Raw genomic sequence first — 107,010 nt, 5'->3', positions numbered from 1 at the left:
TTGTAAACAAGTTTGTTTTTTTCCAATAAGTCGATGACTATCTTTCTTGTAAATCAAAAGGCAGCTGCTTCATTTTCTAATAGATAAAAATGTGACTTAAAGTTGACTTGACCTTCAGATTCCTCAATCAATGTTTGTTTTTCTTATTTACATCGAAAAAAAAAAGACAAACAAACAAAACAATTTGATTTCAACAGATGTTTAATGAAAACTTGAAAAAAAAGACGTCCAAGGACTGGGACAATATATGTCTTAAATTGAAATAACATGTGGAAAGCATAAATGTTTTACACTATTTATATTAAGGTAGTTAAGTGTCCACATGAGCTGAAGGTCACAATTTAATTACTTTTTATATTTAAACAGTATTATTTTTCCTGAGCAAGTCTGTTCAAAAGACACAAACAAGTCATCTGTAATATACATGTAGTAGAAAACAAAGCAACCTCATTTTAAAACATCACATCTCATTGGTCTATATCTTATGGTATTATCTGAAATTGACCAATAAACAAACAGAAATTCAAGAAGAAGTCATTTCATTGGTCAAGAGCTTGATCCTATCCATCAAGTAGATAAACAAACTTTGTCTTGAAACTTGTTTTAAAATCACATCATTTCATTGGCTCCTTCTTTGATTACAATATGAAATTGACCAATGAATTGACACTGATCTCAAAACTTTATCATCTCATTGGTTAACTTTTTGTTAACAATCTAAAACTGGACAATCTAAAGTTTAAGACTGTACTGCCTCATAATGACATTTATTTGAGCACTGAAGGAGGCAAACACAAGTGGCATGTGCATAATAAAGAACTGATGATGTATTAAATTTAAATCTTGCATCGTTATGCCTTTCTCCTTATAGTCTATCTTTCTCAGGAGTAAAAAACAATAATTACCAATTGATGTCTACCTTTCTTGGGGATAAAATAATAATAATAACATACTGAAATCTTATAACCTTTCTCGGGGAAAAATCGATATATGATTACATATCATAGCCTATGTGTGATAAAAATTGTTTTCATATGAATAATGACTTTAACTCATTAATTCAAACATTCAGTAGAACAACAACAGTGATTAACTTTCAAAATACATGTACACATAATTAAATGTATGTCTTTAAATTTGTTATTTCAAACATTTAATATAAATAATGATAACCCTTCAAAACACATATATTAACACATAGCTTTTTTTAATTATTTAAAAATGTTAGAAAAATATCATCTTATGAGCAAAATTATATTATTATAACACATGTTAATACAGGGACCACTATATGGAGAAATATTATCCTGCCAACCACCTATATACAGCATTATCTGTCTTAGGTTCCTCAGACATCGCGCTTGCTTGCTTAGCAATTACATAATTATAGTTACGCCCTCCATCATTTTCATAGTCTGTAACCATGGAAACACAATTCAATGACCATTTATTTGATCTCGTCTCAATTCCCTCATGTTCTTCACTTTGTAATCTAATTCATACAGTAAAACACAAGAACCTGCCATTTATAATATAACTAACTCTTGCAGTAAATCACGGCAACCTGCCATTTATCATATCTAACCAAGTATCAATTTCAAAGTTATCAACTTAAACCCTTTATCAAGAACATTCCCAGCAGTGACAGACGCTTCAAACAAACTATTTCTGTCTTCAGCTCTTCAATTGAAAGTATTTCATCAAACTTTCTTCCTTCACAAAGAAGAGTACCTTATACCACTATCACAGTTGTCTCCCTTTTTTTATTTCAATCAGTCTGACCTTCACACTCATCTGCATGTGTCTGCCAATGAGTAAGCTGGAAATAACAAGCAAAGAAATTTTATGAATGAGAGTGACAATATTAACTTATAATTATGTGTACCAATAATATTCCATAACCCAATGGAACAGAAAGTATGAAGCCTTTACCACTAGTATACATCCAGGTCAGCTTGTACACCGACTCAAGCAATCTAACCAGAGGTTATAGTACAAAATAGTACAAATAGTACAAAAATGCAGCAAAAATTCTTGTATACTTGTAACAATATTATCTTGATTTAAAACATATTAAAGTGCAACCTCAGCTGAACAACATCCTCAAGAAGACAAACAAAATTTTGTTGTTTCTGCAAGTCATTGCTCTACAGAGGTAAAATTTACTAAGAATTGTTATTTTTAGGATGACAGGTTACTGTTGTTGTAAAGAGTTAGCTGTTCTACAAAGGACCGTTTTGTAGAAGTTGCCTTGAACTCTTAGTAAAATTCATCCTCAATCAATTTTATGCTATAAAATTTCAACTTTCGAGATACTAGCCTTCTTTGTTCACACACTTGAATTTTATATCCTACTTAAAAAATATTTTCCCAGCCTTTTGAATTATATAAACTTATGACGCAAAATCATAGTTTTGGTACGGTTATATGGTTTGATGCGCAGTTAAACACTACTATTCATAGCTTTCTACAAATCAATGTAGAGTTTATCTTATCATCCATGTATTTTTATGTTTAAACTAAAAAAGTATAATTATCGCAAACTTGCACAACATAAACAATTTTTTAGTTTTTAGTTCACCCAAAACTTTATTATTGACGTTTTATTTTATAGAAGCTCACCTGACATTCTGGACTGCAATACCAGATTTTCTTGCAATTACTGCACAAATAGAGGGAGTATTTCCCGCACATGAAACATTCACCATGAACCTGTTGTAAATGAGGTAAGTCTTCCTCTTCCACGACCTTTGTTTCACCTTGACCTTCCGTACGACCCTGTGATACTAAAGGTAATACCTGAGTATTGGTGGCTGCTGATTGGTTTATTTGATTGACTGCTAAATTCAAAGGAATTGCACTCTGGGTAATCACATGAGTTGATGTTGTCATGGCAACGGAGGGCTGTGAATGAGGCACTACAGTTTGATTACTAGTATTTAAACCAGGAATGGTATAAAACTGCTGTTGTGGCATTGTCATTTGTCCACTTTTACTAACATTATTTGCTTGCGAATGCACAGAATTCTGATCCCTCCAATTGGAATTCTGAAACTGACCTTGACCTGCCTTGTTCTGCTGAAAGGTAGTTTGAACTCTTCCAACAGAATGACCTTGCCCAAATTGACCTCCAGGCACATGTGACATATTTGCTTGTAACTGTGACCTATTTTCAAGGTGACCTTGACCTTGCTGACTTTCAGTCATATAAGCCACAGCAGACGGCATCTGATTCATAGCATGACCTTGATTTTGCATATTTTGGGTATGCTGAGACAACGGCATACTAGTGGGAGTTGTTTTTGACTGCATTTGCATACTTTGGTTATACACAGGAGTTCTTTGAACCGAGTTATTTTTTGGCATTGTATTACTTTGCATTCCATTTTGCTGAAAATGAGTTTGTTGAGATGCCGAAGTAGACATCATATATGGAGTCGGCACTTTGTTTCCAGGCTCAGCCCTTTGCTGACCTTGATGTAGATGAACACCCTGTTGCACCTGAGGCTCTAAAATGGGAATCTGTTGAGGGTATGTGCTCGGTTGTATATGGGGCCCCTGTGGTCTGGCAGCATGAGGTAGTACTCCCTACAAGAATAAGAGATATAAATTTGAAACAAAACACATACTTGTTGTACTCAAACACTATAAAAAAGTCCTGTAAAATGTATTTATTTTTTGGACCTTGCAACCCCCTGTTGTCAACAATAGATTGTCCCAAGTTCATAGCTGGACAGATCATTATTAAAATTTTAGTGCAAGAAGGGTTAGTATGATGAACTTTATACAAAACGGGACTTCAATAGACAATTGTTTTTGTCACTTTACAAGTTAAACAAGAGGGCTATGATGGCCTTTATATGGCTCACCTGATTATGCAGACTGAATAACATTTTATTTGGGCTGTGTGTCATATTTTTGACCACAGAGGACCCAGATTCGAACTTGACCTAGAAATCACCAAAACAACCTTTCTGACCAATTTTAAGGATATTTGGATTAAAATTTTAGCCTCTAGAGTGTTAAAAAGATTTTTCTATTTCTAGCTCCTATGACCTAGCTTTTCATCCGAGATGACCCATGTTGAAAATGATCCTAGCAGTTACTTTAAGAAGCACCCTGACCAAGTTTGGTGATGATTAAGGCAAAAATGTGACCACTAGAGTGTTAACACACAAAACTAAATGTGAACTGACTATGAACAATGGACATATAACGACCCTAAAAGCTAAAAAGATCATGTATTAACACTTTTGGTTACCTAGTTAAACATTAACTAAACTAATTTCAAACTCAAAATGCTGACAATATCTATATTGCAAATAAAGGAAATATGTATGAATAAAAATAATGAAAGTATTAATAAAGCTAGATCTATCAGAAATCAAAAAAGTCAATCTTAGGTATAAACTTATGAATAAAAATTTACAGAAGCTGGCTATCTAACACAAGATGTCCGGAAAAGCATTTTTACACATAATTGGCCTCAAGGTTAATATTAAACTTTTCCTGAATTCTGCCTCATATCTCAGGGCTTTCATTGGTCAGTGTGCATTCTGTGTCAATTTCTAACCAGTCAGATAGATACCTGAGATCTGAGTATGAGTTAAGAGTTAAGAGAATTCCAGCTTTGCTGGACCAAAAAATGATGATGTCATCTGAGTTACGAAATGCCATGCAGTCTGGCCAGGTTCAATACTGTCATGGAGAAATTTCCCTTCAAGCAACATGCACACATATATTGCGGGGTAATATATTAAGGAAACAAGCAGTGCAATAAAAACATGCATTTACATATAGCCAGTAAAATGAAATCTTAAAGAAATCTGCTTTCTAAGTCATTCTCGAAAAAAAGCTTGTCATAGTTAAAGTATGATTGTATTGCTTTCATAAATCAATTTTTTTTATTTATTTTTTTAGAAATTTTACATAGGACAAACTCATCATATCAATGCAAAATGCTCCACTGACATAGTTATAAAAATATGTGCCAACAACCTGCGCTAATTGTGCCATATATATATATATATATATGTATATTTTATATAAGGGATATAGAAATTTATCACAGACTTTCGAAACAAGACAGAATAATACACAGTGTATGACAATACTGTTCAGATAAACTAACAAAATACATGCAACAGCTCACCAAGATAAAACGTTATTTATTACACATGTTTCTATTATACACGCACAATATCTAAACAGGATAGAACAGAATAGAACAATGATGACAATGGTACGTTGATTGGACAGATTTTACACAATCGGCATGACCGATTAACAATTCCTGGTAATCGATTAACAATTCATGGAAATCGGTTACTGAATCAAAACAGGAATGTGGAAACGCTGATTTTTATCTTCTCTTTATTAAATACAGTCTTGAATAAAGTTCATTCTCAGGTCTGCAAACTGTGTGTGTATTATAAAACTATAATAGAAGCAGAAAAATTGTTTGTATCTAGATTAAGATCACACCTTTGTAAAGTTCTGATAAAGCAGATGTTGCTTTTATGTTAAAATCAATCATCATCATCATCATACCTACTTTCATTAGGGAACAGACTGTTTACACATATTTAAATAATTTTATACTACAGGACAAGATACTCTATAGCTTTTTTGTTTGTGTTTTTTTGTTGTTAATTTAAAACTCATGTTTAACAGGGTCAACATTATACCGTGGGCTCATTCATATATCATATCCCTTCTAAAATTTATATACCAATGATATCAAGCAGAAAGAATAACTCATCAATGATATCTGAAGCAGAAAAATTATTCATCAATGATATCAAGCAGAAAGATAATTTATCAATGATATCAAGCAGAAAGATTATTCATCAATGATATCAAGCAGAAAGATTATTTATCAATGATATCAAGCAGAAAGATTATTCATCAATGATATCAAGCAGAAAGATTATTCATCAATGATATCAAGCAGAAAGATTATTCATCAATGATATCAAGCAGAAAGATTATTCATCAATGATATCAAGCAGAAAGATATTCATCAATGATATCAAGCAGAAAGATTATTCATCAAAGATATCAAGCAGAAAGATTATTCACCAATGATATCAAGCAGAAATAGTATTCATCAATGATATCAAACAGAAAGATATTCATCAATGATATCAAACAGAAAGATTTTCATCAATGATATCAAGCAGAAAGATTTTCATCAATGATATCAAACAGAAAGATATTCATCAATGATATCAAACAGAAAGATTTTCATCAATGATATCAAGCAGAAAGATATTCATCAATGATATCAAGCAGAAAGATTACTCAGCAATGATATCAAGCAGAAAGATTATTCATCAATGATATCAAGCAGAAAGATTATTTATCAATGATATCAAGCAGAAAGATTATTCATCAAAGATATCAAGCAGGGCTAATTATTTCCCAAATAAAATAAGAAGTTGTGTAAGCTGATATAAGAGTGAGCTTCAAAAGAAAGAAAATACAAAACTGGAAATGCAGGCTTCCTTAAAGAAATGTAGCTTAAGCAAAACCTTGTTTTTCCAACTTTCATTATTCAGTTTCCCAAACAAAACAGCAAACTTAAACCTTATAATATGAGGTAATTCTTTAATTACCAGAACCTTCAGAATCTTTTAAAGCTTTAGAACTTGATATAAGAAAGCTTATAATATCTAAAATCCCAAAAGAATTTAGACATGCTAAAATAATGGTAATATAAAAATGTTCTTGCAGACTTAAGGACCACTCTACAACCAGAAAATTCATATTTACCGTCCAAATCCATGCGGCTTTACAGAATAAAAGACACAGTAATAACATATCTCAAGGGGAAAATAAATAAAAAAAATTATATAACAAAACTAATGCTAAGGAACTGGCATAAACTGTAATTATTTTTTCAATTAAAAAAAATAAAAATTGATTTCTTTTGTTTATAAAAGTTACCCATAAGCACTTTGAGAATAAAATATATTAAAAGTCTGCGGACAAATATATTATATGATAATCATATTTTCTTATTTTAATAGAATTAATTGATATCATAGATTATATCAAACATATTAAAACAATCATATTAAATGAATTTTCCTTATATCAAAAAAATGATGGGGAATTTCTTTTTCTTTTTGCCATAGCATGATTGGGAATTATTTTCCCATAGCATGATTGTGAATTTTCTTTTCTCATAACATGATTGTGAATTTCCTTTTCTCATAATAACATGTTTGGGAATTTCCCCCATAGCGTGATTGGTAATATTTGCAACATTTTCAGGTGATGACCTAGAAATATCCCTCATGTAATTCTGTTCATCTACATGTCAGTCATGTATAACTTAAAATTTCCCACCAAAAGATCAAAACATCAGCTTGTCATCTCTGTGCATTGTATTTAATGTGTGTTTTGTAAACAAAGAGGATCTTATGAAAAAAAATTTAACATTGTTTTGTGCTGTATCTGAATGCAATTTTGTTCTAAATCTTCATAAAATTCATCCATAATTTGTATGTAAAAGTTAAATCAGGTAAAAATTTGTCCAAAAAAAAAATGATGGCGACTGACCTTTAAATCATAAAAAAAAAAACAAGCAATGAATAAAACTGATTTTTCATTTAAAACAAAGCACACACTCACAGACACACATAAAAAACAACCCCAAAAAATTTATACTTCACTCATTAAATATTCAATTTCAATCAAAGATCTGCCTTTTAAACTCATGACTTATTAAAGTACTGCTTTGTTGGGGTACTGCAATCCAATGTAATTTATGTACAAATAATAAGTAAAAATCATATTTATAAAAAAATATCTTCATTTCAAGGTGGGATAAGCAAATGCATTAATATATAATATATATATATGAGCAAAAAGGAGGGGCTTACAGATTAATAAATGAGAAATTTCAATCAATAGAATGCCCCACATTTCTAACCAATTTTAGGTGGGCATACATGTAGCTTATTTTAATTCTACGGTTCTTATTTTACAGTACATACTAGCAATAAAATATTGTCACATGACAAAACATTTGGTTAAGCAATGCTCTGTTAGCTAACGCCTTTTGCGCAACTATGATCCCAATACTATTAAATTCAACATACAATGAGAGTTGGCTAAATGGGTGGAGTGAATACTCGATAAAATAATGATAATGATTGTCTTCTAAATTCTTCATGCATAAGTAAGCTTCAGTCAGGCAGGCTTCTTTGCTTCAAAATTAACTTATTTGTTTGATTAGGTTTTACGTCACACCGACACAGTATAGGTCATATGGCGATGCTCCAGCTTTACTGGCCGTGGACCTCAGGTGTCCTTCCGTGCATTATTTCAGACAAGAACAGGCATCTGAGTAGAACCACCAACGTTCCATAAGCTAGCTGGATAGCTTCCCCACATGAAAGAACGGGATTGTAACCCACAGCCGTGAGGAGAAAATTAACTTATTAAGGGCATGACTGGTGACATTTCAGGGATACATACATGTACCCTATAGCCAAAGCTATGTTTTGTGACCGAGACGTGAAGATTATTAAAACCGGTGTAAAAACCGGAAAGCCAAACATACAAACATTTAAGTTGTCCCGGCTTTACTAGGTAAATGCTGAATCACCCATGTTTTAATTATTAAACAATTTTGATAGGGATATAGCCTAATTGACATTGAACGGAATTGGCTGGTATTTTAGGTCGCAGTCCAAACTATTATCAGTCAATGGACTGGGGGCTAAAATTAGAACTGGTGCATTTTTTTTTTTGGGGGGGGGGGGGGGGGGGCTCTTGAAGAATAACATTTTGATATCCTTGTTTGTTTGTTTGTTTTGGGTTTTACGTCACATGGACATAGTATAGGTCATATTGCGACGTTCCAATCTTTATGGTTGAAGGAAGACCTCAGGTGCCCTTCTGTGCATTATTTCAGGCATGAATGGGCACCTGAGTATAACCACCGATGTTCCATAAGCTAGCTGGATTATATAAGCTACTTCAAATGAAAGAATCCAAAGTCCCTGTTGGGATTCGAACCCACAGCAGTGAGGGGCAAGTGGGTTTGAATCTCTACAGGGACTTTGGATTCTTTTGCTATCCTTGCAGGTATATACTATAAGGAGTTACAAATTTAAAGTGTGTTCAATAGAGCCTTGATCTATTTCTTTACATAGCTAGATTCCTACATTATCTTAAGTATCTATTGTACTGTGAATTCACTTTAATTCATGGGTATGAAATTTTGTTGTCTTATCAAGAAACATGTTATTTTCTATTCTTAAATTTGTGTATTGTGTTTGTGCAAAAAAGTAAATTGCAAATAAAAAAAAAATATAACTGAACAGCAAATGAAATAAGATCTTTTGTGGATTATGTCCAACAAATAACAATGATTATGCAGTATTTGATGGTCCAAAAATCTGTAACAACATTTTATTGCCTACATACAAAGAATGGGGTATGTCTGGTTCTAGATATTCTTATATGCAGGTCTAGTTCCCTTTGGCTGCAAGCAATTAATTTCATTATCAACTTACTATGCCTTTAGTGTAAAAAGAAAAAAAATAGGTAGAACTGAATACAACAGATTTGATAGAATACAATTTGAAATTTTAGAACTGAACAATAAAAAGCAACAATATGCATGTCATTTCCAAGAGACAAGTACAGAATGCTGTTTAAGATAAAGGACTCAAACATTTAGTAGTAAGATTGCACATTTAAAAAAGAACCTAAAGAAATATTTTACACAGAATCATTTTACTCATCTTACCATATTAAATGCAGCCATTTGCTGGGTACCCATCATTTTCTGCTGGGAACCAATCATTTGCTGTGAGCTTGTCATTTGCTGGGGACCAATAACTGGCTGGGGACCAATCATTTGCTGAGGACCAGTCATCTGCTGGGAACCAATCATTTGCTGAGGACCAGTCATTGGCTGGGGAGCGATCATTTGCGGGTGACCAAGGGTTGAATTGGCATGATGATTCTGCTCTATTGCCCCTTGTTGAGTCCTGGCATCTGGCATTCTAGATCCTTGCTCGAACCCAACACCTTGCTGTGCACGATTTTGTATCTGCTGAGAACGGATATGCTGGGCTCTTATCTGTTTCATCTTTTGAAATCTCTGTTCTTGTGTCAAAGAAGGTGGCACCTGGGATGGAACTAAAATCACAAAATCATTTTCTTGTATAATTACTGACATCAAATTTCAAATGTATCATATATATTCAAAATATTGTACCTAAATGAGGCAAATGAAACTAAATGTTAAATAAATTTTCTCAGAAAGACACTCAGATGCTAAAGTTAGGAGCAAAGTCAAATGTCAAAAATACATGTCCTTGAGAAACTGATGCATGCATCTACATCATTAAATTTTCTGAATAAAACAAAGATATAAAACTGACTTACAAAGACAAATATTATAAGAACAAAAACAGTATTTACCATGTACTTGATTGTCTGAAGGCATAGGAGACCTTTGGAAACTGTTTGCTGAAGAATGAGTTGGTGGAGGTATACCATTGGGACTAATTAACTGTGGACTGGTACCACCTATCATTTGAGAACCATTCCCTCCTGTATACATCACTTTCTGGTTAAATTCTCCCGTTTGCATCATTTGATTATTTGGAGTCTGCATCACTTGGAGGCTTGGACTTTGATTCATCTGTGTGCCCATGCCTCTTTGCATTGCATGTGGACTAACACTACTATTGAATTGAGGGCTTGTCATTCTTCTCTGCATGAGTTGAGGGTTAACCTCTCCCCTTTGCATGATTTGAGGACTAACCTCTCCCCTTTGCATGATTTGAGGACTAATCTGTCCCCTTGGCATCATTTGAGGGCTAATTTGTCCCCTCTGCATCATTTGAGGGCTGATTTCACCCCTCTGCATCATTTGTGGGCTGATTTCACCCCTCTGCATCATTTGAGGGCTGATTTCACCTCTCTGCATCATTTGAGGGCTCCTTTCTCGCCTCTGCATCATTTGAGGGCTCACTTCTCTTTGTAAAAGTTGAGGGTTTGTTTCAACTCTCTCCCTCTGCATCATTTGAGGACTGATATTTCCCCTCTGCATCATCTGGGAGCTTGCATGTGGTTGCTGTAGCAACTGATGTATTTGAGTTTGATTCTGTGTTGTTGTATAAGTTGGCATACTTTGCCCTCTGATAGGATAACCTGTCTGTGGTATACTGCTCATATGACCAGGATCTGGATGCTGCATCCTTGGATTACCTTAGTAAAGAAATAAATTAATATGCAATTTAATGGAACTGAAAACATGTATGTTTTTCCCAATCTAAAATTCAATTTTCTAAATACAGGACACAATCAAATTATCAGGAGTGTGTATACTTGTTTTTCCAATCAATACATTGATACAAAGCAGCTACAATTAACTTTCATCATTTGTAAACACATTAGGAAACTATAAAGACACTCGCACACAAACACTTTCAAAGCAGGAAAACAAAACAAACCACTGAATCAGCCATGTGTGACATGACCGGAAGATTCAATATCCAAGATTAATCGCTACATAGAAATTTCGCCTCACATAAGGTTCGAAACTAGCATTTAGATTACAAATCCGATGCTCTCCCTATTGAGCGTAGGAGCAAAAATCTACAGGTATCCAGGGACTCAAATGAAGAGAAAACACAATTTTATAGATACAAAGAAGTAGAATAAACATCTACAAACTCTGTTCTGGGAAACAAAGATAATCACCCATTATCTTTTGAAAAAAGATTTGGTGCACTGGTCATAATGACCATTTACTATATCAGCCTTGAAGTTAAGAACTAGATAGAACCCTCAAGTAACTTCGGAGTTTATTAATATAGAGCACAATACATGTAAACATTCTTTACCTGTGTAGCCTATGTTAGCGCCATCACTTGTTTGCACAGGCCCTCTTCCTGGATACAACTGTCTTGGAGCCATCCGCAAATGACTTGCTTCTTGGTTTGGAACCATATGCTCATTTCCTACACCAATTTCTTGGGAATGAGTAGGCCCATATTGTCTTGTTTCTTGAGTGGGAACCACATAATTAGCAGGCCAAACCTGTGGACGAACTTGCTGAACAACTTGAACCATTTCTGGAGGTTTTTGAAACATCTGTGCCTCTGATTGCACTACATTTTGAGCCATATGTTTACGCTTCTCGTCAAACTGGGGATCCATTCTTCTGGCATACATCATTCTGGGTTGTTGGTCCATCATTGGTTGTCTTGGAACCTGAACTAGAACTGGCATTCTCTGACGACCAGTGTAGGGAGGAGGTGGCATCAAACGCTGCCTGGCATTTATTTGACCTAGTAGCTGTTGCTGAAGCCTTCCAGCTGCATTTCGACCCGCAATGTTGATTTTTTCAGTAGCAGGTGCTTCAGCATTGTCCAATCTCTGTCTTTTGGACACAGCCTGGTGTAATTCCTTCTGTATGGCTCTTTCTTTACTTTTAGGACTCTCAACTGGTCTAGGTGCTGAATTTGATCTTTTACTAGGAATATCAGCAGTTAGATCAATAACTTCTATAACGTCAGGTCCCGAGTCATTTTCTACAGGTTTTGAATTTCTTAACAATGCTGGAGGTCGTAAGACACTAGTTTCATAAAACTGGTTACTTGTAACAAGTGATCTAGGCCTGCAATGAGCTCTGATGGGGGATGGTAAACCAACTTGAGCACCATGGTGATCGATTGTTTTTTGTGGAGATACTGAAGAAACACCTGATGTTGATGGCACACTTACCTGGGTATCAGAAGGTGAATGAAGTGGACTATTACTTCCATGAAAATCAACTGAAGTTGCCCTGGGTGGTGTAGTGCCTGTTGATGTTGGTGTACTTGGAAGGCTGTAAAACCTAGGTGATGGAGTCCAATCCCCTGATACTTCTCGTTTTCTATATTTACGTGCTGATTGAACAATCAAATGCCCAGCAATTCCAAAAGGTCTCTTGTTATGTGCTGGTTTCGGGGGTCTTTTTTCCCAAATTCTTGGAAAAGGTTTCAAAATCTCCTTCGGGCTAAGAAATACAGGGTTCTTTTTCCTAAGAAATGGAGTTGTTTTATATGATACCGGAGGGTGAATTGATGTACTTTTACACATTCTTTTCATTGTTTCTCTTGATGTAGGACTTTGGTTATGAGCTGGCTGTGGTTTTTCACCTTTATGGATTTTTCTTGGTGGTGACCTGTAATGAGCAGGCTTCAATTCGACAAACTTTTCTCTTCCTCTACGTTGAGCAAGTCCTCTAGACCTATATACATCAGAATTAATGCCATGGTTTTGCTTTTGTGCCATTTGTTTTGCAGTTTCCAAATTGAAATTATTTCCTTGAGCAAATGATTGTTGGTCTTGCTTATGCATTGATTTTTTACATGAGGAGAAACTTCCTCCAGGAGGTATATTAGGTGTAGATAACTGTAACTGAGGTATAGTATTTTTTGCAACAGGTAGGTTGGTAATTTGTCCCTCACTTCTCTGAGGTATGTTTTCCTTAGAATTCATTTTATTCATACATTGACTTGGTGGTCCGATATTGTTGGGCTGTAAAGCCTCACTTCTAGTAGGTTCTGGTATGTTTTTTCTTTGCACATTTGAATCACAGTCAGAAGATTTATTATTACTTATTTCACTATGAAACACTTTTTCCAGGAATGTCGGACTTTTCTGACTAGATGAACATTTATTTTTTTCCAAATTCAATGGGAATTCTCCAACATTGCAACTATTGTTTATTGAACTTTCTTTGGAACTAATAATACTACTAGATGATATTGAAGAGATCAATGATTTTGTGGCTGAAGACATACTTAATTGTAATGATCTTTCTACAATTGAACATGTTACTGTTGATACAACAGATGAATCACTTGATGTAATGACTGAGTTCAATGTCATGGGACAGGTTATTGAGTTAACAGATGACTGGTCAATGTTTCCTGTTACACTTGTTAAAGGTGTCACAGTACATGAAGAGACTGGTGTCTTTTTTGTTTTCAATTCTTCACTAGAAATATTCTCAACAGGATCATTATTATCTTTTTCTTCCGTTTTTTCCTCTTCGGATTGCATTTCTAAGTTACTATCTACACTTTTTTTCTCAGATATTTCTTCTGAATCCACATTTTCTTCATTTTTAGTATCATCATATATTTCCGATTCTTCATCTTTTGAGGTATCCTCAGCTTTATTTGTTGATAAATCTAGATACTCAACACCTTCTACATCCTCGTTTATTTCATATTCACCAGTGAATGGATTAACCAATCCAATGTCTTCTATGTAATTAATTCCATCACATTTATTTTCTGGGTAGTTATCTACAATAGCAGAATTTTCTTCATCAAAACACTCATATTCACTTTCATTTTCTTTGTCTAAATTACTTTTAGTTTCTTTAACATTATCAGATAAAAGAGAGTCCTCATTGTTGTTAGTTTCTGTGATGGAAATTATACCATCAGAAACAGTTAAAGATAAATTTTCTCTAGAGAAATTACTTATTTTGTTAGATTTTAAAGCAACAGAGAGATCTACAGGAGTATCAGAATCAAACACATCATCATCATCCACTTCTTCAACAACTTCTGATAGCACTACATCTTTGCAAGGCATTTCATTATCTTTTTCACTTTCTTCAATGTTTGGAACTGTTTTCTTTACATCCGTTATTTCTCCTTTTGCAGATTTAGTTGATTCATTAATTTCTTTTTTATCACCATTATCAGAAAGTTCATTACTATCTTTTTCTTTTTCACATTTATCATCACTCAAAACTTCAGTTCCTGTTTCCTTTAATTTACTATTACTTTTTGCTTGTTTCATTTTTTCCAGAAGCTCTATCTTTTTCCTCCTCATTTCTTCTTGTTCTTGTTCCTTTCTCTTGATTTCCTTGTCCAATTCCTCCATCTGCTTTTTAATTTCATCATCAACTTCTTCTTCAGTATTTTCGGAGTTCCCAGCAGGCAACCCTTTTTCCCCTGAAAAACTTGAATGATCTTGTTTAGAATCAATAACACTATCAAATTGTTCTTCACTTAGACCTGACTTTTCTTCTGTCTGTTTTAAATTCTTATCTTCAGTCTCTTCTTTTTTCTCTTTGGTGTTATTTCGATACTTAGAGGGAGACATCTTTTGTTTCTTATAAGATAATTGTACCTTTTTAGTTTGGTAAGACTGGTTAGACTGCTGACTTAAAGGTGATAAATTTGAAGGTTTGGGTAGAATAAGTAGAGGAGGAGGTGCTGAATTTACTGGTCGACAAATCGGAATTTGTACTGGAGAAGTATTCATCTGTGTTTGATTCATATTCAAATTCATTGGTTGTCCTTGAATAATACTAGCAGATTGATTAGACGCTATGTGCTCGGAACCAGCATTACTGTAAGTATAATTAGAGATCAAAGTCTGGTTTCCGGCCTGATATATTGTTATCGGTATTAACTGATTTTGGATATGCACTGGCGAGGATTGCTGGCATAGTGGATTAATACTGGATGATTGAATCTGAACAATACTTGACTGAAGCTGTGGCATACTTTGTATATATCTTCCTGGTTGTAATGTATTTCGAATATTTTGTACAAATGGTTGAATGGGTATAACCATTCCATTTCCAAAGTTGGACGCAGATGTGCTTGTCACAGTGATACTCCCTGTCGAAAGCTGTGCCAATGTAGATAATACTGTCACAGGTATCTGTGAAGTTGAAAGTTGACTATTTGTTGCAAAGGTCACTGAAGGGTCAACATTTGACCTAATTTGATCCGATTTGGAAACTTGCCCCGGCCTAACTCCGGAATCAGCCTGATGTATTTCAACATGTGATGAGAAAGCTTCGGACTCCTGAAAAAAAATGTTACAATATTTTTCCTACTCATACATTTGTAAGCAACTTGTCTATAAAATTAATTTAATTTTAAATACCTAAACAGTTAAATTGAACATGAAATTTTATACAAATATAGAAGGGAGCCTCCATATTTACTTTTTTAAAATGATGGCCAGCATGACGATAAGGACAAAGGAAAATTTCTATAATATCCCCTATATACCCACTCCCCATCCCAAAAAGATAGGTAAAATTGGCAATTTTTCAAGCTTTACGGTAGAGGAAAAAAGCACTTTTGGGCACAAATGGAACTGAATAGAACCCCCAAAAATTCTGAAAGCGGGATAGCTACTTACATGAAAAATCCAAAGAAAAAGGGCCAAACCTAAGCATGAAGGAAATTTTTTGAATCAATGCCCTTTTAGGGCTCGGCCAAGGGGACACCCCTACTTGTTTAATCAGTTCATTTTTTTTCTTTCCTTTATCAATTGTGGGGAAATTAAAACTTAGTCTGTCAACAGTATAGAGCCTGGTCAGACTGCTTGGATATGCAAGCAAATCTGAAAATCAAGCTGTGGCTAAGTGGTTAATGCGCCAAACAATTAATCTGAGGATTTGTAGCCACATTGGTTCAAACCCCATCAGGGCAAGTCTTTGTTTCTCTGAGCAAGAAACTTTTCACTCATTGCTTAGTACTGGTTGGTTCCAGGGACAAATTCTTTAGTGTTTCAATAAGCTAACAGCTTCCAACACAAAGTCAAATAAATTAGTAATAAAACTAAAGTCAAGCTGACTGGGCTTACACAAATGTTACAATTACCTCTTTATTTTCTACAGCATGAAGGGAGACGTGGGTTTGAATCTCCTGTGTTACTTCTAGCTTTACTTTTCCAGTCGGAGGTTTGTGGACTTGTGGGTGCACCAGCTGTACGGGCGGCTTGGCCCGTGGCCTAAAACTGATACAGCCAGATTCTGAAAATAAAGATTAAATGAATATTTACTTCAAATAAATGGCTTTTTCCCCCTCTTCCAATATTCCGACTTGTTTCCTTTTCTTTGCAGTGATTTTAATCAAATAAACTAAAAAGAAATTTGTCCTGAAAAAAATTTTTCCAGCCAACCTATTGATGACTCGTCAAGTTTTGGAAAATGACTAAGCTGGATCATAGTTGAAAGGTGGCCACAAAAGCCTGGTAATTATGTACTTTTATCAAGATAATGTTATTCAAAATATAAAGTTTCTTTAAAATGGTCAAGAAAAATCATTCAAACAGATGCAACTTTAAATATTACTGACAACCCTTTTACAATTTATTCATGTGTTAACAGAAAACGAATCACATTATGGTGGTGTCACTCCAGATCACAGCAGTTAGCAACATCAAATTTACCAGAGTACAGTTCAGTCACCACATCTTTCCTCAGGGCAGGTTGTCAAGCAGTTAACAAGTATTAGTTGCCTTCACTTTAACAAGGACTGATAACTTTTTTGTATATGCCAGAGCAGAGATACAGTGTGAATCGGGCCAATGAAGGGAATTTATGATTAATCACAATGAAAGTGACCTGCACTGTCCAAGAATCAAGGTCCAGCTCTCTACCTATTGGGCTAACCGGAAGGTGCCCATCACAGCAGATGGACTCATGACAGGTACCATACTGTTTGACAGTCATTGCTTTATCAATATTATCTCTTTTTTTTAAATTGGATAAAAGGAAAAATAAGCAGACAAGACAAGACATTTCCCAGAATGCAAATTCAAGGATTGTGCTGGGAGTGGTGGCAACTGTAACCTGAGAATGTGTCATTACAGCAAAAACAACCTATCCTGCAAATCACAGAATATTTAACTCCAGACTAATATTTCTTTAAATTTTAATTTCATATCTAGAAAGCTGACATAATAATTAAATTTTTGTGATTTTCTAGAAAATTTCACAAGGTTAAGAACTAGCTGCTTCAAATTAAATGAAACTTTCAAAATAAAACAACAACAAAAGAACAAGAAAATAACCCATAAAGATCAAACAGTATTATGATCAAGGAATATGATTAAATACCACATAATTACACAAAGTAGTTCCTCCACCTGGTAAATTTATGGTCAAGGTCATATCTAAATTAATAATTCCACATGTCTTTTTGATCACAAGTGCTGTTTTATCCATGTATGAATCAAATCTGTACATAAATAACAAAATTATGACAACTTAATAACCAAAATTCAATACTTTGACTTTGACAGTTCAGATCAAGGTCAGTTTAACCTGGTAATAACTTTATGTTAATAGATTTGCCTTGCTTTGAATTTGCAATGCAGAGTAGTTTTTTTTTTTTTTTCATCAACGTTAAAACAGTTTGAGCTACCAACAGTATAGAGACTGGCAAGACTGCAAAGATGATCTGGCTGGGTTGGTTTTATACTGATTTTATACAAGTGGCATTATTAAGGCTCATACATGTATTTTATTGTTTTACGGCCATACTATCATATATGGATGTTAAAAAGTGTCCTGCTTTAAACATTTAAAAGTGAAGTGTTACTTTAGCGAGTTTTGAAACTAAAATGGAGCTTATAAAATAAATAGGGTTATACTTTACGGTCATGAAGTAATGGCTGAATTTATCATAGTGGCAGCTGGCCTTACAAGGAAATTGTGGTAACTGGAAGCTTTGCCTGACATTATAGCAATGCTGGTTGGCCCAATGTGATTATTGTAACAACTGGTCTGACTTGAAAATTTGTGGCACCTTATAATAGTGGTAGCTGGCCTGATGAGATTAAAGTGGCAGCTGCTGACATCTGGCCTGACTTAATAGTAGTCACAGCTGACCTGGCATGATAATAATGGCAGCTGCCTTTGATGAAACCAAAATGGCAGCTCAGACCTGATGAGATAATAGTGGCTGCTGAAGCTGTTGAGACTATGATAGCTGCAGCTGACCTAATGTGATAATAGCGTTTGGTCACCTTTTTGAAGTTTTGATCACATCAACATAGTGATGGTATTAGAACGATTTCTCTAGATAGTCAATTACATAGTACTGGTATGTGGGGTTACAGTAACAAAATTTCGATCTCCCTAAATATTTCAAGGCAAATATCATACTCTTAAACAAGTTTTTATTTTTTATCATGCAAGAGAAAATGAAGAAACTTTTATCAATGGAAAATATGAAGTATAGGCCTTGAGATTATAATTAACTTTTTCTTTCTCAAATTTAATTTCTAGCTCTTATTCAACATCATGTTTCTTTAATGAATGTCTTTACTAATTCTTTATAGATTAAAAGAACGAAATAGAAAATATCACCATGGAAACGATGCAAGTATCTTTCATACTAATTGTATATTTCAGGTATTATTATGAAACAAAACATTGCCACCGTCCAAGTAATAATTATCACTTAATTTCTGTAATGACATGTTTTTGAAGCAAAATTTCTCTTGAAGAAAATTATCATGAAGATGAACTTTTTAGAACATTTGTTTTTACAGAGACATACAGAGTTAGAAAAGGTAATATTTATAGGAATAAATGAATTCATCAAAATAGCTTCGGATTACAAGAAAAATATGTTTCAAATCTCTTTATCTAAGTTTTCTTTCGGACAAAAAAATTATTTTTTTCTTTTTTTTTCTTTTTTTTGCATAGTTTTTTAAGTCACAACAACTCTTTGTAAAGGTCATACAAAAACTTTCCAGCTTTTGGAGGAAGATCTTAAGTACCCCTCTAACCATTATTTTTAGGCACAAGAAGGCACTTAAGTAGAACCACTGACTTTTCGTATTTAGCTAGCTGGATAGCCTCCTTACACAAAGAATCCAAAGTCCCTGTCAGGATTCGGACCAATAGCTTGTCAGAGGTAAGTGGTCAACAACTTTTACCACTTGGCCGAAGAGGCCCGATAAAATTAATATCATAGCATAAGTATAGCAGATGAGAGCCAATGACATTTCTCATTCACCTTTTTACCAATTAATTGGCTTATAATATCATTGGCTTTTTCAATTATAAGTATTACTATTATTATATAAAGCAATCATACAAACTGACCAGATTTAACCGAATCTAGAAGTCCGGTGTTCTTTGAAGGTACAACTACAGCAGGTGTGACGTCCGGTGTTGACGTAGTTAAATCAGTTGTCAAAGCTGTTTCAGGTTTAGTATCTAAACCAGTACACGAAGGTGACCATGCAGACGCAACAGTTGTTTCACAGTTTTTACTGACAGAGGTCAACGTTGTTTCCGTCACATTGAGGGCATCTTCATCCGTTACTACTGCTTTCTCCACATTCTCTACTCTCTCATCTAAATCAGTTGTTGAAATGTGTTCACCTAATTCTGCTTGATCAGTATTTAACCTGAAGATACAGAAATTCAATAAAACTATAAAAATTATATATCATGATATAAATTTCGTCATCAGGCATACATAGGAAAATTGAAATAAAAAGTAATTAAACACGAGTGGCATGAAATACATTATAAAACATAGATACATGTACATATATATCCTATTTAAGATATGATCTTTTGCCACCCACATGTCCTTATCCTTGGTGAGTAATTCAAAAAAAACTATATATATATAATCAGGCACAAAATGAATATTATAATTGTGTTATTACCATTTTTTGCTGCAAGCAAATGACAGTGAAACTTAAAAGACAATGTCATGCATTAATTATGTAAATAGAAAACCATATCTTTAAATAAATCAATAAAAATCTTGTATAACAAATGATGTCACACAAATATGTACATTTTATCTTTGTTACTATTTCAATTAATTCTGGCTTAAAAATCATAACCTTTGGTATGTTTACTGTTTTAATTCTGGCTTAAAATACCATTGGCCTTTTGACATTTCTAATTCTGGCTTATTATAAAAACCCTTGGCCTTTTACTATTTTAATCCTGGCATATAATACCATTGGCCATTTTAATATTTATATTCTTGCTAATAATATCATCGGCCCTTTTACTATTTTAATTTTGGCTTATTATTCCATTGGCCTTTTTACTATTTTAATTTTGGCTAATAATTCCATCGGCCTTTTTACTATTTTAATTTTGGCTTATAATTCCATTTGCCTTTGTACTATTTTAATTTTGGCTTATAATTCCATTGGCCTTTTTACTATTTTAATTTTGGCTTATAATTCCATTGGCCTTTGTACTATTTTAATTTTGGCTTATAATTCCATTGGCCTTTTTACCATTTTAATTTTGGCTAATAATTCCATCGGCCTTTTTACTATTTTAAGTTTGGCTTATAATTCCATTGGCCTTTGTACTATTTTAATTTTGGCTTATGATACCATTGGCCTTTTTACTATTTTAATTTTGGCTAATAATTCCATCGGCCTTTTTACTATTTTAATTTTGGCTAATAACTCCATCGGCCTTTTTACTATTTTAATTTTGGCTAATAATTCCATCGGCCTTTTTACTATTTTAATTTTGGCTTATAATTCCATTGGCCTTTGTACTATTTTAATTTTGGCTTATAATTCCATTGGCCTTTTTACTATTTTAATTTTGGCTTATAATACCATTGGCCTTTTTACTATTTTAATTTTGGCTTATAATTCCATTGGCCTTTTTACTATTTTAATTTTGGCTAATAATTCCATCGGCCTTTTTACTATTTTAATTTTGGCTTATAATTCCATTGGCCTTTGTACTATTTTAATTTTGGCTTATGATACCATTGGCCTTTTTACTATTTTAATTTTGGCTTATAATCCTATGTGCTTTTTTAAAAAAAAATTCTGGCATATAATACCATTATTTAATTTTTACTATTTCTCCAGTTTATAATACCATGGGCTTTTTCAACAGTATTATTAATATGCTTTGATATATGAACTGACTGAAATTAGGAGTCTTGTGCATTTTGTTACACTGTGACCATGAGTTTTTACCATAATGTTAATATATTGCAAAATGATACTATTTCAAATATGAATTTTCAAAATATTGGATGTAAATTATTGCTAAAGTGGTCTTCCATACCATGATTAAGATTGTACTTTACTTATTGCAAATTATTACATTTTCTTTCAAGATCATGAAGATGCTGCAGAAAAAACTAAATCTTCAATATTCTAAAATAGTCCATTGATTGAACAAAAGCAACATATTTTCTATACTTGTTAATAAAGAATTCATTAAACCAATTTTTTTTGTCTGAAACATGCTCAACTTTCTTGACATATAATTAAATATTTCTACTAATAAATACATCATTAGCCATGCCAAATTCGGACAGTTTTTGAGACCTGATTTTCCTTATTTGAAACTGTCAGGGGAATTGGTTAATTTCACCCACGCTTGTAAATGGTTTTCATTAGTCTATAAACATCATGCATTCAATTAAGGGTACTTTAGAAAGGTTCTTCTTATCTTACAAACAATCACGTGCAGATGATTATATTACCAATTACAGAAAACTAAATATATAAATAGTTGCTTTAAATGTTAAAGGCCCATTATCCCCCAACCGGGATATCAGCTTTTATTTCTCAAATGCCTTGAAGTTGCCTTCATTTATTAAATCGGTGTTAATTAATTTTTCTACGACAAAAGAATGATTATAATATATCAATAAAACAGTATTCTCACACATAGCATACAAAGAGTACTGTCAAAACACATGGCTGTGCAAGTAGTCAAAACACATGAGTGTTTAAGTAACAAGAGCTGTAACAGAAGACAGCTAAGCTCGACTAATGAAATACTGGACGCAGTAAGGAAGACAAAACTATGGAAAAAAATAATCAATTATGTATAACTTAAATAATGTATTAAGTTATGGTAAAACAAGGGTGCCATTATGAGTCACAAAATACGCCCGTTTACGAAAGCTTTAGATTGAGATGGGGGCATTATGGATAAGTGTTATCTAGCAAGCAAGTTTTTATCCTTGGCACTGTGTTGTTAAATGAACCTTAAAACAAATCAGTAGGGAAGATATGCACAGGATGTGTTACCTTGACCTTGGTCGCAGGGACCTGAATAATGCACGGCACTCAGCCTCACAATGATGAACATTTGTGCCAAATTATATTGAAATCTCTCTATGCATGTAGAAGTTTTGCTCCAGACAAGCGTTTTGCTATGAGCTCTAACTGTGACCTTCACCTTTGACCTAGAGACTTGGTTCATGTGCAGGGCACTCATCTCATGGTGGTGAACAATTCTATAAAGTAACATTAAAATTCCTCCATGCATGTAGAAAATATCGCCCCATTAAAGCAAAAAGGTACCAAGTGACATTTTCATGTTTTCGAGAAAATCGCGTTTAAAGATTTGAAGTTCAATATCAAATCAGGTTTTCTCAGCATGGAAAAGAAACTTCACATATATTTAGATAATATTTGAATGTACATGCTCAAAAAGTTGGAAAGCTTATATATTACTAATAAGTGATAATTAATCAATTAAAGGCAATGGTTCCTTTTTGCACTAATAAATATTTTGACCGACAAATGCAAGAAGGTACCATATGATCGCTTAGCCCCTTTTTGCATTAAATGATTTTTAAAATTTGCTGTCGAATATGTCAAAAAAAGGTACCATATGGCAGTTGGCACCTTTTTGTCCCAACAATATTAACAAAAAGCATCATTTAGTTACAGTTTTATTCTACAATGATGCAAATAAAAACATGAAATTCTTGCGTTTTCAGTAAATAACTGATACAACTATCACATTGCATGTTTTGAAAGTCTTCCTCTGTGATCAATCTCAATGCCTATGTCAAATCTCTTACATTGTTAGTCAAAATCAGAATCATTCACATCCGATTCCATCGTGACATAACCCTTTTCATTCAGTGGCATTATAATTATGGAACTCTTTTGGGATAATTTTCTTTGCACACAAAGTAACCAAGTCATTTTTCTTTTAAATAGAAACTAGCGGTTTAGTATCATAACTTCATATCTTGTTCACCATTTGTCCACTGATACTTTCTTTCTGTCTAGATTCTGTATTCTTAACTTCTATTTCCATAAAATCTTCAGCATTGAAGCTGTTATTTACAAAAACTGACTTTGGGCTTTCCTTTGGTATCTGTATCCATTCCACCTGTAGCCAGTTTACTCTTTGCCTGTCAATGGATGCTTTGAGTCTCGGACACTGTTTTTTAATGAAGTATTTGAAATCAAAAACATGGTTATATTTCATTGGCACAGCAATGTTTGGCTGTGATTTTCTGGCCAGTAATATAAGAGAACACAACTGGTACATAATTATACAGGAATTGTTTTCTTTGCCCCTTCAAGAGTCAAGTTGTCACTCCGTCTGTGTGTGAACCGATACAAGAAATTTGTGATGATCAATCTTAAACTTGGAACTAGTGATAATATAAAAGAAGAGACGCAGCTACGAATTAATTTCTGTTTTGTCCCCCATATGAATCTGAAAAAATGACTTATTTGACATTACCACTCTGGCAAGTAAAAAAGGGCTTTTATTAAGCAGGAAGCTATTTCACATGCCTCTCCGTGCAGTTGGTTTTATCCCATACATGAAATACAACATTTTTGTTTCATATAGAATTTGTGTAGCAAAAGTTTTCTTGAATAGTAAAGCTCACTCATTAATGAGCAAGGGGTTGTTACAACGGCCTTGAGATCAAAACATGCAACATAAACGCATGTGTCACCTTTTGCTCCAACTTTATTTTTAACCTTTACTTCTTGTGAATTTTCTTTCTGTTTTTGATGTTCAATATATTGTTCATTGATCGTGCCATCTAGTGTGCCTACTGTCTTCCTATACGTATGTTGCTTGACAGGATTTTTTCCTTCTTTTCACATTCAATAGTTTACAGTTTCCACATCTTTTTAATGTTTAAGTCATAGTCATGAGGTATTGTTACTTTCAGTGTTTTTTCTTTGTATAATGAGATTTCGTTTTAGGAAATTACTTTTTATGCCGTTTCACCAATTTAACTGTATCATAATCTAGTTTATTTGCAGATGTACGCTTCCCTGTCATGTTTCTCCTTCCATATAACCCATGTATCTTGTTGACAAAAGTATAGTCAATTACTTTTCTTTTAACGTCCACGTTTTTATGAAGAAGTCATTTATACAATATAATTACCTTCACACTGTAATCATTCCTCAATTTAAAACAGAAACAATAATCTGGGATATAGTGTTATATTTGATGTCCTTATCAACATCTAAATTGTGTATTCATTAAAAAGCTAAAAGGTACCAAGCAAACAATTTAATATATAAAATTATCTTAAGGGTCGTAAATTCTTTGTGTGCAGAAAGGGACCATGTGACACATGGTTCCTTTTTGCATAAAAATAAGTGCTCAAAACTTATATAGTCATTCAATGCAAAAAGGTACTATGTGACACTTGGTACCTTTTTGCCTAAACTGGTATACATATGGTACCTTTTTGCATTACTAAATGGGAAAATATTGACATTGTACCTTTTTACATAACCTTATATGTTTGTAAATAAACATGATACTACAGAGATATTTCTACAGATTAAAGATAACATTAAAACATAATGAAAAATGTTAAAAAGTCATTTTTGGCCAAAATGTCGCTTGGTACCTTTTTGCTTTAATGGGGCGATATGCTCCGGACAACATCTGGATATTTAATCATCTCCAGTGACCTTGACCTTGCAAATATTAACCTAAATTAAATGTGTCACACCTGTAGTCATGATAGTTACCATTTGTGCTCCAATCCATCAATAAATGATGACTAAATGGTCCCTATACACATCTTCAAATTTTTATCTGAACTTTGACCTCTATGTGTAACCTTGACTTTGGTTGCAGGGATCTGAATTTTGCGTGCAACACTCAGCCTCACAATGATGAACATTTGTGCCAAGTTATATTGAAATCCCCCTATGAATGTAGAAGTTTTGCTCCGGACAAGCGTTTTTCAATGAGCTCTAAGTGTGACCTTGACCTTTGACCTGGAGACCTGGATCATGCATGGAGCAACATTTCCATAAAGTATTATAAAAATTCTTCCATACATGTAGGAGATATGCTCCAGACAAAATCTGGATATTTCACCATCTTTAGTGACCTTGACCTTGCATATATTGACCTAAAGTACATGTGTCATAGCCGTAGTCATGATAATGACCATTTGTGTTACAATCCCTCAATAAATGATGTTTAAATCGTCCCTATACACATCTTCATATTTTTATCTAAACTTTGACCTCTATGTGTGGCCTTGACCTTGGCTGCAGGGACCTGAATTTTGTGCGCGACACTCCGCCTCACAATGGTGAACATTTGTGCCAAGTTATATTGAAATCCCTCTATGCATGTGGAAGTTTTGCTCCGGACAAGCATTTTTCAATGAGCTCTAAGTGTGACCTTGACCTTTGACCTAGAGACCTAGTTCATGTGCTTGACATGACTTCTCATAATGGTGAACATTTCTATGAAATTTCATTAAAATCCCTCCATGCGTGTAGGAGATATGCTCCGGACAAAATCTGGTTATTTCATCATCTTTAGTGACCTTGACCTTGTATATATTGACCTAAATTATATATATCACAGCCATAGTCTTGATAATGACCATTTGTGTTACAATCCCTCAATAAATGATGACTAAATGGTCCATATACACATCACCATATTTTTATCTGAACTTTGACCTCTATGTGTGACCTTGACCTTGGCCAAAAGGACCTGAATCTTGCGCGCGACACTCCGCCTCACAATGGTGAACATTTGTGTCAAGTAATATTGAAATCCCTCTATACATGTGGAAGTTTTACTCCGGACAAGCATTTTTCAATGAGCTCTAAGTGTGACCTTGACCTTTGACCTAGAGACCTGGTTCATGTGCGCGACACTGCTCCTCATAGTGGTGAACATTTCTATGAAGTTTCATTAAAATCCCTCCATACATGTAGGAGATATGCTCCGGACAAAATCTGGATATTTCATCATCTTTAGTGACCTTGACCTTGTATATATTGACCTAAATTATATGTATCACAGCCATAGTCTTGATAATGACCATTTGTGTTACAATCCCTCAATAAATGATGACTAAATGGTCCATATACACATCTTCATATTTTTATCTGAACTTTGACCTCTATGTGTGACCTTGACCTTGGCCAAAAGGACCTGAATCTTGCGCGCGACACTCCGCCTCACAATGGTGAACATTTGAGTCAAGTAATATTGAAATCCCTCTATACATGTGGAAGTTTTACTCCGGACAAGCATTTTTCAATGAGCTCTAAGTGTGACCTTGACCTTTGACCTAGAGACCTGGTTCATGTGCGCGACACTGCTCCTCATAGTGGTGAACATTTCTATGAAGTTTCATTAAAATCCCTCCATACATGTAGGAGATATGCTCCGGACAAAATTGGACGCCGCCCGCCCGCCCACCCGCCCGCCCGCCCACCCGCCGCCAGGGGCGTTCCCATAATACGTCCCGTTTTTCAAACAGGCGTATAAAAATAACATTGTTAACATAAATTTCCAAGATCAAGGGGAATAATTCTAGAAATAGTCATGCTAGAGTTATGAACCTTGTCACACAACATGTGTGTAATGATAAGAAATATATATTTGAAGTTTGAAGTACAAACATTAAATAGTAAAGAAGTTATAATATTTCTTAAAGAAAATTCTAAGTTCAAAGAGAGATAAATCTGTAAATATTGCTCCAAGAGTTATGAACATTGTAACATAAAATGTAATTGATGATAAGGAATAAGTATTTGAAGTTTGAGGTAGATACCTTTAAAACTAAAAAGAAGTTACAGTAAAAAAATAACATTTTTCTAGTAAAAAAATCTAAGTTTATGGGGAGATAATTCTTGCAATATTGGTGCGAGAGTTACGAACCTTGTCACATAAGATGTGGTTGATGATAAGGAATATATATTTGAAGTTTGAAGTTGATACCTTGAGAAATGACAAAGTTATAGTGAAAAATATTTTACTGCACCAAAACTTTAATCTGAAATTTGGAGGCGGACACGGACGCCTGAGCGAGTAGGACAGCTCTCCATATGCTTTGTATAGTCAAGCTAAAAAGTGGAACATACAAATTCAACTAATATAAAGGTTTTAATACAGAATATATAGGGAATTATATGTGACTTTCATTTTACTTCAACACATACTGAAAATCAACTAATCAAAATTGGACACATAGAAGTTCTTCTGTACTATATTTCACTGAAAACATAAGGAAGATATTGTACATTCTTTACATTTTCAAATATAATAAAAGATGCAATCTACCTCTTCAAATTTCATATTTAAAGATCAAAGCTTTTGTTATATATATGAGTGGCATTTATGACAGTGTTTTTACTGTATTTGTTTACAAGTGTACCTGACATAAAATTTTGAAGTAAACAAAGTCATAGCTTTACTTTTCCCCTGCACTTGCGGCTTATAAGCACTTGCAGCATGACAACGTTTAAATGAAATAATTGTTTCCAAATTTGTGTTAAATGTGTACAACTTTAGAGGAGATAATATATGAACGGAAACTGAAAATTTCTTCATTTTTTTTTTCAAAGATAAAGGGGCATAACTCTGTCAAAACTCAACAAACTTACTTGACCTGTGCATTCCTTTGACATATCCATGCGTCAAATTTCATTTGAATGTTGGGGAGATAATGAAGGTAAAAGGGGCTTTACTCTGCAAAAAGTCATCAAACCATGACCAAATTCGAACTAAATTACCTGCATATTCCTTTCAAGTATTCATATGTCAAATTTGATTTGAGTGTCCATCTGTTGGGGAGATAATGAACGGAAACTAAAAAAAATTCTTTAAGGGGCATAACTCAAAAATCAAAAATCATCGGACCATGACCAATTCGAACTTGACCTTCATTTTCTTATGATTTATCTTTAATCAAATTTCAGTTGAATGTATTAAAATGTTGCCAAGATAATGAATGGAAACTGATGATTACGGTATGACATACTGACTGAATGATGGAACAGGGTAACACTATATGCCCCAGCCATTTTATGGTGGAGGCATAAAAATATGAACAGTTATGAAATAGTAAGGACAGCCATGTCTATTTAAGATAATACCGGTAAGCATGGTGGAAATTTAAGAGGCCATTCTTCTATTATAGTTTTGATGTAATTGTGAAGTTGTAAAGGAAATTGTCCCAAAAAGTAGTCCAGGGGCCCCTGGGGAGGGGCCTAATTTCTCAACGATGACATTAGTCTTATGGTCATTTGTCTGTGATTCAGAAATCATCGTGAAATAGTAGACAGTGTACAAACAGAAGTGTTTCATTTAAAAGAATTCATTTTATTTTAAAAGAATTTATTATATTTCATAACTATTTTTCCCCAACTGTGACATTATTATCAAAAGTACTTTTAATTTAGTTTAAATCACCAATAAAGTACCAGTTCAGTGACTTACTAGTCAATTTATACTCTCATTAAAGTAATGCACTTCTCATAACTGCCAACTGCATTAATAAAAACATAAATTTTTTCTGCAACATTAAAGCACTCTGCATATCTTTATTATAATTTATAAGTCTTTTTTAAAAGTACATCATCATGTGTTGATAAAATAAATATGACACATTTCTATAATATGTTAATGAATAGCTTGAAGTTAGCTAAAAACTATGGTTATTTTGATAATCTAATTTGTCAAAGGTTATTTTGGAATCAATGTGATATACCAATATGCTTAAAATTGTCTCTGTCTATGAAGAACGACTTTATTATGTGCAAGTATGAAGGCTCTATTCTTATGAAGTATGATTAGGCTCTATTATGTCCAAGTATGAAGAATATTTTCTGTCCAAGAATAAAAGATATTTTATGTCCAAATATGACAGCTCTATTCTATTCTGTGCAAGTATGAAGGTTCTATTATGTCCAAGTATGAAGGCTCTCTTATGTGCAAGTGTGAAGACTCTATAATGTCAAAGTGTGAATGCTCTATTCTATTCTGTGCAAGTATGAAGGTTCTAGTATGTCCAAGTATGAAGGCTCTATTATATTCAAGTATGAAGCCTCTATTATATTTAAGTATGAAGGCTCTTTTATGTCCAAATATGAAGGATGCATAATATCCAAAAGTGAAGGCTTTATTTTATAATGTCAAAGTATGAAAGCTCTATTCTGTTCAAGTATAAAGGTTATATTTTGTTCATTATTAGCATAAAGGATCTATCCTATCTAAGTATAAAGGCTTTTAATTTTATTTTCTGTCCAAGTATGAAGGATTTTCTTTTGTTCTATCAAAGAATGAAGTCTTAGATATTCTTCGAAAGTGTCATTATTTTATTATGTGGCTCTTTCTATCTATTCTAAGTTTGAAGACTCCATTATTTTCTTTCCAAGTAAGAAGGCTCTATTTTGTCAATTGTTTTGATATGAAAGCTCAATTCTATTCTATCCAAGTATTAGAAGGCTCTATTCTGTTCTATCCAAGTAAGAAGGCTATATTCTATAAAATTATGAATGCTTTATTCTGTCAATTGTTTTTAATATGAAGGCTCTATTCTCATCTGTCCAAGTATAAAAGCTCTATTTTGTGCTATTTCTTTTGCTCCTATTCATAGAATGTAACGAATGTAAAACTAGTGCACAGACTGGCACACAGAAAGAAAGGACAAATCAAATACAATGAATTGAAATGAGTAAAAATGAGCAGAACTATCAGCTGGAATATCAGCAGAAAAACTGATGCAAGCTTGCCAACATTCTTAAATTCTTATTGACATAATGAAGTAAAATTTTGTTTGTTTTGTTTTGGGTTTTATGTCACATCAACACACTATAGGTCATATCGCGACGTTCAAGCTTTACTGGTGGAGGAAGACCTCAGGTGCCCCTCCATTCATTATTTCAGGCACCAACTTGCACCCTAGTAGAACCACCGACATTCCGTAAGCTAGCTGGATAGCTTCCTCACATGAAAGAATCCAAAGTCTCAGTTGGGATTCAAACCCACAGCGGTGAGAGGCAAGTGGTGTGAAGTCAACAACCTTAACCACTCAGCCACGGACGCCCCTATGAAGAAAGATAACTATCTAAGATAAAGATAGTAATTGAAGTCCTACTTAACACGAACCACGGAAAATATTTCAGGGATTTTGAGTATTTAAAACTTTAATACACTTAGTACAAATGTACTACAATTTTGTCAAGTTTGATTATGAGACACGTTAAAAATGAAAATTTGGGTACTTATGATTGTAGATAACAACTATGCAGCCAATCTTTTTAAAATCTTCATTCTTTATAAAATCTAGTTAATAAAACTATGTGATTAAATACTGTGAATTCACTCAACTTGGTGTGCATGAAATTTCATGGTTTTGTCACCCAAAAAAAAAACATTTTCGTGGGTTCTTAAATTCCTGGACTGTTTATTTTTCCAAAAGATATAATGTAAATAATGTGATGAAAAATAATCTTACAGCAGACGAAATAAAATTTTCATTGGATCTTAAATTTCTGGATTGACCTATCCACAAAAAACACAAAAATTAGTTACCCACAAATAATAATGATTTTGCCCTATATCATTTTTTTTTCACAGAATACAATACAACATAATTCCTTAACTTTTTTATCTATACAATTATACAAAGAAACTCTGAAGTATATTTTAATTTTCTGTGTTGCTATTGTTTTGTTATTTTCAAAAATATCTTTTTTTGTTCAGATACTTTGACACAAATCACTGGCCACCTAAAACCAAAAAAAATTTGAAAAATTCCACTTAAAAAAACATATAGGATTTAAAAGTATTCCATTAATAAAAGGTTGTTTTGATTGCAAACCTTTCTATTGGTGTTAAATGTGTTAAACCAGATTTTTCTTCCTCTGTTAAATCCATGAACCCTGGAACAATAGGCAGTACGAAATTCCTTTATCTATAAAACATCCTTCATGAAATCCCATAATTCTTACAAAACTGCATTAATATCGGTCATTTAATGCACAAAAATTGAAAGCCTTATCAGTAACAGATATGTTATCTTAATATGTATTACAAATATGAATGAGAATGGTTTTAAGACATGCAAGCCGGGTCAAATTTCTAAATCTGTAACTTAACTCATATCTGACAATTGGTTTGATAACCACCATTTGGCCTTATTATGATTGACTCGTGGACAGTGTGATAGGCATATCTATCTTGTCCCTATCTTGTCTAGATACACAACAAAGTTCAAACTTCAAAACCTTACTGATTGTATTTTTAAACTCTGTTGCATTTATCTTAAAGGTCACGCTCAAAGGTTACATCTTATCGCTTCAATTTTTATTTGACAATATGTTTATTTCAATTAGTCCGTAAGAAATTAGTCAAGAAATTAGTGAGAAATTAGTCCGATAAATCTTACAGTGAAGTGTTTTCTTTCATTTCTATGAAGTTTTAATGGATAATATTTTTTTTTTAATCAAGCCCTTTTTTTTTTCTTCATGCCCAAAAATACAGCTGTAGAAGCATATCTGAGTATTAATATGTTTCAGAACAATCATGCCAAAGAATAAAGCTGTGGTAATGTCCGTGAATATACATATGTTTCAGAATAACCAATTGCAAAAGAACAAGAGCCATGTCAACATGGCCATCCCCCGCCAAATGTGTTTGCTCATTGGAAGAATGTATATGTAGTAGAGCAGAATAATTCCATTTTAAGAGGTCTTTTGGTAATGAAAACTGATGGCTATAGTGATTACAGATTTGAAACCTATGTGAATACTGATGGCTGAAAATAACAAAGGGCAATAACTGAAAAATAATGCAGGGTAGGTTATCATCCTTGTGTGCTGCATCCCTCCTCAGTAAAATCTATCCACCTATGAAGTTTCAAGTTGATACCTCAAATACTTTTTGAAAAAAAAATGAATTGAAAAATTAAGTATGAAAAATAACAAAGGGCAATAACTCAAAAATTATAAAAGGTACAGTTATCATTCTTGTGCAGTGCACACCTCCTGAGTGAGATCTATGCACCTGTGAAGTTTCATTTTGATATCTCAAAGGCTTTTTGAGTTATGCTCTGGACAAAAATTAATTTTGAAAAATAACAAAGGGCAATAACTCAAAAATAATGCAGGGCAGAGTTATCATTCTTTAGCACTGCACTCCTCCTCAATGAGATCCATCCACCTATGAAGTTTCAAGATGATACCTCAAATACTTTTTCAGATAAGCTCTGGACAAAATAGCATGAAAAAAACAACAAAGGGCAATAACTCAAAAATTGTATAGGGAAGAGTTATCATTCTTGCGCACAACATTTCTCCTCAATAAGATCTATCCTTCTATGACATTTCATGTTGATATCTCAAACACTTTTTGAGTTATGCTCCACTCAGGTGAAAAATTAGGTATGAAAAATAACAAAGGGCAATAACTCAAAAATTATGAAAGGAAGAGTTATCATTCTTGTGCACTGCACACCTCCTGAGTGATATCTATGCACCTATGAAGTTTCATGTTAATATCTCTTAGGCTTTTGGAGTTATGCTCTGGACAAAAATCAATTTTGAAAAATAACAAAGGGCAATAACTCAAAAATCATGCATGGTAGAGTTATCATTCTTGTGCACTGCACTCCTCCTCAATGAGGTCTATCCACCTATGAAGTTTCAAGTTGATAACTCAAATACTTTTAGAGATATGCTCCGGACAAAAATTTCGGACGGAAGGACGAAATTTTCGGCGGGGGATAATAAAGCTGTGGTAAACTTTATTTTTCAGAACTGTATGTGCCTTTGACAGAAAAAGTTACGTACAGAAAAAACAACAACAATGTTTACACCTAGTTTCCTGGCAACAGAATCGCTAATTAAAATCCTTTATTTTTTTTATATCAAAAACCACATTAATTAAAACAGATTTTTCCTGTGGTTCTATCTATCACATTGTTTACACATCACTATTTACTTGTGAATGAAAAATTTGAATTCTCTGTTGGAAAAAACACACCCTCATTTTAATGGAAATAAAAAACTGTTTAATATATGAGGTTGTTTTTTCTATCAGTGCTAATTAATTAATATAGATTTTCAGAAATATAGTAGCTCAGCTTTTTCTGTTTTTGTTTTTGTTTTTTTTGGTCAGCTTTTTCCGTTTTTTTGTTTTGTTCTCATCTTTTTCTGCTTTTTTGATCACATTTGGTGGTAAACGTAATATACATTTACAGTACAGGTATGCAATGTCTTATATAAGCAGTTATCTTAGAAATTTCAAAAGAATGCCATTTTAGAAATTTCAAAAGAATGCCATTTTAGCAGGCCATCTAATTGTATGTGCCATTCTGCTATTTTCAACAATTTTTATTTCCTTTTGCACTAAGTAATTGCAGCCTTGTAAAACCTTTATGTAAAGCTTAATACTAATTTAGCATTTGGAAGGTTATAGGGGTAATATTTGCAGTTATTCAATTTGCATACTAAAATATTTCCCCAGTTGCTCAAGAGTCCGATCTCAATATTATTCATAACAGTTCAACAAATATCAGGAAAATATGTTTTTGAGATTTCAAATGTACTTTTTTGTTACTGAATTGCTATAATAATTGGAATAGAAAATTCCGTCACAAATGTGAACATGTTCCAAATACAAAGTATTGTGTTTTTTTTCCAATCAAACAGGGCCAAACATTACCTTTATTTTCCACCTAATATGAAACATAAAATGTCATCGAACTGTTGAATCATAAAACACGAACTGTTGAATCATAAAACATTATGTTGTAATGGGTGGCAATAGAAACAGAAACAAGCATATTATTTTATATTCCGTACTTAAGTAACACATTATAAGCATTTAATTGCATAAATATGCAAAAATGGCGACTTAATTTACTATAAGAAAAGAAATCTCAGAAAACATACAAATGTAATATAATTTAAATGTTTCAAACTGTAACACATGTGGCCTGTACATTATACCTTACACAGGTTGTACACTATGTCATATGTCAAGCCGTCACACTCTTTAATACACGTATTAACATTTGACTCATTTATTATAATCGTGTTTGTGATATTTTCTTTGAAAATATAATTAAAATTAAAATTTTTGTCTCATCCCTACAAAAGTTATTGATATGCCTTAGCCTATTGACAACACCACTGACTTTTACCTACACAACCTACGTGAACACCAAGATCATGATTTGCTGTTTATTTGGCACCAACACAGTTAAGGTCATATGTCGCCGATTCTTTTAAACAGGAAAGATATTTCGGCTAACTTCTGGTGTAACAAACTCCAATTAGCAACACTAGAGGTAAAACCATCTCACATGATTGAGATGCATAGTCTCCATTTGAGCAGCGCCATGACAAAACCAACATAGTGTGTTTGCGACCAGCATGGATCCAGACCAGCCTGCGCATCCGCACAGTCTGATCAGGATTCATGCTGTTCGCTTACAAACCCAGTATAACAAGTAGAGAAACTGATAGCGAACAGCATGGATCCTGATCAGACTGCCCATCCACGCAGTCTGGTCTGGATCCATGCTGGTGGCAAACCCATTATGTTGGTTTTGTCGTGACACGGCTCAAATGATGAATGGTCTTGTCCAATGAAGATATTTTACCTGATACTGAGGTTAAAGGTCAACACTTGAAAATCTTTCAAGATCTATACTTCCATTTAGTTTTTAAGAAATTATGTGAGAATGTTCCTTGCTTGAACATAAGAAATGTTCCTTGCATGAACATTTCCTTGCATGAACATTTTTAAAGAACACTCTGATTTTGGCAAGAATCTTCAAATAAAATTAGATTATAAAGAATGTTGAATTTTTTCTTTAGGTAACTAAGCAGGCAAATAATTCCGTAAATTTTCTTAAATTTGTTTTCCAGTTAATGTGAGGTGATTCTTTATTAACATATAAAAAAGCCAAAATTAGTTTAAGAATATAACAAGTAATAAATCTTACCTTACATACAACAACCTTGTCGGAATTTGATACAAAACAAGATAGTCATTCTTATTGTTAACTTGATTTTGTTTATTTCCTAACCATTGAAATCTGAAGTATCATTTTACACAATTTTACAGGTGCATAGGTCTTTTAGACACGCAAGATACCTTTAAGAAGACTTAGAAATACAATGATAAAAGTGTACCGTAATTAATCTTGTCAGCGCCCTTCACTTCACATTTAACACTAGAGATTTTTTTAAATAATCTTCTCCAGCTTCTATTTTTGGAACTCACAGTTCATTGTCAATGTCAGTGAAATCAAGATAAGAATTTTAAGAATTTCATGGTCACCCAACAGTATTCAGCATGGTCTGACTGCACAGTATGGATCAGAGGTTTCACGTTTATCCGTTTTAATGGGTGTGGGGCCAGTTTTTAGAGAAAATTCAATAACAGATTAGCATTAAGATTGAGTATTTGACAATTAAAGAGACTAAAAAGTTTTGAATTGATTCTAAATATTACCTTAGCTTTTAATAACAAGATATGATAATTTGCTTGTATTTTAGTTGTACTCAACAATGTATTTCTTTCGATCTGATCCAGTACATGTGGTACGACCCTAATGGAAATAGTTACTCCATATTTGGATATGTATTGTAATCATTTTGAGTACAACAAAATACAAACAAAATGTCATACCTTGTCACGAAGAAAGAAAGTCAATGTTGAAAATCTAGGGAGTAAAACGTTTAACATGATTTATAATTTTTGCAGTTGCAGTTTAAATGGTTACCATTTTTTCCAACCGTGACACCCATTTTATGGATGAGCAGGTTGGGCAATTAAGATATATATTTGTTGTGACGGTTTATCACTTTTAATTTCAGAAGAGTACGTGTTCAAATCTTATTAATATTCATAAATTAAAAGCTTTAAGTATTTAGGTTATGGCCTACTGACCTAATTTACATCACTGATTCTTTGGTACATACAAACTAACGTGTACTTTTGTTGTGCATGGTTTGAACACATTTGACATAGGCCTGAACGGTTTATTGATTTTTTTTCATCATTTCTAAAAACTTCAAAGATTACACGTTATGCATTTTCATATTATAATGCAACACATAACTCCTGCAGGGCATTTATTAGAAACAATACCGTACACTTATTTTCAACAACCCCGGAAGGTGATACTAGATTTAGAGGTAAGTCAATCGACTGTAAGTAATGCCACGATAGATGTATAAATTTCAAAGTCTTACATATTAATACCTAATTTAACACATTTCTTTGACCTTTTTTCTACAATGTTAAATTTTATGGGACAAACCACTTATCACAAAAGCTGTGAACGCAGGTCTAAATACCATTATCTGTCCGCCTAATTAACTATCCACTGACGGGTAAACTGGTAATGCATGTTCAAGTCATAGGACAGTTCTAAGATGAAGTTTCACTTTGGAATCTTAGCTTTTTCATTGGCTTAAAAAAATGGCTAAAAAGTATGATTTATTCAGCAAAGCTTACTCTTTTGCTCTTTGGAAACTTGTTCCTTTTAAAGTCTTTCTATAACCCCTGCAATTGCTAGGAAGAAAGCCATTCTGTGCAAATTGGCAAATCTTCATCCCAAAACCAGGCTTACCTATAACACTTTTAATTGCTTTGCAAATTTACTATTTTCATCTTGAACACTGCCATGTGTAAAGGAAGACGAAACATCATCTCAAAACCATTAACAAAATGGCTAGACAATTCTCACAATTTTTCAAATAATTTAAAACTTTTTTCAATTATAATAATCAATTTTGTCATTTAACCTTATCAAAATCATTAAGCTCCAAATTAACACTAAGCATAAGGATCTGAAAGGCACCAATAGGAAGTCACCTTCTCCTGACCTTTCAAGCCATCTTTCACAATTTTGAAAGTGATGTGGTTTCTAATTTTAACTGCTGGAAAATCAATACTGAGTAGGTAGTAGAAGAAGCATGGCATTGTCCAATAAAGGGGAAACAAATACAGTGGCCATCAGATCTTCATGCAAGAAATAACTCAAGTAGATCTGAACTTTAGTCAGATTGTATTGTCATTACTTTAAAGTGAACTAAATATAGATTTTAAATGCAAATTTCATTAAACATTAACTGCTATGATCATTGGTATATTTAGAAATAATTTTTCACTCAAACAGCAATTAAAATTGTTTCATCAAGTGGAAATTCAAGTATTTTATCCATCTAAGAAAGCTTTCAGATATCTGTGGCATGAATGATCTTTTTGAAGTATTAGAAATGTTTTATAATTAGATTTTGCAAGGTTTGAAACCAATTTTTTCTTAAAAGAAATGTTTCAATAATATGTGCCATTAATTACTACATGAGATAAACAAAATATTTTGGGGCCTAATCGTGGCCTAGTATTTAAGGTTGTAGACTTTGAATTAAGTTACAGTCAATTATAGCAAAACTGTGAAAATTCAATTATTTAATCTTCAAGCTCAAAGTCATAAATGAGCAAAGATAATTTGAGTTTAAAGATATACTATGCTCATCTTTAAGTAAAATATTTTGATCGAAGAAATTTATTAAAACCTATGAAATTCTTACTGAATATGTTTGATTTGTATAAAAAATGAATAAAACTATACATTGGAAGTCACATTCTCTATTATAGGACATGTTAAGTTGGTCTTTTCTTAAAAAAAACCTGCCAGTTTTTTTAACGACACTATATATTCATATTGTGGCGAGCTATAGTGTGTAGAGTTTTTAACGTGACATATCAACTTTGTGTGAAGTAAAAACATGTTTATTTCCTTTTTTTTTCAAAGAGACAATGTTAAGTATAATTATCAATATTTTCCGATATCAAATTTGAGCATAGTATAATCTTTAATAAACATGAAATTTTTTATCCTAAATAATGTTGTGAATATGAAGTCAATCCATTGAATCATTAAAAACAAAGTTATAGCCAGTTGCAGCAAGAAAAAATGAAAATTTCAATAATTTGACCTTCAAGGCCAAGGTCATTAATGAGTAAAGGTCTGTCTGTTTAACTTGATATATAGTCTATCCTTTAAGACTAATGTGTTCATTAGCCTGAAGACAATCCATTTAAAAAAAAAGCAAAGGGATGGCCACTTATAGCAAAAAAAAGAGCAAAATTTAGACATTTGACCTTGAAGGTCATTTAAGAATAAAGGTCAAGATTAGTCTGATTTACTTGAAGGTCTTGTCCTAAGGGTTGTTGTGATCAAATATGAAAACAATACACTAAGAACCTAAAAAGTTATGATCAAGGTAAAAGTTTGTGGCCACCTAAGCCACCGTCCTGTACCAATACTTCAATGTTTGTTGTTTTCCTTTGAAAAAATGTCAAGCTAAAAATGGTGTAAAACAAAAAAAGAAATGGAAAGGAAGTGTCTCTCACTTGTTATAGTTTTCATTGATATCTCATTAAAATCTAATTAGCTTGAATGTTTAAACATTATAACACACCTGTCAATCACATGACTTTAACACCATAATGACCTTTCATCTTTATTTTAAGCATCTAAAAACAAGAATGCCACATTCTTCTATGTACCATCTTTAAAATGCTCATTAGCGAAACCTGACTAAAAGTATAATGGTACAAACTCTATTTGACCTGCTAATGCTTAAAATATCAGATTTCTTTTAATGACACCAAAGGTCATCATAAAGGTTGATATGAGAGAATTAATTCTTCTACAGTTACTCTCATTAACTGTCAACTGTTAATTGATCTTGAAAATAACTATATACTCGGCCTTTGACTAATATAATCTCAGAACCATGGCAGTATTATTTTATAAACAGGAAGCTGTCATATGAAAAATTGATGAAACTTAGTCTATTTATAGTAACAACTCAGCAAAACATTATGACCCATGTCCTTTGTTGCTTTTAAAAAAATTAACAACTTTCACAGCATCTTTTATTATATATTCTTAAAATTCTGATTAAATTGCCCTCAGTTCAGCCCTATATAGTCAAAAGGACAAATTAAGAAATGACATAATGTCATGGACAAAAAAACTTCCGTTGTTAATTAATAGTGTGTGTGAAAAGCAGTGGGTGGAGAAGACTAAGGCTAAATTACATTACAATAACTATGTACTTCAAATTTATCTCGAAATTAAAATATGGTCACCAGAATTTGTTGATATTCATGTATATAGTTATAATTATAATATATATAATTGAGGTGCGACATGACAAAACCAACAAAGTCTGCCCGGTTTGTTATTAGGATCCATGCTGGTCGCAAACGCATTAAGTTGGTCTTGTCATGGCACGGCTCAATTATAGTCATAACTATAATATATAACTAGCCTATTCACTAATCTTCCAATTCAAAAATTGCCAACTCTTGCAATTTTAACATGCAGTGATTGCAAAAGAACATCCACTATAGGTTGAATATAATGAAGAAGTAAACATCCTTCTTTCTTGTTACGCAGAATTAACATGTTGCAGTAACTATAATAACAAGCAATTATCATAGTATTGCAAGCAATCCATAAGTCCCCTACCGGTTAGAACCCCAGCAGCATTCTGATGGGCCATTTGGCCATTCAATTTTACCAGTGGATGAATGACATGAATGAATTTAAATCTTTTGAGTTCTAAGTTTGTCTATATCACAGTAATGTGTTAAGTTTCCCTGCCTAGTAAGGAAATTCTGTTAACCTTTTCCCTGATACAGCCCCCTTAATTTACTGCTTTACACCCCATAATACAGTAGCCAGATAGATAATCAATAATCAATATCCTACTGATAAGGAGTCACACACTATCTCCATATAGGGTATGATAAATTATAGGTAAAATTGGTCAAATTAGATACCTATATACTTTAACTGGAAAATAAAGTATTAAGTTGTGTTTTGACAATTTTTGTATCAATAAAAAGGTTGTAGAGAATTGAAATACCTTTCCAATGGTATAAATATCATATTTGTTGGGTTTATACAAATATGTCTACACGAGTTATAAAGTAATACACTATATACTTGATGGTGTTTTTTTTTCTCCATTGTTTCAGATAAATTAGGCTACTTATGTGTTTTAACTAATGTGAAATGGTTTAATTACAAGTTTGACAATATATATGTCAATGTAAGATTTGTAGAGATTTGAATTATCTTTCCAGTGGTATAAATTTTATATTTGTGGGCTTTATAACAGTATAATTACAGTAGTTATAAACAATAAAATGATGTATAATTTTTCTCTCTCTTTTACAGGGATTAGGGAAATATGGCTAATTTATTATTAATTTTTTTTGGTTTATGCAGCATTCATTTTTAGTGAAATAAATAACAACAAGTTCTTTTTGTACCTTTTTTATACCAGTAAAAAGAAATCTCACTTTGTTTTTTTTTATTTATTTTATTAGTTTTTTTTTATAATTTATTTCATAATAGTAACTGTCATTTCTGTAATACATGTATATAACTGTTGAATGAAATATTTCAGAATTTCTACTGTCATGGTCATATATTTTCTTCATGAATTATGAATTTAATTAAATTTTATCATTTATAGATCTAATTTAGGTCAAATGATGATAAAGGAAAGACATCCTCGAGTTCCACGGCCTTTTCGGCATTTTCATGTTGCCGACATCAAAGATGATATATGGGATATGATTTTATCATGTCGTATAATACACGGCCCCATGCTGTGTCTGTTATGAAAACAATAGCACACATGAAAGAATTTAAACTATTAAACATTTCTTTGTCGGTCATTTTCTTAAAAAAATCGCCGCTGCTACCGGAAATATTTTATTGCAGGGGCCAGAGAGATACCCCTAGTAAGGACGTTAATTAATCCGTGTATATACACATGTCATCTGTCATAAACCAAAACAAACATCAAATCCATTATACCATGCCTGGCACGTGAACGACCCGTGATCATATAAATACTATTTATTCATTAGTTGCTATTTTTAGACACTTTTGTTCCTGTCTTACGATACGTTCTATATTTATTTCATTGACCCGCGCACTCATTAACTGCGTGACGTAAGGAAAACCCCTCACCTGGTTGGTCGCTAATTATACAAAAACTTTAAATAGTAACACCATAATTTTATGCACGGAATCCCCTCATGAAATGTTGATCTTTACGATAACACAATTTACAGGTCTATTTTACGGGAAAATTGTTGATTTTTGGACAGGTAAATATTGAAGTCGGCGAAAGTCGCTTCCATTGAGATCATGCATGTCGGCGATTCTCGCTTACATGCGGTAATCGATAAAGCCGTCGATTCTCGCTTCTATCAGGGAATGGTAAAAGACGGCGATTCTCGCTTCTATAAGGGAAAAGGTTAAAACAACCTTGTCATATTATTATGATGTGGGATTTTAAAGTAAATCCTATAAGGAATGAAGAAGTTGGAGTGAAAAATACCAATTTCTCGAAAAAAATCTAAGTTCAATGGGGAGATAATTCTGGAAATAGTCTTGCTAGAGTATTTAACCTTCTCAAAAATGTTGAGTGATAATAAGAAACATATATATGAAGTTTGAAGTAGATACATTAGGAAATAAAGAAGTTATTTAAAAAAGACAACATTTTTTTTCATAAAAATTCTAAGTTCAAGGGAGGTAATACTGATAATTTTTGTGCTAGTTGTAAACCTTGTCACATATGATGTGGTTGATGGCCAGAAACTTATATTTAAAGTTTGAAGTAAACATCTTAAAAAATAAAGAACTTATAGTGAAAAAGCTGAAAAATTTAAATCAGAAATCTTGAAATTCAGGCTATTTGTTGCCATAGCAACCAGAATTTTCAACATAGGAAGAAAAGAAAAAGATGTGCATAATCACCAGACTGCCATCTACCCATATTTGAAGTTTCATAAAAATATTTTCAATACTTTTTGAGTTATCACTGGATCCAGTTTATGTGTTAAATTTGCCCTATTTTCAGACTATTTGTTGCCATAGCAACCAGAATTTTCAACATAGGAAGAAAAAAAAAAAGACGTGCATAATGTCCATACTGCCATCTATCCATATATAAAGTTTCATAAAAATATTTTCAGTACTTTTTGCGTTATCGTGGGATCCAGTTTTGTGGACTGACGAACTGACAGACAGACGGACTGACGGACGGCCGGAGGGTAAACCTAAAGTCCCCTCCGGTTAAACCGGTAGGGGACTAATAACAAATTTAATGCCGATGTAAATAATAATTAAGGGCTTGATGCAAAGGGTTGTAACTCAAAAAAAAAAGGAGTTACTTCCCTTTCATACCAAGCTGTCGATATGAATGAATACAGGTGGTACAGCTTGCAGCCTAGTTTGACTCCTGTAAAACAGGGAACAAACTCCCTTGAACAAACTTTAAAGGAACCCCACTGAGGCACATGAAAACATAAAATTTGAAAATCTTAAAAATATCAAGTGAAGCACTTATACAAGAATTTGAAAAATCTGCAAAGGATAACATAGAAATATACTCAGAATTAAATTGAAGATCAATTATTCTATATGTGATTTTATTAGGCCATAATAACAGAAAAGCATTGCAATGCTTTTCATTTTAAGGCTATTTTTCACAATAAAAATTATTATTCTGAGTGGTGTCCCTTCAAGATCTATTGTCATGCATGAATTGATCAAACATAGAAATTTATGAAGGATTCTCATTAAAAATATATATAAATAATTGACACAATGTTTCGCATCATAAGTGTTGTGTATCAGAGCAAAAACTATCAGATGATTAATCAATTATATTAGAATACAGAATAGTAATTTAACCCTTGAAAATATTATTTAGATCCATATAATTAAAATTATGACATCTGATTAATGAATAGGAACCACATACTTTCTTACATTTTCAATTTAAAAATTGTCTCAGGGTTTAGATATGCAATAACCTGAAACACTTAAAAGCAAGTAGCAAATCTTTTTTCTGAATATATTTGTCTACTAACATAACCTCTAAGCAAATCCTAAAAATTGATAATGATAATGAAAATAAATTTAAAGATCATAATCATTTTCGTTTTACATTATCTTTAAATATTTTCATATTTAAAAAATACGGGGAAAAAAATGAATAAAAAAAAAAAAAAAATAAATGTACGACAAATTTGTTCATTTTTCGGATACTATATTGACAAGACAAAATTTTAATACTTACGTTGGCGACTTCTCTATATCAGTCACATCTTCCGTACACACTGTTTCGTCAATCTGAAGTTTCTCGTCGTCATCTTCATCATCAACGTCACTTAATCCCGTGTCAATCGTTTTCTCCAAACTGTCACTGTCATTCTTACTCTCTATCTGTGTCAAGTCAGTTCTCACACCCATATTGTCAACTAACTCTTTAGATTTTTCAAATATCAAATCCGACGACATCTTACAATGTTCCACATCATTAACATACAAATCGTGCACATTTTTATGGTTCAAACTTTTATAACTAGTCCTACTTTGGTTAATATTCATAGCCGTGCTATACAGATTAACAGTATTTAACAGTGCGGCACCAGCTGTTGTATTAATGCTTTTAGAGCATATAGAGGAAAGTGTAGTTTTAACACATAAGCCATTATCCTTAGATCCACTATCAACCAGTTCAAAGCCACTAGAAACATTTACAACGCTTTTATCTTTATCAACTGTCCTATCCACAACTTTCTCGGAAATTCGCTCAATTTTCTCGTCAAAATTCACACTGTCACTAAGGGAGTTCCTTTTCTTGACCTTCTTCCATTTGATCTTAATACCTTCTTTGTGGTAGTTTTGACTTTCTGGGAAATTGTCACTCTTGCTTCTACTTTGTTTTAGTTGGGTTGGTAAAATACCTTCTTTGTGGTAGTTTTGACTTTCTGGGAAATTCTCACTCTTGCTTCTACTTTGTTTTAGTTGGGTTGGTAAAATGTTTGCTGTAGATTTTCGTCTGTATTTTACTTCTTTGGAATGTTTTGTCAGGTCTTTGTCATCCTGAAAATATGCAAACTATAGTTCATTAATTCATTTTTATTTTACCTAGGTCTCTTTTATCCATAAAATTAATTGCTGAAGAATGATAATACTTCTGCATTGACCCTTCAACTCCTGAATTCCTAAAGTATACTTTTCCATTGGACCTGTCCATTATTAATTTTGGGGATATAAATATGAAAATTTAAAAGTAGGCCAGTATAGATTCTGGTCATGCAGATGGCAGATAATAATCATACAGGCTGGCCTGGCAGTCTATGCTGGTGGCCAAGGCTATTTCATTTCCAGTTCATTAATTTACACAGATTTTTTTTTTCTAAAGCGTTTATTTAAGGTCGCCGCCGGAAAGTCCATATGGGCGACCGTACACTCAAGTTGGGCCATCCTAGAGCGTCCCACCAAGATTTTTTCGTTGATTTTTTCCAGCTTTTATTGGTGGAGGAAGACCCCAGGTGCCATTATTTCAGACACAAGTGGGCACCTCGGTAGAACCACCAACCTTCCGTAAGCCAGCTGGATGGCTTCCTCACATGAAAGATTTCGACCCGATTGAGGATCGAACCTACAGCGGTGAGGGACCTGTGATCTCAAGTCAGTGAACTTAACCACTCGGCCGCAGAGGCCCCCTATTTACACAGATTACTTGTTAGTTTGGTTTTATAGTGCACCAACACAGTAAAGGTCATAATTATGGTGCCAGAATGAGAAATATGATTTTGGCTAACTTCAGGTGTTACAAAAAACTTATAAGCAACACCGGAGGCCCCGTGCTCACAAAGATTTAAGACTCAGGATCAAGATCAGGTTCACATTTAAAAACTCCTGATCTTTTCTTTAAAGAGAGCACAGGGCCTACGGTCAAAACAACCACACCCATGCATAGACTCCTGTTATTCAAACCCATTAAGTTGCCTCATATGATCACACAGGGATATACAATAGCTGCAATTCTTATGCCTCAACCATAAAAGGCAACTCCTCAGTCACAAGGGGCTACAGATAAATGTATAAATATAAAACTCAGCTTCCTTCAGTCGATGTTTTTTCTTGAACATGCCCAACAAGAACAAAAATTTTTACATTTTGATGCCAGTTAAGTATTGTTTGTTTATTTTGTTGAATTTTAAGTCACTCGTTTGTTTATTGCTTTCTACCAAAATAAGAATTTTCTCACCTTTCTCTGTTTCTTGCCTTTGACATCTTTGACTGGGTGGTCCTTTTCCGGCCTTACTTCACTGATATTATACTTGTTGAACAACCAGTTATGGTTCGGAAAATCACACATAATCCTTTCGTCTGCTTGCTCCATATTCTCATCAGGTAAAGAATGCGGATTTTCAAAACTGGTCTGAATATCTGAAAAAAAAAAAAAATATATATATATATATATATATATATATATATATATATATACAAACACATTCCTCCATTTACGGGGCATCGGTCTATTTGAGACCATACTTGTGGGGTGTATATTTAATGTGGGGCATACATAAGGCCTCGCAACTCTGGCATGTTTAAAACGATGTATGGGGGCGTAGGCTACCCTTCTAACATAGTGCCCGTAGGCCGGTTTTTAGTAGTAAATGATATATGTCCCACAAATGTATATATTTATTATGGGGTTTTATGTTATTGGTCAATATGTTTTCACCTATGGTAAAATCAAATATATAGTTTATATATATAATTAGTACCCCTTAGTTCTGTTGTATGGAAATGTTCATTATAGGCCTATATAGTGGCGTATATAAAAATTGACTGCATGAAATAATGCCACTCAACTCGGTCTTATATATGGGCCCCGTAAGTGAAGATATGTGTGAATATATATATATATATATATATATATATATATATATATATTAGCTATTAGCAAAATTATGTTCTATAGGAAAACAACATTAAAAGAAATATAAAAAAAAAGAAATTCAAAACAAGCGAAAGGAATTGAGGCAAAACAAGGATTTTCATTATTCCTCATTTTATCAAAGACATCCAGGAAAGTACATTGTGTGCATATTGTTGTTTTATGTTCATATTCATCATTTAGGTGTAATGTCTTAAGTGTAATTTTGTCGCATTATGAATTGAAACCAAACATTAATAACATTCAAATAAGTTATCACCAGTTATATGAAAAATTCATAATTTGACCTTGACAGACAAGATCACTTAAAAGTCAAAATCCATCCATTTATTCAAAGTAATATTAAATTTCAGCAAACTTTGATTATTTGACCTTAAAGGTCAAGGTCAAATAAAGGTCAAGTTCATTTATGCCTTCTTGAAGCTAATGTCTGGAAGGTAAGAGTTATAATAATGTCCAAGTAGAGACAAAACATCCATAAACAACATTTTGGTAATACATCCATAAACAACATTTTGGTCGGAAAAATCTCTTGAGAAATGTATAGGAGTAGTTGCAAACGCAAGAAATTGTTAATGCCTGCCTGATAATCCACTCTGCATAAATTTTATAGGAGTTGTTACGAACACAAGAATTTTTTTAGGCCTGCCCATCCAGCCAGCGGACATTAAAATATAGTTGTAAATGTGAACATAAGAAATTTTTAACGTCTGCCCAATCACCCAACAGATATTTACCAATCTAATTCCACAGTTGTTTTCTTTCAGAAAGTCTGGTTATCTAGAGTAACACGGTAGAAAGATAATACACATATGATACAACCACGTTGTCAAATTTGTACAATCATATCCAATACAATGCTCATCAATCTGCGCTTACAAAGATGGCAGTTATTCTTATTGTAACAGCTGAGAAATTTACCAGAAATACAACTTAATTATGATTCAGCCAATCAAAAACAATACAGGCAGATCAATATTCATTGTTTTACATTAAATCGTGATAAACTAGAACGTGGACACCATCCACCCCCCACCCACCCACTTTCTGCTTTTGTAAGTCTACAGAAGAATTCACAGCTTTATAGTGGGACCAGGCTGCTGGCCGCGACGGATTCTACCCATGTGACCAGTGCAGACCAAGATCAGCCGACACATTATTTACTATTCAGAAATAAATATTTTGAAATTTTCCTTTAAAAATAAAAATGTTTTTTGTCTGGATTGCAAGACGAAAATGTCCGTTTTTAAATATTTAGTACCATAAGGGTCACTCAGTATATCATGCTTTAATGCTACATCGCAATTCCTAATATCAAATTCCTTAAATTCTTTATCAAAAGCTGCAAATTGTTGGAATGATATATACATGTATTTCCTACAATTACAAGTCAATAACGCAACGCTGGCATTCAGAACTACTATTTCAAATATAACATGAAAGTACTTTGAAAATTACAGACTTAAAATAATTTATTAGTTAATTGTACAAAAAACGTAAAAGAGACAGAGAATATTTTTCAATACAACAAAGCATGCAGATGCTTTGATGAGAAGTCAGTTCAACTCCAGCAAAAATACATAAATTTCATTTATTATTGATATTGACCCTTGATTGTACATTTGTTCAATTAGGAATGTAAAAAATACAGGCATTTGATATATTGCCCTGCAATTCTCTTGAATTATGATATTTGATAATAATAAATGGTTGTTTCTTATAAAATATTTTTATTTGATACACTCACAGTGTTTGTGGGTTTTTTTTGGGTTTTTTTTGTTTGTTTTTTTTTTTTTTTTTTTTTTTTGGGGGAGAGGGGGGTATTTTTTTTTAATGTTGATATTTGATACACTTGTGGTTTCTAATAAAATATTAATATTTGATACTGCACCTAGTGTTTCTTACAAAGTACTGATATTTGATACTGTACCTAGTGCTTCTTATAAAATATTAATATTTGATACAGTACCTAGTATTTCTTATAAAATATTAATATTTGATAGTACTGTACCTAGTGTTTCTTATAAAGTATTGATATTTAAAACTGTATCTTAAGTGTTTCTTATAAAATATTAATATTTGATACTGTACCTTAAGTGTTTCTTAAAATAACAAGCAATTATCATAGTATTGCAAGCAATCCATAAGTCCCCTACCGGTAAGAGCCCAAGCAACATTCTGAAGGGCCATTGGCCATTCACTTATGTTTCTATTTTAAGTAAATTTGTTGAAAAAGTTCTTTAAAAGTGATCACAGTGAACAGACAGACAGACGGACTGAAGGACAGTCTAAAGTTATTTTTTAAACATCCCTGTTATCAAAATATAACATTTTAAAAGCAAAATTTAAAAAAAAGGAGATAACGATGTCATACATGATGCGAGTGTAACAAAGAACAATTAGTAATGAAGGTATGAATATTGAATATTTATTTTGAAATTGAAGTAAATGAAAGTTAAAAGAACAAATAGGAAAAATTAAAAGTTTAAGGAGGAGATAATTCTGGAAATATGGATGCTAGATTTATAAACCTTGTCATATTGTAATGATGTGGGAGTTTGAAGAAAATTCTATCATGATTGAAGAAGTTGGAGTAAAAATTACCAATTTCTCAAAAAAAAGTCTAAGTTCAAAAGGGGCATAATTCTGGAAATAGTCTTGCTAGAGTATTGAACACTCACAAATGTTGAGTGATAATAAGAAACATTTATATGAAGTTTGAAGTAGATACGTTCAGAAAAAAAGAAGTTATTAAAAAAAACAATGTTTTTTTTTTCATGAAAATTTTAAGTTCAAGGGAGGTAATTCTGATAAATTTTGTGCTAGGGTTGTAAACTTTGTCACATATGATGTGGTTGATGACTAGCAACTTATTTTAAAGGTTTGAAGAAAATACCTTAAGAAATAAAGAACTTATAGTGAAAAAACTTAAAAACTAGAATCAGAAATCTTGAAATTCAGTCTATTTGTTGCCATAGCAACCAGAATTTTCAACACAGGAAGATAAGAAAAGGATGTGCATAATTTCCATACTGCCATCTACCCATATGTCAAGTTTCATAAAAATATTTTCAATACTTTTTGCGTTATCACTGGATCCAGGTTATGTGTAAAATCTGCCATATTTTCAGTCTATTTGTTGCCATAGCAACCAGAATTTTCAGCATAGGAAAAGAAGAAAAAGACGTGCATAATCTCCATACTGCCATCTATCCATATATCAAGTTTCATAAAAAAAATTTCAGTACTTTTTGCGTTATCGCGGGATCCAGGTTATGTGTAAAATTTGCCATATTTTCAGCCTATTTGTTGCCATAGCAACCAGAATTTTCAACATAGGAAGAAAAGAAAAAGACGTGCATAATCTCCATACTGCCATCTATCCATATACCAAGTTTCATTAAAAAATTTTCAGTACTTTTTGTGTTATCGCGGGATCCAGTTTTGTGGACGGCCGGACCATAGCAACCAGAATTTTCAACATAGGAAGAAAAGAAAAAGACGTGCATAATCTCCATACTGCCATCTATCCATATACCAAGTTTCATTAAAATATTTTCAGTACTTTTTGTGTTATCGCGGGATCCAGTTTTGTGGACGGACGTACTGACGGACGGACAGGCGGATGGACTGACGGACGGAGGGTAAACCTAAAGTCACCTCCGGTAAACCGGTAGGGGACTAATAATAATTATAATAATTATAGATATATTAATAATAATACTGACTTTATTTTAACAAGCAACTGAGTTGGGCAAGCCTGTCTTCCATATGAGCTCTATTATAATGTAGATATCATATGTAGATCATATACAGTTACAAGCAAAGACTTTATAAACAACAATTTGATACTGTACTTTTAAAGTGTTTCTTATAAAATATTGACATTTGATACAATTTTAGAGCTGCTTATAAAGTATTAACATATGATGACACTATCTAGAGTTTCATATACAATATTTATTTTCCATACAGCACCTGTCGTAACCTAGATTTTATAATATAACATTACAACATTAAATTTTTGATATGGTTATTAGTGTTTTTCTCATTCAAAATTAACACTTTTTGTTTAAATGTTAATAATATAATATTACAACTTTAAATTTTGATATGGTAATTAGTGTTTTTCTCATTCAAAATTAACACCTTTTGGTTTTAAATATTAATAATCAGACAATATTATTTACAGAAATTTTAAGTCACAAATATACAGCAAAACACAACAACAACATGAATGATAAAATCCTCACAGAACACGTTTATTACCTATCTGAAATATTATAGACAGTTTTTTATATCAAAGAAATGGGCAAGCCTCCTTCGCATTCTTGTCTGAATCTCCAGGGAGAGTAATTACTGTAACTAATTACAGTAATCTTATACCAAAATAATACAAGAAATTACAAAATTTTCTCCTTAAAAATTCCAAACTACACATAAATATATACTAATGACCACCATTTAAAAAAAATCTTTCTTTTTTGGTAATGTTACTTAATGCTATATGAAACCTGAGTACTGGTTGGTTCCTGGAAACGGACTCGAATGTTTTGATAGTATTAAACTGACATGTGGAAAAGTTGCCAGTTAATACTTGTGAAAGAAAGCTGTTTGCAGGCCTACTGATATAAAATACTGGACATTTTGCTAGTTAACAGAAACCATAGGATTTAGCACATGTTAATACATCGTTAATGTTAAGATAGCATTTAAATACCCCAAGTTTGGGGGTGGGTGGGGTACATTTTGCACTTATCCATCTGCACATACTACTCTATACTCAGATTATTTTTAGCTTCCTGACACTTGAAACAATTTGAAATCCCTTGTGGGATTAACAGTATATACTTATAACTTTCATTGACTCAATGAATTCACTTAATTTCCAGGACATGAAATTTCATGACTTTGTCAAAAAGGAAAATTTTTGTTGGTTTTGAAAATTTGTGAATTTGCCAGGAAAATATAGCCCTAAACTCACCATCCCTGGAATGAGAAACCTCCTCAATTCTGAAACTAGGCTGAACCCTTCTCCCGTTAATGTTGAAACTAGGCTGAAGCCTTCTCCCTTTAATGCCAAAACTTAGCTGAACCGGACTTCTCCCTTTTATATGCTGAAACTAGACTGAACCCTTCTCCCTTTAATGCTGAAACTTAGCTGAACCCTTCTCCCTTTAATGCCGGAACTGGGCTGAACCCTTCTCCCTTTAATGCTGAAACTTGGCTGGACCCTTCTCCCTTTAATGCCAAAACTTGGCTGAACCCTTCTCCCTTTAATGCTGAAACTTGGCTGAACCCTTCTCCCTTTAATGTTGAAACTATGCTGAAACTTCCTCCCTTTAATGCCAAAACTTGGCTGAACCCTTCTCCCTTTAATGCTGAAACTTGGCTGAACCCTTCTCCCTTTAATGCTGAAACTTGGCTGAACCCTTCTCCCTTTAATGCTGAAACTTGGCTGAACCCTTCTCCCTTTAATACTGAAACTTGGCTGGACCCTTCTCCCTTTAATGCAGAAACTTGGCTGAACCCTTCTCCCTTTCTACCAAAACTTGGCTGGACACTTCTCCCTTTAATGCCGAAACTTGGCTGAACTCTTCTCCCTTTCATACTGAAACTTGGCTGGACCCTTCTCCCTTTAATGCCGAAACTTGGCTGAACTCTTCTCAGAAGCTTTAATTTTGAAACTAAGCTGAAATTCCTCCCTTCAATGTTGACACAAGTCTTAAATATTGAAACTGGACTTAACCCTTCTCCCTTAAATGTTGTAAATAGACTGAAACCTCCTCCCTGCAATGCTCAAACTAGGCTGAGCCCTTCTCTCTTTAATGTTAAATCAAAGCAAAATGCATGATATGTCTTATATATAAAATTTAGTAACATATAATATGAAAAATATACCATATATAGCAGTCAAAAAATCCACTTCCTGCTTGAAATCCACAATGTTTATACTTTATAAATTATTCCTTTTTTATAGTTTATTTTACTATTTATTATCCTGTGCCTTCATCTGATATGATATCAAAATACATTATACAAAATACAAAACATCCCGAAAGTTTTAAAAACAAGCTTCTGTCACTGACAATAGAGATTTATGCAGAAACCCTATACTTTCTGTTGATAAGGTTATATACATGCCTACAAGTTTTGTGCATTTTATCTTTTATCGAATAATCTAAAATACGTGAATATTTACGACCCTAAAATAAATATCCATATATCTGTAACATTGTAAAATATTCCTTTATATAGCCGTGACACATTATTTTGAATCAATAATCATCATGCATGCTGTTTTATATATAATACTCGTTTAAAATTATGTACTCATGAAACGCCAGTGATGATGTATATATAGTAACATAGTTTTGATAAAAAAAGTTATTTTTCATAAAATGTAAAAGTTTTAAATCATCGCTATATTACCCTAGGAAATTATTCACCGAGCACGGATCAATTATTAAATTATTTTGTCAATTTTATAATTATTAGAAACACTGCTCTCTTCATGTAATATTTACGATTCCACTATTATAAATTTTGTAGAACGCATTGTTCAATAGTTTGTAAAAAGATCATATTAACCCCCCCACCCCCCAATACAACTGCATGATTATACAATTGCATGATTATAAATTCTGTAAAACGCATTGTTCAAAAGATTTTGTAAAAAGAAAAAACAATCTATTCTATGAATACCCCAACCCCCCCGTACAATTTGCAAAATTATAAATTTTGTAGAACGCATTGTTCAAGAGTTTGCTATTTTTTTATTTATTTTTAAAAAAAAAAACAGTCTAATACCCCCCCCCCCCCACCTCCCCACAAGGAAGATATTATTGTATTTTCCAATAGTAATTACAGTACAAAAAGTATGATAAAATATCATTAAAAAAAATAAAAATAAATGTTTACGGTGTTTGTTATTTTATGCTTCAGGGTGTGTGAGTGTGTGGGGGTGGGGATGGTCATTAATACGGGTAGGGGCATCTATTAGAATATATAGGGAACATAAGTATTAGGTTTAAAGCTACATGCTACAAGAAATGGTAAGTAAGTAAGTAAAAGTAAAGATGCGTTTCACATAGCAATTATTGCCTCCTCTTAGATATTTAATTTGGTTATTATATTTACTATGGTTAAAGTTTAACACTTTCTGAATAATCATAAATATTTTCATCAATCTTGCGAGGCATGCTGCTTTAATGCAACAGTGATGCTCTCCCTGTTTTCTATAATGGCTTAGTGGGCCTTTAAAGCAGAACATAAAAATATTGTATTGTTGTGATTTTATATTGCCTACAGAAATAACATAATAACTTCATAACAACTAAACAGAAAAGTCAATATGATTTGAATTTTTTGATTTACTGCAAGATAAAAATAACATAAACTGGTAAATGAATGTCAATGAATGTACTTTAACAAAAATATTTGAGAATGAATCAGTACTTTAGGACAAAAAAAACTATTTTTAGAACATATAGTCCTGATATTTTAAAGTATGTCATCCAACAGAGCTTAGTCAGACTGTACAGATATGAATTTCTTTAACTCGCCACAAGTTGCCCATATGGATGAATCCTCCAGAAGAGTGTTTTATATTTTTGGATAGTGCAATATACAAGAAGATTCCCCAATTTCAGATGCCTCTCAAAGTTCTTTAAAGTGCCAAGTGTTTAAGGACTCATACACAGGACCTTGATTTAAAGTCTCATCCGAAAGACCGGCTAGTAATTTAAGTTAGCCAGCCCGGGAATAGCAACCCACAACATCGAGATTAAAGTCTTGCATTCTAACAGATTGAGTTATGCTGGCTAAGGCTAATTGAAAGATTGGCCAGCCTATCAAGGATATTTAGAGTTAATAAACACGTTATCATTTCTGTATTCTTTCATTGCCAATGTAACACATTCGTCATATTCCCAAATGGAAATAATATCAGTGTTCAGACACTTGTGCTAAAGGGAGTAATTGATAAGTGGACCTTTTGCTAAGGGTGGTTACTGCTTAGGGAATTTATTGCTAAGGGAAGTTATTTTGCTTAAGGGAGTTTAAATGCTAAGGGAAATTATTGCTAAGGAGAGTTATTTTTGTGCACTCTGCATGCTTAGAAACAGAATATTTTCAAATCAAAACATTTAAAATCCAAATTTTGAGCCATAAAATAACAATAATAATTAATTTTTATTTTCCCATTTCAAGGATTTATGAATGATGAAATAACAAAACTAACCTGACTTACCAATGGGCATCATGGCTTATTTGAGCCGCGCAATGACAAAACCAACACAATGGGTTTGCAACCAGCATGGATCCAGATCAGTCTGAGCATCTGCGCAGTCTGATCAGGATCCATGCTGTTTGCTCTCAGTTTCTCTACTTTTTATAGGGTTTGTAAGCAAACAGCATGGATCCTGATCAGACTGCGTGGATGCGCAGGTTGGTCTGGATCCATGCTGGTCAGAAACACACTATGTTGGTTTTGTCATGGTGTGGCTTATTTGTACTTAAAGTAGCTTGAATTGTTTTTCATCAATAGATTTTATCATATTTTCACAATAATTATACCAATAACATGAACAGCTGGTTGTAAATTAAACTAGCAATGTCTTAACAGCATGCTTTGTCGCACATGGGTTGTGAATACTATATTAATATAAATTTAGATACAGAAATAAATATATGGTCACCAAAAATTGTGTACTGTTATTTCTTTGTAAAATTTAATGTTGTGCACTGTTATTTCTTTATAAGCATTGTGTACTGTTAATTGTTATTTCTTTATATACACTGTTATGTTTTTTTTATATACAATGAATTGTGCACTGTTATTTTTTTATTTACATTTGTGTATTATTATTACTTTATATACAATGTGCACTGTTATTTTTTATTTACATTGTGTACTATTATTTCTTTATAAATATTGTAAATATTGTGTACTGTTATGTAATGTCTTTATATATAGTGTGTACAGTTATTTCTAAGGAGATTTTTTCATAAAAACACATGTGATATTGATTGGTAATCAGCAAATTATCACTGAAGTGGTTACTTACATAAGTTATGGAAATCAAATATCAGAATGTCATCCAAATACTTTGCATTAATTTTTTTTCTTTTGCATATATTTGCTTATGACTTAAAAAAAACAACAACAAAACAACTTTCATAAAAATTATCAGTTAAAATTTTGTCATTTATTGGGTCTTGAACTTCAGATCTCTCCCTTCTGAGGTGAGTGTCCAAACCACTGGACAATGGATTGTCCAGGATATCATGTGAAAAAATGTAGTGTACTTATATAATAATATAACAGTGTAAGGGGAGCTAACTGAGTGTTAATTTGAAATAAATTTGCTTATTGTTCATACACAACAATAAAATTCTTCTTTTTTTTAGTCAATTCAACCCATGTTTGGAATGCTTTTATTTATTTCATGACAACTATTCTATAATGTTATTTTAAATTTTTGATTTATAGGTAAATGAATTTTGTTATATTTTTCCTTTTTATTTCTTTAGAATACATCTTCAACCCAAGAAAAAAAGTAGTTCTCCCTACTTCAAACGTGTCATACATGCACGTATTTTAAACAATGTGCAGATTGTTTGATCTACCATTGCCATTTTCAATAAGGTAGTTGCCATATAAACCCAACAGCTTGCAGTGATAAGATACACAAGAGCGATCAGTAATCACATGTGTCGCCTCATAATGGCCAATTTCATGTTGGGACAAATTTTGTGACAGACGGACAGACAGACGGACAGTGCACTACTAGACTAAGTACTGATCAATCATGTAAAGTTTGGATAAAATTGCACCAGTAGCTTATGAGGAGTAGTCCGGACAAGCTTTTGCGTATCTGGCAACACACAGAAAAAAACACCTTTTTATCAAAGGGCCATAACTCAGCCAAAAATTATTCAACCGGAAAACCCGTGCAATATGCGCAAGGACTTGAGCTACAGATCAATCCTGTAAAGTTTCATTGAAATTGCATAAGTGGTATAAGAAAACTAGTCCGGACAAACTTTAAAAATAAAAATTATTAAAGGGCCATAACTCTGACAAAAATCATTGAACCGGAAAATGCTGACAATATGCACAACTAGACTTGGTACTGATCATTCCTGTAAAGTTTGGATGAAATTGCACCAGTAGTTTATGAGGAGTAGTCCGGACAAGCTATTGTGTATCTGGCAACACACAGAAAAAAACACCTTTTTATCAAAGGGCCATAACTCGGCCAAAAATCATTCAACCGGAAAACCCGTGCAATATGCGCAAGGACTTGAGCTACAGATCAATCCTGTAAAGTTTCATTGAAATTGCATTAGTGGTATAAGAGAAGTAGTCCGGACAAACTTTAAAATTAAAAATTATTAAAGGGCCATAACTCTGACAAAAATCATTGAACCGGAAAATGCTGACAATATGCACAACTAGACTTGGTTCTGATCATTCCTGTAAAGTTTGGATGAAATTGCACCAGTAGTTTATGAGGGGTAGTCCGGACAAGTTTTGTGACGGACGGACGGACGGACAGACAGACGGACAGACGACGGAGAAGTGATCCCTATATGTCGCCACTACTCCGTAGAGGCGACACAAAAATGTAATGTTTGAAAGAAACAATAATGAAAACAAAATAAAATGATTTTTTATCCATATAAACTGACATGACTTTTTATTTTTTACCAAAAGAGAGAAAATAACAATTTTATAAAATATGCATTTAATAAATTCAATAAAACATTAAAAAGGAAAAATTTTACCTTAAGAAATTATCCATACTGGTATGTACAAAACTTAAATGCACAAAAGCACACACATATATATATATGTATATAATAATTATATGTAGCACATATAATATACATGTAGCACATATATAATTATAGTACCCTATTAAAACTAATAATTAAACATAAGAACATTTTTGTTTTCAGTAATACTATACCCTTTACAAAGAGTGACGTGTACAGGAAAATATATCGGAGAATTTAAACATTTTACATATAAATAAAACCAATATATTCATATATTCATATGTATTTATACAAAACCAATATAAAATATATATATATATATACAATAAACTCCTATTGAATAAAAAACAATTAGAATAGCATGCATAATCCCACCCTTCAGCATTTTACTTTATCTCCATGTACTGCATAATATACAATTATGTATATTTAATTAAAAAAAAACAAAAAAACATACGACAAAATGCTGGATATATCCTTATAAAGATCTAAAAATAGCAAGCGCAATTTTTTTCTAGTGTAGAAAAACTGATAAATGACTCACTGACAAGTAATTTTCATGTATCAGATTATTATATCATATACAATTGGGGATTTAAAATAAATGCTGAATGCATTACACTCTACAAAAACCATGCACACTTTGTAAATTAATACTCAAAACATATAAAAACTGAAAAACCACCACATAAAGATTGAAGAATATGGAAAATAAGATTTAATGCCTGACAGGTCCTGCTCAAAATGAAAATGAATAAACAGAGGAGCATGGATGAGCAATATCATTTTCTGCTCATGCAATTGTCACCTTAATGAGCATTACAGGGTTGCAATGAATGGAGCTTATTATGCAAACTGTACATTTGGCTAAAACTCATGATACATCATACCTGCTTTCTAGCGAAATACCTATTCATGTCATTTACATACCATAACTTCCTCATTGCAACTGTTGTTGCTTTTTACACCAATTTTAACACATGTCAGCAGTTGATCCTGCAGTAATTATTAATTTCTCCACCAGTGACAGACTTACTTATCCGAAGCCATCCAGTAAGCTCAATAGGTAGAGCTTTGGACTGTGAATCAGGTGACACGGGTTCGATTCCCCGACAGCGCAGGTCACTTTCGTTAAGATTGATCATGAAATCTTTTCTAAGGTCATTCGCACTTTACCTCTGCTCTGGCATGTAAAGAAGTTTCAGTTCCTTGCGAAAGTGAAGGCAACTGTAGTACTGGTAAACTGCTTGACAGCCTGCCCAGGAATTATACCGTGGTTGAACTGTGCTCTGGTGAATTCAATGTAGCTTACTGTAGTGATTCGGAGTGTAAACTACCAACACCACCAACAGACTTAACTTATTCCACATAATTCCTGAATCATCTCAGAAGCCAGTACTGCCGGGTAGGACATTATGCACATATCTACTGTATACAGGTATAATCTGACCAAACACTAAACTAATAGTTCCTTCAAGTCAACAAATTCCTTATTATTGATAACAGATATTTCCCAATGCAAAACAAGACATACCCATGGTACATCAATTAGCATATTTAGCATGGTAAGGCTTAAAACAGACTATTACACACCTATAAATTTACAATCACTTAATTAACAAGTGTTCCTGGGTTGTGTACTAGATACCGACCGAATCATTTCTGCAAGCTCCCTGACCTCAAACATATCACTAACATAGCGAAGAATTGTTTGTTTGTTTTATTTTATGCCTTTTTCCAACAGTATTTCAGTCATATAGGTGGGTAGTTTCCTAACCATCGTTCCTGGAGAGTTACACCAGTACTAGACTACATTCCTCTGCGCTAAACTACCAAAGCATCTTCCGGGGATGGAACCCACGCCAGAGAGGTAACTGGATTAGAAGTCATCGACTCTAACCCTTCGACCACGGAGGCGGTTAACATAGTGAAGAATAAACATCATTTGAGACATACCGTATTGTGTCCATTTTACGCCCCACCTCTTATTAAGGCCCCAAGAACCACATTTTATAGAAGAACAAGAGGGCCATGATGGCCCTGAAGTCGCTCACCTGTATATAGGCCCCCGGAGCGGGGCCAGTTTAAACCCAAGGGCTTTTATTTGAACAAACTTGGCAGACACCCATTAGAAGATGTTTCATGCTAAACATCTAAGCTCTAGCTCATTGGGTTTTTTAAAAGCAGATTTTTTAAGTTTTTACTATACACATATAGTTAAAATCAATGACACCCCTGGGGCGGGCCAGTTTTGACCCCAAGGCTTTTATTTGAACAAACTTTGTAGACACTTACTAGAAGATGTTTCATGCTTAATATCTAAACTCTAGCTATTTGCATTTTTTCAAAGAAGATTTTTAAGTTTTTGCTATACACTGTGATATAAGGAAAATCAAAGACACCCTGGGCGGGGCAAATTTTGACCCCAGGGCTTTTATTTGAACAAACTTTGTAGACACTCACTATATCTAAAGTTTTTTTAAGTTTTTACTATATGCATATAGGCATACATGCCATAACGTCCCGGATGCCCGGGATTGTCCCGGAAATCGGATGTCTGTCCCGGAGATGTCCCGGGCATCGATTTGATCCCGGAAAAAAAAATCATGATATTTTGCAAAATTTTCATAAATTTTCTTAAATCAAATCTCGCACATTTCACCTCTAGATCGTAAAACATAATCTGACCTGGTACACATAATACACAGGAACGTTGACACTTACAAGTTTACAATATACAGCCCCCCAATTATCGACTGTCGATTCCCCTCGGCAATAGATTCTTCATGCATCGGCAATTAACATTCTCTGTTGAATTCGGCAGCGTTTAATGGTCGGGTTAATTAATTGTTTACGGCCCTTAACAATTAACGTTAATCCCCGATAATCATTAATTTTTAGATCAATCGCTAACTTGCGGAAAGTCTAATTATTATAAACAATGTAAATATATCTATCAAATAAAAAAATTAAAGGTGTCAAATAAATCACCTTGCTGTGTTTGTTTTTATGACTGAAAGAATTGCATTACGTGACATGTAGTAATTATCATGACTTTAAGATATAACGGGTGAACAACATGGCTGCGCCCATTCACCGGGTTTATAACTTACAACTTACTTGCTTTTAGGGAATAATAAATTAAATAAAGAAATACTTTTAAAATGATAAATATGTCGACCTAAAAGACAACTTATAAAACTAGTAAGTTAACTGTTTATCATTAAAATTCAGGAGAAAGTCGTCCTAATTTAAAAACGTTATACGATTGACACCCCCCCCCTTTTCCACAACTGCCTACACATCCATTATTGCCGCGATGAAAAGTGTCCCGGAAAGCTGTCCAAAAATTATGGCATGTATGATATAGGGAAAATCAAAGACCCCCTGGGGCGGGCCAATTTTGACCCCAGGGGTTTTATTTGAACAAACTTGGTAGACACTCACTAGAAGATGTTTCATGCTTAATATCTTAACTCTAGCTATTTGGGTTTTTTCAAAGAAGATTTTTTAAGTTTTTGCTATACACATATAAGGAAAATCAATGACCCCCGGGGCGGGCTAGTTTTGACCCCAGGGCTTTTATTTGAACAAACTTTGTAGACACTTACTAGAAGATGTTTCATGCTTAATATCTAAACTCTAGCTATTTGCATTTTTTCAAAGAAGATTTTTAAGTTTTTGCTATACACTGTGATATAAGGAAAATCAAAGACACCCTGGGCGGGGCAAATTTTGACCCCAGGGCTTTTATTTGAACAAACTTTGTAGACACTCACTAGAAGATGTTTCATGCTTAATATCTAAACTCCAGCTATTTGGGTTTTTTCAAAGAAGATTTTTTAAGTTTTTGCTATACACATATAAGGAAAATCAATGACCCCTGGGGCGGGGCCAATTTTGACCCCAGGGCTTTTATTTGAACAAACTTGGTAGACACCCATTAGAAGATGTTTCATGCTAAATATCTTAACTCTAGCTCTTTGTGTTCTTTAAAAGAAGATATTTTAAGTATTTACTATATGCATATAGGGAAAATCAATGACCCCCTGGGGCGGGGCCAATTTTGACCCTAGGGCTTTTATTTGAACAAACTTGGTAGACACTCATTAGAAGATGTTTCATGCTAAATATCTTAGCTCTAGCTCTTTGGGTTCTTTAAAAGAAGATTTTTTAAGTTTTTACTATATGCATATAGGGAAAATCAAAGACCCCCTGGGGCGGGCCAATTTTGACCCCAGGGCTTTTATTTGAACAAACTTGGTAGACACTCACTAGAAGATGTTTCATGCTTAATATCTAAACTCTAGCTATTTGGGTTTTTTCAAAGAAGATTTTTTAAGTTTTTGCTATACACATATAAGGAAAATCAATGACCCCCGGGGCGGGCCAATTTTGACCCCAGGGCTTTTATTTGAACAAACTTTGTAGACACCCATTAGAACATGTTTTATGCTAAATATCTTAGCTCTAGCTCTTTGAGTTCTTTAAAAGAAGATTTTTTAAGTTTTTACTATATGCATATAGGGAAAATCAATGCCCCCCTTGGGCGGGGCCAATTTTGACCCCAGGGCTTTTATTTGAACAAACTTGGTAGACACTCATTAGAAGATGTTTCATGCTAAATATCTTAGCTCTAGCTCTTTGGGTTCTTAAAAAGAATATTTTTAAGTTTTTACTATATGCATATAGGGAAAATCAAAGACCCCCTGGGGCGGGGCCAATTTTGACCCCAGGGCTTTTATTTGAACAAACTTGGTAGACACTTATTAGAAGATGTTTCATGCCAAATATCTAAGCTCTAGCTTTTAGGTTTTTTTTAAAGAAGATATTTAAAGTTTTTTCTTTCGGTTGCCATGGCAACCAGAGTTCTGCATGGAATTAAATTCTTTGAACAATTTTTAAAGGTGACCACCAAAGGAACATTCCTGTGAAGTTTGGATGAAATTGGCCTAGTGGTTTATGAGGAATTGTCATTTAAAGTAAACGTTTACGGACGGACGGACGCCGGACGGACGCCGGACGGACGCCGGACGAAAAGCGATCACAAAAGCTCACCCTGTCACTTTGTGACAGGTGAGCTAAAAAAAGTTACCTATGGATTTATAATCCATTATGGAAGATAATCCAAACAATCCAAATATTGTTATTTAAAAAAATAACAATGACACTCCAATAATGTAAAATCATTGAGCAATAACACTGTATAGTTTTTTCTTTCTTTCTTTCTTCCTGTAACAACTTCTTCTCAAGAAAAATTTCAAAGTCTATGTCAAAATTTTAACCCTTACCAATCATGGGCACTAAGTAATTTGCGATCAGGAACTTAAATCACCTGATCAAGGAGGCCAATGAAGCAGAGATATAAAAAATTATTTGTATTTTTGTATTTATTTAATATAACATGAGGTAAATTAATAATAAACATAATTTCCCTTTAGCCCTCATTTTAAAGTTGGGTTGGGCAGAAAATAATTGAAAACCTTCTGACACCTTCTAATATTAAATTATCTTCATTTTTTATCTTTTCGAATTAAATTGAGCAAATATAAAATTTTGGAAAATATTTTATCTATAGTTTTTTTTAAATTAAACTGAAGGTCAGAAAGTCAATCTTATTCTTTGTGTGTACTTTTAAGGAGATGCATTAAAATCTATTTTCAGAAACTAATCACAGAATAAATGATTTAAGATAAATGTGCAAATATATATAGTTTTTTTTTCACCTTGGCTCACTAAAATTTTGTAAAAGTAAGAGTTACGGAACTTGAATTGATTATTGAATTGTATGGAATGAAAGCGTTATAGAACTAAATGGATAATTAATTAAAACTTCTAATTTAAGTAACAATTGCAAAATTTGTAGACACATTCACTTCAGCAATTTCATTCATAATCAACAACTTTTATCAGAAATATTCCCTTTTTAATATACTCAAAGAGTTGATTGATTGATTGACTTTCTTTAGACCAAGCAGTCAAGGATAACCTACGAAAGTGCAGTAGGGTCCTTACCTCAGCAGACTCTAGAGACTGTGAGCTATAAGATACACTTAGGGAATCAGAGAACAAGTCCCTAGCTGTTATTGAATAGATTCCTTGGTTCTTTTACAGCACTGATACATGCGAGGATTACCTGGGTTTCATACCAAAAAACCTTTAGTTAGGTGTGAAACACTGAAAGTGTTTCTGAAAAATCCCAAGGGTGTTACCCAGGATCAAACCCGGAACCTCAGGAGTGACAGTCAGTGGTCTAACCAACTGAGCTATAGCGCCTGACCCATTATGGAACTTGGATAGTTAAACCACTAATTTTAGCAATAATTCTCAGTCAGAGTTATGGAACTTTGTTACTTGTGCAATTTTCATTATCAATAACTATAGAAATAGGTGTTTTATGTATATGTTAGAAGAGTTATGGAACTTGGATAGTTCAACCATTTATTAATCAATAATTATTCAGTCAGAGCTGTGGAACTTTGTTTCTGGTACAATTTCATTATCAATAACTACGGAAAAATTCCTTTTTTTTGCATATGTAAGAAGAGTTAAGGAACTTGGATTTGAACCATTAATTCTGTAAACATATACAGAAAAAGTCACGGAGCTTGGGTATGGACTTGAGTAATTTAAGACACAGTTAAATGATCTTCTACATAAAAAAAAACACTTTAATTTTCAATGATTTTCAAAGAAAGGTCATATATAATTTAATTTTAAACCATCATTTTTTCTAAGATGCTTCACTGTGAAATTTTCAATATAAAAGCACATATTGATGTCACAGGTGGAATAGCAACTCATTTTATAAACCATCTAATTTAAATGCTAATGTATTGTAAATACAACCTCTTAGCCAAACAGAAAAACCATAAAAGCCAAACAGAAAAACCATAGAACCACAATCCAATTTTGATCTGTCGAGGCCTCCACACAATTTCACCACACAATTTCAATAAAGTAAAGGAACTTGATTCCCAGCCTGCACCAGACAAAACCCCAAATAAATTCAAAGCTTTTAACTATTTAGCCTTCACTACTGCCATACAATTTATTGTGACATAAATCAAATATAACTCCAAGAAGCTTTGCTTCATCAAGAACAGGAAGTTTTGAACCAGACATACATATATAAAGGGGTGGCTGCAGTTTAGTATACATCACTCTGTCAACATTATTAACAAAGACAAATTTTATTATAAAGAGCTTCATAACATGCAAATTTCGTCCTTGAATGCAGTCATCCTGACATATTGAACTGATTTAATATGCACATAATGATGGGTGTGGACTTATTGCTATCTGAGAGGATTGTCCTGGAATTGTCCTATAAACAAGGGAGAGCAGCCTGTCTTTACTATTTTCAATTAACTTATTGTGGTTACCTCCCTTTACTGTTTATCATTCATCAATATTCATGCATCAGGTATAACATTGATAAAACCTGCAGATTACATTTTTTAAACAATATTTTTAATGCATTTTTACTATCATGTAACTCTAAGTTGATGATATAGGGTAAGCTGCATGACCTATATTCAATTAAGTGGAACAGTCAAGCTTAAATATCAAAGGGCTGGGGCCCCCATCAAGGTTTAAGTTATCAACCTTACAAATATTTTCTAAATACTTAGAAAATTTTTTTAAAGAATATGTGAAATAAAAACTGATTTCTGCTAAAAAAAAAAGTATACTAAACACTCAAAATCAGGAAAAAAAAAGAACTACAAAAAAATAAAAATCAGACAAAACACGATTAAGAAGCAAGAAATTCTTTTCTTATTTCACTTCAAAAACTTAGGAAAGAAAAGGAAATTGAATTTGTAAAAAAAATGTACTGATATTTCAACTTTCAACCACTTTGAATTTCATTAACCATAAATGAACAGAAACCTATTGTGAGTTGACAAGGAGAATTTGCCTCAATTCTACTTTTACAAGATGTTAAACTGTTAAGAAGTGGGCATTTATCACCACAAAAGTTGGTATTGAAGTCACCGAAAATTAAAGATTCTCGCGTAAGAAAATCATCTTTGGTAGAAAATCTTTTGCTTTTAATGGTATTTCACTATGGAACGGCCTTCCTCAAAATCTTAGAGATATTCAATCTTCCCACACCTTCAAGCATGCCATCAAAGCCCATTTAATGGCCAGTTAATTTTAGTTTATTTTTCAAAAGTATTTGAATCTTTTAATAGTCTTAATAGAGTCCCAGATTTTACTTATTCTTAAGTTTAAGCACAACACACATATGTTGTGTCCTTTAGTAATTTACCCATTTTTAGCTTGCACATTTAACGTTTTATAATATTTTTATTAAATTTTTACAGTTTGACTGACAATTTCTGTGATGCACTATTTCATGATTTATTGATGTGATACAAACTTGAACTGTGATTTTAATGTGATACAAACTTGAACTGTGATATATTGTGATCTCAACTAAATTATTGCAATTTATGTCTTATTAGTAAAAGAATTAATTTCAATTTCATACAAATTAACATGACTTTATGTGTCATGCCTCCAATATCAGGGACCACAATGGAAATAAGAGGAATCCTTTCCTCTTTTTTGTGTTATCCCTGGTATTGGTGGGCACTACATGGCTCATATATTTATATTTTGTCGTATACTTATGTCATGTGATATTTCTAGTCTCTTTAATATTTTGATTATTGTTATATGTATTGTATCATTATGCATCATTATGTCATTGCCATGTCATGTACACTTTTACCGAATAAAATTATTATTATTATTATTATTACTATTATTATTACTTTAATATTCTAAGGGCCAAAATGAAAAAAGTCCATTTCCAGTTTCCGCAGCTTAAGTAATTTCATTTTTTTTCTTGTATTTTAAGCTTATTTCAAACTGATCTTATACAAATCATATCTTTTTTTCCCCCTTATTTCATGCTTATTTCAAACTGAGCTCAAGCAATGATACATTTTCTCGTCTTTTTTTCGATCTTTCAAGTAACATGTATTTCAAATTGTGTTTAAACAAAAACAGATCTATTCTTATTTCATTCTTATTTCAAATTGAGTTGAATTTACACACCTCTTAAATTCTTATTTCATTCTTATTTTAAATTGAATTTAAACAAACATCTTTTCTTAAATTGTCTTCTTTTTTTATTCTATTTTTCTTTCCTGATTTTAATCTTATTTCAAATTGGCCAGAATCATAATTATCTCTTCTTTTCTTACTTTAAGATGATTTAAAATATATATAATGTCTTTTCTTTTCTATAATAAATGTAACATTAACTAGACTTAAAGGCCCATTATGCCCAAGAAATACATTAATTTTTTATTTTTCAGAAACTTTTTTTTAATGTCCGTTGGTTGCAAAAGGTTACAGACTGGACAATTACCTGAACTGTCCCTTGGTTGTAATAGGTTACTGACTGGACAACTATCTGAACTGTCCCTAATGGTTGTAAAAGGTTACTGACTGGACAACTACCTGAACCATCTTCTACCTTTTGGCAGATAGTACAGTAATCTGTTACAGGAATTAAATTAAGTTTGTATGGAAGTCAAAAAATTATTTTTTTTACATTTGACTAATAATTTTACATTTAGCGCTATTTCTTACAGTTGAAAACCATCTTAACATGCTCTTAAACAATTATTTAAATGCTACAAAATTGATGTTTGCCCTGTCTAAAGATGGAAAAATTAATTCATTTCTGAGGCATAATGTGCCTTTAAATAATCATAAATGTCTTTTTTCTTATCTTAAATTTCAAGTTTTGTTAATTTATCTTGAAAAATGATAAATTTAATAACAATTTCCTGTATTTTCATTAAAATGCTTTTATTTAATGTGTCAAATAAAAGCATTTAACCAAACAAGAAATTGTTCTTTAATAGACAATTATTACTATTATTTCTTGTTTTTATATTTAATGCAATTGTAAATGATATTTTAAGATGGGACCTCACAAAAACAATGGAGATCTTTAATCTAAACTTATATACATGTCAATGGAATCAAAATAACATAGTTATTACAAGTCTTAAATCAGCCTTCAGCCTTTATTTTCTGTAGGAAAAATGAGCCGTGTCATAACAAAACCAACATAGTGCGTTTGCGACCAGCATGGATCCAGACCAGCCTGCGCATCCGCGCAGTCTGATCAGGATCCATGCTGTTCGCTTACAAACCCTATTACAAGTAGAGAAACTGATAGCAAACAGCATGGATCCTGATCAGACTGCACGGATGCGCAGGCTGGTCTTGATCCATGCTGTTCGCAAACCCACTATGTCGGTTTTGTCATGACACGGCTCAAATAATTCTGTGCTGTTTCAAAATAAGTATTTCATTAATATTACCTAGCAAAAGCTCATGATATCACTGTCAAGCCGCAGTTGAAGTTCTTCAAAACAACACCCGAGTGTTGTTTATAGCGAACAGTGACGTAGGAGATGGAGAAACTAATCATCTGCTTTCTTTATTAACATATAGAGATTGGACATGAAGATCTAGAGCTGTTGAGGATTTTCCTCATTGTTTATGTATTTTATTGACAACAAATTTCATTTTATGTCTCAATTCTGTAGATTTGACAATTATATGAAAAGATTAATCTGATAATAATATAACATTTGACCTTTAGAAAACCTGAAGGCTGCTTTAAGTCTTCACCTGAAATAATTTAACGTAAATCAAAGTCAGAAATATTATGACTAAAAACTGTTTTTGTAATCTTATTATAATTTGGTATGATTTTTGTTAAAATAGATTTGATATTTTTGAGAAATATGATTTTTTAACATAAATGCTAAATCATATTTAGAAATTTACCTTTAAGAAAGTAATGTAAGTTTCAATATAGAAATCAACACCAGTTTAATTTAAAATTGTATTGTTTTATTAAAAAACACAATATTTTGATTTAAAAGTCTTCACCAGGTATCAAAAAAGGGAGGTAATTACTGTGGCAACAAACTTGTTTAGGGCCATTATTATACTGAAGTAAAGTACCATATAAGTACTTATTTATGAGAGCAAAATATTCTGCAAATTAAGCATTTAACATGTTCTAAAACCATTATTTAAACATTATAAAACTCATGTCTGCCTTTATATAAAGAGAGAAAAACTTATTTCTGAGGCATTATAATGTGCCTTCAGTGTAATGATGTCTTAAAATTGTGTGCAAGTAGAAATTCATTATTTTACTGAACTTTTCACCTCATTACCTGCTCACAGCTTCATGATTTATTGACAGCTACATGAACACTTCATGATTTATTCTTTTCTTTGTTTTAATTTAAGCTTGATGTGCATAGAACTAAATCATGAATTTGTATGGAGACCTTTCTATCAAAAATGCTCCAGTACCTATATGCTAACTATAGTGTAGGTATTAGTAACCCCCACTCCAGTTACTACAGTATCTGCGGGGGATAAAAATGGAGCATGCTCTTTGATTGGCTCATTATTTTTGTGGGGTTTTCGTACCCCTAGTACAATTAAGATAGACTCGTGATTCTTTGCTCTTTCAATTATTTATTGTTGCCCTTCCTTACCAACACTAATTGTTCAAATGCATTTTAATACTTTACATCAACACTACAAGCCGTCACACTTGGGCAGTATTCTCACAGAGTCCAAAACAATTCGGAACGCCAATGTAAGCCCAGTAAGATTGCAAGCATTGCCGCAGTATCTCAGTGGCATCGCATAGAACGCCGACCAATGGCGCATTTTGAAACAAACGCCGTCACTCGGCATTCTGATAGGAGCACAGTAGATCACAGTAAGGACAACATAGTAACTAAGTAGCATCTCCTACAATGCAACAGGCGCACTGTGAAGTGCAAAGAACGCAGAAGCACAGTCCAAATGTAATTTTATATTTTTGCCTAGCACCCGGTTCAACTATATAGTCACATGTCTATTTTTATGTTTTCTTCAAGCGCCCCGAGAAGCAGATGGCAAAAAACCTGAAAATTTGACTAAGTGATCAGCTCTGGTCGTATTTTCATTGTCCAATTTCATCAGGTGCCGGGAAGACAGAAAGGACATGACTGGAAATCTATCCAGTTATTGTACCAATTCAATCTAAAATATGTGATTGGTAATTTCCCAATTACACAACAGATTTGGTAATTGCCCAATTACATGACTGATTTGGTAATTTCCCAATTACACAATTGATTTGGTAATTTCCCAATTACATGACTGATTTGGTAATTTCCCAATTACACAACTGATTTGGTATTTTCCCAATTACATGACTGATTTGGTAATTTCCCAATTACACAACTGATTTGGTAATTTCCCAATTACATGACTGATGTGGCAATTTCCCAAATACACAACTGATTTGGTAATTTCCCAATTACAAAATGCAGCAAAGAGAGAGTTAAGTTGACCAAAGATTTAATGTTAACTCTGTATATTATACTTTCCTTTATTTCCTGATTTGTCCATTTACATAAACATTTTTTTTTTAAATTGAACTGTGTTTCTCACTTTCTCACTTTGTGTGGTTTACCTTTGGCCAATATGCCAATTTAATATTAATTACAATTCCTAAGGACAAAAACAAAGGCCTCCAAACAGTGTGTGGGGGCATTAGAAATTTACATGCTTATAATAATGATGTTGTTTTTTTTTTCTGTTCATAATATAGAAAATATCTCATTATCTATGCCTTTGTTGTCTAATGAAATGAAAAGAACATTTTGTTATCCCTGAAATAATGAGAAAAATAGAGAATAAAAAAAATCTATAATGACTTTCCTATCAATATTTAAAATCTGACTGATAGCTACAAGCTGTTGTGCGATTGTTATTGCGATTTGAATGTTTTAACCATGAAGACAAATGTTTTACATGAAAATTATTCATAAAAGTGAATAAAGCTACAATATTTTGCTGTATGCGGATGGTAAAATTACTGTTTACATTGCGAATAAAATTGATTACAGAATAGTCAAATGAAAGATTTTTATCAGAATATTTTATTGAAAAGTAAGTCAGCCATGCATGCATGAAAATTGTTGACACTAAAAATAGCAGCAGAATATTTTGTTTCCGTAACAGTTTATTCTGTTTATGTACAATATTCACATATATTAAATGAGCCGCGTCATGACAAAACCAACGTTATGCGTTTGTGACCAACATGGATCCAGACCAGCCTGCGCATCCGCGCAGTCTGATCAGGATCGATGCTGTTCGCTATCAGTTTCTCTACTTGTAATAGGGTTTGTAAGCAAACAGCATGGATTCTGATCAGACTGCGCAGATGCGCAAGCTGGTCTCAGGATCCATGCTGGTCGCAAACGCATTACGTTTGTTTTGTCGTGACGCGGCTCAAATTAACAGACATTCTATGTTAAATCTTACAAGCCATCGCCTTAAGGAATGTTATGAAAACATCATATTTTATGATTTGTTTTTGATTTGTTTTTTTATAAAATATTTCATCATTCATCTGATATAGCTTTATAACACTTAACCTTCAAATTGGTACAGCAATTTAATTCTGATTAATTATGTAAATGCAGAAATTTTTGTTCCTGTTTAAATGGTTTGCAGGGGTGTCCATGGCCAAGTGATTAAGGTAGTCAACAATTGACTAAAAACTACTGGCCATTCACCCCTCTGGGTTTGAGTCCCGACAGGACCTTTGGATTTTTTTATTTAAGGAAATTATTCATAGCACATAGAGTCTTTGACTTTTGGATAATAAGTCAAGACCCTGCCCCTTTAAGATCAGTAAGACAATTACCACTTAATTACCGGTCTTACACTGCAAGTTGGAAATGACGCTGCAGAGGAGATTCAAACAGGATGGAAAAAAACTTGACTATTGACCATTGTTATTTCCTGCACTCCACCAGGGTCAGGGGTGGAGGTTAAAATTTACACTAGTTGATATTATACCAGTACAGAGAACAATTTCTTAAAAAACAAATATTTTGTTTAAAGTTCCTATTCCTAAAACAGTTCTGATATGTTAGCCACTGCTCATTTTTATATACATGTATATTAAGGTTTCTATAATCCCTCTCTTATGTGTATTGGCTATGGTACAATGTTAGTTGCCCAAAAATTATTTCCGAACAATTCTCATATTAGAAATAAATAAAATAACAATTCTATGATTGCTTTGAGACAAAATGTAATGATGGCAACACAATGACTATTATCTATAGAATAGACAATATGTATGAGTTTATTTGAGTTTATTTATACTTCAATGCCACCGGTTGCCCAATTGTGGGCAAATCCTCCAGAAGAGTATTAGTCATTTTATATTTTGGAGGATAGTGCAAGATACAGAAAGATGCCCCAATGCCAGATGCTTCTCCTGGCTCTTTAACGTGCAAAGAGTTTAAGCACTCATACAGGGGACCTTAATTTAAAGTCTCATCTGAAAGACTGATTAGTAGTTTTAGTTGGCCATCCCGGGAATGGAACTCACAATGTAGAGATTACAAGTCTCATGCTCTAAGCGATCAAGCTATGTGGGCTAGCTATATGTATGATAGTTTTTTTTCGTTTTTTATTTATTTTTTAATAAACAAGAGCTGTCGGAAGGACAGCACGCTCGACTATTCTAAGCGGTTGATATCAAAAGAGCCTTGATAATGTTAAATTTAGAGCTTTGATAATGTTAAATTTTCTAAGTTCACAAAAGGGCTAATTTTTTTATAAATTCATGTTATAGGCCTTAGAGAGAGTCTTATTATACAGTATTGGCTTGACTATTTGGGAGGTAATGTCACAAGGGTGTTTTATTGAGTATAATAATAGTAATTACCTATGAATACATGTACATAAAATTGACAGAAAAGGTACAAAGGCTTGTTATTAAGATGTTTTATCAAGTAAATCACTGCTTTATTATTATGAATGCATAAAATTGTCCCAAAAAAGGCACAAACCCTTCAGTAATTATGGAGATAACAGCTTACAAGCAAAACTTTACCATGAATTTCTAAGTTGAAAAAGGGGAGAAAAATCAGCCTAAATGCAAGATAGAATTATGGATCTTTGTCAGTGACCTACAATTATGACCCTGAATGCATATGTGAAGTTTTGAATAAATATCTTTAATAGAGTTATGGAACTTGGTCAGTGACATACAATTATGACCCTCAAAGTATGACCTTAAGTACATGTGTAAAGTTTCATGTAAATATCTTTGAAGACCTTTAACCAAAATTTTACAGGCAGAGTTATGCAATTTTGCAAACTGATGTACATTGTTACTATAAAAAAGTATTTCAAATTTCAATTGAATATCTCAAGCAATAGTTGAGATATTTGACTTTACAAAAAAACTTTAACCAAAATTTCTAAGTTCCAAAGGGGCATAATTCTGTCAATATTGTAGGCAGAGTTATCCAACTTGTCAATCTGATGTACCTTGTTACTATAAATAAGTATTGTAAGTTTCAATTGAATATCTCAAGCAACAATTGAGATATTTGACTTTACAAAAAACTTTAACCAAAATTTCTAAGTTAAAAAGGGGCATAATTCTGTCAAAATTGTAGACAGAGTTATCCAACTTGTCAATCTGATGAACATTGTTACTATAAATAAGTATTGTAAGTTTCAATTGAATATCTCAAGCAATAATTGAGATATTTGACTTTACAAAAAACTTTAACCAAAATTTCTAAGTTAAAAAGGGGCATAATTCTGTCAAAATTGTAGACAGAGTTATCCAACTTGTCAATCTGATGTACATTGTTACTATAAATAAGTATTGTAAGTTTCAATTGAATATCTCAAGCAATAATTGAGATATTTGACTTCACAAAAAACTTTAACCAAAATTTCTAAGTTAAAAAGGGGCATAATTCTGTCAAAATTGTAGGCAGAGTTATTCAACTTGTTAATCTGATGTACCTTGTTACTTTAAATAAGTATTGTAAGTTTCAATTGAATATCTCAAGCAATAATTGAGATATTTGACTTCACAAAAAACTTTAACCAAAATTTCTAAGTTAAAAAGGGGCATAATTCTGTCAAAATTGTAGGCATAGTTATTCAACTTGTTAATCTGATGTACCTTGTTACTATAAATAAGTATTGTAAGTTTCAATTGAATATCTCAAGTAATAATTGAGATATTTGACTTTACAAAAAACTTTAACCAACGCAGACGCCGACGCGGACGCTGACGCCGACGCCGACGCCGGGGCGACTACAATAGCTCTCATATTCTTCGAATAGTCGAGCTAAAAATGTTTTGGCGTTTAACTACAATGTACTAAAGGAAAAATCCCCCTGTTGAATGGGAAAATCCCATTTTCATTATAGACAGGGTAGACATTAAAGCATTGTTATTGTGTTTCTTCCTCAATGCTGAGATAGATATTTCAAGGCAGAAGATACTGCCTTATAAGCTGAAGCATTTTGATAACAATTATAGGATAATTAACATCAATAACTGTGATCTTACATTTTCCCAATTTTTAGATAAACACTGCCAAAATAACCTATCTTATGGTACATGTCAAGCAACTGGACTAACCCATGCAAAAAATTCTCATTTTCAATGTCATAATATATTTTTTCCTCTCTTTTTTGTTTTTTTTTTAAAAATCCCATAAATCTCTCAAAAATAAATAAATTTTCATATACAATTTTTATTTATTTACTTTTTTTATTACCTTAAAGCAGGATACCTTTAACCAAATACGCTATTGATATTTGCATTTTGCAAAATAGAATATATAATAATTTACCGGCAACATCCGGGATATCGTTTACATAAAATATTTCCCCTTCTCTTTAGAAGATGATGCAATTTTCCCCTACTTGAGGGCCCTTGACCCCCAGTCCCATATAAGGTAATAAGAACAATGGCAATTCATATTTACCCTAATATAACAATACTTTTTCAAGCACTATTTACTTGAAAACACAATGACTTTTCTTATAAACATTTATATAATTATGTCAATTAGTATTCATATAACTTCCTTGAATAAAATGATTATACCAGGACACATTTGTAATCTTGATTTTAATTACCATTTATATTATTTCTTTATAATACTGCATGTTTGTTACGCCACTTTTCATTGGATAGTCATGATGTTTATATAATTTTATATACACGCCTGCTATCAACTCATTTTTTTCTCTAAAAAACAAAGTTTGCCATATTATAAATTTATTATAAATATTCATGACTAGTTATATGGCCATATATAAAATGGTTGTTTGCAATATAACCCTCACCTAGCAGCTTGGGTTATATTTACAAACAACCATTCATATAGGGCCATATAACCTGTCAAAAAATCTTTACAAATAATAATAAATAGCTTTTTCATTCCTATATACATGGATTCCCTCAAGTTTTCAAACACATATACCATTTTGATAGGCAATCTTTACTAGATATTGTTAATAATATGGTTTTGCATAAATTTGTAGCTAATTTGTTATATAAACTTATAAAAGATATACTCATATTGGGCCATATAACCTGTCAAAAGTATGTATAATAAATATAATATATACATTATAAATCATATGAGCCGTGTCATGACAAAACCAACATAGTGTGTTTGCGACCAGCATGGTAATCATTTTATTCAAGGAAGTTATATGATGGTATATGCGCATCCGCGCAGTCTGATCAGGATCCATGCTGTTCGTTATCAGTTTCTCTACTTTAAAAATAGGGTTGGTAAGCGAACAGCATGGATCCTGATCAGACTGCTCGGATGCGCAGGCTGGTCTGGATCCATGCTGGTCGCAAACCCATTATGTTGGTTTTGTCATGACACGGCTCATATATAATCAAAGAGAGAATTATATTAAAATCAGATAATCAGAGATTAATAAAAGGACTTTTAAATTTAATGGAAGATACTCATTACATTTTTTGTTGTTGTTGTTTTTTAAAATCAGTGAGTGCAACACAAATTTTTTACATATGTTTAAAAATGACTATTCTCCCCTACATTTTACATCAGATAAAAACTGTTTCCCAAAGCCCAGGAAAGTGTTATTTTCCCATAAAAATGGTATCTCCTATAAAAATGCAAGTATGCACATATGTCACAAGAACCATGACTTAACAGCAGCTGACTTACATAAATTTAATGGACTGAAAAAAGAAAGCTGTCACTATGGATCAACTCTGTTATGTACCTTATGCATTAATGCAATTAAAATTGAAAATTTGATTAAAGATGTGTGACAGTCTTGAATTCTCAGATGTTACTGGTTGATTTCAGATTTTCCTTTTTTTTCTGATTTAATGTGCTTTAGTTTCCCTTTCTGGAAGCCATTGGTTTTGTTTTTTCCAGAAAATAAAAAAAAAATCATTAAAATTAACTTTGGTTCTTTGAATTTGCTATAAAACCTGTCACATGTCGATTATTTTTTTTTTTTTAGATTAGATTTAAGTCACATTGAACAGCTCAACAAATGGAAAAAAATCTTAGGTGACTTTCTGTTCATTATTTCTGGCACAAGTAAAAACAAACCTCCTGTAAGAACCACATAGCCCCCAACATACAAATTACCTAGCAGCTAGGATTCGAACATGTAGGTGTGACTGGTAAGTAAAGTGCAAATTATTCAAATTAGCTGCCATAACATTGACCATGATAGGGAGCTACTTCATTCTGAATGCCCCTTTATTTGTTTCTGTGTATTATCAACATGTATATCTCAAGCAATAAGATATTTAAAGTAGTAAACAAATTTTAAACTTACTGTATCATCCAAGAAAAAAGTAGTTATTTTAACTTGTAAACAAATTTTAAACTTATTGTAAAAGTAGTTCATAAATAATTTTGACTTTTTACACTGAACCAACAATCAAGATACAAATCGTTACATACCCAGAATAATTTAACATAAATTAAATCATTCATTATCTATGTCAATTTAATTAATTTTATATTATTAACAAGAGCATTAATTTTTTTTAGCTACAGTCGAACCACAAGATTATGACCATCTCCAAATCAGGACTTCCAGTGCTGTTATAACAGGCAAGGAAATCATTATTCATTTTCCATGAAGTTTCAATAAAGTCTTACATTTCATTTGAAAATTGTTACAAAAACCATGCTGTTTGCAAATATTATGTAATACGAAGAAACAAAACAAAGGGCCATAATTCCACCAATAAATGATGAAATTTCAAATAAACTAAAAACCCAACAATATGCACCAGTATACTAGGAACTACATGTCAATAGGAGTAATCTCCCTTGGAATTTCAAATGAACTGCATATAAAAATCTATTAAAGTGATACTTCATCTGAAAAAAAAATGTAGTCACTTACCTGAAGATATCTTTCTTTTTCTCGATTTTATTTGCTCAGTTTTGCTTGGTTCAACTTCTTTGGTCATTTCCTCTGCACATTTATCCCTTTCTTCGGATACTGCAGTAAAATTTTCAGAATCTTTAACAAGGTCAACATCACCCATCTCATTATCCCTATTTTCTGTGTCATCCAAGACACAAGCGATAGAATCAGGAGTACATTCACCAGTCTCTTGTCTTGTTTCACTTTCAATTGTGTCGTTAACATTTGTTATTTTAATACTGAGATCAGGCATTGCACTTCCGATAATAGTGTCAAGTTCTGGTGCGTTCAAGCTATTAGCACTGTCACTTTGTTTTGCAGAATCTTCTTTGATGCACGATTCACTACCTGTCATGACATTCTCATTGTCTGTTTGATTGTCAGGGACTTTATCAACTGTTTCAGCTGCATTCCAATCTTTACTGGCACACCTTTTCAGAACCATTGACTTTGCAATATTGCACACCTTTTGGTTAATATGTAAAATTTGATCCCCCTTATCAAATTTACTTGAGCTTTTCACAGGCCTTGTTTGATCTGACTGTTTTGATGTCATTTCTTTCAATATTTTCTCAAGGTCTTCCATTACTGCTGCTGCACTCTTTTCAGGAGGCTTATTCTTATTGTCATTAGTTTTTGATCTAAGTTTTGATTCAATATCCTTAGCTTCTATTGATGTATTTGGTTTACTTTTATCTGTGTAAATATTACTTTTTGATATTTTTTCACTTGATACTGCATATGATTGGGAATCTGCTATCTTTGAATCCAAAGGCACACTTTCTATTTCAGACTCCAGGAATTCTTCATCAGTTGTACTGCATTTCCTGTCTGGATTGTCCTCGTTCAAACCTGATCGCATATCCCCTTTTTCCTGACTTTCATTTCTATAATCCTTCATCACTGGAAAACCTGAACTGTCTAAAGACTCTTCACTATTTGTTTCAGTTTCGTTTCTGACCAATTCTATGTTCTCATCTGAGGAAATATCACAATTCTTAGTATCTTTCACACACATGGTATTTTCACAATCCGCTTCTTCTGTTGTAAAATTATCCCTCTTATCAAGTAATTCCTCTGGATCATTATCAAATTCACTTAATGTGCATACATTTTCAATAATTAATGATAAAGAATCGTTTTCATCATCACTATCAACATCCATATCTAATATTGCATGATTGTCTTCATGTTCAACTAAGCTCTCATTAAATTCACCAGATGATACAGTGGTGATTGGAGGCTTATCAACATTTGTATCATCAGCAATTTCACATTCACTGTCCCTTAAAAACCCTAATTCATTTTTAGTATTTGTATCTGTTAACTCTTCATTATCCATACCATTAACATTATCAGAGAGAACAGTTTCACTTTTACTATCGCAACTTTCAATATCTTCCTCTACCATTTCATCTGTTTCACGAAAGCCTTGATTATCTTCATTAACTTGAACAATGTAAGTGTTTTCACTTTCATTAGCACTAGTTTCAGTGTTATATTCTGATCTTTCTAATACTGGTGGGGATTTATCTATGTTACATGAAAAACTATCATTATCTGTAACAAAGAGTTCATCTTGAGCATAAAGGTTTGGAATAATGTCACTTGTCACTGTCAAACCAGCATCGGTGTCATTAAAATGTTCCTGCACATTTCTGGTGTGGCAATCTAAAGTCACTTCATCTAAATTATCTCCATACAAAATCTTATTCATTTCATCTTCATCAAAACATTCACTTTTAACAGATGTTTTTTTATTCTCATTAATAGGCGTATCTATAGGAGAATCTCTGCTTATTTCAATAGAATAGCCATTTATTGAATATGTTATTACTTTGTCTGTTTCATATTCTTCTAATGTCAGTTCTTCATCTATTTCTCTCAAAACATTCAATTCATCTTCATCTACATTTTTATTCACTTTTTGTTTTTTTAAGTCATGTTCTAAAGTATCACTTTTATGCAGATCTTTTGAGCTTGTTTCATTTTCTTCAGCAGTTGATGAATCAGATTTATTGTCTTTGCTTAAGGATGTATTTTCTTCAGACTTAGATTTATTGCTAGATTTTAGAGGGATTCTAAAATGTAGGATACTGGGTGGACTATTCTTTATGAAACTACTAGGAAATGTATTTATATTCTTTTCAATGTCTAAACCACCTTTCTTTCTTTCCACCATTCTATTGCTTGCTTCTTTTAACTTCTCTTTCCATTTCAACCAATCAGGCTTTCCTTTCTTTTTCAAAGAATTACTATGTGACTTTGAATCATTTTCTTTCTTCTTACTCTTTATTGCTTTACTATTGTAATTCTTAAAAATTTTCTCAAGGCCAACCTTTCCATTATTTGTACTTTGTAATGTTTTTGATAATGACATTACGCGAGGGTCAACTAAATTGTCAGTAACAATCCCTGAATTAGTACTTTGTACCTGCATCAAAGTTTTGTTGCTTCTAATCCCATTAACAGGAGTTTCACTCTCTGAGTCAGATTTCACTGTGGTAGTCCACGGTGAAAATCTTTTCATACACTCACTTTTAATTTTTGATTCAACACCATATGTTTCAGTGACTGAACGTACATGAGAGTTCGGAAGTTTCAGCCTCTTCAAACAAATGATTGGTTCTTTCTCAAATAAAAGTTTGATTGAATTATATTTTCGTTTAAGGAGATGGAGGGCACTTCTGGAGGTACAGTTCCAATTAGACGGTTTAAGTCTGTAATATCTTCTAAGGCAATGTTGATGAAATTGAACATCCCTGAGTTGTGATTTTCTTATTGGTGATATGGATGATTTTGATGAAGATTTATTTCCTGATAAACTGAGGTCTGTTTGCTCTGGCTGTTCATTTTTTACTAGGTTTTCTCAATGCAAAAGTATTTTCATCTGCCAAAGTGAATATTTTGATTTTATTCACTTCTTTAACACCATCCACTTCCTTTTTAACGAATGGTTTCCTATTCTCTTCTCTTTCCACTTTGACTTTACTTTTCAATTCATCAGCATGTTTATTTTTGGGTTTACTTTTCTTTTTATGTTTAACCTTTGAACTGTGACTTAGATACTTCTCCATTTTAGAAAGATAAAGGAATTTGCTTGGTATTTTCTTTTCCCGTTTTTTATTTGTATCAGAATAAAATTCTTTAACTGTCAATGGCTCACTAAAGAGGTCATTACTACTATAGTCTAAAAGCTTTTTCTTCAACTTTTTTTGTCTATTTTTCTCATCCTTCGAAAAAGATTTTGATTCGGTTGACATATCTGGTTTTCTAATCTCACTAGACAGTTTACTTAATTTAATTGGCTTGACACTTTTAATGTCAATTTCTTGCTTAATTTTAGTTTCAATATTTCTTTCTTCAGAAAGTCTTTCTTCCCTCCTTAGTTTAAGAATTGTTTCTCTCTGGCTTGAAATCAGAGCTGTTAGCTCTGAGGTCTTTACATCAGGCACTTTGTTGCTTAATGATTCGCTTGAATTAATTTCTTCTCTGTCATGTCTCTGGCTTGAAATCAGAGCTGTTAGCTCTGAGGTCTTTACATCAGGCACTTTGTTGCTTAATGATTCACTTGCATTAATTTCTACTCTGTCATGTAGAGTAGACCTACTCCCATCATTTTGTGCTTCAACATTACTTGATAATGGGTCCAAGTGACTTTGAATGTCAACACTGCCATTTACGTCTCTAGAAACATTAGATGGTTCTGTATCCGTCTTTAAACCATCAAACCTTGCGTCAGATGTATCATCATCTTTTGACTGGTTGTCTACCTGAACAATGCTTGTTTGGTTTTCATTTTTTATTGGAACCAGTCCTTGTTCATCATTACTTTCTGGGTGTGAACAACTCCATGCTGAACTTGTGTTGAAATGTTGTGAAAGGTTCGTTGAAGGATAATCCTGCTCCTGGGTAACATTTTTAGTCACTTCTGGTGTTAATTCCAAACTGTCCTGCTCTTTCAATATACATTTGTCTATCAAAAGGTTTTCATTGGGGTAGCTGATAGGAAAACTCTCAATGTTTTCATTTGTTTCCTTATCATTTATGTTCTTTTCACATGCTACAGTTACAACAAGAGTGGTATCACATCTGTTGTTAGTATCTGGGCAATTTTCGCTTTCAATTTCTGCAGCTGACTCACTTTCATAAACATCTTTGTTTACAAAAACGTTTTCACAAAAGTTACTTACAGGAAGCTTAAGATGATCTTTAGAAGATAAACTGAAGTCTACTGAATACTTCTGACTGGGGTTATCTTTCGCAAGCTGTTGCTGCTGTTGTTGCTGCTGTTGTTGTTGCTGTTGTTGTAGAGGCAAGACTTTGATGGTTGTTGATGACTGATGAGGAATCTGATCATGAAATTCTGATGGCTGTTTTGTTATAATTGACATATTAATGAAGTAGATGACTGCATGGAACTATGATGTTTTTCTATTTTATTCCCTGTACTATCTTGAATAGCTCCTGAAAATTTAAAAAGAGAAATTTATCATAACCAGTAACAGATGTAGAGATAAGAAGAAAACATTTTTTTATAGGTAATGGATATAGATAAATGTCAAAAATTCCTGTATATAATTTTGCTTGATATATTTCAATTTTTTTTTCTTTCGTATAGTGACTTTCCAGCTTTAATGATGAAGTAAAACTTCAGGTACCCCTCTGTGCCTCATGTCTCAGATGTGTTTTTCCTAGTATATGTCTATACAAGTCACGTGACCCCTGTGGCTGGGCCAATATTAAACCAAGGGGCATGATTTATCTCAGTAAAGGTCAGTAAGCAGTAAGCAATGCTCTAAGCTCTCAACATTGCAGTTTCACATAATGAAACTTAATAAATGTGTTTTCCTATAAAACAAGTCTATATAAATCAAGCTATCTCCAGGACATCTCAAGAAGCCCAAACCTGTGTTCTGCACAAGGTCTCATGATCAGAAACATCTCTGCCAAAAAGTTTTAATTTCTTAATCTATCAGTTCAAAAGATAAATGAGCTGCGTCACGACAAAACCAACATTTTAAGTGCGTTTGCTACCAGCATGGATCCAGACCAGCCTACACATCCGCGCAGTCTGATCAGGATCCATGCTCTTCGCTTACAGACCCTATAACAAGTAAACAAACTGATAGCGAACAGCATGGATCCTGCTCAGACTGCGCCAATGTGCAGGCTGGTCGAAATCCATGCTGGTCGCAAACCCATTATGTTGGTTTTGTCGTGATGTGGCTCAAATTTTGAAATTCATACAAAATAACTTTAGTGTGACTTTGATGGTCAAACCTGTGCTCTGACTTTGTCTCAGTATGATAAACATTTCTACTTTGTAATTTTAATTTACTAATTAATCGGTTCAAACAGATGTATAACATTTTGCGTCGAAATTCTTTTCAGGCTTTTTTAAAAAAAAACAACAAAAAAACTTTACTCTTTAGAATTTTTTTTTAAATATTTGCACGCAACTGTAACAAGACCTTTTACAATCTCCTAACTTTATCATATTTTCTTTTGTATATTTTACTTCAAAAATTTGACACATTCAAGTTACTCAATGAGGTGTCAGATGCTTTGTTTTGTTTTCTTTAAAATCATCAACGAAAATTGTAGTAAAGACATTATCATTTTCAATCTCAAATGCATAAAGCAACCTATCATAACAGCTTCAGTTAGTTTCTGACACAAAACACTATGGAGATGAGGAAGTTAAGTTAAGTATTTTGAGTGGCTTCTTAAAATTCAAAAGATATTAGTGTAACACTATGCTTTCAACAATATCAATTTCTGTGAACAATTACGCCTACGTAAATGAATGGTAGTTCTGAACAATTCCTTCAAACTCTGCTTAAAGATACTAAGAGACAGTAAAGTGTCCGCAACATTGTCACTATAGGGGTTGATATTAATTGTTGACTTTCAAGGTTGATTTGTTTGTTTCATTTTACGCCTTTTCCCCAACAGTATTTCAGTCATATAGTCGGGTAGTTTCCTAACCCTCGTTCCTGAAGAGTTACACCAGTACTAGACTACAAACCTCCGTGCTAAACTACCAAAGCATCTCCAGGGGATAATCCCACGCCAGAGAGTTAACTGGATTAGAAGTAATCGACTCTAACCCCTCGACCATGAAGGCTGTTTTAAAGGTTGAAATTATTCATCAAAATATTAGTATACCATGAATTTTGTGTTCTAAGAAATCACATCTAATCTATTTAACTCTATGACTGGCAGTTGCTATGATGATTTGATTAACTCATAATGCCTCTGTGGTAACAGCAGTTTAACCGTTACCTTGCTGGAACCAAAAGTTATTAAGCATTTGTCACCAGTATAGAGCCAGGCCAGCCTGCACATATGTGTGTGCAGTTTGAACAGACTGTACCCTGTTAACAGACTAAATCTGAATCAACATCCTGATATTTTAAGAATACATTTAAACCAGAACTGTACAATCATGCAGGACAGAGAAAGCTATATACTGTTGGCTGACCAATTTCAATTTTCATGATATCACTAAAATCCATCCTAGAATGTATGGAAAAACATGTCCATTCTGGAAAATTTGCAATTTCAAATATATTATAATCAGTTCAAATATTTTATTTTTATTCTGCTTTTTTTCTTACTTTTTTTAAAATAGATGTTATCTTTGAGGTCTGTCAGCCAACTAAACCTGCTTTAATTATCCCTTGATAATTGAAAAATAATTACCAACTTCTCCGCAAGCGACCTGAACTATTTATATCCTACATTATAACAATATAATTCACAAACCATTTCAAACAATAAACCATTCCAAAAACAAACAGTTCAAATCACCAGCCGAGCTGCAGCACACTGATATTATTAATATAACAAATGAAAATTTGATGAGGAAAGTAATAGGTTTATAATTACTCCTGTGATCAGATAATGACATGGTTATTAAACATTAAAATGTTTTTTCCTAAAATATATCAGTCCTTGTCATGAATAGCCCTTGAATTAGAACAACAAAGGAGAGCGCGTTCCCTGCTTCAAAGTATAGAACAGGAAGTAGATTTTCAAGTGTTTTGTCGGATCTTTTTCTTTCGTACAAGGATCTCAAGTACTAATGACCATCTGGAAGTTTTTAAAAGCATACAATATTCATTGCAGTAATGTCGTGCATATCATACACCTCCTTATTGACCACTTAAAGCTGGATTGTCATTGTTTTTTTCAAATATTAAAGGGATTTCACTGAGGTTTTTTTCGATGTTTTAAAGGGGTCTTGGGGTGATTTGGACCTTTTGTGACAGGACCGGAAAATAATTTTCTAGATTTGCATACCATTTGATGTAGTTCTAGACCAATATCCTTTGATCATTCCCTCACTCCAATGTTCCAGAATAATAATTTCTATTGCTCAAAATGGACCCATAAAAGCGAAAAGTAGTGTTGCAATGCTTTCGCTCAATTCAGGCCAAATGAATTCAAAATTGCACACACAAAAAAAAATGATCTTCATTTAAATTCATAGCATATCATATTATATTTTTTCTTTATTATCTTTTGAAGATTTTTCAATTGTTATTTACATATTCTCTTGATCTATGTAGGAATTTCAAATTTTATTATGACTTTAGTAGAGCACCTTTAAGTAGATGCACATTTGAGCCGCATCACGACAAAACCAACATAATGGGTTTGCGACCAGCATGGATCCAGACCAGCCTGCGCTTCCGCGCTGTCTGATCAGGATCCATGCTGTTCGTTATCAGTTTCTCTACTTGTTATAGGGTTGGTAAGCGAACAGCATGGATCCTGATCAGACTGCGCAAATGCGCAGGCTGGTCTGGATCCATGCTGGTGGCAAACGCACAATGTTGGTTTTGTCGTGACGCGGCTCATTTATATATAACAAATATTTATCTGCACATTTGCATATGTCACAATGAACTTGCTATGCACTAATTCTTTGTAATTTTGTTAATATATTCGTAACAAATGAGATTTGTAATTTTCACATGTGCATAGAATTTTGAATTTAAGACTTCAATTAGAATATAAAGCTATATGTAATTGCTGCGATTTTAAAAGAAGAATACTTTCAAAATGCTTGTATGAAATAAATATGGAAGTGTAACTGCCCTAAAAGTGAATGGGGCACAAAATCATTGCTAAAACACAATTAAAACGGCTCCTTAAAATAGCAGCATTATATTTTGTTCCAGAACATTCTAATATATTTATGAACAATATTCATGTGTGTTCAAATGTTCAAAAAAATTTTCAACAGAGACAATTTCTAGATTACAACTTTTTCGAAAACCAACGGTAAGGTTAGGAAAAGAAACATTATAATCTTACTGTGGCTAAATTTCATGAAAACTTTTTTATAAATTATATAAACCTCTATACCCATTAAAGATCCTGTATGTTGTAATTAGGTTGTATACCACACTTAAGTGTATACATGTATATAATTATGCTGCTAAAACCATTTTTCAAGCATCGAAGAATATGTAAAATAATTGTACTGCAAATACTTGTCCACATTATATGTAATCATTAAAATATAAGCATTCATTACTTATTTAAAAAATTTGACTTCGACTTTATAGAAAATAAATTTCTTATTACCTCCCTTTATCAACATGAAATGTAAATTCGGTAATATCTTTACTAATAATGCTTTTTGGAACTTACAATATTGATAAATCTTCATTTGAGCATTATATTTATGATATAAAACCATATAAGATATGAGTTACAGGATCATTATTGTTGTACATCATGTATAGATTAAAGTTTATTATATACTCCTTAATGAAATATTGAGAAATATTGATGAAATAAAATGCGTATTTTCATTTTCCGTATTTTCACTGTAAAAATTTATTTTTCACTGCAGTGAAACATATTTTCCGTATTTTCACTGGTGTCTTGCCGGACTACTTTCTTTTAAATTCTGCCAGTACACAAAATTTAAGGGAAAGTCTTTTAAATTTTATCGCAAAAAAGAGAAAAATGTATATAATAAACAGAAAATTCAAGTTTTTTCTATCAATACATGATTTATTTTTATCTTGTGGCATGAAAATTACCATATTTCACTCGTGGCTACCGCCACTCATGAAATATTTATTTTCATACCACTTGATGAAAATAAATCATGTATTTATAGAAAAAACTTGAATATCCTCTATTTATTAGTACGTATTTACAAAAATAAATTGGTCAGGTGCGGCACAGCTGCGCGACCAATTTATTTTTGTACATACGTACTAATAAATTTTAACCGGCTTAGTGTTTTTAATTATTTTTATAAACAGTCGATTTACTAGACTGATTAACAATGTGTTACGATTCATTTGAAATACTGCGATCCTATTGGACAAAAAATAATTCAAACACTAAGCAAAACACCAGATCATTTCATATACTATAAAGACTGAGTTTCATTTGAAAATTATGCACACACACAAAAAAAATTAATGAATAAATAAATAAATAAATTCAAGAAAATAATCCTCAACAAATAAAAGGCTCTGTATAAAGAAATGGTTGTTAGGTACATCAATTTCCCCAATGGTTTCAGGGTTAATTTATTTAGTTTAGGTAAATAGCAAAATTTCAATTAATCAGATTAAAGATACAATGGTCATTAATTAACATGCAAAGAGGTTTTATACTATGCAATAAGAAGGGTGTCCAAAAGATGATATTAGAATAAACAAAGGGCTGGTGTTAAAAAAACTTTGATTATAAAGATTCAACAGGAAATATTCTAAAAAGGAAAGCCAAAAACTTGGGAAATTATTTAATCAAAATTAATTAATCCCAAAAAAAGAATATATTCAAACATTTGGTTCATAATTATTCCAAAACTAGTCAATTTCAAAAATGATAATTACAAAAGTATAATACACATTCTGTTAAAAGTCAGGAAGCAATTTTAAAATAATCTTACGTCATAAGACATGGAAAATAATAATATTATTGGTTAACCATTGAATATATCTTATTTTAAATCAATTCATTAACTGTTCAATACTTTTAGTGGTGTTTGAGAATGAATTAAACAAATATATTATCTCCTTAGTGCAATAATCGGTTGCAATAGCCGGTTAACTCGTATTAAATATAGAAAGACTTAACCCATTACTACACTAAGGCGATGATTATGATAAACTAACTTGATCAAAGCTTTAAAGACAAAAAATTACAATATATTCTATAATTTGTTATTGTTATGGGATCATGAGTAATATTGTTACCACTTGTACAACATAAACTTTAAATAATATAATAATTATTATAATTATTATATATTACATTTGAGCCAGTTCAAACTGCCCCATCAGGTCAGACTGCAATACTGGCGGCAATTAGGCTAATTTAATCACTTCCCGTTCCAGAAGAATAAGAATTAACCTGCTGAATTTCTTAACTAGACTTGTCCAGCTTCCACGTTTGGAATAGTTCAGTATCAGTGTTGGCAGATGATATTAAGATGGAAATGTAAAGTCGATCAGTCAACAGTATAGTCAGCCTACATGTTAAGACTGCTGAGTTGTGCAGGCTGGCCTGGCTCTATAATGGTGTCAAAGGCTAATCATTTCTGGTTCCAGCCGGTTTTTAAAGATTAAGCTTAAAGGTAGCTTTTAAGTATGAAAGTATAAACTTACTCATCTTAGAATTATCTCAATATTATAAATTCCATTCAAGTCCACTCTCGTGTGAATTCATGCGTATATAACAATATAACTGGTTCCCTTTCACTTTAGGCTATACTGTGCTGATTGAATATTTTATAAATGCAGCAGACTGCATGTAATTCCAGACATATTTTCAATATTGAATACAACCTTTAAGTGCTATAACTGGTTAACTCAAACAAAAATTAAGAAGGACTTAGCCTGTTACAGCACTAAGGTGACAAATTTTCCATACATCAAAATGCACATTTTACATAAAGGGTTAAGTTTTTACATGCCTTTAACTCTTTGATAATATGCCACACAAGTATAAAATGTCACCAGCCATCATAAAAATTTAATCAAGTCAAAACAAATAACCATTCATCAATTTGTTTAATTCTGAGTGCTGTGGCAAGAACAATTATAAGTTAGGACAGTCTGCAAGTCTGTACAAAAATAACAAACTGTAGGCTGTCAGAGAATATTCAAATTATTTTATACTCATCACTCAAAGGGTAATTATCTTTAACAAGTGAGCCACAATGGCCTTAAATAGTCCACCTGCATACATCCCGTCCATTATTCCACAAAATTATAAAAGAAACCCCAGTTTCATCAAAATCTGCTCACTGTTACTGGAGACTATTACAGCATGACTCTCACTTGAGTTTTTTTATTTTGTTTTTTCGTTGGGTTTTATATCGCACCAACACGGTAAAGGTCATATGGCAACATTTCAGCTTTACTGGTGGTGGAAAACCCCTGACTTAGATGCCCCTCCGTAAGTGCATTTTTCTGGCAAGAACGGGCACCTGAGTAGAACCACTGCTGATCTGTAAGCTAGCTGGATAGCTTCCTCCCATGAAATAATCCAAAGTTCCTTGTGGGATTTGGACCTACAGCTGCAAGGGGCAAGTGGTTTGAAGTCAATAACCTTAGCCTCCTGGCAATGGAATCTTAACTAAACAAGAACATTAAGCCAGAATATCATGCAGTTACATTGATGGATGCTACAGACAATTTTTTTGTCCTGATGACCTAGTCAATGCACCATTGACACTTGAGTGTTAGATTTCCTTTGAAGGTACAAGGTAAACTGTATGAATTATCCTACTAAAACCGAAAGTGAGTGATTATCCTTCCCGTAAAGACTCAGGCTTGCCTGCACATTCCTGCAGTCTGACCAGGCTCTATACTGTTGCTTGTCAAATTTTTATATTCTGATACTAAATCATGCTTATTGTCATGAACATTTTTGAAAATGTATTTAAAAGTAAAATACTGTGAAGGTGAATAAATAAATGTTTAAAATTTACCGGTTGACATTGCACATAACTTGAAAATTATTACTTGAATCTTTTTTACTTTCCTTAAAACTTAAGTACAATTTAATCAAATTTCATTTTCTTGAAATATTTTAGTTTATCTGTAAACTTTGAATGGACTGTCCCGAATTCAAGACTTGGCAAATCCATTTCACATATATGGCAGGTTAATTAAAGATCAAATATGATGGAAAGCAGGACGGACAGACTTCAAAAAAAAAAAAATCTTACAGAGAATGAAAATGCCAGACAATAGCTATGCCAGACAATAGTTTTTGAGAAAATAAATATCATTTGTCAACCATTCAATTATTTCCTTTCATTTTGGAGCCATGAATTTAGAGATATTACATGTAACTTATTAAACATTTACAGACTTAATTCATGACTGCAGCAGTGACAGGTGCCAGATCATCAGTCATTTCTTAAAATCAATAAATTTTTTTCAATAAATGTTTTCCATGCTCATATAATATTCATTCCTCTGGATAGACAATTACTTTTTTTTCCAAGCACAAAAGAAAGATATTCTTGCATGTATATTTATTTTGTATTTTTGTAATTTTTTTCGCTCTGCAAAATGTTAATTAGTGAATATTTGATCCATGATTGAAATTGCATATTGCCACCATACAGTCAAAGTTGCCTTTTCAATCTAGAAGGTAATATTATGACAGTTACTTTGAATCATATACACTGCAAGAGGACCTCAAGGGCCCTGAATCACTCACCTGAGACATCAAGCCAGAAAATCATGAGAAATTGATAAATATCAAGGAAATTTTAAATGTGGCTTATCGCTTAATTTTATTTCTAATTCCTATTATCATTTATTTTTCAATATAACACCTGTGGATCATTCCTATTAAGTTTTAACACTAAACAAAAATATGTCAACACACAACATGATTTAGATTTTTTTTTAAAATTAAGTTTCATCAAAGATTGTGCTGCAAACAAGCTCATAGCTTATTTCTATTTTAAGCACTTATATTAGCACTTGTTCAGAAGACTCAATCCAGTTATAGCTACATTTTGTCCTGTTTAAATGGTAACAAAATTCAGACCAAGTGGTTTTAAAGGAAATTGTTGTTTAACCCATTAAGTCTGTTGATGGTGACACAAAATCTACCCATGGCACCAGTGCAGCCCAAAACCTGGAGCCAGATGTGCCAAACAATCATTATAGTCTTCATTGGTCACTTTTCTGAGTCAATACATATTTGGAAATTTTCCCTATAAATATTATGGATGGTTATGTCCAGACAGACAGATCTACAAGTTCATGTACAATATTATTAGTGTTGTAATGGTTATAGCAGCATGCCTCCAGATCCATGCTAATTTTAATTGAAAATTTTAAAAATGTATTTAAAAGTAAAATATTGCAAAGTGAACAAAGATATTAATATACACATTGCAAACGGCGCTTACAATGCAAAGTGGTAAAAACATGCAAAACAAGGGTGCCATAGTCACAAAATACGCCCGTTTACGAAAGCTTTAGATGGAGATGGGGGCATTATGGATAAGTGTTATCTAGCAAGCAAGTTTTTATTCTTGGCACTGTGCTGTTAAATGAACCTTAAAACAAATCAGTAGGGAAGATATGCACAGGATGTGTGACCTTGACCTTGGTCGCAGGGACCTGAATTTTATGCACGGCACTCAGCCTCACAATGATGAACATTTGTGTCAAATTATAATGAAATCCCTCTATGCATGTAGAAGTTTTGCTCCAGACAATCGTTTTTCTATGAGCTCTTACTGTGACCTTCACCTTTGACCTAGAGACTTGGTTCATGTGCAGGGCACTACATCTCATGGTGGTGAACAATTCTATAAAGTAACATTAAAATTCCTCCATGCATGTAGAAAATATGCTCCGGACAACATCTGGATATTTAATCATCTCCAGTGACCTTGACCTTGCAAATATTAACCTAAATTAAATGTGTCACACCTGTAGTCATGATAGTTACCATTTGTGCTACAATCCATCAATAAATGATGACTAAATGGTCCCTATACACATCTTCAAATTTTTATCTGAACTTTGACCTCTATGTGTAACCTTGACTTTGGTGAACATTTGTGCCAAGTTATATTGAAATCCCCCTATGAATGTAGAAGTTTTGCTCAGGACAAGCGTTTTTCAATGAGCTCTAAGTGTGACCTTGACCTTTGACCTGGAGACCTGGATCATGCATGAAGCAATACATATCATGGTGGTGAACATCTCCATAAAGTATTATAAAAATTCTTCCATACATGTAGGAGATATGCTCCAGACAAAATCTGGATATTTCACCATCTTTAGTGACCTTGACCTTGCATATATTGACCTAAAGTACATGTGTCACAGCCGTAGTCATGATAATGACCATTTGTGTTTACAATCCCTCAATAAATGATGATTAAATCGTCCCTATACACATCTTCATATTTTTATCTAAACTTTGACCTCTATGTGTGACCTTGACCTTGGCTGCAGGGACCTGAATTTTGTGCGCGACACTCCCCCTCACAATGGTGAACATTTGTGCCAAGTTATATTGAAATCCCTCTATGCATGTGGAAGTTTTGCTCCGGACAAGCGTTTTTCAATGAGCTCTAATTGTGACCTTGACCTTTGACCTATAGACCTAGTTCATGTGCGCTACATGGCTTCTCATAATGGTGAACATTTCTATGAAATTTCGTTGAAATCCCTCCATATATGTAGGAGATATGCTCCAGACAAAATTGGACGCTGCCCGCCAGAACGCCCACCCACCCGCCTGACCACCCGCCCGGCAGGGGTGTTCCCATAATAAGTCCCGCTTTTCAAAGGGGCGAATAAAAAGACCTAATTCTGCGTTACTAACGCAGTAGAAAATGGTAATTAATACTGCAAAATCAGTCAATAATTGCATAATATTATATGAAAGCATGTAAATGATTACAAAAATCTTGAATCTTTTAGATTTTCTTAATTCTTAGTACAATTTTTTTCAAATTTGATTTTCTTGAAATATTTTGGCTTATATCTAAAGGCATGCAGCTTTAAAGCAAAAGTTCAAGACAGACAAATGCTGATCGCAACAACTAATATGAGCATGCAAAGTTGATATAAAGTCAAAGTTATCAAAGTCTTCATTTAATGGTTTCACTGTACCTATTTTTGTAAATTACAGTGAGTGGGTCCATAAAAATCATATCTAATTCATATTAATATCTAAAAATATTAATTAAAATCAATAAATGTTTGAATTTTTTTATGGAATCCCTTCATAAAATTTATCCCTTTTAAAGTTTGATGTGATTGGAAAAAAGACCTCTCTAAAAAAATTTATCACTTTTAAATTGTGGAATTGATTGGAAGACCACATTCATAGAATGAATAATAAATCAAAAAATTTTATTCTTGAACAGTTTATCATTTGCTTTTTTAGCTTCCTAGTTTCCTAACCATGGTTCCTGGAGAGTTACACCAGTACTAAACTACCTTCCTCCACGCTAAACTACCAAAGCATCTCTTGGGGATCGAACCCACCAGAGAGGTAACTAGATTAGAATTCATCGACTCTAACCCCTCGACCACGGAGGCGATTAGGTGTGTTACTTAGCTCATAGAATTTTCATACCTGTGCATTAAAGTGCTGCTTAATATAGAACATTCATATGAATGCATATAGGTGTGTGGCTTAACGCATAGAATTTTCATACCTGTGCTTTAAAGTGCAGCCAATAATACAATTTTCATACTGTAGTATTTACAATGTGAAAATTGTATTATTGGCTGCACTTTAATGCATTTTATAGAATTTTAATAGCTGTGTATTAAAGTGCATCCAATAATAGAATTTTCATTTATCGATGGCGGCAGTTGGTGATACTGATTATGTGATTTGTATACACTTAAAATAATTTATAAAATTCAAAACAATTTATAAATCTATAGAAAGAAGGCATGATCATTCGGAAGCATTAATCACAACAAAATTACATGAAAACTGCAGACTTGGTTTGACTGAGACAGTACATGAGGGATAATGAAAAAGTGCAATGTCCCTCACGCCCCCCTAAGCACCAGCTTGAGCAGTAAAAGACTGGTACTGAGGTTACAAAGCACCAACCGTGCTAAATTATTAGCCTGCTGGCAACATCTGATTCAACCGATGCAAACAGTACAGACCAAGCTGGCACATCCGGTGTTGATGATCATGGTTTGCACTATTCAGTAGTTATTTTGAATTTTGTTCCCTGATGAAGGATTTGTCCAGATTGGAAACAGGGACAAAACTATAATTTAAGATATCAAATGAGATATGATTTAATAGACCTCCGACTATTAGTTACAATGTCACATCACACTCCAGGTGCTGTCTGATCATAACCTTCATAACCTCTGATCAACCCCCTTTCAAAATTCCATTTTAACTGCCTGTCTGTATAATATATAAGAACAGAATCCCTAAAGAACACCAAAATGACAAAATTGAAACTATTGCAGGTGCAGTGCGACTAAAAATGTTCCACGGACAGTACTGGAAAGTGTAAGTTTGTACTTTCCATGCCCCGTAACAACGGCTTAAGCAGAATTCATATATTTCGAAACATCTGCAGAATGTGTTCATTTAGCGGTTATCGTGGAACCTTTTAAATCTTGATGTGTTAGACACGTTAAAGGATTCATTATTTCACTATTCTGCGCTACTAGCTGATGGAGACCAAAAACAGCTGACACATCTGTGGCGTCTGATCATAGTCTGCGCTGCTCATTATCCAGTCAGTTTATATTTGAAATTTTCCCTAAAAATCAAGAATGGTTTTGCCCTAACTGAGAGACGGACAAGTTTATTTAAGATATCAAGTGTGGTACAAGTTAAGTTAGAGCTATCACTCAAGGTGATTCATAGCCCATCATGCAGCAACCTTAATATTTGAAAAATAAGTGGTCTGTCAAGCAAAATTTGAACTCCACCTATAATTTAAGATGTTTTATCATTCTGTATACAAATAACTATTGTAACAATTAAGAAAGAAACTATTTTTATATCTTTAGTAACAATGACCTTGACCCAAGGGGTCAAAAGCTACCCAACCTAGGTCTTTATAACAGCTTGCCATATACCAAGATTTCAATATCTCATTCCTAACACTTTTTATTTCTATTGTCTGAAAACCATCAATCAATTTTTAGTAACACTGACCTTGGCCCCTGGAGGTCCAAAAGCAAACCTAACCGGGGTCTTTATATAAGCTTGTTTTAAACTCAAGTTGATTATAACTCTAGTTATTGTCCGGAAACCATTTCTCTATGTTCAGTAACAATGACCTTGGTCCTAACATGTTCAAAAGCAATACCAAGTTTGGTTACAAAATCTCATTCCTATCTCTTCTTATCGTCCGGAACCCATTTTTCTATTTTTAGATACGGTGACCTTAGTCCCAGGGGGTCGGAAAGCATTTACAACCAGGGTCTTCATAAATTATATGCTTGCTATACACCAAGTTTGATTACAATATCTAATTTGTAATTCTAGTTATTGTCCAGAAACCATTTTTATATGTTTAGTTAAAGTGACCTAGACCTTGAGCACAGGGTGTTCAATACCAACTGAAGTCTTCATATAAGCTTGCTTTACGCCAAGTTTAATTACAATAATTCATTCCAAACTCTAGTTATTGGCCGGAAACCATTTTTCTATTTTTAGTAATGGGTGTCCTTGACCCTGACCCAGCCTGTCCAGAAACAATACCACATAAGCTTGCTAAATACCAAGTTTGATTACAATAACTCGTGCTTAAAACTCAAGTAATTTTCTGGAAACCATGAAAAGGACCGACCGATGGACTGACTGACAAGCTAACTCCGTTAAAACTTTGTGGGTGTGTAATTAATTCAACAGAATAAAATGAGTTGTAGCAAAAAAATAACTGTTTTGTTACCATTAGATCAAAAGGTGTGATTTCACTTTATATGCAACATCTGTTATTAAAAAAAACCCATCAAAACCATTTTCTATTTTTCTAGATTGTAATCTCACTTAACAAGCGTGCCAGTGAAACCCATGTAACAGAAGTTTTAAATGTTTAAGTGTTATACTATACATGTATAGTCATCTTGCATTGTATCAGCTTGTTAATGTCTGGTTTTTATACTGAATTTTAAAATATTTCTGGTCATACGTTGGCTGATGGTCCAGTTAACCGACTTCCCTAGATAGTTAACCAGTTAGTTACCAATATTTCCACAAGTAACCAACCAATTGTTAGTTCAACAGCAGTGAGAAACAAATGACCTTTAGACTCTCCTTGTCCATGATCAACTGTCACCGAGAAATTTTTCCTGGCTTATATTCATATTTCTAACATTCTAACAAGACAATAGTTATGTGGCTTCTCCTTTGTTCTCTCTATAGTTCCTTTTAGCCACATAAAGGAAAATACGCACATAAAATCTTTACGGAGGGACTTCTCAAGATCAATCCCGAGGCGTGTACATCAAAGAGAAGGCACCCGTCAGGTCAAGGTCAAGTCACCTCAAGTACCAGAGACGATTGGTTGACCTGTCGTGACAAACTGGGAGGATGGCGATAACAAGAGCCGTTTTTGTTATATTGTCATAAAGGTAGGGATGGCAACGAGTAACTGGTTAACCGAGTACTCGATCGAACGTCCGAATATCGGTTAACAAAATTGATAATTGATTACTCGGAAAAAAATATTTAATTTCTACTGTCATGCGATTTAGAAAGATTAGTTCAGAAATTCGGAAATGTACAGGTATCTATATAAATACTTGTTAAATGCAATCAAAACATCCTAGCAGAGGTGTGAAAATGATATCGTAAATTTAACAAGACGATCAGCAGTTTGACATGCGTATGGGATTGAACACAGTCCTGTGTTGTTTACGTCATTCGGCCTCTTATGATATTTAATCGCCTTTAAATATTAGACAGTTTGTAGCCGAAATGTAGCTGTCAAGAAATAAATTTATGATCCATGGATGAATACGTAATTTTTGCAAAACCGGCCACGCCTTTTATAATTTTGGTTTCCGTTTTAAATGCTACGTTTATCGGAACCAATGTCAAAAATAGTCCGGCACTTCTATAATTATATGGTACCGTATTTGTCAATTTCTATCCGCTAATTGAAGCGTATTTGCATTTGCGCTTCAAGTTCATCCTGTATTTTAGGGAGTATAAGAAATGCTGTCATTGACATTTCTTATGTTTATATTTATATATTTCTTGCAGTCCTATTTATAGTTACGAATTCTATGAATTAAAATAGAAAACGAAAGTAGCATACAGACGGTGTTGATATTGATTGTGTGATGAAACTTTAAAGATCATTAAAAATCATCCGAGTAACCGAGTACTTGAGTATTTATTTTGGTATTCGTTGCCATCCCTACATTAAGGTGAAGGGTTTTTATCACAAAAACATATGTCTCCAAAAACTATGTATTGTCACTCATGTGAAGTTTTATTGAAATCCCATCAGTAAGTGCATTTTGTGCAGCAAAGTGAAAGTGCTTGTGATGTGCACAACTTAGGGATCCTCTAAAGGTTGGTTGAAATCCAACCAGTAGTGACCTGTAAAGGCCAGACAAGATTTTTCTATTTTTAGCTCTGGTGGCCATTTTGTGCAGCAAAGCGGAACATGCCAGTGGTGTGCACAACTACTTGGATGGTACCGATCACTCCTGTAAATATTAATTGAAATCCAACCAGTGGTTTGACCTATGAAGGCCGGACAAAATTTTTCTTTCTTTAGCTCTGTTGGCCATTTTGTATAGCGAAGCAGAATATGCTGGTATTGTGCACAACTAGGAATGGTACTGATCACTCCTGTAAAGTTTGGTTGAAATCCCACCAGTTAAGTTTGACCTGTCAATGTCGGACAAGATTTTTCTATTTTTAGCTCTGGTGGCCATTTTGTGAAGGGAAGCGAAACATGCCGGTGATGTGCACAACTAGGGATGTTACTGATCACTCCTGTAAAGTTTGGTTGAATTCCAACCAGTAGTTTGAAAATTGAAGACAAGACAAGCTTAATGCAGATGGAGGGACATATGGACAGACGAACGGACAGACAGTGAAGGCAAAAACAATATGTCTCCGAAATTTTGGGAGACATAATTATTATGTCACCCTAAAAGATGCATCAAAATCAGGAAAACAATGAAACTTTAATAAAACTAAAATGTTTCACTAAATATATCAATGTAAACTGACCACATTCAAATAAATAAATCATTGAGAATCTGAAATGCATAGTAAATATACATGTACACATCACTATACTTAAAACATTTCTTTGTTTCCCCTCTCAACCTTTTGAAGATGCATAAAAGACTAGTTTTTGAGTTGAGTTGTGATATTGCACTGAATTTGTTACAAAAAAATAACGTATATTTAGATATATATGACTGTTATTAAGTTATCTTTCAGTATAACAAACAGCTTACAAGTGCTCGTTCAAGTAGCTGTAAGTGTAGTCAAAATAAAAATCTTATCTCTCAATGTCAATCATAAATTTACAACGATCATTGTAAATTGACTAGCCATTGTATTTAATCACAGGCTTTTGTCCTCTAAGTTACCTCAATATAAAACAAAAGAGGGTTTCTCAATGCTACAATAAGGATTATTCCTCCCAAAAGGGTCGGAAAATATGACGTCAGCCACAATTCCCTCATAGTTTAAAACATGAGAAGCTTTTCCAATGCCAAAACACCCAAAAAGGTCAGAAAACAATCACAAATCCCTCAAAGTTAAGCAAGAGACACATCAAATAAAATGGGAGAATTTCCCAATGCATAAATAAGAATAATTCCTCCAAAAAGGTTGGAAAATATGATGGCCACAATTCCCTCAAAATAAAACAAGAGAGGCTTTTCCAATACTAAAATTACCCAAAAAGGTAGGAAAATATGACAGTAACATTCCCTCAAAACAAAACAAGAGAAGCTTTTCCAATGCTAAAATAAGGATTATTCTCAATAAAAAATCAAATAAAAAACATGAGAGCCTTAATTTCCTCACAACAAGTGACCAAAAAAAATGGTGGTAAAAAGGAATCATTTTGATCATGTGCTCAAATGTGTATTTAGCTATTGTGCTTAAATGTTACAGTATCATGCACATGTTGCTCCTGGGGTATTGAAATCCTAAATAGTAAATACTTGTGATATAATAGTGTGATATTTAAAGTTATATATCTACAGCAAAATTTATTGTTTGAATTTTAACAAGAGCCTGGTTTGAGCCGGGTCAAGTGATGCTTCTCGAATAGGTTTTGGACACAGGAAAGTACACCTCTTGTAGTTTCAGAGTTATGTCCCTGGAAAAAGTTCAAAGTGCAATAATTCCAAAATTAGGCAAGGCAGAGTTACTGTTCTTTGCACTGCACTTCTAATCACCTACAAAGTTTCTTCTTGATATCTCTTATGGTTTCCGAGATATGTCCCGGACAACTTCAAAAAGTAAAAATAAACAAAGGGCAATAAGTCAAGAATTAGGCAAGGCAGAGTTATGATTCTTGTGCAATGCACATCTACCCATTGAGATATATCTTAGTAACCTATGTTGATATCTCTTATAGTTTTACAGCTATGTCCTGGACAAGATTTTTCTAAAAGGGGAGATTATTCAAAAATGAGGCTTAACAGAGTTATGGTTCTTTTGCACTGCACTTCTACTCAATGAGATCTATCTACCTACAATGTTTCATCTTGATATCTCTTACAGTTTTAGAGTTATGTTCCAGACAAAGTTCAAAGTGTTAAAATTAACAAAGGGCAATAACTCCAAAATTAGGACAAAAAGAGTTATTATTCTTATGCATTGCACATCTACCCACTGATATCTATTCACCTACAAAGTTTCATGTTGATATCTCTTACAGTTTTTAGAGTTATGTCCCGGACAAGATTTTTCTATAAGGGGAGATAATTAAACAAGAGCTGTCCGTAAGACAGCGCGCTCGACTTTTTTATTGCTTGCCAATAAAAAAAGTTTTTGCAGTAAAAGGCAATACTTTAAAATTAATATCTCAAACAGTTCAGTCAAAAAGTGGACTGGTACTAAAAACTTAACCAAGATTCTAAGTCGATAAAAGGCCTTAATTTTTAAAACAAATCCTTGACAGAGTTACCTTCTCTTGCGTACAGATGGGGGTAATGATGTGAAATAGCATTAAAAGTTTCAAAGCAATATCTCAAAGGGTTAAGGCAATAAGTGGATTTTACCCATATTCAATGTATTTTCTAAGTCAAAAAGGGGCATAATTCTGTCAAAAACCTTGACAGAGTTATGTCCTCTTGTCTGTTGATGAAGGTCGTGATGGTAAACAAGTATGGTCAGTTTCAAAGCAATACCTCCAATGGTTTTGAAATAAAGTGAGGTGGTACAAAAAACTTAACCAAGCTCAATACACTTTCTAAGTCAAAAAAGGGCCATAATTCTGTCAAAAACCTTGACAGAGTTATGTACTCTTGTCTGTAGATGGAGGTTTATGATGGTGAACAAGTATGGTAAGTTTCAAAGCCATACTTGTAATACTTCTGAAATAAAGTGGGGTGGTACGAAAAAACTTAACCAAGGTGTGACGCCGACGCCGACGCCGGCGGCGAGTAGGATAGCTCCCCTTTTCATAGAAAAGTCGAGCTAAAAAACCAGGCAAAATAGAGTTATGGTTCTTTGACACTGCACTCCCCCTCAATGCCCTCTACCACTGTATGAAGTTTAAACAAATTATCTCCAAGGGTTTTCAAGTTATGCTCCAGACAAGACAACAGACGGACAGACGGACAAGGTGCCGACTATATGCTTCCCCGAAATTTTTCGGGGAGCATAAAAATAAATACTTTCAAAATGCTTGTACGAAGTAAATATGGTAGTTAATCACCTTAAAAGCGAATGGTGAATGCACAAAATCATTGCTAAACAGATAAAATCCTACTTAAAATAGCAAAATTATGTTTTGTTCCCGAATATTTTATTCTTTTTATGTACATTATTCATGTGTGTTAAATAACGGAGACATATATTTCATAAGATAGATTTATACCATTTACTTATGCACAAATGACAAAAAAACACAAAAAATTAATGATGTCCTTTCATTGTGCCACTGTAATGTTATATCATGCAAAAAAAAATCAAAAGATGTAATAGATATAAAAGCTTTGTCCTAGATATATTTATAACACTTTACAGTTAATAAGCAAACTTTATCAAAATTATGCCACATTTAGGCCACTGGACATTGATCTTTTGTTTTAAATAAACAGCCATCATTCTAGCCATTGTGTGTTGTTTGTTTGTTTGTTTGTTTTGACTGAAATAAAATGCTGATGCTCATCTTAACTCCTTTTTTATTCCCTCCTCCATTACCATAACTTTTCTCGAAAAAAATCTGAGGAACAAAAAAAACAAACAAAAAAAACAGTGCCAGTGGCCTTACTGATTTAAACTATTTTCTCAAGATTTATGACCAAGATTAACATCTAACTGACCCTGTAGGTATCATTACCAAGATATACTTATGTAACAGGTATTCTGAATAAGTAAAATTATTATTTGATCTTCAGTAACCAATGACCAGATATAGTTATTGAAAGATATTCTTATCAATAAAAAAAAAATCATCACAATTGGATATTTTTCAGCCAGGTTTAATTGTGAGATTTAATATTTTATGAAAGCTGTTTGTTATGTCAATTTCATTTGATAATCACAACTTTGTAACGTTCATTTTTATTGGCTAATCATAACCATGTTGACATTATTTTATTGGATTATCATAACCATGCGATGTCGCAGTTTTCATTAGCTAATCATAACCTTGTAATGTCATTATTTATTGGCTAATCATAAACCATGTGATGCCAATTTTTATTGGCTAATCATAACCCTGTGATGTCAAGAATTTATTGGCTAATTGTAACTTAAAATGTAATGTCAATTTTTATTGCCTATCAGTTAAACCTTAAGCTTAATTGTAATGTTGATTTTTATTGCCTATTTAAAGTTACCTTCATGTCATTTTTTATTTGTTATCATTAGTTATGTTATCTTTTAGTGGCAAATTGTAACCTAATAAGACTAATCATAACCTTTTTATCAAATATATAAGGCTAATCATAACCTTTTTATCAATTATATAAGGTTTAAATCATAACCTTTTTTATCAATTATGTAAACAACAGTTTATACTGTTTGATACGACATGCAAGTCAACAATCTTCTAATTGATTAAAATATTAAGGAAATATATTTAATATTTTATATAGTATGCGGTAAGTCATATGAGGGACTTTATGATTTATTTTGCACTTCAGTGACTAATCCAGTTTTATGTTACATATTGTGTAATCAAATACGTAAAATATAACTTATTTTCTTTAAATAGATTAAAACTTGACAAGTTATTTCTAGATTTAACCACAGTCATGCTTTTATAACTAAATCTGGCAAAATTTAGTACGCTGCTATTACAAAATATTCGTCTATTTAAATTTGAGACTGCATATAATCAGGACAATAGTTTTTACTGCAAACAAATACTATGGTTGACTAAAAATTACCTTGAAAATGGTACTATCAAATATTACTGCATAAGATATATTACATTTTTTGTGTCTATGAATAGTTGTATACAGTTTCAATCTATGTAAACAGACACAAAGTACTTTTCTATCATAAATCATGTAATTTTTAACCCATATCCAATGACCTATCAAACGGCCTTGAGTCTATTTTTTTATTCACGTTTGTATTGAGTTAAAAATAAACATCGAAATATACATACTTTTTAAACAAATTTCATATATTCCTTTTATACTATATTGTTAGTTCACTCAAAACACGTATCTCCTGTCTTTATTTCGTATTATTGAATTAATCGTAAACAGAACACATACCATATAAACACTCTAGTCATATCGTACACTAGTTTATTAACTTTAACGAGATTACAATATCTCAATAAAACCTTTAAATCACACTCACACGACAAATTCTCCAACATCCTTCCGGATATTGATATGGTAGTATAGTATACGCTGCATTTACGACCATTTAATATTAACCACTTAAAACACTTACTTGTCCCGTCCCTTCTATATATAGCTTACAATTGTGTCAAAATCTTAAAACATGCTAAAATAAGAGAAATGGATTTGTCCTGCTCTTCATTTGGAATAGTCCATTCCAAATTTAAGGGGTTTCCATGGTAAAAATACAAAAATTAAGCTGCCAACATTATAGAGCCTGGTCAGACTTACACAGATTTTCAGGCTCAGGCCTGATGCATAATGCAGATGGCAAAGGCTTTAACCACTTTCTGTTACAAAAGTTAAAGGTTTAAAGATTGATTTCAGAAACTGTTAACCTTAGATAAAGAATAATATGACCTTTATACAAAAACCAATGTTATCATGTTTTTTTGTTTATCCCAGATGTGTTAAAAATCAATATGAAGACATACAGTAACTGTTGTACGTCATGTTTTGTCATTTTTTAATCATAATATGGTAATTTTCTAGTTAGTTTAAAAATTACATTATATTATAAACTATCTGAGAAATTGAACATAATCTATGACTATATATATTAAACTAAGAGTAAGTGAATTTAATCTAGTATGAATATATTTTAAACCACTTGTAATTGAACTTAATCTATGAATATATTTTAACCAACAAGAAATTGAACTTAATCTATGAATATATATATTAAACTAAGAGTAAGTGAATTTAATCTAGTATGAATATATTTTAAACCACTTGTAATTGAACTTAATCTATGAATATATTTTAAACCACAAGAAATTGAACTTAATTTATGAATATATATATTAAACTAAGAGCAAGTGAATTTAATCGAGTATGAATATTTTAAACCACATGTAATTAAACTTAATCTATGAATATATTTTAAACCACGTGTAATTGAACTTAATCTATGAATATATTTCAATCTATGAGAGCATTTTACTGAACTTATTCTTGAATATACAGTATCTTAAAACTAAATCTATGAATATATTTTAAACTACGAGTAATTAAACTAAATCTATGAATATATTTTAAACTACGAGTAAAGTAATTAAACTAAATCTATGAATATATTTTAAACCACGAGTAATTTAACTAAATCTATGAATATATTCTAAACTAAGGTAATTGAATTTTAATTAATGAATACATTTTAAACTACAAGAGTTCAAACTTAATCTATGAATATATTTTCAACAATGATTTATTAAACATAATCTATTTTGAGTAATGAACATAAATAAAACACAGGTCTTATTGACTTTTTTCCAGGTAAATTATTGTTTGAATTTATTGATCCGTCAATATTGAATACATTACAATAGTCATTTGAATAGTCCAACCAACTGTAATTATTAATATGCAATATATTCAAATTGTTTTGAAACTCTGACAGGTTTTCTGGAAATATAATAACTTGGCCTTCTCTAATAACAAATCAGCTATCTGCAAGCAATCGTTTATGACAAAAGTTATTTTGAGGATGCTTAATGAACATTTAAATCATTCATAGACTCGCAAAGCATTGAAATTTTATTAATGCAAAGAAGATAGATTTGCGGATCAATTTTAGTCATTTTCCACAATTAAATGATTATTTTAGAAAAATGGAGTGATCGAATGATCTGAAATTTTGTACATTAGTTATTGGTCATCAAATGGAACATTTAGCCCCGAAAAAATTATTTCCAGTCCTGTATTGTCTACAAAAACCTCAGTTGAGTCCCTAAATGGGTAGAAATCATTTGCATTACATCCAAAAGCCTGGTGCATATCAGGTTTTATATTGAGATTATTAGTTCAAATGCATCCTTAGTGTCAATAGCAGATTTATAACCTGATTTTCAGCATATCATTGCTCCTTCAATAACACAGACATTTAGAGATGTGCGAACCTTCTGACCCAGGGTCATTATTGCAGTCAGCTGTTTTGCATGGTGCCCTGACTTGAGCAAAGGTGGCCATGCTCACATGATTTTATCAGTACGCAGTTATCCGTACGTTTTATCGAAACTTCTGACCCAGGGTCATCATTGCAGTCACCTATTCTGCATGGTGCCCTGACTTGAGCAAAGGTGGCCATGCTCGCACGATTTAATCCGTTACGTTTTATCCGTCAATGCAAATTTGCTAGTTCTTGTGAAATGAATTTCGGTAACAGTATCATTACATTTATGATAAAATAACCTCGTCACGGATAAATAAACAAGAGGGCCAAGGTGGTCTTAGATTGCTCACCTGACCCATCCAACATATCCAAGCAATTACTAAGACAAGCATCCTTACAAAGTTTGATGACAAATGAGTCAAAAATGTGACCTCTAGAGTGTTAACAAGGTTTTTCAATATTTGGGCAGTGTGACGTAGTTTTTGATCCCAGGTGACACATATGCGAACTTGACCTAGAAATCATCAAAACAAACTTACAGACCAAGTTCCAAGATATTTGGATCAAAACTGCAGCCACTAGAGTATTAACAAGATTTTTCTATTTTTAGCTCCTATGACCTAGTTATTGACCTGAGATGACCCATATTTAAAAAATTGGCCAAGAAATCATCAAAACAACCTTCCTGACCAATTTCCAGGATAATTGGATCAAAACTGCAGCCACTAGAGTGTTAACAAGATTTTTCTATCTTTAGCTCCTGTGACCTTAAGTTTTCCATCCAACATGACCCATATTTGAACTTGACCTGTATTTCATCGAGACAAACATTCTGACAAAGTTGATTATGATCCAATCAAAACTGTGACTGCTAGAGTGTTAACAACCCAATTGTTGACGACGAACAACGCACGACGCACTATGCATAACGCCGGACATAGCCCCATCACTATACCTCACCTTGACCACTTTGTGTTCACTTGAGCTAAAAAATGTCAGCAGTTTATTACTTGCAAATACAGAAAACATCATTTCAAGTACTAGCTATCATCAATTGTCATATACATCTTCAAGATATCTCAAAACTCAAATTCTTTATTTGAACATCATTTTCAAGAGATATTGATAAAATACAACTTCATTTAAGTGTAGAAACCACAATTTATTACCTTAGATAAAAATGTGCACTTTGTCAATAAATATCTTAAAGTAGACAGTAGATACAATTATAAAAGACGTATACTACAAAACAAAGAAACTTTTGCTAAATATCTGATCAAAGGGCTTAATCAAGGAATGAAAAAAAAGACTAGAAATGGAAAAATTACCAATAAAATGACACTGATTCGGCTTATTTGAATAACAAATTTTTTTGTTGTGGTTAGATTCTTATTGTACTTATTGTAATCCACTAAATTTAAATAAAAAAAATTAGAATTTGACAGGTTACGGATCTATGCACTAACACATAAAATGGAAACCTTAAAAGTTCCACCCTATGCTGCAAACATGAAAATGTAGAAGACTTATGTACATGGATTAATTATGATAACTGAAAAATTATCACAAAATACAGTTGGAAAAGTCCTACCTCCTCCGATTACAGAAAACATTATAACTGTTGTCATTGTATACATCATAGGAATTGTTTGTTTGTTTGTTTGTTCGTTTTTAACACATAATTTTTGGTCATATATCCAGGGTTGATCCACCTTACATACCCATGGTATCTCCTTTATAACATATCCACCATTATAAGATCCATCTTATACTGGCTTTTCCAGATAACTAACCAGTATTTTACTTTCAATATTTCTCCGAATGTGATACAGACACTAATCGCACATGATGTCTGAACCAAAAATGAGACACAAAATTTTAATGATCATAAAGACACAATGTCCGAGATTGTCACAGGTCAAGTTGAATAACAGATAATTTGATTTGTTTGATAAAATCTAAAAATAGATTAAAAGTCAGGTACTGATCTCTATCTCTTCAAAAAATAATAATAAGACCATAAAGTCACACATCTTTAGAAACCACACCTCTTTAGAAATCGTAATTATTGATACTGAAGATACAGGTGCCGAGTGTGGTACATCTTATTGTGCAGATAATTATTGTTTGTATTAAACAAATCTCAACCTATCATTATAAACATACTTCATAGATATGATCGAGATTAGATGGGGGGGACGTCCCAAATATTACTTCATCGGTGAAAATTATATTACATGAAGGAAATACAAAAATATACGTCCACTTGAATTAGTAATCATGCAGAAGGGTCAGTGTGTCCAGGCAACAAAGGAGACTTGCTCTAGCAACACGATATGATCAAGAAAATCTAAATGGTGATGTCCCTTTAGAATCATCATTAAGATACACTACAAACAACAGTTTGTTAAAGTTTACATGTTGAAAAGTAACAACCAAAAGTTACTCTAGAAATAGAACGTTTTTAACATTATGAAAGGAAAAATTTTCACATTTTCAATAAAGATATCTTATTTGTATAAACTATTTAAAATGGTAAACCTGTAACAACACTCATGTCCGGGTCTAAGGTCTCATCCAGCGATATAAATATCGGGGCTATGATAATAATTACATTTAACTCGAGATCAAGTTATATATGGGTAGAATTTATTGTATATTACCCCACCCACATACATGAGCATTATAAAAGTATTCCTTATCAACAGTTAAAGGCCAAAAGGCCTACAAGGTCAAAATCATTGATGAATGAAGGTTAAAATCAAGATGGTTTACTTAAAGAATTGTTTTGTCCAGGTATGAAGACAATCCTTTCATAAATAACAAAATTATAACCAATTAGCAAAATCCTAACAGGTCAAGGCCATTTATGTGTCAAGGTCAAGTTCAGTAAGATTTAAGAATGAAGACTATCCATTAAGAAATAATAATAATGGCTAATGTTTCAGTTTCTAGATGGCAACGTGACGACAATTCTTTGTAAAAGTCGAGCTAAAAATTACATAACATATCTTAAAATTTTCATGATTACATTACGACATTGTCATTTGAAAAATGAAAAACGATATCCTTGAAGAGGTTGTCTGGTAAACTTCATTAACCTTTCTCAACACAGCCGGAAGACAAAAGTTGGTTCTTATAAAAAATTCAGAATGTAAATCATTCAACCCATCAACATCATAGACAATTGCCATTATGTGAGACACTCCCAGCTTCTCATTACTCATCCCTTTACAGTGCAACCTCTATACAGAGTACCAACACCCCTTTAAAATGACT

The 107,010-nt window shown here is 32.8% G+C and overlaps 2 protein-coding genes across 2 annotated transcripts; both read right to left on the bottom strand.

Moving 5' to 3' along the window:
- Positions 1–857: 857 nt before the first annotated feature.
- LOC132737063 (uncharacterized) lies at positions 858–79,651 on the bottom strand. Its single transcript, XM_060724303.1, has 10 exons — positions 76,774–79,651; positions 45,985–46,166; positions 44,002–44,810; positions 19,904–20,211; positions 16,665–16,816; positions 11,877–15,858; positions 10,447–11,238; positions 9,767–10,161; positions 2,623–3,588; positions 858–1,819 (listed from the first exon to the last, which is right to left on the bottom strand). Exons 1-10 carry the CDS (start codon positions 79,325–79,327, stop codon positions 1,769–1,771), a joined length of 10,191 nt encoding a protein of 3,396 aa, XP_060580286.1. The 5' UTR covers positions 79,328–79,651; the 3' UTR covers positions 858–1,768.
- On the bottom strand, positions 79,647–83,826 carry LOC132737072 (DNA ligase 1-like). The gene is made up of 2 exons (XM_060724314.1): positions 83,569–83,826; positions 79,647–81,264 (listed from the first exon to the last, which is right to left on the bottom strand). The coding sequence occupies exon 2, from the start codon at positions 81,189–81,191 to the stop codon at positions 79,647–79,649; it is 1,545 nt and encodes a 514-aa protein (XP_060580297.1). The 5' UTR covers positions 81,192–81,264; positions 83,569–83,826.
- Between the last annotated feature and the right edge of the window lie 23,184 nt (positions 83,827–107,010).

The sequence above is a fragment of the Ruditapes philippinarum genome, unplaced genomic scaffold (genome assembly GCF_026571515.1).
Source record: "Ruditapes philippinarum isolate M1 unplaced genomic scaffold, ASM2657151v2 ctg2594_1_1_1_1, whole genome shotgun sequence".
Classification (NCBI taxonomy): Eukaryota; Metazoa; Mollusca; class Bivalvia; order Venerida; family Veneridae; genus Ruditapes; species Ruditapes philippinarum.
This window is presented reverse-complemented; position numbering and strand designations above follow the sequence as displayed.

Coding starts and splice junctions, on each gene's coding strand:
- LOC132737063 (XM_060724303.1), bottom strand. CDS start 79,327: ATGAAAAGATTTTCACCGTGGACTACCACAGTGAAATCTGACTCAGAG. Junction 46,167..76,773: donor AAAAAGAAAGATATCTTCAG/GTAAGTGACTAC, acceptor TTTTTTTTTCAG/ATATTCAGACCAGTTTTGAA. Junction 3,589..9,766: donor AAATGGCTGCATTTAATATG/GTAAGATGAGTA, acceptor TTATTCTTGTAG/GGAGTACTACCTCATGCTGC.
- LOC132737072 (XM_060724314.1), bottom strand. CDS start 81,191: ATGTCAATTATAACAAAACAGCCATCAGAATTTCATGATCAGATTCCT.